Raw genomic sequence first — 144,179 nt, forward strand, 5'->3', positions numbered from 1 at the left:
AAGGCAAGGCAAGGCAAGGCAAGGCAAGGCAAGGCAAGGCAAGGCAAGGCAAGGCAAGGCAAGGCAAGGCAAGGCAAGGCAAGGCAAGGCAAGGCAAGGCAAGGCAAGGCAAGGCAAGGCAAGGCAAGGCAAGGCAAGGCAAGGCAAGGCAAGGCAAGGCAAGGCAAGGCAAGGCAAGGCAAGGCAAGGCAAGGCAAGGCAAGGCAAGGCAAGGCAAGGCAAGGCAAGGCAAGGCAAGGCAAGGCAAGGCAAGGCAAGGCAAGGCAAGGCAAGGCAAGGCAAGGCAAGGCAAGGCAAGGCAAGGCAAGGCAAGGCAAGGCAAGGCAAGGCAAGGCAAGGCAAGGCAAGGCAAGGCAAGGCAAGGCAAGGCAAGGCAAGGCAAGGCAAGGCAAGGCAAGGCAAGGCAAGGCAAGGCAAGGCAAGGCAAGGCAAGGCAAGGCAAGGCAAGGCAAGGCAAGGCAAGGCAAGGCAAGGCAAGGCAAGGCAAGGCAAGGCAAGGCAAGGCAAGGCAAGGCAAGGCAAGGCAAGGCAAGGCAAGGCAAGGCAAGGCAAGGCAAGGCAAGGCAAGGCAAGGCAAGGCAAGGCAAGGCAAGGCAAGGCAAGGCAAGGCAAGGCAAGGCAAGGCAAGGCAAGGCAAGGCAAGGCAAGGCAAGGCAAGGCAAGGCAAGGCAAGGCAAGGCAAGGCAAGGCAAGGCAAGGCAAGGCAAGGCAAGGCAAGGCAAGGCAAGGCAAGGCAAGGCAAGGCAAGGCAAGGCAAGGCAAGGCAAGGCAAGGCAAGGCAAGGCAAGGCAAGGCAAGGCAAGGCAAGGCAAGGCAAGGCAAGGCAAGGCAAGGCAAGGCAAGGCAAGGCAAGGCAAGGCAAGGCAAGGCAAGGCAAGGCAAGGCAAGGCAAGGCAAGGCAAGGCAAGGCAAGGCAAGGCAAGGCAAGGCAAGGCAAGGCAAGGCAAGGCAAGGCAAGGCAAGGCAAGGCAAGGCAAGGCAAGGCAAGGCAAGGCAAGGCAAGGCAAGGCAAGGCAAGGCAAGGCAAGGCAAGGCAAGGCAAGGCAAGGCAAGGCAAGGCAAGGCAAGGCAAGGCAAGGCAAGGCAAGGCAAGGCAAGGCAAGGCAAGGCAAGGCAAGGCAAGGCAAGGCAAGGCAAGGCAAGGCAAGGCAAGGCAAGGCAAGGCAAGGCAAGGCAAGGCAAGGCAAGGCAAGGCAAGGCAAGGCAAGGCAAGGCAAGGCAAGGCAAGGCAAGGCAAGGCAAGGCAAGGCAAGGCAAGGCAAGGCAAGGCAAGGCAAGGCAAGGCAAGGCAAGGCAAGGCAAGGCAAGGCAAGGCAAGGCAAGGCAAGGCAAGGCAAGGCAAGGCAAGGCAAGGCAAGGCAAGGCAAGGCAAGGCAAGGCAAGGCAAGGCAAGGCAAGGCAAGGCAAGGCAAGGCAAGGCAAGGCAAGGCAAGGCAAGGCAAGGCAAGGCAAGGCAAGGCAAGGCAAGGCAAGGCAAGGCAAGGCAAGGCAAGGCAAGGCAAGGCAAGGCAAGGCAAGGCAAGGCAAGGCAAGGCAAGGCAAGGCAAGGCAAGGCAAGGCAAGGCAAGGCAAGGCAAGGCAAGGCAAGGCAAGGCAAGGCAAGGCAAGGCAAGGCAAGGCAAGGCAAGGCAAGGCAAGGCAAGGCAAGGCAAGGCAAGGCAAGGCAAGGCAAGGCAAGGCAAGGCAAGGCAAGGCAAGGCAAGGCAAGGCAAGGCAAGGCAAGGCAAGGCAAGGCAAGGCAAGGCAAGGCAAGGCAAGGCAAGGCAAGGCAAGGCAAGGCAAGGCAAGGCAAGGCAAGGCAAGGCAAGGCAAGGCAAGGCAAGGCAAGGCAAGGCAAGGCAAGGCAAGGCAAGGCAAGGCAAGGCAAGGCAAGGCAAGGCAAGGCAAGGCAAGGCAAGGCAAGGCAAGGCAAGGCAAGGCAAGGCAAGGCAAGGCAAGGCAAGGCAAGGCAAGGCAAGGCAAGGCAAGGCAAGGCAAGGCAAGGCAAGGCAAGGCAAGGCAAGGCAAGGCAAGGCAAGGCAAGGCAAGGCAAGGCAAGGCAAGGCAAGGCAAGGCAAGGCAAGGCAAGGCAAGGCAAGGCAAGGCAAGGCAAGGCAAGGCAAGGCAAGGCAAGGCAAGGCAAGGCAAGGCAAGGCAAGGCAAGGCAAGGCAAGGCAAGGCAAGGCAAGGCAAGGCAAGGCAAGGCAAGGCAAGGCAAGGCAAGGCAAGGCAAGGCAAGGCAAGGCAAGGCAAGGCAAGGCAAGGCAAGGCAAGGCAAGGCAAGGCAAGGCAAGGCAAGGCAAGGCAAGGCAAGGCAAGGCAAGGCAAGGCAAGGCAAGGCAAGGCAAGGCAAGGCAAGGCAAGGCAAGGCAAGGCAAGGCAAGGCAAGGCAAGGCAAGGCAAGGCAAGGCAAGGCAAGGCAAGGCAAGGCAAGGCAAGGCAAGGCAAGGCAAGGCAAGGCAAGGCAAGGCAAGGCAAGGCAAGGCAAGGCAAGGCAAGGCAAGGCAAGGCAAGGCAAGGCAAGGCAAGGCAAGGCAAGGCAAGGCAAGGCAAGGCAAGGCAAGGCAAGGCAAGGCAAGGCAAGGCAAGGCAAGGCAAGGCAAGGCAAGGCAAGGCAAGGCAAGGCAAGGCAAGGCAAGGCAAGGCAAGGCAAGGCAAGGCAAGGCAAGGCAAGGCAAGGCAAGGCAAGGCAAGGCAAGGCAAGGCAAGGCAAGGCAAGGCAAGGCAAGGCAAGGCAAGGCAAGGCAAGGCAAGGCAAGGCAAGGCAAGGCAAGGCAAGGCAAGGCAAGGCAAGGCAAGGCAAGGCAAGGCAAGGCAAGGCAAGGCAAGGCAAGGCAAGGCAAGGCAAGGCAAGGCAAGGCAAGGCAAGGCAAGGCAAGGCAAGGCAAGGCAAGGCAAGGCAAGGCAAGGCAAGGCAAGGCAAGGCAAGGCAAGGCAAGGCAAGGCAAGGCAAGGCAAGGCAAGGCAAGGCAAGGCAAGGCAAGGCAAGGCAAGGCAAGGCAAGGCAAGGCAAGGCAAGGCAAGGCAAGGCAAGGCAAGGCAAGGCAAGGCAAGGCAAGGCAAGGCAAGGCAAGGCAAGGCAAGGCAAGGCAAGGCAAGGCAAGGCAAGGCAAGGCAAGGCAAGGCAAGGCAAGGCAAGGCAAGGCAAGGCAAGGCAAGGCAAGGCAAGGCAAGGCAAGGCAAGGCAAGGCAAGGCAAGGCAAGGCAAGGCAAGGCAAGGCAAGGCAAGGCAAGGCAAGGCAAGGCAAGGCAAGGCAAGGCAAGGCAAGGCAAGGCAAGGCAAGGCAAGGCAAGGCAAGGCAAGGCAAGGCAAGGCAAGGCAAGGCAAGGCAAGGCAAGGCAAGGCAAGGCAAGGCAAGGCAAGGCAAGGCAAGGCAAGGCAAGGCAAGGCAAGGCAAGGCAAGGCAAGGCAAGGCAAGGCAAGGCAAGGCAAGGCAAGGCAAGGCAAGGCAAGGCAAGGCAAGGCAAGGCAAGGCAAGGCAAGGCAAGGCAAGGCAAGGCAAGGCAAGGCAAGGCAAGGCAAGGCAAGGCAAGGCAAGGCAAGGCAAGGCAAGGCAAGGCAAGGCAAGGCAAGGCAAGGCAAGGCAAGGCAAGGCAAGGCAAGGCAAGGCAAGGCAAGGCAAGGCAAGGCAAGGCAAGGCAAGGCAAGGCAAGGCAAGGCAAGGCAAGGCAAGGCAAGGCAAGGCAAGGCAAGGCAAGGCAAGGCAAGGCAAGGCAAGGCAAGGCAAGGCAAGGCAAGGCAAGGCAAGGCAAGGCAAGGCAAGGCAAGGCAAGGCAAGGCAAGGCAAGGCAAGGCAAGGCAAGGCAAGGCAAGGCAAGGCAAGGCAAGGCAAGGCAAGGCAAGGCAAGGCAAGGCAAGGCAAGGCAAGGCAAGGCAAGGCAAGGCAAGGCAAGGCAAGGCAAGGCAAGGCAAGGCAAGGCAAGGCAAGGCAAGGCAAGGCAAGGCAAGGCAAGGCAAGGCAAGGCAAGGCAAGGCAAGGCAAGGCAAGGCAAGGCAAGGCAAGGCAAGGCAAGGCAAGGCAAGGCAAGGCAAGGCAAGGCAAGGCAAGGCAAGGCAAGGCAAGGCAAGGCAAGGCAAGGCAAGGCAAGGCAAGGCAAGGCAAGGCAAGGCAAGGCAAGGCAAGGCAAGGCAAGGCAAGGCAAGGCAAGGCAAGGCAAGGCAAGGCAAGGCAAGGCAAGGCAAGGCAAGGCAAGGCAAGGCAAGGCAAGGCAAGGCAAGGCAAGGCAAGGCAAGGCAAGGCAAGGCAAGGCAAGGCAAGGCAAGGCAAGGCAAGGCAAGGCAAGGCAAGGCAAGGCAAGGCAAGGCAAGGCAAGGCAAGGCAAGGCAAGGCAAGGCAAGGCAAGGCAAGGCAAGGCAAGGCAAGGCAAGGCAAGGCAAGGCAAGGCAAGGCAAGGCAAGGCAAGGCAAGGCAAGGCAAGGCAAGGCAAGGCAAGGCAAGGCAAGGCAAGGCAAGGCAAGGCAAGGCAAGGCAAGGCAAGGCAAGGCAAGGCAAGGCAAGGCAAGGCAAGGCAAGGCAAGGCAAGGCAAGGCAAGGCAAGGCAAGGCAAGGCAAGGCAAGGCAAGGCAAGGCAAGGCAAGGCAAGGCAAGGCAAGGCAAGGCAAGGCAAGGCAAGGCAAGGCAAGGCAAGGCAAGGCAAGGCAAGGCAAGGCAAGGCAAGGCAAGGCAAGGCAAGGCAAGGCAAGGCAAGGCAAGGCAAGGCAAGGCAAGGCAAGGCAAGGCAAGGCAAGGCAAGGCAAGGCAAGGCAAGGCAAGGCAAGGCAAGGCAAGGCAAGGCAAGGCAAGGCAAGGCAAGGCAAGGCAAGGCAAGGCAAGGCAAGGCAAGGCAAGGCAAGGCAAGGCAAGGCAAGGCAAGGCAAGGCAAGGCAAGGCAAGGCAAGGCAAGGCAAGGCAAGGCAAGGCAAGGCAAGGCAAGGCAAGGCAAGGCAAGGCAAGGCAAGGCAAGGCAAGGCAAGGCAAGGCAAGGCAAGGCAAGGCAAGGCAAGGCAAGGCAAGGCAAGGCAAGGCAAGGCAAGGCAAGGCAAGGCAAGGCAAGGCAAGGCAAGGCAAGGCAAGGCAAGGCAAGGCAAGGCAAGGCAAGGCAAGGCAAGGCAAGGCAAGGCAAGGCAAGGCAAGGCAAGGCAAGGCAAGGCAAGGCAAGGCAAGGCAAGGCAAGGCAAGGCAAGGCAAGGCAAGGCAAGGCAAGGCAAGGCAAGGCAAGGCAAGGCAAGGCAAGGCAAGGCAAGGCAAGGCAAGGCAAGGCAAGGCAAGGCAAGGCAAGGCAAGGCAAGGCAAGGCAAGGCAAGGCAAGGCAAGGCAAGGCAAGGCAAGGCAAGGCAAGGCAAGGCAAGGCAAGGCAAGGCAAGGCAAGGCAAGGCAAGGCAAGGCAAGGCAAGGCAAGGCAAGGCAAGGCAAGGCAAGGCAAGGCAAGGCAAGGCAAGGCAAGGCAAGGCAAGGCAAGGCAAGGCAAGGCAAGGCAAGGCAAGGCAAGGCAAGGCAAGGCAAGGCAAGGCAAGGCAAGGCAAGGCAAGGCAAGGCAAGGCAAGGCAAGGCAAGGCAAGGCAAGGCAAGGCAAGGCAAGGCAAGGCAAGGCAAGGCAAGGCAAGGCAAGGCAAGGCAAGGCAAGGCAAGGCAAGGCAAGGCAAGGCAAGGCAAGGCAAGGCAAGGCAAGGCAAGGCAAGGCAAGGCAAGGCAAGGCAAGGCAAGGCAAGGCAAGGCAAGGCAAGGCAAGGCAAGGCAAGGCAAGGCAAGGCAAGGCAAGGCAAGGCAAGGCAAGGCAAGGCAAGGCAAGGCAAGGCAAGGCAAGGCAAGGCAAGGCAAGGCAAGGCAAGGCAAGGCAAGGCAAGGCAAGGCAAGGCAAGGCAAGGCAAGGCAAGGCAAGGCAAGGCAAGGCAAGGCAAGGCAAGGCAAGGCAAGGCAAGGCAAGGCAAGGCAAGGCAAGGCAAGGCAAGGCAAGGCAAGGCAAGGCAAGGCAAGGCAAGGCAAGGCAAGGCAAGGCAAGGCAAGGCAAGGCAAGGCAAGGCAAGGCAAGGCAAGGCAAGGCAAGGCAAGGCAAGGCAAGGCAAGGCAAGGCAAGGCAAGGCAAGGCAAGGCAAGGCAAGGCAAGGCAAGGCAAGGCAAGGCAAGGCAAGGCAAGGCAAGGCAAGGCAAGGCAAGGCAAGGCAAGGCAAGGCAAGGCAAGGCAAGGCAAGGCAAGGCAAGGCAAGGCAAGGCAAGGCAAGGCAAGGCAAGGCAAGGCAAGGCAAGGCAAGGCAAGGCAAGGCAAGGCAAGGCAAGGCAAGGCAAGGCAAGGCAAGGCAAGGCAAGGCAAGGCAAGGCAAGGCAAGGCAAGGCAAGGCAAGGCAAGGCAAGGCAAGGCAAGGCAAGGCAAGGCAAGGCAAGGCAAGGCAAGGCAAGGCAAGGCAAGGCAAGGCAAGGCAAGGCAAGGCAAGGCAAGGCAAGGCAAGGCAAGGCAAGGCAAGGCAAGGCAAGGCAAGGCAAGGCAAGGCAAGGCAAGGCAAGGCAAGGCAAGGCAAGGCAAGGCAAGGCAAGGCAAGGCAAGGCAAGGCAAGGCAAGGCAAGGCAAGGCAAGGCAAGGCAAGGCAAGGCAAGGCAAGGCAAGGCAAGGCAAGGCAAGGCAAGGCAAGGCAAGGCAAGGCAAGGCAAGGCAAGGCAAGGCAAGGCAAGGCAAGGCAAGGCAAGGCAAGGCAAGGCAAGGCAAGGCAAGGCAAGGCAAGGCAAGGCAAGGCAAGGCAAGGCAAGGCAAGGCAAGGCAAGGCAAGGCAAGGCAAGGCAAGGCAAGGCAAGGCAAGGCAAGGCAAGGCAAGGCAAGGCAAGGCAAGGCAAGGCAAGGCAAGGCAAGGCAAGGCAAGGCAAGGCAAGGCAAGGCAAGGCAAGGCAAGGCAAGGCAAGGCAAGGCAAGGCAAGGCAAATAGAATAGGGAGGACCAGAGATCTTTTCAAGAAAATTGGAGAGATGAAAGGAAGGTTTCATGCAAAAATGGGCATGATAAAGGACCAAAATGGCAGGGACCTAACAGAGGCAGAAGAGATTAAGAAGAGGTGGCAAAATTACACAGAAGAACTATACAAGAATGAGCTTAACATTCCTGATAATCACAATGAGGTGGTCACTGACCTCGAGCCAGACATCCTAGAATGTGAAGTGAAGTGGGCCTTAGAAAAGCTGATCAACAACAAAGCTAGTGGAGGTGACAGTATTCCAGCTGAGCTATTCAAAATCTTAAAAGACGATGCAGTAAAAGTGCTACACTCAATTTGCCAGCAAATTTGGAAAACTCAACAGTGGCCACAGGGTTGGAAAAGATCAGTTTACATTCCAATTCCAAAGAAAGGCAGTGCCAAATAATGTTCAAACTATCACACCATTGCACTCATTTCTCATGCTGGTAAAGTTATGCTTAAAATCCTACAAGCTAGACTTCAGCAGTATGTGGATCGAGAACTACCAGAAGTACAGGCAGGATTTCGAAGAGGCAGAGGAACTAGAGATCAACATATGCTGGATCATGGAGAAAGCTAGAGAGTTCCAGAAAAACATCTACTTCTGCTTCATTGACTATGCTAAAGCCTTTGATTGTGTGGATCATAACAAACTCTGGCAAGTCCTTAAAGAGATGGGCGTACCAGACCATCTTATTTGTCTCTTGAGAAACCTATATGTGGGCCAAGAAGCAACAGTGAGAACTGGACACGGAACCACTGATTGGTTCAAAATTGGGAAAGGGGTCCGGCAAGGCTGTATACTATCGCCTTGCCTATTTAACTTATATGCAGAGCACATCATGAGAAAGGCAGGGCTAGATGAATCAAAAGTTGGAATTAAGATTGCCGGAAGAAATATCAACAACCTAAGATATGCAGATGATACCACTCTAATGGCAGAAAGTGAAGAGGAACTAAAGAGCCTCTTGTTGCGAGTGAAGAAGGAGAGTGCAAAACCTGGGTTGAAACTAAACATTAAGAAAACCAAGATCATGGCATCCGGCCCTCTCAATTCCTGGCAAATAGATGGGGAAGAAATGGAGGTAGTGACAGATTTTATTTTCCTGGGCTCCAAGATCACTGCAGATGGGGACTGTAGCCAAGAAATTAAAAGACGCTTGCTCCTCAGGAGGAAAGCCATGGCAAATCTAGACAGCACACTAAAAAGCAGAGACATCACCCTGTCAAGAAAAATGTGTATAGTCAAGGCTATGGTCTTCCCAGTTGCAATGTATGGCAGTGAAAGTTGGTCCATAAAAAAGGCTGAGCGTCAAAGAATTGAGGCCTTTGAACTCTGGTGCTGGAGAAGACTCCTGCGAGTCCCTTGGACTGCAAGGCGATCAAACCGGTCAGTCCTAGAGGAGATCAACCCTGACTGCTCTTTAGAAGGCCAGATCCTGAAGCTAAAACTTAAATACTTTGGCCACCTAATGAGAAGAAAGGACTCACTGGAGAAGAGCCTAATGCTGGGAATGATTGAGGGCAATAGAAGAAGGGGACGACAGAGAATGAGGTGGCTGGATGGAGTCACTGAAGCAGTAGGTGTGAGCTTAAATGGACTCCAGAAAATGGTAGAAGACAGGAAGGCCTGGAGGAATGTTGTCCATAGGGTCGCGATGGGTCAGACACGACTTCGCAACCAACAACAACAAGAGTCATACCTAATTCTTATAGCCATTCTTCATATATTTTGGCTTCCAATCCTCTTCACTGTTCTTCTCAGCATTCTTTTTAAAGTTTCAACATCTTTTCTATATCTTGGCAACCAAAACAAATTAAAGTTGATGCATTTAGTGATGCTACCACTTCTTACAATTGTTTGATGGAATTTAAATATTATATTATTTTTCTACATAGGCTGGCAATTGATTTTGATTTTACAGACTTCTGAGATGGTTTTGGGGGACTCCTAGGAGTCCTCAGATCACACTTCAAGAAACATTGGCCAAGTTTTCATGAGTGAATTTGCCCAGATTATAATTCATTTAAAGGTACCCTGATTAATTCGCCAATAGCTCTAGCCTCCAAATAGCCAGTCAAAAAAGCTTTAATAATCGGAAAGTACATTAATTCTTCTTTCCCATATATTTTTGTAAGATGGCAATCTAAAAAATAGTCTAATTGTAGATTATGTCCAAGATTAGATCTTAGTTTTGAGGGCTTTAGTTTGGAAAGAGACTGTTAACAACAGTTATCAGCTGACAGTTCCAGATAACAATTTTTTCAAAATTGAACAGCTTTTAGAGCCAAGAAAAATATCTAATTAGAATCTGATCAGAAATGGCAAGTTAGAGATAGATAAGGTTCAGAAAGATATTTCCTATTTGGTAGTGAAAGAACAGTGGGATTGGGTGTGTGATAGGATGAGCTGTCCTTGTAATAAATTGGACTCAGAGTTAAAGATTTTATCTGTCTTCAAAACTATGCAAAAGTGTGAAACAGACACTTAGAAGTTTGACCTAGTCTTTACTCCAGAACAACTGAAGCATGATCTCAAAACGCAAGACATTATCTAATCATTATGCCATGATTAGATAAATTCCTTGTCAAAATGTAAATCTGTCAGCTCTTTGAGAGAGTCCAGGTCCAGAGAGAGAGATCACAAAGTTTACAGAAATCTTAATTTATTGTGGTAAGGCATAATAACAGAATCTTGAAAACCTGCCAACGTTTCCTTTGACTCTTCTTAGGCCAAACAAAACCTTGGTATTGCTATTTTTCCTCTCTTAATGGTTTCTACATGCGTTCAACAAGGTTATTTTCACAATTCTCTATAGAATCATAGTGCCTCTTGTCTAAACCTTTTTCTATTTTTAGATCAGGGTTCCCCTCAAATGGTCAAGATCAAGATTAACCATTATTGTTGTAATTATTCATAATACTATTAGTTAACACTAAATTATTTTCATGTAATAAATGTTTGGGGGGGATGTCGATGAACAATCTGAAACTTCATGGAAGGGTTGATGAACTGAAGGCTTGGGGACCTCTATGTTAGATCAGTTTGCTCTGGTAGCTAAGAAACCAGAGGATTTCCATACTGCATTTGGGATGTCTTCAGACAAACACAGTTGCATCTCATACTTGGTCAACCTGTGGATCATGGAAGTGGCTAAAATACTAGATAAAGTTTCTATAGCATGGCCTCTGCAGCTCCTTGGGTTGCTGAGAAATTATAGAAGAATTTAGAGAGCATCTTGGGGAAGGTATGAAATAACTGTTAAGGAGGGAATTGCAAAGACGTGACACCAACCAGAGATGATAACAAACATGACACCTTGATTTTGCTTAGTATGAGTTGGGACGGAGATAATGTGGACACGCTTTCACGGCTGATTTCTATTTTGTATTAGGTAAGCCAGGTCAAGAAACAGATACCTCAGGGATTTTAGGAATGCTACTTCATTGCTATACGGGTAGTCTTCAACTTATGATCACAATTTGCACTATAAATCGTTGCAGTCATAAGTCAAATTGGACCTGATTTTATAACAATTTTAATGGCATTAAGCAAATCAAGTGGTTGTTAAGCGAATCATGCAACCATTAAGCGAATCCAGCTTCCCCAATGGGTATCTTTGGCTGGAAGTCAGAAAAAAGGAAAGCAAATCACAAGTATGTAATCTCAGGGTGTTGCAACCAGTTGCCAAAAACCTTAACTGCAAATCATAATCATATTTGCATCCATAAAAGATAATTCTTATAAAGGCCACATAAAATTTCAGTCTATCTGCTGTGTGTGCATTATGTTGCAAAATATCAATTAGAATATGCAAAGACTGAGACATAGTGTGATGTTATAAATTGAACCAGCCTGTTCCACCTATGAGATTTCATAAAACTGCATACTATTCAGACAGGTTGTCTAGATAATCTAATAAGATTATTTGTTAGGTCTTTGTAGCTCTTAAAATTGATTCCTAAAAGACACTCTGGAATGTGATCCATAGAAAAACCACAGGTGATTTAAGAGGTGCGGACAAGCACACACCTTCACATATTCCAAAGCAGCTTAATTTTTATGGAATTAAATCTGAAGTAATACATGGCCCTATTACATATATAGTAGGGCTATGCACAGCAATTAAAACGATCACTGCAGGCTATCAAGATCAAAGTATAGCTGTGAAATTAAGTTCCTCAATGTTTTAATTAGCCTGTTGTTTCAAAGGAGGCAGAAGCTATATTAAACCATTTACTGTGAGGATACTATTGGTTCTTATACCTATAGCAGTTATACTGTTGTTGCTGCTCCCTGCTTTCTCACATTTCAAAAGATTCTTTGAACTGAACTTCATGTTTTTGAAGCTGAATATAGATTGTTGGCACGTTTATGACTGAGTTACAGAGCTTTGGTAGCACAATAGTTAGAATGCAGTATTGCAGGCTAACTCTGCTGACTGACAAGAGTTCGATTCTGATCAACTCAATATTGACTCAGCCTTCGATCCTTCTGAGGTCAGTAAAATGAAGACCCAGATTGTTGGGAGCAATATGCTGACATTGTAAACCTCTTAGAGCAGGGATCCCCAACCCCAGGTCCGTGGACGAGTATTGGGCCACAGCATGCCAGCAACCGATCCGCACAAACAAGCAAAGCCCCATCTGTGGGATGCAGGCAGCAGACAAAACCACTCACCCTCCGGTCCGTGGAAAAACCTCTCTCCACGGAACCGGTCCCTGGTGCCCAAAAGGTTGGGGACCTCTGTCTTAGAGAGCTGTAAAGCACAGTGAAGTGTTATATAAGTCAAAGTGCTATTGCTATTGCTATAGCATTAAGGCCTCCATTATCACTTTCTATGTGTTGGGAAAGACCAAAAATAATACCTTCTTCTCCTTGCCTCAAAGCAGTAGGAAGAGAAGTATTTCAACTCCTCCCTCCATCACCATGGATATTGAAGTCTCTTCTGACACTTCCCTATACTCATTGCCATTCATTTTTCTTCTGGAGCTAACAAAACCTGCACAATTTCAGAACCACCTCACCTATTCAGGCAGTGCCTCCTAGTGCAGGGGCGAAGGGACAAGATTATTTCCTTAGTGATGATGTCATCTTTTATTTCTTCACCTCTATCACAGTGATGCTATTTTTCATTCCTCCACTTCTATTGCCATGGTTCCAACAGATGAAACTCTTCAAAAGAACTTTGAGGCATCTTTTATTTATAGGATCTTTTATTCGAGTAGCATAATATCGGCACTTACTGTACATAATTGAAGCCAAAAACTGAAATCCCCTCCCCTGGGTACATAGTATCAAAGCACAATTCCCTCTTTCAATTAACAGTCATAAATCACATTCCCCAATTAACTTGAAGTGCCCGCCAATTCTTAATCAGCTCTGGCTTAATAACCTTGATTCCCACGCTAGGTTTAGTGTTGTTATGTCTGGCTGGACTCTCATTCACATCCCCCCTCCCAGCATCATCTAACTCTAAAAGTGAAATGGAAAAATTGGCTACATTTCTATCTGTTGTCAATGCAAAAACATCCAATGTTAGCAGTGTTGACATCTATCACACTGCAGAATCTGTATTGTGTGGGAAAGCAGAAATATGCAATTAATCTGGATTGACTGGTTTTCTCAGAGTATGGCAAATGAAAACAAGAAAGGAGGTATTTGTGTATATTTATAAATCATCTGCTTCCTCTCAGGAGCATTCAATATCCATAGAGACTTTTCAATGAACCACATATACTGAAATCTGCCCCTTTTGTGCCAGGAACACACTCCGCCAGTATTCCTCCTCCTCAGGATAAAAGTGTGTGTGGGGGGGTAAAACTAAGTGGCATCAAGGCAAGGAAGCTGTTATTTTACTAGTAGGAAACAGTGGAAAAGTTGTTAAATGAACAGGCAAAATATCTCAGTGTCAAAGGGAGGCATAATGAGGAATTAAATAAGTCATTGAAAAAAGATCAGCTACTGTCAAAATAGCAACAAGACCCTTAATACATGGTACATCCATTATAAAGTCGAAGGGATTGTATCACAGAGTTTTTGTGAGGGTGGGAGGTGATTGCGAAAGGACTACTGCACTTCCCGTTTTGAAACTGGGCATAGCAGCAGATGTACATAAAGAAATGCCATGACAGTATTGCAAAACCTTCCCCTTCAAGAAAGGAAGAATATATAACCAGCCATGCTGGTGCAATTCTCCATCTCTCAGGAAAAGGAGAAGGAAGGAGGTAAAGTGGTTCTGAGTGAGATCTATTCTGACTTCCATATGGAGTCCTCCTCCTCCTCCTCCTCCTCCAAAGAAGGTATGAGAAGAAGGTCTTCAAAGTTTCTGGGCCCAGAACTGAAGCTGAGGAGTATTGTAAGGCAAGACATATTATTATTATTATTAATAATTTTATTTGTATACCACCCTTCTCCCGAAGGACTCAGGGCGGTGAACAGGGCAAACATATAAAAATACAAAAATACAAAAGTTAAAAAATAATTAAACGAAATGCCCAAACTACAACCATAAGTTAAATACATTTAAAACAACAATAAAATCCCAACCCATCCATCAGGCCAGGCCGGCTTGTTCGAACAAATAAGTCTTCAAATCGCGTCGGAAGGAGCGAAGGTCGGGCGCCATCCGGAGCTCAACCGGCAACCGATTCCATAAATCCGGGGCGCCCACAGAGAAGGACCTCCCCCTGGGGGCCACCAGACGACATTCTATGACCGGTGGCACCCGGAGGAGGCCCTCTCTATGGGAACGCACAGGGCGGAGGGAAGTTGACGCCGGCAGCAGGTGATCCCTAAGGTACTCCGGACCCATGCCATGTAGGGCCTTGAAAACCATTACCAGAATCTTGAATCTCACTCGGAAAACAACTGGGAGCCAATGCAGCTCACGGAGCAGAGGTGTAACATGGGAGTATCGGGAAACTCCCAACACAACTCTCGCGGCTGCATTCTGTACCAGTTGGAGCCTCTGAGTGGTCCTCAAGGGCAGCCCCATGTAGAGAGCGTTGCAGTAGTCTAAATGAGAGGTCACGAGCGCATGAGTGACCGTACGCAGGGCATCCCGGTCTAGATAGGGCCGCAACTGGCGCACCAGGCGAACCTGGGCGAAGGCCCCCCTAGTCACAGTTATTATGTGGTCTTCAAGAGAAAGCTGTGAATCTAGGAGGACTCCCAAGTTGCGAGCCCTATCTACGGGGGGTAATAGCTCACCCCCCATAGAAAGAGATGGAATATTCTGAATATCCCGAGATGCCGGTACGTACAGCCACTCAGTCTTGTCGGGGTTGAGTTGAAGCCTGTTCCTCCCCATCCAGACCCGAACCGCTTCCAGGCAACGGGACATCACGTCGAGGGCATCACTGGGGTGGTTTGGGGTCAAAATAAAAAGCTGGGTATCATCAGCATACTGATGATACCCAACTCCAAAACCACGAATGATCTCACCCAGCGGTTTCATGTAGATGTTGAACAGGAGAGGCGAGAGGACCGACCCCTGAGGAACTCCACAAGCGAGAGGCCTCGAGGTCGACCTCTGCCCCCCTGCCAACACCGACTGCGAACACTGTAGGCTCATGTGATAAAGCATTGGCCAGGTTGTGAATAAAAGAGATTGAAATGTCAAGATGGGGGAAAAATCTGCCCATTTTTGAGAAAATATATGACAGTTCTATAGTTGTCTATAGTTCTGGGGTTTATGGTTCATTGTAATCCCTGTGATATAAACAGTGGTGGGATTCAGCCAATTCGCACCACTTCGGCAGAACCAGTAGCCAATTTTTTGTTGCCCAAGCCCAGAATGGACTTCCGGAAGTGGCATCCACACAGAGAACCAGTTGTTCACATATTTGAATCCCACCACTGGATATCAGGTATTTCTTCCAGAAGATGGCACCAGTTCTGAATGGCTTCTTTGATGGCCAAAACCATAATGTACAGGGAGAGGACATTGCTTGTAAATCTGTAGTGATATTAAAGGACATGAATGTGCACATAATTTTGATTACAAATTAGGCTTACAAATCCTTTTTGTATGTAAATTTGTTGGCCTAGCAACAGTATTTATAATAACAGCAGATACTTTAAATGTTAAAATAACAACTATGGATCTGAAAAATGAGATATGAAGGATCAAGGGAAAATGGAGATGATTATTGCAAATTATACATAAATGGCAAAAAATAAAGTAAATGGTATATATTGTGATACTTCATACTAAAGATGGGGAAGCATATATAGATATCTTAGGTCATAAAAATGCTGATAGAAACACAATTATATGATAAATGAATGATGAGTGAAGGAAGATAAAATGCAAGAAAGAGTAGGTTGAGGGCAAATATATATATATATATATATATATATATATATATATATATATATACATATATATACACACACACACATATATATATATATATATATATATATATATATATATATATATATATATATATATATATATATATATATATATATATATATATATATATATATATATATACATACATACATACATACACACACACACACACACACACAATAAGGTTGCTACATATCCATTGTAGCAACCTTATTTTGTATTTTAAGAATGCCTCAGTGAGATTTAGAAGCTGAATTAAAAGGGAGAGGCATAGTGTTTAATAACCTAGGTGTGTAGAGTTGCACTTCTTAAGTCATCTAAGAGCAGCAGTAAAGTGTTATGCATCTTTAATTTTCAACAGGATTTATTAAATAAGTTGTACCTTTCAACAAGCTGAGCAATGTACGTATGAAAACAGAGTATCTTATACGCTTTTAATAGTTATACTAAAATACAGGGTATTTAAGTTAGTAAGCTTAATAGATATTCTATGTTTGAAATAGATACAATACATGATGTGCTTTGTGTTTTTTGATATCTCTGAGATTTGCAGGATAATATCCATTAATTTGTTGGGGTAAGCTGACAAATTACATCTCAAATTTTGGCGGATGCTGGTGACACACCAACTCAAGACCAAATTTGAAAGTAGTATCCTATATCAAGAAATATCTAGAAATCATTACTGTCGGCAGAAAAAAACCAGTAAACTGAATTGAATTTATGAATGGTAAGTAAAGATATGTGGGGCAGGATTCTTGCCTAATCATGATGGGATTACATTTCTCACAAAAATCAAGTATAAAGGATCCAGTTATTTAAGCTTGCTTTGTTACTTGATCTGGGTAAACTGCTTATTACTGGTTTTAGCAAATGAACTGAGTACACCTTTAGCTTGGACAATTATCACAATTACAATAGCAATCTCTTATTTAAACTGTGGCAACATACTTCATATTTAGATGTGTGGACACGTTGTCCAACCTGATATTTTCCCTACATGCTGATTACATTTCATACAAACTATCCTCAGAAAGATAAGATGCTTTTGTTGTCCAATATATTTGTGGGGCATCAACACAAGAAAGATTGATACAACGTAGTTGTATTGTATTGCTTTTTGGGGGGGATACCAATCATCCATACTGGAGCAGCTTCTATTGGCCATTTAAGAATGAAATTCTGGTTCTGTGTATTCAGATATAACTCTCACTTGATTCAGAGGAGTTTATTCCAGGGTTTGTTTGGTTTTCTCCATTCAAATGTGTCCAATTCTCATAGTTTGTCCAGACAAGTCCTTGCAATTTTCTTGGCAAGGTTTTTCAGAAGTAGTTTGCCATTGCCCCCTTCCTAGGGCTGAGAGTGACTGACTGGCCCAAGGTCATCCAGATAGCTTTGTATCCAGGTGAGACTAGAATTCAGTCTCCCTATTTCTAGCTTGATGTCATAACCACTACACCAAATTGGTTCTCTTATTCCAGAAGAAATGTGTTCAAGATTGCATGTTCATTTGCAAAAACAAAAAACCTTTGACTGCCATTGTGAGCTACTCATTTTTGTTTTGTTTTGTTTTCCTACTGACAACTGTTTTTTTATTATCTATCTATCTGTCTGTCTGTCTATCTATCAAAATTATTTCCCTCCCTCAAGACTCTCATAGTATTTCTGAATGACAAATATGTCTCTAACTTCCCAATATGCTGTATTTCATACTTAGAACAGCCCCCTGAAATGTGTTAGGATGAAAGAATGTGACTTTCTGAAACTTACCTAGTGTGCTTCAAACTAAGTGTAGTGTATGATTAGTTTGTTAAGCTAGAATAATAAAAGACTTAATTCAGTCTTTTATTTATTTATTTATTTAGTTAGTTACATTTATATACCGCCCTATTCCCTGAGGACTCAGGGCGGTTTACAGGGAATTAAAAATCCAACATACAAAAGTTAAGAACCAAATTAAAAAATATTAAATTGACCCTGTACTCAATTAAAAAGAACCCCAATTAAAAATTTCTCCTCAGTCTGGGCCCGAGAGCTCGAAGAGCCAGGTCTTCAGGCCCCGGCGGAATGATCGGAGGTCGGGGGCAGTTCTCAGTTCCACCGGCAGCTGGTTCCAGAGGGCAGGCGCTCCCACCGAGAAGGCCCTATCCCTGGGTGTCACCCGCCGGCAATCTCTTTACTATTCTAGCTTAACAAACTAACCATACACTACACGCTATCATATTTATCATATCTATAACCTTAACTATAAAAATGTAAAAAAAAATATTTTTAGAAACAAATCAAAGAATTGCCATAGAATTCAGTTATATTGCAAAGAAGACCATATTCTAGCACAGAAACCAAGCTCCACTTTTATGACCTGTTACAGATCAGAGCTACATGGTTAGATTTTCTATATAACTACACTTTGTCAGGAATATTGACATGGATGGCTGAATGGCTTTCAGATCAAATAACTGAAATGTCTCACTAATATTTCTGAGAACATGAGCCCAAGACTCATGGAAGGAAGAGTTTGGAAAAATCATTGTTGTATACAGGGTTTTTTTTCTCACAGAACGCTCAGAACGGGGTTCCGGCACCTTTTTTGGATGGAACCTTGTAGGGTAGGCAAGGCGGGTTGTATGACATGTGTGAGTTCCGGCACCTTTTTCTTTTACGAAAAAAGCACTGGTTGTATATATAAAAAAAGATGTGATAGTAGAATATATATAAAACAGAAGATTCCCATTTATGGAATATTATGGGCATTTCCACAAAATGGCTGACCTGGAGCTGACAGCTGGTCAAAAACGAATTATTTATCAAAAGGCTGTCTGATGAGATTGGTTTCTCTTGACAACTCTCAGCTGAATTGTATTACTCATTTTATCTTTCAATTTTCTCTATAAATAGAGAAATATTTTTAAGAGATACGGGCATACAAATTGGTTGAATAAAATGCATCAAGGGAGGTATGATTTTCATTATTTCCCTTGATAGCTTCATGTGCACTGTGGAAGATTGGTGAGGATATAGTAGTGTCATCTTTTTTTCCCTTTACACATACAAGAAATACCTTTGCTAAGAGTGCAGCAGAGCTGAAGGGCGGAGTTGTATACTGTATATAGTTGGCTTAAAGCCGTTGCACTCTCACAAGGGTTCCTGGTGCAACCTCTTGGGAGTTGTTGAACTTTAGTTGACCAGTTTCTTGCGTATAGATTCTTGAATAAATCTTCTGTGCTGCAACCTAACCTAAATCTTCTATGCTGCAACCTTCAATTGTGCTTGACAGAAAGGGTTATTTAACCAGCTGAGCCAATTTCTATGTAATTGAGCAAGCTTTTTTTGAAAATTACTTCACACCTGTGCAAAACCAATTTGGCAATCTTTCAGGGTTGCATCATTTTATTGTTTATTACTCTTGCTTGTCTTTTATGTGGACTCTTACTTGTAGCAATTCAGATAAACAGCACAACACCAGTCCCCCAATCTAGCACCTGCTAAGGGACCAAGAATAATTGCTACATACTAGAAACAATGTTCTCATAGCATACTCTAAGCAAAAGGTTACTTACCTGCATCCCCAAGACATCGACCACGAAATATTATCATACTTTCCCCAAGTGCTATCTGCTAGATCTTGTTTTCCTTAAAAATATACTTGACAGAAATTCCACTGACTAAATCAGGTCCCTGATAAGATGTACTATAAAACCATGCCCAGATGTTGTTGCTTATACTTTCTGCCTCTTCTTAATATAATGAGGCAAAGGCTTCCAGTTTCAACCACTTGTAAGACCACCTGCTGCCAATGTCAACCTCCCATCGCCCGGTTCGCTCCCACAGAGTCGGCCTCCTCAGGGTGCCATTGGCCAGGCAATGCCGGCTGGCGACCCCCAGGGGGAGAGCCTTCTCTGTGGGCGCGCCGACCCTCTGGAATGAACTGCCTCCGGAGCTGCAGACAGCCCCTGACCTTCGATCCTTTCGCCGTGACCTGAAGACCTGATTATTCCAACAAGTGGGCCTGGACTGATCATGGTTTTTAAATTTGGTTTTTATCGGTTTAAATTGTCCTTTATTTCCTTATTTATTGTTTAATTCTTTTTTAATCTTTGTATTCTATGTTTTTTAATTTTTTATTCTTGTGAGCTGCCCTGAGTCCTTAGGGAGAAGGGCGGCATATAAATTTAATGTTAGATGTTTTTGTGCCAGCCATGGCAGTTCCCCAAAAAGGTCATCAGATGGGAGCAAAGAGGCATCTTTGCTCCCACTGGTGGGTCAGGGGTCCCCGGCCCCTGCAGCCCCATTGGAGAGAGTTAATTGGTAAGGGAGGGGCTGAAGACCCCCATAAAAAACCTCTGCTCAGGGGCTGCTCTCTCTCTGCTCTCTTTGTTCTCTCTTCTGCTTGCTTGCTTGCTTGCTGATCCATGAGCTCAATCCAGGCATGGATGCCTCCATGCCAGGGAACTCTTTCTATTTACTTTATCGTTAAATAAAGCTTTGACTGATTGCATCCCTGCGTGCTGCCTTTTACTTGGAAGCACCTTAACGAACCATCGACCTCGTGAGGCCATCTCACATTTAATTAAATAATAATAATAATAATAATAATAATAATAATAATAATAATAATAATAATAATAATAATAACAACCTCAGCTTGGGTTCCACCCTTAAAAGGGCTAAACAGGGATGATTGGAATGATAATATTGCTAAGGCTAATCTTTTTAATATATTTTTCTTAGTTCAGTTTTTTTTTGATAGCAATGGTTGCACTCCTGCATTTGAAAATCACATTACAAATTTACAGTTTGTAATGCAAATGGCTAAGGAGCAAATTTACAGCTGATGATGTTCAAATGACCTTATGGAACTTAAAGCCATCCTTATCTATTGGTCCTGATGGTCTGTGTGCTTTTTTCCTTGAAAAAACTTTCTAATGTTCTAGCCCAGGGGTAGGCAACCTTGGCTCTTTTATGACTCGTGGACTTCAATTCCCAGAATTCCTGAGCCAGCTGTGCTTTTCTGTCACATCGCCCTGACTCTGCAGAACTTTGAACGATAGGGTGATGGGATGGGGAGGAGCAGGGCCAGTGTGTTAGTTCCCTGTGGGGGGAGGAGAATGGTCAGGGAGAATGTTGCAGTGTCTCTGCAGTCAGTCATAAGGGTGAACAACTGCCGTGGTGCTGCAACATTCATAACTTTGGGACTGTGTCATAAGTACTTTAGAGGGGATGGTGTCATAACTTTTAACCATTGTTAAGTGAACTGTCATAACTCGAAACTACCTGTATACATTAGGCTAATCCTAGGATACTGTTTAATTGTCTGAAATCCTTACCACACATCAGATATTCATACAAGAAAAGCCTTGTATTCTACTGTCTAGAATAGAATATTTTATGCTACTAGATTTGAAATTCTTGGTTTGAAGAGTTTAGAACTGCAACTCTTGCAGTCAGACCTAGGTGTTGCAAACAAAATTGTACATAGTAATGCTTTACCTGTAAATTACTTTTTCAACTTTAATCATAAGTAACACATATAATGAACTGCTTTAAACTTAATGTAAACCGCTCTAAACTCAATTGTAAAAAATTCAGTTTTTGTAACAATTGTCAAAGTCTGAAATGTCTTACCTCATTCAGTTGTCTCAGCCATTAACTTTCACAGTTTTAATTCTAACTTAACTTCTGTGGACCTCATTCCATATTGAAGAGGTCCCTAAGGGGGGCATACTTAAATGCACTGGGGGTGCCTAATTTTCCTTCCACATTTTGATATTATTTTCTTTGTTAGAATTTGTAACAAATGAAATAAATAAATAAATAAACATACATACTACATACACTACATACATACATACATACATACATACATACATACATACATACATACATACCCAGGCTCTTAAAAGAGTGCTGCACAATTGATGGTTCCAGGAGTTTTGTCTGCTACTATTCTTGAGTTCCTGATAAATTGAAAGGATATTGATTGGTGTATCTTTCTTTCTCGACTTTTCTTAATATTCATTCAATAAAATCCTTCTTTGCATTTCACCCTGATTTGAGCCTTTCATTTTCAAATCCTAAAGAATTCTATGGACTCTTGACTGGCCACTGGTGGGAACACAATAACTAAACCCCATATTCTGTGAGTAGAAAATGAAAAAGAAACCACCATTTGGCCCAGGCATAGAGTAACTGCATCATTTGGCTGCCTGTTTACCTTCTTTGCTACCATCAGGGTCCATTCTTCGCTACAATGCTGCCCAAATGATAAAACATGCAATGGACACTAATACAAAATCTCCAGCATCTACATCCACATTATTCATCCCTAAGGTGGATAATCATCATCATTTGCTTCAGAGTCCAATTCAAGTTGCTGGTTTTGACCTTCAAAGGCCTTCATGGCATAGGGCCAGGTTATCTGAGGGACCACCTCTTCCCAATTATATCAGCCCAGCTCATTAGGTCCATCAAAAGAGGTATGTTGTGGGTCCCATATGCCAGGAACTACATTGTGGGAGCAAGGAAACAAGCCTTTTCTGCCATGGCACCCACCCTGTAAAACATCATCCTCACCCCATCCTGAGGTAAAATTAGTCCCATCTTTGCCAACCTTCTATAAGTCCCTCAAAATCTAGTTGTGTTAACAGGCTTGGGGCTCTCAAGGGAATGATGAGCTGACGAGAGGAATCTATTGTATATAATATCCAATGCTCTCTTCTAGCAAGTGATATTGATGCTTTTAATTGTGGGATCAGAATCAATCTTTATTACGGACGAAGACTAGCACAAAAGTTAAACATTAAAATAAATAAGTTCTCTAAAAATTATTGGAAAATAACTAAGCAAAGTAGTAATGTGAGTAAGGATCTTTAGTTCTTTTGGTGTTTTTCCTTATTATTATTGCAGCAGCACAAAATTTTGCTACTGCACGAGCGGTAGCTGGATTTGAATCCTGAAGGAGATGGTTCGCATAGAAATTATCTGATCTCCCTAGAAATCTCTCTAATAGAGGGAGAATTATGTTGATCTGATGTCCTAATAGAACTTGCAGCGCAATAGGACATGGGAATTATCCTCAGGTTCCCCATTGCCACATGTACACCTTCTCTCAGCTATTGGTATTTTATCATATCTGCCCTGCAGGAGTGCTGAGGGAAGAATATTAAACTTGGCTGTTAATCTACTCTTAGGAAATCAGGTCTTTCAGATAACTTGCTGGTTCCAACACACTCCAGTTAATCCAATTTCTGCTGTGGAAAGATACAAGATATTACTTGTAGTGGTGACTGGCTATCGTTTTGCTCTTCCCCAAGAAATGAGGAAAGGTCTAGCTCTGTTTGGAGGTCCCATTGTAGTGCTTCAAATTTGTTAGAGATGGGGGGAGAATTAGTTTTACTTACAGTTCTCTTTCATGTCAATTGCTCTTCAATTCATGGCTATTTTGTAGAATTCAAAGGAGGGAGATGTCCCAGGCTAACAGCATGGTGTTTCTTTCTTTTCCCCATTACTATCCATTCCAGGCAAACTCTGTTATCTGTATTTATCTTCACTATCATCTCATCCAAACAAAGTTATTTAAATACTAAAAAGGTAATTATATAATCAAATAAGAAAACTGAGTGGAGCTGCTGTAAATGTGTGTTGCTTGGCTGACAGCTCAGGTTCCTCCCTGTGGAATTAATTTTAGTCATTATTTTATGATTTTATGTTCTACACCACCCAGAGTCATGTCTTCTAAGGATGGCAGCCATATAAATATGATAAATAAACAGAGGTGCCCTTAAAGCCTCATAAATAAATGGAGCTGCATCTGGAAGCTTAAGTTGGTGTAGAATGTGGTAGTGCAGACATTTATGTGGGTCTTGAGGACAACATACAGGTGAAACTCGAAAAATTAGAATATTGTACAAAAGTTCATTTATTTCAGTAATGCAACTTAAAAGGGGAAACTAATATATGAGATAGACTCATTACATGCAAAGCAAGATAGTTCAAGCCGTGATTTGTCATAATTGTGATGATTATGGCTTACAGCTCATGAAAACCCCAAATCCACAATCTCAGAAAATTAGAATATTACATGCAATCAATAAAACAAGGAATGTACATAGAACAATATTGGACCTCTGAAAAGTATAAGCATGCATATGTACTTAGTACTTGGTTTGGGCCCCTTTTGCAGCAATTACTGCCTCAATGAGCATGGCATGGAAGCTATCAGCCTGTGGCACTGCTGAGGTGTTATGGAAGACCAGGATGCTTCAATAGCGGCCTTCAGCTCTTCTGCATTGTTCGGTCTCATGTCTCTCATCTTTCTCTTGGCAATGCCCCATAGATTCTCTATGGGGTTCAGGTCAGGCAAGTTTCCTGGCCAATCAAGCACAGTAATTGCACGGTCATTGAACCAGGTTTTGGTGCTTTTGGCAGTGTGGGCAGGTGCCAAGTCCTGCTGGAAAATGAAGTCAGCATCCCCATAAAGCTTGTCTGTGGAAGGAAGCATGAAGTGCTCCAAAATCTCCTGGTAGACGGTTGCGTTGACCCTGGACGTAATGAAGCACAGTGGACCAACACCAGCAGATGACATTGTAATGTATGTGAGTGACATACAGGATAACAACTACAGGAGGCACTGTGCTGGACAGCTCTGGTAAGGAGCCGCGTTCGGCGGGAAAACCTCACAAGCCCATTGGTTGACAGCCTGGCGGGAAACCCAGGTTTGAATCCATTGGCTAGCTTTTACCTGGACAGGTACAAAAGGACTAAAAGTAACCTCCTTTCCCCAGTTTGCTTTGTTCCAGTCTGCCGTTCCAATAAAGACCAATTGTAACCTCCATGTGTGTTTGCGTTACTGCTCCAAACATAATAGTGGCGACGAAGGTGGCATCCTGTTTCGGTATCCACAACCAGCTGTGATCAACCGGGCTACCCAGCGTCGACCGCCGAAGCAGCCGTGCTCAACCAGTCTACCCAGCATCGACCGCCAAAGCAGCAGCGCTCAACCGGTCTACCCAGCGTTGACTGCTGAAGAGCCAAGCTCCACCGGTCAACCCGGCGGATGCTCGAAGCAGGATCGGAACCCAGGAGCAGAGAAACGGCAAGACTTGACGTGATGGCACAATTTGGTCAGATACCTGCGTTCGACATCATGCATCCAGAACAATGGGAGTCACACGTGGGTCAAGTGGAGCTGTTCATGAAAATGAACCGCATCAAGGATGATGAGTTAAAGGTGGCAGCCCTACTCTGCACGAGTGGATCAGATGTGTATGATATAGCAGTAGGGTTGTGCGCTCCAGAATCCCCAGACAAAGCCGTGTACAGCAATCTCCGGTCCAAGTTGGACCAGCATTTTAACCTGCGGATGTCAGAGCTGGCCTGGAGATACCAGTTTGTGAAGTGAGATCAGCGGCCCGGCGAGTCGGCTGCTAACTTCATTGCTGGGGTCCAGCAAGCGGCCAGGTTGTGCAAGTTCAACAACCTGGAAGAACATATAAGAGACAGAATCATTTTCGGTCTCCAGGATTGAAAGATGTGGCAGAAAATGTTGCTCGACCCAAGATGACGCTGTAGGAGGTCCAAGACGAGATTCTGGCCCGAGAGATGGCCGAACAACCAGAACAATCAGAGTCCCAGACCAGCAGTTCTGGGGGAGCTGTTCACCAGGCAAACGTGTGCGGGAAAAGCGGCGGCACTGTCAACCAGACCGGAGTGGACACAATTGCAGGTTCGCATCCCACCAGGCTCAAGGTTGACTCAGCCTTCCATCCTTCCGAGGTAGGTAAAATGAGGACCCAGATTGTTGGGGGCAATAAGCTGACTTTGTAATAATGCCGCTTGGGGGGGGTGTGAAAGCCCTAATAAGCAGGCATATACATAGAATGAAGGCTACTGCTAAGCTTGTAAGCTGCCCTGAGTCTTCAGAGAAGGGCGGGATATAAATGGAATTAAAATAAAAAATAAAAAAAATAAATACAGACGAAATGGGGCCAACCACCGACGAAACGGGGCCAACCACCGACGACCAGAGGGGACAACGGTCAACAGCAGCCAACCCAGAAAAGAAATGCTCCGGATGCTCTTGCTGCAGCACAAAGCCGAAGTATGCAGGATGCAGAGGCAACCACCCCCAGTCTACCTGTAAGTTTTGGACAGCCAAGTGTAGAGTGTGCGGGAAGACCGGTCACATCGCGGCCGTCTGCCGCAACCGGCGCGACGAGACGACCAGAGGGGACAACGGTCAACAGCAGCCAACCCAGAAAAGAAATGCTCCGGATGCTCTTGCTGCAGCACCAAGCCGAAGTATGCAGGATGCGGAAGCAACCACCCCCAGTCTACCTGTAAGTTCTGGACAGCCAAGTGTAGAGTGTGCGGGAAGACCGGTCACATTGCGGCCATCTGCCGCAACCGCACCTGCAACAGCCTACATGACATGGACGTGGAAGACCATCGATCGACAGGTACTGGGGCTCGACAGCAAATTACATCGGTTAACTGTTACGAAGGCAGGCGAGCTGTCTATAACATGGAGACCCGCCGGCCGTTAACTCCAAAGATCAGGCTGGATGTGCGGCTCCAGGGCATCCCATGTAACATGGAGCTTGACTCCGGCTCGGCAGTCTCAGTGATCTCACATGAGACATTTACCCGGATTTGCAGCCGGAGCAAGCAGAGGGCCACCTTGAAGCCATCTAGTCTCACCCTAACAGATTTTCAGCAAACGCCTATCAAAATTAAGGGGGAGGCAACACTTGCAGTGTGCTATGGGGGATTCCAGGGGCAATTGGATGTCCTAGTGGTCGAAGGGCAGAGGACTAGCCTCATAGGGTTAAACTGGTTCAAGCCCCTGGGCATCAAGATAACAGTAATACATACCACCCGAGCTCACAACATCGAATCTGTTTGCAATGCTTTTGCAGACGTATTCGATGAGACTCTTGGGAAGTATACAGGGCCACCAATCACATTTAAATTAAACCCCAATGTTACCCCGATCAAAATCAAACCCCGGAGGGTACCGTTCGCCCTCAAACACAAGATAGAGAGGGAGCTGCATAAATTAGTCGCGCAAGGGGTCCTAAAGCCAGTTGATGGAGCCGAGTGGGAGACTCCTATAGTCACCCCAGTCAAGGCAAACGGCGAGGTGAGGATCTGCGCAGACTATAAATGTACGATCAATCGAGCCTTAAATCAGCATGCTTACCCGGTCCCAACAGTCAGTAGCATCCTTGCATCGCTTCAGGGTGGCGCAATTTTTGCTAAACTCGATCTGGCACAAGCGTATCAGCAGCTGCCAGTCAGCAAAGAGACCGCGGATGCACAGATGATTGTTACCCACAAGGGGGCGTTCCGGGTAGACCGGTTGCAATTTGGAGTTAGCATAGCTCCAGGCATTTTCCAGGATATCATGGAGCGAACGCTCAAGGGCATTCCAGGAGTATGCCCCTATTTTGATAACGTCCTGATGGCAGGTAAGAACGAGGAGGTATTGGCTGAGCATTTACACGCTGTGCTTGAAAGGTTTAGGGCTGCAGGTCTCAAACTCAAAAGGGACAAATGCAGCACTGAGGTAACAGAGACTGAATTCCTGGGGTTCAGGATAGATGCTCAGGGTATCCACCCTGCAGCATCCAAGGTGGCAGCAATTAAAGGAGCTCCCACACCAAAGAATAAGGCAGAACTCCAAGCCTTCTTGGGGCTATTAAATTTTTTCCATGCCTTCTTACCCCACAAAGCGTCTATAGCAGAGCCCTTACATAGGCTTCTAGACAAGAACACTACATGGAAGTGGACAAACATGCATGACAAGAGTTTCAGGGCGTTAAAGGATCTCTTAGCAAGTGATGCCACAGTCACTCACTTCATGGAGTCCAAGCCAATCTGTATTGCTTGTGATGCATCCCCCTATGGGGTGGGGGCAGTCCTAAGCCATTTAGAAGACAATGGGAAGCAAGTACCCATTACATATTATTCCAGGATATTGTCAGCGGTGGAAAGGAATTACGCACAAATAGACAAAGAGGCCCTGGCAATAGTTGCAGGAGTGAAGAAGTTCCATGACTATCTGTATGGCAGAGAATTCACCATTTTCACTGACCATAAACCCCTATTAGGTCTCTTCACCACAGACAAGCAGACCCCACAGATCCTGTCTTCCAGGATGCTCAGGTGGTCCATATTCCTGTCAGCTTATGCTTGCAAGCTAGTACACAGGCCAGGCAAGGAGATGGGCCACGCTGACGGATTAAGCAGACTACCTGTTGTGACTCAGGGCCAGCCGGTGGGTCCGACAGCCGGGTCCGATGTATCGGAGGACTCAGATGTGGGGGAGGAGGGAAACGAACCGGCTGATGATGATTTGGAGGCTTTGCAGAGTCCTCAGCCGGGGACCTCTTCTCAGCTGTGTGAGCCCGAGAGTGCGGAGGATGATGACCCACAGCTGGCCCTGTTCAAGGACGCCCGACGTAGGAGGCAGACGAGCAGGGACAAACAAAGAAAGACTATGGGACTCCTCGGGAGGAGGCACAGGGAGACCACGCCCTGAGCTCTCTATAAAAGAAGTGTTTGGGGAGGGGCTAGTTGCTGAAAGCAACTTTTTCGTTTGAGAAGACAAGCTCTTGTGTTTTGTTATCTGCGTAATTAAACCTTGGCAGAAGCCTTTTAGCCTTGGACGCTTTCCAGACTCGTCTCTTAATTAGGGGTTGGGAGAAGAGGGCTGGTTCAGAACAGTTTGCTTTCAGCCACCCACCCCTTAATACTACGATGGAGCAGCTTCTTGCCGAGAATGCCCAGCTCAACCAGCAACTCACCTTGCTGGCCACTCAGGTGGCACAACTGCAGGCTCAGGTACATGCTGCCCCCCCACCCAGGAGGAAATGTCAGTTAGCTATGCCGGATAAGTTTGCTGGTAAACCAGAACTGTTTCCTGCCTTCCTGGGACAATGCCAGCTTTATATCAGCGTGAGAGCAGCTGATTTCCCCACTGACCGAGATAAGGTGGGATTCGTGTTGAGCCTTCTGTCGGGAGATGCAGCTCGTTGGGGCACGCCTCTGTTGGCACAGCCTAGCCCTTTGTTGGATAACTTTGGGGGGTTTTGTGACCATATGCGCCTCATGTACGAGGACCCGATTAAGGCGCAGACCGCCACCCGACGTCTGAAAGCTTTGAGGCAGGGTCAGCGCCCCCTACAGGCCTATATCAGCGATTTCCGGCTGCTTAGCCAGGATTCCGCCTGGAATGAGGCTGCGCTCGTGGATGCCTTTCAGGATGGCTTGTCAGAGGAGATGTTGGATGAGCTGGCCCGCGTGGACATTCCCTCAGATCTGAATGGGCTGATCCATCTTTGTCTGCGGATCGATGCCCGGCTGCAGCAGCGTAAGAGTCGCCGTGCCACCCCACAGACCCCTGCCGCCCCTGTTGTGCGTGAGCCCCCAGTCCAGAGGGAGGAGCCAATGGAGCTGGGTGCCGCCAGGTCCCGTCTATCGGTGACGGAAATGGACAGACGACGATCGGAGGGGTTGTGTTTTTACTGTGGGGACCCTGGACATTTGGCTGCTTCTTGCCCAAAGAAGCGTCAGCGGGCGTCAGTGACCAAGCCTGCTCCGAGAAAGTCCCCTGCTTTGCTATCGGGAAACGGCCCGAGCCCGATCTAGACGGTGTGAAAGATCGGGCGACCCACAACGATCACGCCGAGCGACGCCGTTCCGACGGTGCCTGTGAACCTCCACGGCATTTGATTTTGGAGGCACGACTGATCCTTCCTGGCAAGCCAGAGGGGATTCCGGTCCATGCCTTAATTGACTCTGGGGCTACCACTAACTTTATGGATTCGGCCTTTGTGGCCAAATGGGCTGTTCCCCAGTGTCCGGTGGATCCGCCCATGCTTGTGGAGACCATCGATGGTCGAGTGCTCCTGTCCGGGCCTATCACGGCCGCCACGCAACCCGTGTGTATGGCCATCAGTACCCATGTGGAGGCCATTCAGTTTTACGTCACTTCGGATCTGCACTTCCCCGTGGTCTTGGGACTGGCGTGGCTCCGGGCGCATGATCCACAGATCTATTGGTCTCAGAACTTGGTCACCTTCCCAAGTTTGCAGTGCGTGGACCACACCCGCCATATCTGTGCCGGCCAGGTGGAGGGTTCCTCAGGGGTTTCCTTGCCTCCCGTACTGTCCGACTTTGCTGACGTGTTCAGCGAGTCAGAGGCGGACCAATTACCCCCGCACAGGCCCTACGACTGCTCCATTGACCTAGTCCCTGATGCGCCTCTCCCAGTGGGGCGTTTGTACTCCATGTCGGAGCCCGAGTTGGCCGCATTGCGGGACTTCCTGACAAAGAACTTGGCTCGTGGATTCATCCGGCCCTCGTCCTCGCCAGTGTCTGCGCCCGTGCTCTTCGTCAAAAAGAAGTCGGGCGAGTTACGGCTTTGCTGTGACTACCGGAAACTCAACGCTATCACGGTGCGTAACCGCTACCCGCTGCCCCTCATCCCCGAGCTCTTGGACCGACTCCGGGAGGCTAAGATCTTCACGAAACTGGACCTGCGTGGAGCTTACAACCTCGTCAGGGTTCGGCCGGGTGATGAGTGGAAGACAGCGTTTGGTACTCGCTATGGACATTTCGAGTACACGGTGATGCCGTTTGGCCTGACCAACGCCCCCGCTGTGTTTCAGCATTTTATGAACGACATCTTTCGGGATCTGTTGGACCAGTTTGTTGTGATTTACCTGGACGACATCCTGATTTACTCCCCGTCGCGTGAAGCGCATCATCAGCATCTCCGTCAGGTCCTGCAGCGCCTCCGGAAACATCGGCTGTTTGCCAAGTTGGAGAAGTGCCAGTTCTACCAGGTGACCATTGATTTCTTGGGCCACCGCATTTCTCCCGAGGGCATCGCCATGGATCCAAGTAAAGTTGAGTCGTTGCAGAGTTGGCAACCCCCGCGTCGCATGAAGGATGTTCAGCGACTTCTTGGATTTGCCAACTACTATCGGACATTCATCCCTGGCTTTGCTGCCTTGACAGCCCCCCTCACCCGGCTCCTGCAGAAGAAGACTCGGTTCCAGTGGAACGCCCCCGAACAACAGGCGTTCCAAGCTTTGAAGGACGCCTTCATGAAGGAGCCCATCTTGAAGCATCCTGACCCGCAACGGCCGTTTGTCGTGGAGGCGGACGCCTCCGACATTGCCATTGGGGCCGTGTTACTCCAGGCAGCGACGCCCAACGGTACCCTTTTCCCTTGCGCGTATCACTCTCGGAAATTGAATCCCTCGGAGCGCAACTATACCATCTGGGAGAAGGAGCTGCTGGCCATCAAGGCGGCGTTCGAGGCTTGGAGGCATCATCTGGAGGGGGCGCGGCATCAAATCGAGGTCCGGACGGACCACAAGAATCTGGAAAGCCTGCAGACCGCTCGGAATTTGAACCAACGCCAGATCCGGTGGTCCCTCTTCTTTGCGAGGTTTGACTTCCGGGTGCGGTACATACCAAGCGGGCACAACCAGAGAGCGGATGCTCTGTCCAGGAAGCCCGAGTACACCCGAGTGGAAGACAAGCTTCCGCCCAGGACAGTGATCCCCGTCGAGTCTTTTGCTGCGGTGCGGGAGCCGGTGGATATACGGGCTCGGATCCGGGAGGCGCAGCAGCAGGAGGCGTGGGTGGCTCAGCGGAAGGAAGAGGTGGGGCCAGATTCGCCTTGGTCGGTCACGGATGGACTCCTGTATTATCGTGACCGGCTCTATGTTCCAGGAGGGCCACTCAGGGGACTCGTCCTCAGCCAATGTCATGATAACCCGGCTGCGGGGCATTTTGGCCTGTTCAAGACTCTGAACCTGGTCTCCCGTACCTTCTGGTGGCCCCGAGTCCGACACGATGTCCAGTCTTATGTCACCTCCTGCGTCCCATGCAGGCAGGCCAAGTCAGCGACAGGGGCCCCGCCTGGTTTACTGCAGCCTTTGCCAACGCCCAAGAGACCCTGGGGGGCTGTGTCCATGGACTTTCTGACGGATCTACCCCCATCCTCCGGCTTCACGACAGTGTTTGTGGTGGTGGACATGTTGACCAAGATGGCGCACTTCATCCCCTGTCGCGGCTTACCGTCAGCTCGCGCCACTAGTCGCATGTTCATCCAACAGGTGTTTCGGCTGCACGGCCTCCCCGATAGGGTCGTCTCCGATAGGGGGGCCCAGTTTACAGCCCGCTTCTGGCAGGAGTTGATGCGGGCGTTGGACATTAAGGTTTGCCTCTCGTCCGCGCATCATCCTCAGACCGACGGGGGTACCGAGAAGGTCATCGGCATCTTAGAGCAGTATCTGCGCTGCTATGTTAACCTGCAGCAGGACAACTGGGTGGACTATTTGGCCATAGCCGAGTTTGCCTTTAATAACTCGCAACACACCTCCACGCAGATGACACCGTTCTTGGCCAACGTGGGTTATCACCCCAGGTTCTTCCCTCTTTCTCCCGTGGACTCACCGGAGCCGGCAGCGAACGAATTCATGGCGGAGTTACAGGCGATCCATCGGTTGGTGCGACGGCAGCTGGAGAAGGCCAAGGCCGACTACAAGAGGTTCGCCGATCGGTCGAGAAGGGATACGCCTCCACTATCGGTGGGGGATCGGGTCTGGCTGTCCACCAGGAACCTACCATCCACTCGGCCGGCGAGGAAGCTGGACCACCGTTACCTTGGACCGTTCCCAGTCGAGGCCGTCATCAACCCGGTCGCCTATCGTTTAACTCTGCCACGTTCCCTGCGCGTGCACCCCGTCTTCCATCGGTCCTTGTTGGTCCCCGAACAACCGGCCTGTCCACTTCGCCAAGCGGAACCTCCCCCATCAGGAACTCGTGATGGAGGCAGCACCCCCGAGTACGAGGTCGCCAGCATCAGGGATTCCCGCTGGCTGAAAGGTCGCTTCCAGTACCTGATCGAGTGGAAAGGGTACGGGCCGGAGGACTTCACATGGGAAGACGCGACCGCCGTTCATGCCCCTGCGTTGGTGACTGCTTTTCACGAACAGTTCCCATCCCGACCGCATCCGGATCGGCAGACCCGAGGGAAGGGCCCTGCGGTGCGGGATAGTGTTGTGACTCAGGGCCAGCCGGTGGGTCCGACAGCCGGGTCCGATGTATCGGAGGACTCAGATGTGGGGGAGGAGGGAAACGAACCGGCTGATGATGATTTGGAGGCTTTGCAGAGTCCTCAGCCGGGGACCTCTTCTCAGCTGTGTGAGCCCGAGAGTGCGGAGGATGATGACCCACAGCTGGCCCTGTTCAAGGACGCCCGACGTAGGAGGCAGACGAGCAGGGACAAACAAAGAAAGACTATGGGACTCCTCGGGAGGAGGCACAGGGAGACCACGCCCTGAGCTCTCTATAAAAGAAGTGTTTGGGGAGGGGCTAGTTGCTGAAAGCAACTTTTTCGTTTGAGAAGACAAGCTCTTGTGTTTTGTTATCTGCGTAATTAAACCTTGGCAGAAGCCTTTTAGCCTTGGACGCTTTCCAGACTCGTCTCTTAATTAGGGGTTGGGAGAAGAGGGCTGGTTCAGAACACTACCCATAGCAAGCACTGAACCTGATCCAGCTCCCGCACATCAAATATTGTTACTGCAGGATTTCCCTGAGTGTCCCATCAATGCAAAGGACATTGCAGCAGCAACGCTGACTGACAAACTGCTGAGCAGGGTACACTCGTGGGTAAGCACAGGGTGGCAAGATAAATCACCAGGACAGGAGTTTCAAGCATTCTTTAACAGGCGACACGAACTATCTGCCTACAAGGGTTGTTTGCTGTGGGGGTGCCGGGTCATCATCCCAGAGAAGTTGAGGAATAGGGTCATACATTCACTCCATGAGGGGCACCCTGGAATTGTGTGAATGAAGTCCCTAGCCAGGAGCTACCTATGGTGACCGGGACTGGGTAAGGCCATAGAGGAACAGGTAGCTGGTTGTTATACCTGCCAGAGGTCTTGGCCTGAACAGCCGCAGGCACCAGTCCACAAGTGGGAAGTTACACACACTCCTTGGTCCCGAGTCCATATTGACTTTGCAGGGCCATTTCAAAGACAGACATTCTTAGTAGTAGTGGACAGCCATTCTAAGTGGTTGGAGGTGGTGCCAGTAAGTAGTATGACCACGGGAAGGACAATCCAAGTGCTCAGGGAACTCTTTGTCACACATGGCCTCCCTGACATGTTAGTTTCAGATAATGGTCCTCAATTTACGTCTACAGAATTCCAGGTGTTTGCGAAGACCAACGGGATTAGACATGTCACGACTGCCCTGTTCCATCCATCGTCTAATGGGATGGCAGAGCGCATGGTGCGCACAACCGAAGATGCTCTGAAATGCATCATCCATGGGGACTGGAGACAGAGGTTAGTACAATTCTTACTCCATCAACACACCACACCCTGCACATCCACAGGAAAGAGTCCAGTGGAGCTGCGTTGGGGCAGAAGACTCATCACAAAACTGGACAGACTTCACCCTGACAGGGTAGCAGCTGAAGCAGAACAACCCAAACCTCCCAGAGAATTCAACATTGGAGAACAGGTCTGGGCAAGGAACTATGGGTCTGGACACGTGTGGGTGCCGGGGGAAGTGATTCAGAGAACGGGGCCATTATCATTCATAGTAAGGGTGGAGGGGGGCCGTCAATGGAGGAGACATGTAGACCAAGTAAGGAGAAGAGCTCCTGAGAACACACCAGACAGCACCACACAGCTGGAGGGCCCAGATTTCAAACACCCTGATCAATCAGATAACCCGGACCAATCAGATACAGAAGATAGCAGTGGGGACACTGATCTGTGGACCATAGGGCCCACACAGACACAGCAACAGAAGGACCAGGGAATACCCAGGCACATAGACAACTCAGACGGGGAAACAACACTACACAGGACTCAGGGGGGACGCTGAGGCAGTCAGGCCGGGAACAAAGACCCCCAAGCTACCTCTCAGATTATGTGCAGTCTTGAGAGGAACATATAGTAAGTAGTAGTTATACATTTAGCTTAGGGGGGGAAATACAAGTGGATGGCATGTCTGTTCTTATGGGGGAAGGGGTGTAATGTATGTGAGTGACATACAGGATAACAACTACAGGAGGCGCTGTGCTGGACAGCTCTGGTAAGGAGCCGCGTTCGGCGGGAAAACCTCACAAGCCCATTGGTTGACAGCCTAGCAGGAAACCCAGGTTTGAATCCATTGGCTAGCATTCACCTGGACAGGTACAAAAGGACTAAAAGTAAACTCCTTTCCCCAGTTCGCTTTGTTCCAGTCTGCCATTCCAATAAAGACCAACTGTAACCTTCACATGTGTTTGCGTTACTGCTCCAAACATAATAGACATGGCTCCCCAAATCAACACAGACTGTGGAAACTTCACACTGGACTTCAAGCATCTTGCAGTGTGTGCCTCTCCATTCTTCCTCCAGACTCTGGGTCCTTGGTTTCCAAATGAGATGCAAAAGTTGCTCTCATCAGAAAAGAGGACTTTGCACCACTGAGCAACAGACCAGATCTGTTTTTCTTTAGCCCAGGTAAGACGCTTCTCATGTTGTTTGTTGATCAGGAGCGGCTTGACAAGAGGAATACAACATTTGAAGCCCATGTCCAGGATCCTTCTGTGTGTGGTGGCTCTTGATGCACTGACTCCAGCCTCAGTCCACTCCTTGTGAAAGTCCCCAACACTTTTGAATGGCCTTTTCCTGACAATCCTCTTCAGGCTGTGGTCATCCCTGCTGCTTGTGCACCTTTTTCTTCCACCTTTTCCCCTTCCACATAACTTTCTATTAATGTGCTTTGATACAGCACTTTGGGAACATCCAACTTCTTTTGCAATTACCTTTTGAGGCTTTCCCTCCGTATGGAGGGTGTCAATGATGGTTTTCTGCACAACAGTCAGGTCAGCAGTCTTCCCCATGATTGTGATTCCTACTGAACCAGACTGAGAGACCATTTAAAGGCTCAGGAACCCTTTGCAGGTGTTATGGCTTAATTAGCTGATTAGAGTGGGACACTGTGAGCCTATAATATTGCACCTTTTCACAATATTCTAATTTTCTGAGATTGTGGATTTGGGGTTTTCATGAGCTGTAAGCCATAATCATCACAATTATGACAAATCACAGCTTGAACTATCTTGCTTTGCATGTAATGAGTCTATCTCATATACTAGTTTCCCCTTTTAAGTTGCATTACTGAAATAAATGAACTTTTGCATGCTATTCTAATTTTTCGGGTTTCACCTGCATAACAGGAAAGTAGAAGAGATTTTAAAATAAGGAAATGAGGAGAGAGGGAGATGAAGTGGGAGGAGGAAATGCATGCTTCACAACTGAGGTAATGTTTGAAAATCTGTAAAAGGCTGCTCTAAGAGCATTCTTAGCCATACCTGTTTAATATTTCTCAAATGCCAGTATGGAACATCCTATATTCATTTATGAAATCTATTCTCACATAAGGAGTTATAGCCAGTGGTGGGATTCAAATACGTGAACAACCATTTTTCTGTGTGGATGCCGCTTCCAGAAGTCAATTCTGGGCCTGGGCAACAAAAAATTAGTTACCGGTTCTGCCGAAGTGGTGCGAACCGGCTGAATCCCACCACTGGTTATAGCCCAGGAACAGTTCTGCATCTTATTGATTTCACATCATTTGTTTTGGGGAAGTAAACTTTTGATTTTGTTCCACTTGACTGCTCTCTTTGTTTGAATTGCTGCAGTTCTGAAGATAATTTGGTAGCCTTTTCCCCGTTGGCCAGAATTTTTGCCTCCACCCATTTTTTGACTCTTGAGCTCAAACTAGCCATTGCTTATCTCTCCACAACTCTTCCTCAGCCCAATAGAGGTTCAGTGGCATCTTATTCACAGAGCTTTATACATACTATATCTTACCTCTCTTCCTTTATAGCTGCTGTTGTAATACACAATCAGCCACAAGCTTCGGGGGGAAAATGCCTGATTGTAAAATTGCCAGTTTATTTTCACAATATACAAGCTTATTTATTTGTTTGTTTTTTGCAGTGCAACAAAGGAATGTTGGCTTGGTGGTCAAGAAGGATTTGAAGGATTTCAGTATTTCATTTCATATTATCTATCTGTGTAAAGCTTCTCTTCAAAGAAACATTCCAGGGTTTTTGTTTGGTTTGTTTTACAAACCATCAGACACATAACACATAATCCATTTACTAAAAATGATTAATGAGGATTGGATTTGGGGAAATATTTTAATTTGTGAAATGAAGGTAAGGAGAATGCAGGGTTGTTTTTGGTTTTTTTACTCCACAACCACACCTACTACACCCTACATCAGACATGTCAAACACAAGGCCCGGGGGCCGGATCCGGCCCGCAAAGTGGTTTCATGTGGCCCGCGAAGCCATCCTGGAAACAGTGAGGGAATGGCCCCCGCTGCCTTGGCCCTGAGACCCTCCTTCTGCCAGAGACCCTCAGAGCTGTCCCACTCCTGCCCCCATACGCACCCTTGATGCGAACGATGTAGAGCTGGCCACGCCCACCCAGTAGGCCACACCCACCCGGCCCCTTGAGGGCAACCGCAATGCTGATGCGGCCCTCAATGAAATTGAGTTTGACACCCCTGCCCTACATACTCCACACATACTACAGAGGATAAGGTATGAATTGGATCACATTCTTTCCTCTTACATATTAGAATGAGAGCTGAGAGGGCCATTAGACTACTAAATCCAAATTCTTACTTCATATACCGTATTTTCCGGTGTATAAGACGACCCCCTACTTTTTCTGTTAAATTATAGGGTTTGAGCTAATAACTCAATATTTCACTTCCTGGCACACAATCTGCATATTAACAACTCGTTTAGTGTTAGTACCCTTTTTTTATAAGTGCCACGATGTTGCCAAAATAAAAGAGGTAAACTTTGTGACTGTCCCAGCCCGTGCATAAAACAGAAATGAAAAGTCTTAAGCCTTTCCGTTCCCAAATACCAAGGTTTCCCCCGAGTTTTGCGTGGTTAAACAAACGGCATTTGTGTATTAATGTTTCTCCATGGAGCACAAAATTCACCCGAATTAAGGAAAGTGGGGAGCTAAAGAATCTGGGGCTACAGGGAATACCTCTGGCACGACAGGCAACCCTGGGAAACACGAGGACTGTAGCGGCACCCTCAGTTCGCACAATCCGATCCAGAAAGCGCCCGGAGGCTCCTTCGTTACTTCTAACAGAACGTCTCCAGGCCCACGTCCCGCCCACCTCGCCTTTTAAACCCCGCCCCCTTTTCCTCTGTAACGTTTCCCTGCTCCGCCTGCTCTGTGATTTGCCCAGCTTTGCTCCTTCCCTGCCAAAGGGGGGCCTCGCCTTTGTTGTGATTCAGGGTCAGCCTGTGGGTTCGGCAGTTGGGTCGGACGACTCAGAGGAGGAGGAGGGGGGTGTTGAAGAGCTTGCTGAGGGGATTGGACAGCTTGATGAGAGCCCCCAGCAAGGCCCCTCTCATCTGGTCACGATGCAGACCCAGCTGTGTGAGCCTGACAGCGTGGATGAAGATGACCCACAGCTGGCCCTGTTCAAGGACGCCCGACGCAGGAGGCAGTCAGTCAGGAGTAAACAGAGGAAGGCAATGGGGCACCTCGGAAGGAGGCACAGAGAGGCCATGCCCTGAACTGTATTTAAGGGGAATGTGTGGGAGGGCTGGTTTGCTGAAGGCAACCGCTTGGATTGTTCCTGCTTCTTAGCTCGTGTTTTATGGTTGGTGTCTTGTCTTACTCTGTTTAATGTGAATAAATTTGGCAGGTGTTATTCCAGCCTCTTGCCGTTTCTAAAGGGGTTGTCCCTGCCTTTTCTGCAGGGCCGGTAGCAGGCTGGTACAGAACAGCCTTCTTTCCTCTGAGCTCTCTCGCTTGGTGCGCTGCTGCTCTCAGTTCCGCACTCCGTGACCGGGCAAGCGATTCTTCTGGTCGGCATGGGTCAGGCGGTGCCTCGGCAGGAGCAAAGGTTCTCCCTTCCTACTGTTGAGCGGCGTGCCTCTGGGGACCGCCTGCCCCTCCTCTTGTCAGGGACCTGACAGCCAGTATTGGAAGCGCCAGCATGGCCAGTCCTAGAGAGAGCAATGGCGGTGGTTGCAGCAGCCGCCCCATGATCTGACGAGAGTATGCCCTCCATCACCCGTTCGCTGTTGGCCGCTTAACCACGGGTCGCCATCGCCTACCTCCATTCACCCAGCGATCCCGCCATCCAGCAGAAAAGATCGGAGAGGTGAATAGTATTTTCCGGCGTATAAGATGACTCGGCGTATAAGATGACCCCCAACTTTTGAGAAGATTTTCATGGGTTAAAAAGTTGTCTTATACGCCGGAAAATACAGTAAGAATTTAAATTAAGGTATCGTAGAGAAATATACCAAGGGAAAGGGAGTTCACTCGCTTGCTGGGTAATTGGTTCTACTGATAAACACCTTGTGAAATATTTTGTAATATACAATTAGATTTTGTGTACTTCAAATGTACAGGTGATCCTCAATTTACAACTTTTAAGATAAGATAACCTTTATTGTTATTTTTTTTTTTACAGTGGGCACAACGGCACACCTCAAAAATGAAATTTAGTTCCCCGCCCTCAAAGTGAAACACATACATGACACACACCTTAACATATTATATACAACATATGTATAGACCCCTACCCTACATATACGTAACAAATAAATATTAAATACTGTCCATCTTGAATATATAACGGAAGGAGGAAGCTTGAGAGTTCACAAGGTTAATGCTGTATGGAATGAAACTATGGCTGAATCTGGATAGAATAGAGCTGGAAGGGAACTTGGAGGTCTTCTAGTCCAGCCCACTGCTCAAGCAGGAGAACCTATACCATCTCAGACAAGTGACTATTCTAGCCTCTTCTTGAAAATCTCCAGTGGTGTTTTTATACCCTGTACTTAGCTCTGGGAAGTGGGGGGGAAGGGGGGAAAGGGGGGGGAGGGGTAGGGAGGGATAGGCAGGGGAGGGGGAGGGGGGGATTGTTAAAGATAAAATGTATTTTAAAACTTTTCAATAAAAATAAAAAAAAGAAAATCTCCAGTGATGGAGCGCCCATGATTTCTGGAGGCAAGCTGTTCTATTGGTTAATTGTCCTCACTGTCAGGAAGTTTCTCCTTAATTATTATTTTAATAACTGTGGCAAAAAGTTTGTAAAATCAGGCATGACTCACTTAACAGCAGCCTTGCTTAGCAACATAAACTCTGGTCCCAACTGTAGTTGTAAATCAAGGACTACCAGTACAAAAGTCTATACTTTTTTGCATATTATATTCTCTGAAGTATTTGAAGAATGCTTCATTCCACCACCTCAGTTATCTTTTCTCAGGTTAAACATGCTCAACTCTTTTAACCCATTCATTGAACTAATTCTAGTCTTATCATTATCCTTGCTGCCTTCTGGTGAACCTATGATAGTTTGAGATGTAGTCTAGTTTCCCTGAATCCATCAGAGTGATGCCCAGAACTGGTCAGAATAATCAAGACAAAATCTGATCAAAGCAGAATAAAGTAAAATGGCTCATTCCTGTCATTTAGAAACTATACTTCTCTTTATGCTGTCTTCAATTACATTTTGCAGCCCCAACACGCTGCTGATCCATATTCAATTTATAATCACCTATTATAAACCTACAGTTTCACAAGCTAAGTCAGGTACCTCACGTCTCATAACATATTGCTTTTTTAAAAAAAAAATTCCTGAATGAAGAATTTTACATTTGTCTGAGTTAAATTTTACTGTGGTATTTTCAGCCCAATCAAGATTGTATTGCATTTTATATTTACATTCTAGAGCAGGGGTGCCAAATTCGCAACATCATGTGACGTGTCGTGCTGTATCATGGCTTTTTTGCCATTGCCAGCAATGGGACAGGTGCGGTTTTGGTATGATGCGTCTGGCCCATGGGCCGGCAGTTTGACACCCCTGTTCTAGAGTTATGACTTGCCCCACAGAATTTTATGTCACATGTAAATTTCATAAGTGCTGAATTTACCTGTTCATTCATGTCCTTAATAAAAATGTTGCATTACGGTTACATCTACGTAAAGCTTGAGGCACAGTTTTAGTATCTTATTCCATTGGATAAGAAATCATTGATGATCCTCTGCGGATGTTTGCCCAGAAAGTACCAAGGATCCTACAAAAGATAGAGTTTTTTGTGTGTGCATGCAGTGTAGGACATATAATTCCTACTTGTGATGTATAGATGATCTTATTAAATTGGGAAATTAATCTGGAAATTAATTTATTAAAAAAGTCCTATTTTCTGTGAAATGGGAGTTGTATTGGAAAATGGGTGGGCCATGTCACTGTTTTATACTCAGGTTTATTTTTATTTTTTTATTTTTTTAATCCCATTTATATCCCGCCCTTCTCCAAAGACTCAGGGCGGCTTACAATCTAAAGCACAAATCAATGTGCTTAGCAATAGCCTTCATTCTATGTATATGCCTGCTTATTAGGGCTTTCACACACACCCCAGCGGCATTCTTACAAAGTAAGCTTATTGCCCCCAACAATCTGGGTCCTCATTTTACCTACCTCGGAAGGATGGAAGGCTGAGTCAACCTTGAGCCTGGTGGGACTCGAAACCTGCACTAATTGCAGGCAGCTGGTGTTACTTAAGGAGGCATTAGCCCACTGCTCCACCAAGGTTTAGTTAGACTCATTATGTTAAGTCTTCTGAGAACCAATCATTTTATGATTGGTCATGCATATCTCTTTCTTTCTAAATAGGTACCTTAATAGGGCAGCTATCTGAGGCTTTTTGAATGAATTTTTCTAAAACATTCAAAATTTACCCAAGTTCCAAAATTAGAAAACTACATTCTCAAGTTCTTTTTTTAATTTGTCCTTAGTTTAAAGATCAGAGAGTACTTTTAAAAAAAAAAACTATGAAAATGCATCAGTGTTCTTAAAGCTATGTTCTCTTGAGTAATACTTAAACATCACTCAAAAGAGAAGTGCTTTGGTATCACCCAGTTACTCAATTTCTTTGGTTAATTTTTTTTAAGAAATTGGGAAGGTCGCCTTTTACAATGAGGCCTATTGTATTTTTTATTTGCTTGTTTGATGACCATAGATCAGGAAAAAAACAAACTTCCTAAATCAACATGTTTATCAAAATATTCTTGTCTGTGCATAGCTCAGATTCAAAGTCTTCTAATGGTGGCTGTCATAAGGTGAAATTTAACTTTCTGAGGTATTTTACTAGACTGTAATAAAAATATCCAAGGCTATTGTTAGTTTATATTTTCTAAGGCACGTAAACTGATGCTGTTTCACATATTTCTTCAACTGCTATTGTTAGTCTAAAATACTGAAGAATTAAAATACACTGTTGAGCAAGGCTATTTGAAGTGCCACGAGGTAATGCATATATTCATATATTTACATGTATGCATACTCCAAATACTTATTTTATTTGAACTTCTTCTGTAAGGTGGGGAGGGAGAGAGAGTGGGGCGAGAGGGAGATGTTTGCTTTTAACTTGGAAACAAAAAAGTTCATAAAGAGACCTAAAATAAACAAGAAACACATGGAAGATCAGACCATGACATACAGGATCCAATCCAGATTACTCTGGGAATTACAAGTATGTATTCCTGTATTCATCTATTAGTATACAGATTGATCACATTTTTGCATTGAAAAATAAATATATTAATAATACTGTAATTTATAATATAATTATAGTATAAGACTAAGTTTGGTCTAGTGGTTAATGCTTCAGGTTAGAAACCAAAAGACTACTAGAACTGTCATAGGCATGAAAGCCAGATGGGTAATTTTGGGCCAGTCCCATTCTCTTGGTCTAACCCACTATTTTGAGTTATTTATAAAAAAAAATATGTGAGATATAAATAGGTTAAATTAAAAGGCCAAATTCACATAGACAAAACTGAAAAATAATGTTTTGTAATGGATACTGAATGGAAAATGCATGAAGAAATTGACAATAGTAAAGTCTATCAATGTCACTTTAATTGTCCAGTCAGGAAACATTTATCTTTATGAGGCATTGAATTTTAAAAGTTTGTCATGTATAAGCTTTTGGCAACTCTCCTTGACGTCTTTGCAGGCAAGGAGCCTTCCCCAACCCACCAGAGGAAACAAGAGCCATATAATTGAGTTAAGCAATTTGGGTAAATCTTTATGTTATCAAGAGTTTTTGCAGCCCCTGGAAACAATGTATGAGCAAAATCCAATATATTCTTTCCATGGAAATTGGTTCAAGGCTTCACCTAATTTTTTTTATGTAAAAAGATGACTTAAGTATCATCATCCTGGCAACATTTGCAGAAAGCCCTAACACTGGCCTAAAACTGGTTAATTAATCGGTGGCTGTGTGTGGGGGGGGGAAAAATCCAGACAGTGGAATAAGCAGACAATCAGTGCATTGTGTATATCCGAACAACTGAGCGAACAATTGTACAATTAAGCACAGAATGCCATTGTTGCAAACTCTACTCTGCTAAATGCCAGCTTCCACAGCTCCAAAAGCAAAACCAAACACCCTGAGAAGGGCAAGTTCAAAGGGTCACCAGGACCCTTTGAAGGTTTCAGAACTTATTAAACTCGAGGCGGGCGGAACCATTCAGAAGAAGGCGGGAGCACCAGCTCGCCCTGCCAATAGGGGCGGAGCATCTCTTCCTCCCCCCCCCTTTTTTTTTGTCAATGCTTATAAATGGGCAGAGGAGAGAGAGAGAGAGAGAGAGAGAGAGACGCAGGCGCGGTGCACGACGGGATCATCTCTAACTGCTATTGGACACTGTGCGCACCTTTCTACCCCAGCGGCGCCTGACGGCGCAACGCGGAAGTGAAATGGCGGCGGCAGCAGCAGCGCCGGGAGATGCGGGAGGTGGCGGTTTGCAGTCTGCCGCTCAGCGGAGGTTGCGAATCCTTTCGGGTCACCTGCGCAGCGCTTCGGAGGCCCACCTGTCAGCTAGCCAGTGCCGAGGGCGAGCGGCCGCGACGCCAGCAGGATCTCAGGCAGGCACCTTCCCCAAGAGACGGTAAGCCAGGGGAAAGCTAGTCGAGGGCGGCAGTTGCGGCTTCTCGTCGGTGCCTGCGGGCTTCCCGAGAGGCCAGGCCGTCCGCTCGCCCGCGTCCTGACACCTTTAATTGAGCGGTGCCGGAGAGAGGAAGGCAGCGCCCTGCCCTGCCTGCCTGTTAGCTTGAAATGTGCCGCCAGTCAACTCCTCGCGCGTAATTCCTGCCTGATAGCCAGGTAGGTGGTAACCCTGCTCGCTTGAAGTATCTCGGGCCATTCAAAGGAAATACATATTATTATTATTTTTAAAACAAAACGAAACCTCTTCTTTGTGGGTCTGGAAGGCGGGCAAATTTTATGACGTCCCAGTGAATCCTAGCGGCCAAACCTGTTGGTATCTGTAGAGGAGTTTATACATTGAGAAGGTTGGTAATTTCCTTAGCTTTCGAAAGTGCTCTCGCAGACTTCAGTAATAAAGTTTGCTTAGTTCTCATACTTAATTCTTAGTTGTTGTTTTTTAAATCCCATTTATATCCTGCCCTTCTCCGAAGACTCAGGGCGGCTTACAATCTAAGAAGCACAACTCAATGTGCTTAGCAATAGCCTTCATTCTAGGTATATGCCTGCTTATTAGGGCTTTCGCCCTCCCCCCCAAGCGGCATTTTTACAAAGTCAGCTTATTGCCCCCCAACAATCTGTGTCCTCATTTTACCTACCTCAGAAGGATGAGTCAACCTTGAAGTTAAGCACCTACACTTATACTTTCATACTTAATTCAGCGGTGAAGATGCAGATTTAAGTTTGCACCTCCCTACAGTTCTTGCTCACTATGGCATGACATTAATTTGAATGGTGTATTTATTTATTTATTTATTTATTTTATTACATTTATATACCGCCCTTTCCCAGAGGACTCAGGGCGGTTTACAGAGTAATTAAAAACCAAAAATACAAAAGTTAAGACCAAGTTTAAAAAAGATTAAATTTATCCCTGTATAAATAAAACCCCAATTAAAATAAATTAATCCTCAGCCTGGGCCAGAGAGCTCGAAGAGCCAGGTCTTCAGGCCCCGGCGGAATGAACGGAGGTCGGGGGCAGTCCTCAGCTCCACTGGCGGCTGGTTCCAAAGGGCAGGCGCCCCCACTGAGAAGGCCCTATCCCTGGGTGTTACCCGCCGGCAATCTCTGTAAAGCAGGGGTTCCCAACTGGGGGTGCGAGACGAAAACTTGGGTTTTCAAAAATTATAGTGTATATGCGTACTTGGTTGCCGTTATTTCAAACTTTTGGAAGGAGAATATATCAGAAGCGTTCTAGGGGTGTGGGGTATAGAAAAGGTTGGGAACCGCTGGTGTAAAATCATGCAAATTTGGGACATTGCAGGATGATATAGCCATGAACATCTGACAAAAGACATATTCACAACATTTTGTTAGAAGCACAGTGGAAGTCACCTGGTTAGTACTCCTAAAATATCTCTACTTTCATCATGCTCTTGTTATTTTTTGTGATGAAAACTTCTGGACAATTTGGACATCCTTGTATGCAATTTTGGGTAATCTTTACATATAAAGATTATAATCTTGGTAGAGATATGGCTGTATTATAGATATTGTGTTTTCTTTTTTTAATGTAGATTTTATTGGTGGGGAGGAAAATGAAGAAATAGGGTGTGGGGTTGGGATAGCAGGAAAGTTGGGGGAGGGGTTGGGTTTTCCCCCAATTACATTCTATCTTTAGCAAATAGCATATTGTGTGGGTTGATATATCTATATATATATCTATATATCTATATCTATATCTATATCTATATCTATATCTATCTATCTATCTATCTATCTATCTATCTATATATATATATATATATATATATATATATATATATATATATATCAATAGAAGTAGTAAGAATAATGATAACGAGATATGGCAAATTATAGTAAAACTGTTAAATTTTCAATCTATAATATTTTTCTTAGTAGGTTAAGGTCAAAAATAAGTATCACATTCCTTTCTCTCTAATTTGTTTGTCTAGCCATTGATAAAATTTATTCCAGGTTCTATAGTAGACTAAATGCTCTTTTTCTTTAATCTTTAAAGATAATCGATCCATTTCTGCACAGTCTAATATTTTCTTGATTAGCAATTCTTAAGTTGGTAAATCTCCACCCTGCACTGTGAATGTTTCCATCTTATGTTCAATTAAAACATGACAACAGCTAATGTTTGTGTAGTATTATTTTAAGCAGACTGTGTTTTTCTATTGTTGTGACTTACATGATGTTTAGAGCGCATTTTATGGCCAATTCATGCAAAACTCCACGTGATCCCAAAGGGTTCACATTGTTGTGATTCAGGGTCAGCCTGTGGGTTCGGCAATTGGGTCGGACGATTCAGAGGAGGAGGAGGGGGGTGTTGGAGAGGTTGCTGAGGGTGTTGGAGAGCTTGCTGATGAAAGCCCTCAGCCAGGCCCCTCCCACCTGGTTACGATGCAGACCCAGCTGTGTGAGCCTGTCAGCGTAGATGAAGATGACCCACAGCTGGCCCTGTTCAAGGACACCCGACGCAGGAGGCAGTCAATCAGGAGTAAACAGAGGAAGGCAATGGGGCACCTCGGAAGGAGGCAGAGAGAAGCCACGCCCTGAACTGTTTAAAAGGGGAATGCGTGGGAGGGCTGGTTTGCTGAAGGCAACCATTTGAATAGCTCCTGTTTCATGGCTCGTGTCTTCTTTTTGTTCTGTTTGCTTTTGTGTCCATACATTTGGCAGGCTTAGTTCCAGCCTCTTGCCTTCTTGTAAAGGGGTTGTCCCTGCCTTATCTGTAGGGCCGGTAGTAGGCTGGTACAGAACACACATACTTTTTCTTGCAACTGTGTGTGTGTGTGTGTGTGTGTGTGTGTGTGTGTGTGTGTGTGTGATATGTTAACTCATACATACATACATACATACATACTCTCTCACACACACACACAAGATGTTTGTTAAGTATTTAGATTACCTTGCTAGGCCTCAAACATATTTGTGTAAATTTTTTTTTTGTTTTGCTAACAAAGAATTAAAGGGAGACTGATATGCATTTCAAACTTACTTGTTCTCATCAGTCAGCCATACCCTTCTGAGATTCGAACCTGGGCCGATTGCACCTTAGGCAATTGTTCTAACCTTTAGGCCACTGGCTAATATCAATATTACTAACATCAACCTTAAGCATAATAAAATCCCTTCACCAACAAACATTTGGAGTATTTTTAAACATTTTCGCTAGTCTCATTGGTGTCATGTGCCATCTATAAAACATTTTATACAAATTTTCTTTATATGATACAGCTTTAGTTAATCTAATATTTCTATCCCATAACTTTTCCCATTCTTCAAGTTCTATAGTGTGACCAGCATTTTTTGCCCAAATTATCATTGTTTCTTTAACTTGTTCTTCCTCCATCTTTAGATTAAGCAGATACCTGTAAAGTTTTTAAAATCAGCTTCTCATCTGTTTTTAACAATATATGATCGAGTTCTGTCTGTTCATTGTAGAGCCCCGTTGTTTTCAAGTCTTTTTCATGTCTTGTTTGAATTTGTAAGTATGGCCACCATGCTAAATCAATACGTTGATATAGGTCTTGTCTAGATTTCAGTCTTCCTTCATTATCCACTAAGTCCTTATATGTTACAAGTTTATCATAATTAAGTTTGGGTAAGCAAAAGCTTCCATTGTTGAAAGCCATTCAGGTATCTTAATATAAGTTTTTTCCCATTCTAAGAGAAGTGCGTTTCTTATGGTATGGTTCTGAACATATCTATGGGCTTTATTCTTCCCATACCATAAGAAGGCATGCCAGCCGATCTGCAGGTCATGCCTCTCAAGATATAATAGTCTTTTATCTCTTAGCGTTATCCATTCTTTAATCCAAATTAGAATAGCTGCTTGGTAATATAACTTCCAATTTGGGAGTCCCAGTCCTCCCCTTTCTAACGTCTTGTAACATTTTCACTTTAATTCGTGTTTTTTCCCCTTGCCAAATAAATTTCAATATTATGGTATTCAGTTCGTCCAAGAAAGCTTTTTCTAATTTTACGGGAATGGTTTGAAATAGAAAAAGTATTTTCTGTAAAATGTTCATTTTAATTGTAGCTATTCTCCCCAGCATTGAAAGTTGGAGGTTTTTCCAGTTTTTTAAGTCCAGATTTATTTGTTTTAGTAATTTTACGTAGTTATCCTCTTTTATTGTTGCACATCTTGCTGTTAAGTAAATTCCCAAATACTTAACTTTTTGACTATTTGAAGGGTTTTTTTTTCAAGTTGCATTTTCTGTTTTTCTGTTAAGTTCTTTGTCAAAACTTTAGTTTTTTCTCTATTATCAAACCTGCCACATCACCATATTGTTCTATTGTATCCACCAATTCCGTGCTCGTTTCCAAAGGTTCTTCCAGTATAAAAACCAAGTCATCTGCAAATGCTGGTAATTTATATTTTTTACCCTTTATCTCTAATCCTTTAATCTCAGATTCTTGTCTAATGTTTCTGTTCAATACTTCTAAAGTTAGTATAAACAGTAGTGGGGATAAAGGACATCCCTGTCTTGTGCCCTTTTTAATATTAAAGTTTTCTGTATAGTCTCCATTTACAATTATTCTAGCAGTCTGTTTATCATAAATTGCATGGATTGCATTCATAAAGTTTTCCCCAAAGTCCATTTCGGCAAGTTGCTGGAACATTTTAGATTATCAAATGCTTTTTGTGCATCAAGAAATATCAGAGCCATCTGTTTCCCTGGTTGGGCTTCATAGTACTCTAGGACATCCAGGATTGTTCTTAAATTATTTTTTATCTGTCTTTTAGGTAAAAAGCCGTTTTGATCAATATGTATAAATTCACTCAAGAATTTCTTAATTCTTTCTGCCATTATTGAAGCAAAGATTTTATAGTCCACATTGAGTAATGAGATTGGTCTATAATTTTTTATATGTGTCAGGTTTGCATCTTCTTTAGGTATTAAAGTAATATTAGCTTCAGTCCATATCTTTGGTATTTTGCTTTCCAGGAGAATTTCATTGCAAAGTTCTTTCAAAGTTGGAGTTAAGATATCTTGTAAGGCAGTATAGAATTCTGCAGGTAGTCCGTCTGGCCCCGGGGTCTTATCTCTTTTTTTTGCCTTTTTATAGCTTCTGTAATTTCCATCATTGATATTAGTTCATTCAATATATTTTGAATGCTCTGGGAAACTTTTGGTAAGTGTGCTTTTTTAAAATATTGCTGTGTTTTTTCCTTGGGGATTTCCTTTGCCTTGTAAAGTGTCTCATAATATTCTTTATCAATTTTTTCCATTGCGTCATTTTGAAACTCTATTTCTCCATTTGTATTTTGTAATTTCTTTATCATTTTCTTTTCTTTTTCTTTTTTCAATCTATATGCTAGCCATCTTCCTGGCTTATTTCCATTTTCAAAGAAATTCTGTTTAGCCCGTTTGATCTGTTCAGCCATTAGTTCCATCTCAGCTAAATTTAACCTATGCTTTATTATTTCCATTTGTTTCTTGAGTGATACTTTATCTGGATCTGTTTGTAGTTCTGCTTCTAGTCCTCTGAGTTCCTCCCTCAAGTTTAGTTGTAGTTGTTTTTCTTTGTTCTTCTTAGCCATGTTAGTTATGGCCAAGCCTCTAAAATATACTTTAGCAGTGTCCCAAATATTTTGGAGTGATGTTTCTTCCTTCTTCTTTATTTTGAAGAAAAATTCCATTTCCTTTTCTAGCTAGTTGTAGAAATTCTTTTTCCTTCAGTATCAATTTATTTAGAGACCATCTAGGTTTCTTCTTAGTTCCTTTCCAGGTCATTTTTATTGGATTATGGTCTGCCCAGTTGTTGGCTTCAATTTCCACCTCTTGAATCATCGATTCAGAAATCGCACTCCGAAATGCTGATCAGGGCTTCTGCCTGGCTCGCTTGTGGAAAATAAGCTGCTTGCTAAGTGAGCTGGGCAGCAGCCTGGGAACAGCGTTCTGAGCGTGGCTTCCGAGCGTGACTCAGCTGATCCTGGGCTCACTTAGCAAGCAGCCTCTTTTTCGCAGGCAAGTGAGCCAGGCAGGAGCCCGCGATCAGCTGAGTCATGCTTAGAAATCACACTCAGAAACGCTGATCCCGGGCTGCTGCCCAGGTCATTTAGCAAGCAGCCTCTTTTCCGCAAGCAAGTGAGCCGGGCAGGAGCCCAGGATCAGCTGAGTCGCACTTAGAAATCCCATTCAGAAACGCTGATCCCGGGCACCTGCCTGCTGAGACTCCGGATTTGAGCCGCGGACCAAAGGAGAACACCGCTGATCCGGTGGGAGGCTGGGAGTCCGGATCCTATGCCGCCGGCCAGCTGGAAGACCCGGCAGGTGGCCCCACTGCCGCCGAACAGCTGGGAGCATTGGCAACCTTCTCTCGTGGCAGCCAGTCACCTGGGAGTGCTGGTGCTTTTGAGCAGGAGCGGCTGTCAAGCCTCGGGCTCCCAGCTGACTGGCAGCCCCTAGAGAAGGTTGCCGATGCTCCCGGCTGTTCGGCGGTTTCGGGGCCACCCGCTGGGACTTCCAGCTGCCTGGCGGTGTCGGATCCGGACTCCCAGCCTCCCAGCTGATCCGTGGTGTTCTCCTCTGGTCCGCGGCTCAAATCCAGTGTCTCAGCCTCCCAGCTGATCGGCAGAGCAACGAGCGGCTGGCAGGCCAGGTAGCCGGGCTGCTGCACGGATCCCCCCCTCGGTTGATTGTTGAGCCCGGGGCTTGATAGCCGCTCCTGCTCGAAAGGCAGGGTTCGGAGGCCGGCGAGGTGCTCACGCGGGGCTGTCCTGGGGCTGGCAGTCGATGGGGGACAAGCAGGCCAATTGCCTTACAGGTACCTGGGACTCCTACGTGCCTTCCTGGCCATGTGTGCCCCGAAGAAGCACCAATCAGAAGTCAATCCGGTTGCTACACAAGAAGTCCCTGGGGAGGGCGGGGCCTCGCTCTGCGCCTGTGCGCACCCTCTGTAGGGTTCCTGCAGGCTTCTGCCAAGCAGCGTGCTTTTGAGCAGCAAGTGAGCTGGGAAGGAGCGGGGGGGGTTGGGAGGAGGCAGTTGGGGGGAAGGAAGGCGCCGCCGCGTACCACCAGCCAGGTGCTCACGTACCACTAGTGGTACACGTACCACCGGTTGAAAAGCCCTGTTCTAGTCGATCTTATCTGTCTCTGGTCTCTTGGTCTTGCACCTTCTTCTGAATAGGCATATGTGGTTTGGGTTTCTTTGGTCTCTTCCCTCTCTTTTTGGTTGGCCTCACCTTGAACTGGCAATTCCTCTTGTTTTTTGGGTTCCGGATTGTCTTTCTCCAAAAAGGCTCTGTGACTGTCAAAAAACTCCAATGCTTTAGGTGGTGTATCCAGTCTGTATCTTTTTGTATCCCAGTAGAGTAAAATCCCTTCTGGAATCAGCCATCTAAAATTCACTCCTTTTTCAACAAGTTTCTTAGTTAAAAATTGGTAGTCTCTTTGAGCATCTCTTATCCTTCTAGGAATTTGCTTAAGAACCACAATTTCTTTTTCTTTGTATTTCAACGGCTCATCTCTTACTTTTCTCAGGATTTCATCTCTTATGGCTCTTTTAAAAAATCTGACATGGACTTCCCTGGGCACCTTATTTCTTCTAGCATAATCTGAGCTGACACGACAGACCTGATTGACCTCTCCTTGTATTTGTGACTTCCCCGAGCCTAGAACGTCTGCCAGCAACTCTGTCATCAATTCTAGAAGATCCTCTTCCTTGTCTTCTTGCATGTTTTGGAATCTTAGGAAATACGACGCCCGCTCCATTTCTATGGTCATCAAAGAATCTTCCAGTTCTCCATTTATTTGGATGAGTTTTTGGTTTTCATCTTTCAGGTCTGCTATTTGATGGTCAACCTCCGTTGACTTATGTTCCATTTTTTGGATTCTTGGCTGGTTTTCTGCAATCATCTTTTTGAAGACTGCCAATTGAGAATCTATGTTGTTGAATTTTTGGTTCATTTTGTCTCTTCGTGGTTTTTAGTTGCTGTGGGGAACTGGGCAGCATTGTCATCAAAAATTGCTTGTAAGATAGCTTGGGTATCCTTCTGTTGGGTATCGGTCTTCTCCTGTTGTAACATTGTAGTTATTGATTTCAGGTAGAGTGGGCTTGCAGAAGTTGAGGCAGGAGCAGAAGAGCTTTTTTTCCCCAAAATTTGGATAAATTAGAAATACTCATCTTTTCCTTCAAATCGTGTAGTATCTCCGCCCAATGGTTACGTTTTGTAATCCAGGGAGCACCTAATAGTTAGGAGAGACGAATTATCAAAAATAGTAGAGGTAGTAGAAAGTAAAGGTTTAGGTTTAGGTTTTATTAAATTTTTATACCGCCCTTCTCCCGAAGGACTCAGGGCGGTGAACAGGGCATATCATAAAACTACAAAAATACAAAAGTTAAAAAAGAATTAAATTATTGCCCAAAGTAAAAACAATAAAAAATATATATAAATATTAAAACCCTAAGTAACTCCCCATCAGGCCAGGCCAGCTTGTTCAAATAAATGGGTCTTTAACCCGCGCCGGAAGGAGCGGAGATCCGGTGCCATCCGGAGCTCAACCGGCAGTTGATTCCACAGAGCCGGGGCGCCCACAGAGAAGGGGGCCACCAGCCGACATTCTCTGACTGGAGGCACCCTGAGGAGGCCCACTCTGTGGGAACGCACAGGGCGGAGGGGAGTCGACGCCGGCAGCAGGTGGTCCCCGAGGAATTCCGGAACCAAAGGGAACCAAAAACAAAATAGAAGTCCCAAAAAGGTAGCAAATGTGTTTTCTTTATAGCAGTTGGAAATAAAGGTTAAAGTGCTGTTGTTGTTGTTGTTAGTTGCGAAGTCGTGTCCGACCCATCGTGACCCTATGGACAACGTTCCTCCAGGCCTTCCTGTCCTCTACCATCTTCTGGAGTCCATTTAAGCTCACGCCTACTGCTTCAGTGACTCCATCCAGCCACCTCATTCTCTGTCGTCCCCTTCTTCTCTTGCCCTCAATCTTTCCCAGCATCAGGCTCTTCTCCAGTGAGTCCTTCCTTCTCATTAGGTGGCCAAAGTATTTGAGTTTTAGCTTCAGGATCTGGCCTTCTAAAGAGCAGTCAGGGTTGATCTCCTCTAGGACTGACCGGTTTGATCGCCTTGCAGTCCAAGGGACTCGCAGGAGTCTTCTCCAGCACCATAGCTCAAAGGCTTCAATTCTTTGGCGCTCAGCCTTTCTTATGGTCCAACTTTCACTGCCATACATTGCAACTGGGAAGACCATAGCCTTGACTATACGGACTTTTGTTGACAGGGTGATGTCTCTGCTAGACATGCTAGACGTGCACAATTGCAGATATAAAACTTTGCAGAGTTCATAAACATTTGCTTTTAATTCTTTAACTTCTGTCTGTAGTAAGTTTCCATGTCTCAGTTATTTATAACTTTTCTATGCGTGGCAGGTAATCTTAGACTTAATATTTCCTTTTTAAAATGTATAGAGATTTTATGAATAATTGTAAATAGATCTTGAATTGTTCTGAAAGGAGGACTATGAAATACATCAATCCGTTCATGTATTTTAAATCAGCAAAATTTAGCAGGTTTACAAAGAGCAATATAACTCTTGAGTCCCAGTGTTTTTATTGGATTTATAACTCACCTTTAATTCAAGAGCTCAAAGCTCAATCTAATCTTAATTTAATGTTTTGTGAATTAATTTGCAGCACATAATGTTGAAAGAAGTATCAAAGCCTTGGATGAACAAACGATGGAATTGTAAACATCCCAATAGGCTCTTGAACTTTCCTCATGTTTGCCTTTTGCTAACATTTGAAGGGATCTCTAACTTGTTCTCTTCTTTGGCCTTGAGGAATTTTGTTACATTTAGCCAGGATGGCTTAGACTGCAGCTTGCTAAAATAGTAAGGATACATGTGGTGGTGGTGGTGGGGTTAGAGGAAACATGTCTTTTTGAAATAAATGTACATATTCTTTAAATAAAGGGTCATTCTGGGCAGAGCATATTGGAAAAAACTAATGAGCCGTGGGCCTTTAGAGTTCAGTGTGTGACAAAAGAATTATAAGGGAAAGTTTTGGAAAGGTATGCAAAAAATGGCACATCATAAATGAGTGCGTGCTCAAAATAGAATATGTATGAACCATACTCTATGCATTCAGGAGCTTACTAATGAGCTTACCTGAAATAAAATATTCTTTGAGTCAAGCAAAACTCAGGTGACTTCATGGACATGTCTGCCTAGTGTTTTGGGCGCCAACATGGAAATAATTTGCCATTCTCTTCGAGGATGGTATTTTGTCTTCCTAATCTAGTGTATATCCCTGGGATTCCATGAGGATCTTCCATCCAAGTATTAAAGAGGGCCAACTTTGCTTAACGTCTGTGTCCAGATTGATGCTGCCACTAACTGATTTTCTTGATATAAACTTTTAATGGGAAAAGAATTCCAAGTTCATTTTGAAATAGGTAACTTAACTACATTCCACCAACAAGAAATGCATATTCTACAATACTTGTCAAGTAAGCTGTCCTTGTGCATATTGGAAGCCTCCCAGGAAAACCAGATAGGAAACTTGATTAAATGAATTAATTCTACTTTTTTGTAAGGCTTCATTAATAGAATCTTGCAAATCTGGAAGGGTCGGGTTTGGGAGGCACCAAGCTTGAAATGGCTTGCATTGGGATGAATACTTACTTAACAATCTTGGTTAAGAACAGCTACATCAATCACAGCTGACGCTAATTGATGCTGTTACATGATGTCATGCTGTACAACCCACATTACTCAGGGACGGAACTTCCACTCCCAACTATGGTTGTAAACTAAGGACAACCTATGTATTGTGTAGTACCATGATACACAAAAGGCTTTACGGTAACAGAAAACATCGTTATGGCATATCTTGCACACTCCAAACTCTTAACATTTTTTCAAGATCTCTAGTACCCTCCGTGTTTTCTAAACATGCACAGATCTTTTCAGAGGACAACTGGAAGTCCCTACAGCTGACCAATAGGAGAGTGCAAAAATACAGATAGGTAGTCTTGCCTTATTTTATGGTGAGAAAAAGAAAAGTGGCTCAGTTTATAAGTGGTGAAATGGTGACAAGATATCCTATTTAGTCAGTGATGAACTGGAAATATTTCGTTGATTTGTGCTAAAATGCTAAAAAGAGGCAAGGTAGCTACAGAACTATAGTAAAACCATAAGAAGTTGTGAGGATAAATGGCATAAACAACTAATGCATACAATAGAGATAACCCTTCAATCTTTTTGTGTATGTGTAGACATTCCTGACAACTACTTGAACAAGTCCATGCAATGCAATTTACTCAGCTGCATTTTCAGAAGTGGCTTGCCATTGTCTTTTTCCTAGGATTGAGAGAGCATTCCTGGCCCAAAGTCACCTAGCTGGTTTTGGGCCTAAAGTGGGAGTAGAACTGATGGTTTCCTGGTTTCTAACCCATTGCCTTTAACCTCACTAAAGTGTTTCTTAATCCTAAATTAGAGGAAGGGAAACAAATGAAGGTAGGTTACAATATGGGAAGAATGTTCAACAAAATCATGAACCAAAGGTACACCACCTGCATATTTTTATTTCTTTGTATTACTATAGCTTTTATGCTGCTTCATTGCTGGAGATTCTGACAATTATATTGTTAATATTAGAAGATTAAAAACAAAAAACCCAATTCAACTAAAACCAATTAGTGTAATGAGCCAGTCTTTAGCATACTGTGTACTTATTCTCATATGTCTTTCTGATGAGCCATGCTTTTTCCACTTCACTGAAAACATAAGGAAAAAGTAGTTTAGATAGTCACTCAGTAAATTGACCAAAAAGAGAACTATATTACTAAGAAGAGCCCAGAGTCTTGAAAATGGCATTCCCTCAGTAGTGGGTCTCTGAGAAAGCCTTGTCTCCTAGTTCTTACTGGACAGGTGATTCAACTCTGAGAAAGGAATTGAAGTTATCCAGTACCTGAGTAGTTTAGGGTTTTAAAGATGAGCACTATAAATTGCACCTGGAATATAATTGAGAGGCAGTGCATCTCTTATAAAAGCACTGTTGCATAGAAAATCTCAATGCACTGACAATTACAATAGGCTGTTGCATATGACACTACCTGATGCTTCACTGTGTTGAACTTTCCTTGTGTTCCTGTTTTTTATGCTCCATGTTCTTATTGTAATTCTCTTTGCAGCTTCAGTTTTTTTTTTACCTATATGGCAACATCAGCAATTGATGTCCTGAAGGCTCTTCCTCAGGTCATCCTCAGTAGTTTGTTGAGCGCTGTCCAATTTGAAGGGCTCATCTGTCTGTCAACTCTACAACGAACCTGGCTGCAGCCATCTTGCTCGTTTTAGGTTGTGGAGGATTTTGGCTAGTCTAAACAATTCTGTGTCCCGTGGGAACCAAGGTCATTCTGTCGGTTATGTTAGGGGTTTGGACGATTTGTTAGAAAGCCGGCTAAATATTTTATTGGAGAATGTAGCTGACTGCATAGCACTGGGGTGGGAAGTTTAACTTCGTGATAGTGTAACATTTTGGAGGGAATTTTAGCCTTGGTTTCAGTTTTGACCATGCCGATATTTTGTATCCAATAAACATGTCCTTTGAGGAATCCTGTAGCCTCAGAGTTCTGATTTATTTAGCTCTGTCTATCGGAACCATGACACTGGCACTATAAAGTTAATCATCTCATATTTTTTATCTTTGTGATTTTTCTTGGTAAAATGTAGGAAGTTTATTATTTCCTTCTTTTGTACAACATGAATTGATGCTTTTGTCTTTATCACTAAAATGATTATCTGCCTTCAGCATCTTATACTGCTGCTCCCTCTAGGTACCTATTTGCTTTAGCTAGTCAGCTGAGATGACCCTCATGCCTTGAGTGACCCTTCTGGGAATATATAAACTTGGCATATGTATACTCCTGAACAGTCCCTGTGATGAGACAGCATGGCAGACTATGTGGGAGAACCTGTATATATAAGTTAATGGTTAACCTTGATTAATGATCACTTATTCAACAACTGTTCAAAGTTACAACAGCACTGAACGAACATGTAACAACCAGTGGTGGTTACAACCAGTCCTTGAAAGTTCCAGCCATTCCTGCACCCTCATGGTCATGTGATTTCAATCTGGGCTCTTGAAAACAGGGTTGCACTTATAATGGTTGCATAATGTACATGAATGCAACGTGTGACCTTCCCTGGCAGTTTCCCAGAAGCAAATTCAATGGAGAAGCCTACAGGCTAAGTTGCTTGGGTAAGTCTCTCCCACCCGCATACCTTCCCTGAACCTCATTGCATTGCACTGTGCCTCACCATTCAATCACACACCATCGCCAACCATTCACACACACCCACCACTTGTGTACCCTTGTGTTCCCTTTCCCATCCAGCCGCAGTATCCAAGCCCCCTACGCTTGCCCTGTGCCTCCCTAGCTACCCACACCCCTTTGCTCTCTCACCCAGCAGCAACTATTTACTTCCCTGCCAGCTAAGGTCTGCTTGGAACTTGCAACTTCTTGCCAATCTCTCCACTGCCTTTGGCTGTTGGAACTGGCAGGAAGTTGCAAGGAGGAGGCTTAATAACCCATGATCCTGGCTTAATGATGTGTGGGGACTGCAAGGATTGCCATTGCCAAGCAATATGGTCAATTGACATTATGCTTTATGACTGCATCACTTAGTGGTGGAAATTCCGTCTTAATTGCCTTCATAAGAATACCTGTATTTGTATTACATGTAAAGGATATTGTTTTACTAATTGTACTATGTAGTTTTCATCCTGACATGAATCTAGTCAAAAGTAATAAAACCATTTATTGATTTCCCTTATTTCCAGGATTTCTAGTAAAGCGTTTGGATAGTGTTAAGATTTTTTTTTCTGTCTTCTTGAGATTAATTGCAAATGGACTCATTGCTTTGTGTCCTTTGGAAACAAAAGAAAATCATTCCCATATTACCATTGGTCAGATTTCACATTAACCATGGCAGTATCTTTACATACCAGAAACAACACTGCACATAGTAACATAACAACAATAGCTTCAGAAACTGCATAGCTAAACATTCAAATACTGGAATTAAAGTCAGTATGTCAGCACTAGGATTTACATATTCCTCCTCTTTCTCTGAGTTAATGAATATTTATTCCATGTTTAAGTAATAATTATACCTTTATGCTTTACCAGCTTCAGCCCTTACACTGTCTTGTTTTACTACAGGGGTTGGGACGTTGTGTGTGTGTGTGTGTGTGTGTGTGTGTGTGTGTGAGAGAGAGAGAGAGAGAGAGAGAGAGAGAGAGAAAGAGAAAGAGAGAGAGAGAGAGGTTGCAGACTGCAACAAACAAAAATAAAATTATTTGTAATGGCAACCAACCAATCAATTAACAAAAACATAATTAAAATTACTCAAAAATTGTAAAATCAATATAAACTGTGACAGTGTTTCTTAAAATATGACTCTTGGGGGTCCACACCATCAAAATTATTTGCCAGATATTAAAGATACTTACCAAAATTTGAAATAGTGTCACTCTTCCCATTATTTTTTGTCTGTTTAAAAGATATAGGCGTTCTTCATCAAAAAATATGTTAATATTTAATGGTCTAATATTGTTATTTTGTATGATTCAATAAATAAATATTCTATGAATTTTTAATATGGTATATAGCAATGAATGTAACCCATACAGATAAAAACTTTTTTTAAATGTCCTCTAATTTTTAAAAGGAGGGGATTCTGAAGGTAAAAGGTTCAAGAAACACTGCACTGTTATATGATCCTAATGAAAATGTTTATATAACATTAGGAAATGATGTTTGCAAGAATTAAATTTATTTTCACCATCTTGGGGGGATACAAAGTTCTTAAATATAGTATATTGAATTATTTAATGTATGTGTGCTAAAGCACATAACCATTAGATTGCCTATTAGATCTCTATGTATTGTCATGACTTCAACATTCTTTGAAATAGCAACGCTTGAGAGCCAAGAAACAGACACTATATTTCCCTATGTCTCGTCTCCTTTATGTTTCAAAGCTACCTTCTTGCAGCACCTTGGAAACCTATTTTCAAAGTTGAGTATGAAATATAAATATTCCCATTTAGGTAAGATGGCATATAAGATAAAATAAAGGGTAAAGTTAAAGGTTTCCCTGTCCAGTTGTGTCTGACACTAGGGGGCGGTGCTCATGTCCATTTCTTAGCTGAGGAAGCCAGCGTTGTCCGAAGACACTTCTGTGGTCATGTGGCTGGCATGACTATACACCAAGGCACACTGTACGCTGTTACCTTCCCACCAAAGTGGTATCTATTTATCTACTTGCATCTGCATACTTTCAAACTGCTAGGTGAGTGGGGGCTGGGGCAAGAAAAAGAACTCAACGTGTCATGCAGTACTTCGGTCTTGAACTGCCGGCCTTCCAGCCTACAAGACCAGCATCTTAATCCCTAGGCCATTGCAACACCGAGATGGCATATACCCCCTTACTTTACTGCTTACTAGAATTTTATCTCCGCCCTTCAAAAACAATACATTAAGGAATGTCAGATGCAAACATAGTAGCTACTAATGTGGGACTATAGAGCAGAGTGAAATGAGGCACAATAACATGATCATAAGACTTGAATAAATTGAGTAAGTTATGCTAACTTTTTAGCCTCCCACTACAGTGCTTTAGCTTGATCTTTTACACAGAAATAAATTCTGAGCTAAGAATATACTGGAGTTATTGGTCTGTGCCAGGAAAGCTTTCCTAGTAGACAGTGTAGCTTTGGGTAGCAAATTGAAATCTTTATTTGGATCATTAGCTTTAAATATATACAAGGGTTTTACTTTAGGTTTGGAATGACAGGCATGTTGTACAGGTAGTAGCACAAAACGTGGCCAATTGAGAGGATATAATCCTTGTCTAAAAGAAGTAAGAGTAAATAGAATTTACATTCCTTGCTTAGAAATTTCTTCAAAACTGAAGGTCTGTCTAGAGTCCTAATAGAAGGAACAGCAAAGTAGCATATACCTTACAGGTTTTATTGAGCCATCATTACATGGACATAACCAGAAAGTCATAGGAGTACCATTAAAATGTCTAAAATGGGATTGCTGAGGGTAATGAGTCCAGCCTGACTAAAGTGAAAGCCTTACAAAGTTTCAAAATAGTATTGGATAATAAATAAGAAGCTAGAGTGAACTCTTTTTGAAGAAAGTGATAAGTAATGGGGTGTGATACCTTGGTTAAATTTGGTTGGATGTGCACGTCTCAAATTTCTGGTTTGAGGGCAGTTCTAGCATTGTCAAAACCAAATGAGCACAGACTTTCCATAGACAAGTCCAGTTGATGAATTTTATCTAAGGCTTTTTAAAGCCACATTGATTTGAAATGATTTCCAGTACTAATGGGGCTAAACCTATAAGAAGGAGGATTAACTTTAACCAAAAGGCCAATAAGAAGAAACTGTACTTTAGCATCCAGCAAGACTATGCCTGTCTCTACCCGCAATATGTTTTTGATACTTTTGGGGACCATCAGTACTGTATGGTTCTAATAAACATATTGTGACTAGTTTCAAGGATGTTGAGCTTTGCGAAAGAGCAAATTTGGGAGCCATAAAAAGGCTGAGAGACTCCCTCAGATTGAGTGGCAAAATCTTATGATAGCTATAGAAATACACTGTGCAATAGTTATCCAGTTTAAAAAAAAAGGGCTTCCAGAAAGATAGAAGCGTGGAATTGCATCCCAAGGTATTTGTAGGTACACAGTTGCTCAATTTGAGTCCAATTTATTTGCCATTTGTGAATTTTGTGACGTTGCACAAAACCTTAGTTTTCTGATAATTTATTGATAAACTTTTATTTTGGGCCAAATAGAGCTAGTGTTTTTCTTACTGCTTCCTGCAAAGTACACATAATAACTACACTGTCTGCATACAATAATGCAGTCTCAGTCTCTTCTTTGGTATTAGTTCAAAAGTTGATTTTTGTTGACAAAAGTTTCAAAGATCCAGAGGGTACAGAATATTTTTCTGCTAAATGATTGTTTGCCTCTAAACTCAGCTGTCCTTCCGGAATGATATTTTCATATTTTTTAATGTAAATTTTATTGGTTTTTATAAGGGTGGGGAGGAAAATGAAGGGATAGGGTGTGGGGTTGGGATAGCGGGAAAGTTGGGGGTGGGATTGGGTTTTCCCCAAATTACATTCAATATTTAGCAAATAGCATATTGTCTGGGTTGATATACATCAATAGAAGTAGTAAGAATAATGATTGATAACAATAATAGATATAATAGATATAGGAATTTCCAGTGACGTCAGCTGAAATCAGACTCGGGGAAAGGTCTCTCTCCTCCCTGGGTCCGAATTCTACCAGCTGGTGGGTCCAAATGGACTGAATGCTGCCCCTGGACTATAAGTACACAGAGATTTGGAATTGTTACTACCTACTTCAGAATATAAGTTTTTGGATTATAACTTGGAAGCTTCTACCTATTTTTATTGCATTTGACCAATTTATATCACTCATATAACTAATTTACTTTTACTATATTTCTTATTGAATTTTTTTTAATCTCTTTTTATTATTAGCCTTTTGTGGGCTCTTTTCCTTATTTTTATTTTTGGGGCATCTCCTCTTTTTCCTCCACTATTTTTCAACTTTTTTGGCTCCCTCTATTCTCACTTTTTACCTTTGCTTTTTTATTATTATTATTTTCTTTTTTCCCTTTTGCTCATGTGCTACCTTTTGGGGACTTCTATTTTTTTTTTTGGGGGGGGGTTCCTTTTACTTTTTACTACCTCTACTATTTTTGATAATTCATCTCTCCTAACTATTAGGAGCTCCCTGGATTACAAAACCATTGGGTGGAGATACTACACGATTCGAAGGAAAAGATGAGTATTTCTAATTTATCCAAACTTGGGAAAAAAGCTCTTCTGCTCCTGCCTCAACTTCTGCAAGCCCACTCTACCTGAAATCAATAACTACAATGTTACAACAGGAGAAGACCGATACCCAACAGAAGGATACCCAAGCTATCTTACAAGCAATTTTTGATGCCAATGCTGCCCAGTCCGCCACAGCAACTAAAAACCACGAAGAGACAAAATGAACCAAAAAATCAACAACATAGATTCTCAGTTGGCAGTCTTCAAAAAGATGATTGCAGAAAACCAGCCAAGAATCCAAAAATGGAACATAAATCAACGGAGGTTGACCATCAAATAGCAGACCTGAAAGATGAAAACCAAAAACTCATCCAAATAAATGGAGAACTGGAAGATTCTTTGATGACCATAGAAATGGAGCGGGCGTCGTATTTCCTAAGATTCCAAAACATGCAAGAAGACAAGGAAGAGGATCTTCTAGAATTGATGACAGAGTTGCTGGCAGACGTTCTAGGCTCGGGGAAGTCACAAATACAAGGAGAGGTCAATCAGGTCTGTCGTGTCAGCTCAGATTATGCTAGAAAAAATAAGGTGCCCAGGGAAGTCCATGTCAGATTTTTAAAAAAGAGATGAAATCCTGAGAAAAGTAAGAGATGAGCCGTTGAAATACAAAGAAAAAGAAATTGTGGTTCTTAAGCAAATTCCTAGAAGGATAAGAGATGCTCAAAGAGACTACCAATTTTTAACTAAGAAACTTGTTGAAAAAGGAGTGAATTTTATATGGCTGATTCCAGAAGGGATTTTACTCTACTGGGATACAAAAAGATACAGACTGCATACACCACTTAAAGCATTGGAGTTTTTTGACAGTCACAGAGCCTTTTTGGAGAAAGACAATCCGGAACCCAAAAAACAAGAGGAATTGCCAGTTCAGGGTGAGGCCAACCAAAAAGAGAGGGAAGAGACCAAAGAAACCCAAACCACATATGCCTATTCAGAAGAAGGTGCAAGACCAAGAGACCAGAGACAGATAAGATCGACTAGAAGATTAAGACCCAGCTATAACTGAAAAGGATGGAAGAGATGGAGATACTATCAGTAAATATTAACGGCCTAAATTATCCCTCAAAAAGAAGAAAAACTTTCACACGCTTACAAAAATTAAATATGGATATGATTTGTCTCCAAGAAACGCACATTAAGAGACAACATACCAAAATTCTAGAGCAACCAAAAATAGGCAAACTTTTCTTTGCATCAGCATCCCAAAAGAAAAGAGGAATAGCCCTTTATATCAAAGAAAAGATGAGCCCCAAACAAATTGAAGTTTTTTTTTAATCCATGCGTACGTTAATGAATGTATAGAAAAAAAATGTTATTCTGATAATAGGTGGTTGTTGTTAGTTGCGAAGTCGTGTCCGACCCATCGCGACCCCATGGACAACGTTCCTCCAGGCCTTCCTGTCCTCTGCCATCTTCTGGAGTCCATTTAGGCTCACGCCTACTGCTTCAGTGACTCCATCCAGCCACCTCATTCTCTGTCGTCCCCTTCTTCTCTTGCCCTCAATCTTTCCCAACATTAGGCTCTTCTCCAGTGACTCCTTCCTTCTCATTTGGTGGCCAAAGTATTTGAATTTCAACTTCAGGATCTGATAATAGGATTACCCCGATAATGGTAATTGTTAACTAAGCCACAATTTCCAGTATTTTTTATAGAATTTGCTGAATAGTGAGAGTTTGTCAGAATTATATTGAGGAACATTTGAAAGATCAGAGGTTTCCTATTCTTGCATAAGGCAGTCATGGAGAATATTGTTAAGATATTTAAGAATTTAATATCAGATATTGGGGAAACAGTTACAGTTATTTTTCAACACATTTGAATTTTTTTCCAACTTTCCTCCAAATATTATGAAATATTGCCCAATATTTCCAATTCAAGTTGCAGAATAGTTAATATATGAAATTAATTGTTTTATGATTGGAAATAGTTACAGCTTCTGTTTTCAGAAGTCCATGAAACAGTTTTTTTAAAAAGGAAGGATCAGAAACAGCAGTAGAATTTGGTGTTAAATATAATATTTCAGTTTCAGAAAATGATGCTGATTTCATTCCACTAAATGTTCCGAGTGAACTGCCTCTTTTCTCCTTTTTCATTTTTCCCCCTTGAAAAACAGTACTTTCTATATAACAGTCCTTCATCGTTTCCTCCAAATTTCAGATAATTTTTATGGAGTGCTTTCCCCCCCCCCCCCTTGTTGCTTTCCATTTCTGGAAACTTGACATTTTTATCTAGCAGAAGGATTTGGGATTGCAAAAAAAAAAAAATCCGAAATAAAAGCGGGGGCGGAGGAGAGGAATTGAATCTAGAAATGAAATCCAAAAATAATCTGAAATATTTGTTAGCTACACAGTCACTAAAGAAAGCAATGAATAGGATGAAAAAAATGCATGTTTTGACGTCTGATGTAATATACTTTTTATGCATTAGCAAATGAATGGTGTGTCTTTATATTTAACATGAATTTATTTGGTTGGGAAAACTTACCTGATTAAAAGAGAATTTGGCTGTCATTCAGTTACAGGGAAATAATGCCGCCTTGTGGATGCTGTGTGTGATTCAACTTTTGGTAACTTTTTTCTATTTATTAAATTTTAAAGGACAGGTAGTCCTAGACCAAGGGTCGGCAACCTCGGCTCTTTTATGACTCGTGGACTTCAACTCCCAGAATTCCTGAGCCAGCTTGGCTGGCTCAGGAATTCTGGGAGTTGAAGTCCACGAGTCATAAAAGAGCCGAGGTTGCCGACCCCTGTCCTAGACTTACAACAGTTCATTTAGTGACTGTTCAAAGTTACAACGGGACAGAAAAAAATGATTTATGACCACTTTTCACACTACTGTTGTAGGACCCCTATGGTCATGTGATCAAAATTCAGACACTTGGCAACTGACTCATTTATAATAGTTGCATGTCTCAGAGGCATGTGATCACCTTTTGCGAACGTCTGACAAGCAAAATCAATGGGGAAGTCAGATTCACTTAACAATTGTGTTACTAATTTTAACAACTGCAGTGATTCACTTTACAACTGTGGTGAGAAAGGTCGTAAATTGGGGCAGGTTCACCGAACAACTGTCTCACTTAGCAACAGAAATTTTGGGCTTAATTATGCTTGTAAGTCCAGGATTACCTGTAATGCTACATTATGAATATTAATATTCCTACAATCTTTTGTTTAAGTAGGTCTTTGGGAAATGGGGAATTGTGTCTATTGCAATTTCTGTTATACTCTGATGTATGGAAATGCTATTAGTTCTGCTTTAAACATCAGAAATTGCCAGTAAAAATTTTAAATTGCTTGCTTAACATCTTGTTTAATTCACCTCTGCCTCCAATGAAGTTTCTTGTCAGATTTCTGTATTACCTTCTGTGAATGAACATGAGTGAGTTTGAGAAGAGCCTGTCAATCCAGGAATAAATGCAATTAGCAAACAAGGTGAATTGGTGCAAATACCCTCTTGGCTACAGCTGCCATTTGCTCTTCAATTAGGAGTTGAGTGTTCAAAGGACCTCCAAATTGCACGCAATTTTTCTCTGGACAAGTGCTAGCCTATCCAGAACTACTATGGAAAAATTTGGAATATCTTCAGAAACTTGTGTGCCCATAATCTTGCTAGAATTCGCCCTAGCAAATGTGTTCCTAAGTGTTACAATAGAACTTTGACAGCATCAATTGGTTGACCTGGATGTTATCTGCCTCTGTGTCATCAAATTACTTCATCCAGTGGTTTCGTGTGAATGTTAAATATTATAGAAGCAGCAAGGGCATCAATCCTGAATAACTAACCACATTTTAGAAGATTTTGATGCTTCATCATTATTGCCAGTGTTTCTGTGTTGCTTTGATGAAACAAATTTAGATAGCTTACAAACATAGTAAGAAATTGTACTATGCGTGTATCATTAAAAATAATAATTACAATGATGATAACATGAAAGGTGCTAACATACAGTACTTCCTAGGTAAATCTCCCAAGAGAAGGAAGATATCTGTAACTCAGGGTTGAATTTTGGAGTCCTTGGTGTTCTCTGAGCTTGGTTGTTTGCTTATAGATGTTTCACTACCCAAGTAGTAGTATCTGAGTGAGTGAGTGTGGGGTCTCCTGCTGGTTTATTTGCAGTAGCAAATTTGGTAGGAGTGTATTTTCCTCCTTGGTGGTTTCTTAGCATGGTTAGGGTTTTTAGGATATTACGGTATTTGCATTCTACCTGGAGTCAACAGATCTGCACATGATCATATGTAGTAGAATATTATATCAAGTCTTTATTTTTATTTTATTACAAACTAAATTTGTTACCTTCATAACTACAATTCACATTAAATCTAATCACTGATTGGATTGGACTGAATCGTGGCTGCTTAGCATATCGCTAATGAACACCTTTCGCATATATATGCACATCCCTTTTGAAAAACTTTGTGAGTAAATTCCAGTTATTTTATCATACCTAGATGAGTGTGATTAATGTCACACTCCTCAAGAAGATTTGCTTTTAATGTATAAACCACTGTCAGGAATATTCTACAGTATTTAACGAACGTTTTTATTTTAAAAATGTGCACGTTTGTTTAATAAAGTCTCCTTGAGCTTGACTTCACAGGCATCTCCATGTTATTTTCCTGGCTACAGCGTGAAAAATTGTTCAACCTCTCTAGTCTTCTGGGGCATTTCCCTCTCTTCCCCTTAACTTTTCTACCCTGGCCTGCAGTCTTAAGCTTTTCTAATCGTTTCCCATCTAGCAGCCCTACTTCACTTTTCAAAATCGGCAAACCTTGGCAAAGTGCTGCTATCTAGCAGATCTTTGCTGTATATCTGTAAGGCCTATTCATCAATTCTCAGTGTAATTTTATTTTGTAGAAATACAGTAGATGCTTGTATCACACCAGGTGGCAGCACCTAGTCAATGTTGTCTGATCTTGAGAAATAAAAGCAGAGAGCTGATTCAAAGAGAGCACATATTACAGAGTAATTATTGGTTTTAAAAGTTGTTTTCAAAATTGAATAATGATTTATACTTTTTATTAATATTAAAGCAGATACTTGTGAAAATTATTTTTAAAAATTGTTTTCGACCTTGAATAATGATTTATAATTTTCATTAATATTAAAGCAGATACATACTTGTGGAATCACTCTGAAGAGAACTAGCTCCTGTTCAATTAATCATGTTTGGAGGATTTTATTTTTTTCAAGATGTGCTATAACATTATACCGTACAGGCTTTTAAAAACTGTATTTATATATTCACAGAACAGTTCAGCAACAGGCACATTCATTTCTGCATTGTAAACTAAATGTAACACATTTTAAAAATTAAATTGAAATTTCAATGAAGTCAGAATATGGAGATTGGTAAAACAAACATTTTCTTTGTGTTCCTCTTGGCTTATAGTCAGGAAAAGAAGAAAATGTTTTTCTGCTTTTTTTTCCTGCCTAAATTATTTCTCAAGTTAGAATAAAGTCCAAAAAAAAGTGATGTTGGAGAGAAATCCTACTTGCTGGAAAAGCTAAAACAGAAGCCAGTTTACCACTTTGGTGGTCTTCAAACTGAAATATTTAAGCAAAAGGAACGTTACTATTTTCAGATAAAGTTTCTGGTACTTTATCCAGTGAGAGACACTCAGATTTTCTCAGGATTGTTTGGATATCTCTTACTTTTTACTTTTCCATTTTGAGTCCTTTTGGCTGTCACATTTAACCCGATTCTTCCTGCTGAGATATATTTCATATTCACAAACCTCTGCTCATTGATTTGTTTTTGTTTCTGCCTTATAAATATAATATTATATATATGGTAGTAGTTGTTGCTATTAATAGTTTACTAGAGAATATACTTTTAGACTATATAGCTGAGACAATAAAGAATTTGGAAGCACTTGACAAGGTCTGCAAATTTATTATTGCCTATGCTTCTCAGCTCAGCAGTCTTCTTTATCAGATGAATATCTGTTGGCATTAAATTGTTCTAACAGAATTAGGAAGAAGGAAGATTATTTATTTTCATAGGATGGAAAACCTATTAGATGCCTTCCCCTAGTGACATGTCTTCAGGAGCGTTGAATAACTGCCATTTATGCCAGAGAGCAAAATAAAGATTGAAGAAAAAAAAATGTCTTAGTGCTATTTAATTTATCGAACAAGTTGAAAATATTGAATTAACAGCACATTTTTTTTTAATCCTCAATTCCCTTTAAGGCAAGAAGTTTTAAAGTGGAATGGATGGGGATACAATGACTCAAAATTCATTTTCAATAAGAAGGGTCAAGGAGAATTCACCGGAAAAAGGTAACGGCTATGGATACAGTAAGATATATAATTTCTTTTCTTTTCGGAAAGATGACTACACTGAAGTCATGACATATTGTAAGAAATGAGTACTAACATTGAAAGCCAAGAAATATAACATTATTATGCATCCATGTTGTATTCTCTGTGACACAAACAACTCTCCTCTTTTCCAGTGTGAATGAGCAATAGCAATTCTGTCATATTCTGCTTTTATCAAACATTTCAGCTGCAAACTGCCATATACATAATCACAGACAAATATGGTTGATTTGCTGAAGCATATAGGTAATTAACTTTGGAGTAGCCTTTCTTTGTTAGGAAGTAATTATATTTAGAGTTTATTTATTGTTGGACTTGTTTGGGCATATGCTGTTTACCTTCCACACATTAATCTAAATGCGACTTAAAGTTGTCAGTTGAGTCCTTAGTTGTTTTCTTGCAAATGTTTCATTATCCGACTACGTAACTTTATCAGTATAGAACAGGGGTCGGCAACCTCGGCTCTTTTATGACTCGTGGACTTCAACTCCCATAATTCCTGAGCCAGCATAGCTGGCTCAGGAATTCTGGGAGTTGAAGTCCACGAGTCATAAAAGAGCCAAGGTTGCCGACCCCTGGTATAGATGAATGTGGGTTTTGCTCCTGTTTATAGTTCCACGGTTGAAATCTGAGTCCACAATTCAACACCGACCTACATATATTTGCTATTAAATTCATCTAAACCATCTTTATCAAATTCTGCGGTAATAAATTATCTAAAAGTACCAACACAATTATGCATTCTACAAAGAAATACTTTTTATTTATGTCTCCTGAATTTTCTAGCTATTGTTGTCATTGAGTGAACCAGAAATATCTTGATTATATTGTTTCTGAATTAAGATTTTAACCCTTATCCATTTGTTAACTTTGTCATCTCTTTTTAGAAAATAGATAACAAAAATACCGTATATACTTGAGTATAAGCCGACTCGAGTATAAGCCGAGACCCCCAATTTCACCCCCAAAAACTGGGAAAAGTTGTTGACTCGAGTATAAGCCGATCCGCCGTTCTGCATGCCTCGGAGGCTGGATCCGCGCTCTGCAAGCCTCTGGGATCCTGGGAGGCCTAATGCAAGCACCAGCCCGCCTGCCTCAGGTCTCCCCCACCCCCAGATACTGGGCTTCAGCACAGCTGGCTGTCTTGCCAAAGAGAAACATCTGGGAAGGAAAACCCTGTCTTACCTCTTTCCCAATTCTGCCTCTGCCCTTCCTCCTACCAAGGTGTTCTGGGACTAGTTCCCTAGCCTTTTGGAGCTTTTGGTGTTCGCCCATCAGCTGTCTACGGGGAGGCAACAAAGCTGCCTCTCTAGGCTTTGAGAAAAGGCCCCTTGCACAAAAGGCAGCTTCAGGATGAGCTTCCAAAAACCCTTTCCTTCCTTAACGCCCTCCCCACCTTCCCCCAGAAAGCCATATTTCTTTTTTTTTTATTGAAAATTTTTATTGAAGTTACAATATTATCCCCTCCCCAACCCACCCCAGAACCCCTCCCCCTCCCCCATATTTCTTCAATAACAAAAACATAAAAAGCTGGTTGGGATGTACTCGCTGATTTCCCCCCCCCTTTTTTTAGATGCTAAAACTAAACTCTCCCTCTGCCTTCCAACCAATATCCCTTTTTAAAATCTTACCTTGGCTCCAGATGGAAGAGTAGAGGAACTAAGCTAGTAAGGAGAGAATTTTTTTCTGCAACTTTTTACTCCTGAAGTAGTAGTAGTAGTAATAGTAGTAGTAGGGATAATAATAATAAATCCCTAAAAGTTGTGCCAGAAAATGGAGGACGCTGGGTCTTTGCAAGTTTTAGCTGTCTGTCAGACTGCCTGAAAAGGGCGGCCTTCAGGCAGCCAGGCAGACAGCTAAAGCTTGCAAAGACCCAGCGTCCTCCATTTTCTGGCATAACCTTCGGAGATTACTTTAAAAAAAAAAAACAAAAAAAACCTTCAGAGGAAAAACAGCTGCAGAAACATTTTGTCTCCTTGCTGGCTTGGTTCATCTACTCTTCAGCCAGGAGGGAGTCCAAGGCCTAGAGAAGGAGAGCTTTGCAGCATCCCTATGGACAGCTGATGGGCAGACAGCTGAAAGAAGCAGGCAGGCAGGGCGCGGAGGAACGGAGACCTGCAGGTCTCGGACGGCGGTGGCTTGGGAGAGGTGCGCGCGATCCCGGAAGCACCAAAGCCTCGGCCGCGCACAAGTCCTCGGTAAGTTTTTTTGTTGACTGGAGTATAAGCCGAAGTGGAATTTTTCAGCCCAAAAAGTGGGCTGAAAAATTCGGCTTATACTCAAGTATATACGGTAATTTACACTTTTGGCTGTTCTAAAGACATAAATAATTTTTGAAAAGATTCAGATGTTCATGTTTTCAGGAAATAAAGGTGCCCTTTCTTGTGAACTTCTAACCAGTTATTTTAATAATCTGTAGTTTTCTAAAGGAATAAAGTAGTAGATAAATTTGTAACCCTGAACAATGCTTCCAAAAAGCATGTATTCTTGATTTTTTTTGCAGTATTTTAAATGTATTTTAATTTAGTAATATTTTATTTCAGTCCCATTCCTAAGATTACCTCTTGTCAGTTATAACATGCAAGTATGTGGAAGCCCAAGGACCTTTTCTACATATACAAGTGGACCTCATTTAATAATTACCTTGTTTAGCAACTGTTCACAGTTATGAAGTTGATGAAAAAGTAACTGTGACTTATTGCATTATGACTTCTGTAAAGCAAAGAAAAGCTGAAGAAATATCATAAGCACAGTTACGGTTTCACTTCACATCCATTTTGCTTAATGACTGAATTTGCCATCCCAATTGTGGCCACTAAATGAGGATTACTTGTAACTGGTTTTGTCCCAGTATGCATCAGTTTGCATATTTGGGCAATGATTTTAGGCACAAGATACATTAGGCAGCAACATTAATTTTGTTTGCAAGCTCAGTGCAAAAATCTCCTGACTACATTCAGTCTTTAATTTCTTGAATAATTTGTCATTGGAAAACAAGTGACATTAATAATGAAACAATACTTATGCCAATACTAAATTCTATTACTGTTCCCCTCCATTGCAAAAGCTATTCATAATCTGCTTCTATGTTTGATTTGCTGTAATCAGCACAGGGATTTGTCCTATAGCTTGCTTAACATACAGTGGAATACTTTATCTGAACTTAAAAATTATGTGGCTCTTATTTCTGTATTTGACCATGACAGAATTCTAAAAAGTTTTTGAGTTGATGTTTTTGTTACAAAAATCAGAGCAATATTTCTTGGCAAGGTTACTTCATACTTAAAGTTTCAGATCTTAAATTTCTACATAGTTTGTTATGACTGATATTTTAAGATCCACATCTTACCAGACTCTTGGACTTTTATTTCTAGAAATTATATGTCTGCTGCTTGTATATATCTGAATAAAGAAATTAGCACAAGGTTTGTACTAGTTTTCACTCTGGAATGAACTGATAAAAATTCTTTTGGATTCAGGTACCAAATAGGTGGACTGGTATTCCCACTTTTGAAAGATTGGTTAGAGAAAAATCTTGGTGGAAATTTGGAACATAAAACCACCCCTAAAGTAAGTGAATACATGGGCTGTGTGTGTTTTTTAATCATTATCCTGTAATAAATTCTTTATATATCACTCAGTTAAAACATACAACTGCTTATTTTGTCCACTGTCCTTCTGCAACTCTGACATAAAGATTTTTCCCAGCCTTATTGCTGGATGCTAGCTTGTCAATGAGGATCTGTAGTTGAAAATATAATCGGTTAATTCAAAAAATTTTAAGCAGAGATTGCTTGCTTTAAAACTTCTACTTTCGTACATTGATAGATTACTGATTTTAATTTGTTGCAGTATTTCAAGATGTCTACCTTAGAGAAAAGTTCATTCTTCTGTCTCTGGAGGTCTCTGAATAGAAGTGTGGTATAAAAAGCATTAAGAACCGTACCACACATACATTTCTCTTTGTTTAGCAATAAACTTCAGTTGTTCATTATTTCTGTGCATCCACCTAAAATCTCCTCCAGAGACGACTCCAAAGGATTTTTGTGTGAGTGTGATGAGCTGGTAAAATAAAGGAAAAGGTAATTGGTTTGCTAAAAGAGAGATGCTGGCAAGATGGTCAGAATTGCTTTTCCTGCAGCATATTTGAAAATGATGCTCTTCTGAGGTGACTTCTTTGTTTCTGAATAAATACACTGGAATTTTTTTTTAACTTTGAAGACATCCATAAATATCAGTGATATACCTCCCTCCGTTGCAAGTGAAGAATTTCTCCAAGACCTCCAAAATGCTAAAATTTCATATACACAGGAAGCGGAATCTAGACTTTTTAGAGCCCATGGTAAGCAAAATCAACACGCATAAAATAACTTCTTAATTGCTTGCTTTCAACATTTGATGTCTTTGTGAGACTTATTTTTACCTTGTATTTCAGGTCATTGCTTATATGAGGTTTTTTTGCTCAGGGAAGGAATGTTTAAGCGGGTTCCTGATGTAGTGGTATGGCCAGGTAAGCTATTCAGAATATTTTGCTCATTCTTGCACTTCCCTGTTGCATTTCTTACTGAACTTACGTAACAGTATTTTCAATTTTGAAAAAAAGGGAATTGAGAAACAATTTACAGAAGTCTCAGAATACGAAGTATGTATTAGAGAAGTAGTCCAGAAAAGCAGCCTGGAAATCTGCCAATAATGTTTATGTTGCATGTTGGTTAAACTGTTATAAAAATACAGCCTCTATTTGCACTTTCCTAAAAGACTTATCAAATTATTAATTTAAATATTAAGAATCAAGCTTCTTTCAAGACTCTTGGACTAGACTGCTTTTTATTTTGTTTGAGCTTTTTTTTTTGAAATTCTGTTGAATCTGCGACTCGATATTTGAACTGTAACAATTCTGTATTGTGATTGGTTAATCCAAACTACTTTGATGTCATGAATTTTTAAAACAACATATACATTTTAAAATGTTTATAGTTTGGGCTCAAAGCTGTTTTTTAAAAGGAGGCTAACATCTTATTTTCTCCCATAGTTAATGCTTATTTTGTATTACGATTCTTTTCAGTCTAAAGGCTGTCAGAAATATTGGTAGACTTTATTCTTTTAATACAATTAAGTATTTTAATAAATAGAAAACTGACTTCTAAATGTTTTGGGATTAGCTGTATTATTCAGTAATTTATGTTAAAATGTAATATTTTAAACGCTTCATATTTTGTTCATTTTTATAGAATGCCATGATGATGTAGTTAAAATTGTGGAAATAGCCTGCAAGCATAATATTTGTATTATACCTTATGGTGGTAAGTAATAAAGCTATTAACATTTTAAAAAAATAATTGTTTTTTAAGCCAGGCTCTAGTCTAAAGCACTATTAGGGCATAGTATCTTAAGATATGTCAAATAGAATTTTTTAATTTTAATAGCAAATACCTTTGGCCATATGCTATTTTGTTTACGGAAATCCTTATATGTATCCTTTATCTAAATCCCATAAATATTTGGGACTTGGGATTTTTCTCCTTGGTCTCATCCCCACTTTATCTTTTGCTCACATCGAAATTTGATTCATAGCATTCTCTATTCTGTCAGTGGATGTTGTAAAATATAATCTAAGGCACTAATAGTGAGGTAAGAAATGAAATATAAATTGGTCTGTTTCTCATATCTGTAGGAGGCACAAGCGTTTCCAGTGCACTTCAGTGTCCTCCTGATGAAAAAAGAACTATTGTTTCACTAGACACTTCACAAATGGTATGTGTACAAAACAATTTCAAGTGAACTTCACAGAATGTCAGATCATCATCACTCTGGGATCTTTATGCTGAGTAGTTATGAAACAGTAGTTTACATAACTAAACACTTTAATCTATTTTTTTAATTTTCAAGCCCATTATTGCTCACGAGTTATTTGATAAGAATTCTTTAAATTGCATCTCCTGCACCAATAACATGATGATTTTGTAAAATATTTTCAGTAAGTGATCAGTAGTTTTCCAATAGGAGCATTCACAATATTGGTCTTGAGAATCAGGATAACTTAAACAATGAATATTAATCTTGCTAATTGCATTTCATCCATTTAAACTAAAACTTGAAAATTAACTTTGATGTTGTATATATTGATATAGATGTGATGAGAGAAAGTTCCCTCTGGAACAATGACATCTTCATCAGTTAATTTCAGTAGATTCTGAAATAGCAAAAAGCCTTTATTTAATATATGTGAAGAAGCTGTTAAGCACTCTGCTTACAAGGATCACACAAGGGAACCAATTGATTGGATGTTAAGGAAAAAAATGTGATTAAAATATCACTTTAAAAATATGGCTGCATATTTTTTGTGAGATCAGATCTATAAGTTGAAACATCATTGCTAGTTGATAGCAGTATGAAATAGGAAATTAGGAGACAGCTTTATCACCTCATTTTACATACCATCAAATACATTGGATTTTGTAGTGCTTGTGATTTGAAAAAGTAGGATCCAGATTGTGGAAAACCCCGCTGAATCTGATTCATGATCCTGACCATCCAGATTCTTGAATAGTAATCAATGAAAATAAGGCTACAATTTAGATTGGAACTTTGTCAGTGGCAATAAATAATAGAGTAAGCAATTAAATATTTTTAGACCCAGTTTTATATTCCCAGGCTCACTTTGTTGCTGTTTACTGCATAAAGTTCACTTTTTTAAAAAAAACCTTTAGGGTTCAAAACTGATGCAGTAGTTAAAGACATAAAATTCAATCAAGAAAATTGTGAATGTTTTGTCAGAACAAATTAATGTGCTGCCAAGACTGGTTTTTTTAGACTGAGATGTGATTTCATCCATTACTGAAATATTAGTTTATCACTTTTCTTTGGATGAAACCCAACATCATGGTAGTGGATTTACACTGACAAGCAGGATTTTCTCATCCCTCCTGACGCTACAAATACATTCAGATGCAGTCTAGACAGATTAGGAGAAGGAGAAGAAAACTGATTTTACCAATTCCATTCTTCTTTGTAAAATCTCCTGGTAGGATTGTTCTCTTTCCCCACACATCCTTGAGTTGGTAGAAAACAATATTAGCATGAAATGTGCAGTCCATATCCCTCATGCCTCTCCTTCACCATTGCCTGTGTTTGAAGTAATTGCTAGCTGTCTGGTTTCCCTCCCAGGTTATGAGTGACAAAGCCTAAATGATTTTGCATACCTTGAAGCTGTTTGGGGATAGCTGTATGAATAAATGGAAAAATATAACTTTAAGGCTCATCCTGCTAAATACTTCAGGCTTTTTCCACACAGAGAGACGGTGGATAAGATGAAGACCATGTTGTGTAAGAGCTTGGTAAAAATTCTTTTATCAAGGAATTATTGTGCGGGATTAAGCTCTAGTGGAGGAACAGTTTGAGAAACCTACATTCTATAAAAGCAGGTTAGGTCTGGTCCCAGTTCAGTATTCATAATATTACTTTCATAGATGGATATCAGAGTATAAAATAAGGGATAAACTTACACAAAAGAGTTTCAGATTGGTCCGAGTCTACCATTTTCTTCTTGAAAATCATGTCTTGAACAAGACTGAATGTAAGAAATAAAATAATTTCCGCTATTGCAACTTTTTCACTATTCTGAAGGCCTTGTCTTTGGTATATTGTCACTAGAATTATTTTGACATCTGCAGTTAATTGAAATGAGGTGAAATTTGATTTCAACCTCATCTCATTAATTCCTTAATTCTTAAAAGAATGTATGGATTCTAATTTCTGACTAATGTTTTTCTCCTCATATGTGCAATTTCAGCAATGCAAATAGACAGGATGCATTCATCTTCTTGTTTCTATTGATTTATTGTCTTTATAGCTATGCAAAACTCTGCGTTTAGAAATGGAACATTCCATTCCTGGAATGGTGGGTTTTTCACACAATTAATGCCTACTGTTGTACTAATCACTGATTTTAACTGTGTTTTGTTAAATAATTAAATGTATTTTTTCACAAGTCTTTTTTTTGTAATAGAACAGGATTCACTGGATAGATGAGAAAAATTTAACTGCTCACATTGATGCTGGCATTGTTGGCCAAGAATTGGAAAGACAGGTATCATCAACCTATCCCTTTGAGAATACTGGTATTTTTATAGCCCCAAATATACTGCCATATATTGGCTCATAAAGTAAATATATTTGAACAGTTATGCGTATTATAGTCAGGCTAATGGCAATTGCTATGTTATTAATTCTTCTGTTTATTTTAATCTTAGCAGATGTAACATGTATGTTAAAAATTGCCTTTTTCTGTCACTGACCAGAAACAACATTGTCATTATCTTTGGGAACGTTTCTATCTTCCATTTAGCTCCAGAATAAGCTATCATCTTGAAGAAAGTTATGCAGTCAAATAATGAAATATGGGTACTAAGTAGAATGGCTTATTAAAAGAACAAAAGGCTCTTATTAAAATAAAATGTTTGACACTTTTGTAGTAGTAATGAATTCTGGTTTAAATAACATGTACTTTGGGAATCTACAACCTAATTGTGAATTCATGGTACATTTAGTGGTACCTTTGCCCAGACTCTCTTCAAAGGATATTAAATGTTTGAAGTTTTTTTTTTAAAAAAAATTGGGATGAATTATGTAATGGTAGTTATGTGGATCCCCTGATTTAAAATTCTGATACCATACAGCAGGCCTTTCTTACTTGCTAAATAGATGAAGAAACAGAAAGCTAGGACAATTTCTTAGATGACATGTCTTGTTGATAGGTAGATATGTTCATATCAAAGTAGATAGTCCCTAGATAATCAGGTCCAAGGATCAAATCAAATCAACCTTTATCATCAAAGTACAACATGTGTACAATGAGATTGTCTGAGCCTCCCTTCGTGCACTCCCCCAACATGATTCACAGTGAATTGTGTCTCCCATTTTTACACAAAAGGTCGAGTATTTCAGTATACCTCGTTTAGCAATCACAATTGGTACTGGCAATTCAGTTGTTAAGCAGCATGGTCACTAAGTGAAACTATGACTGTCCTTATGATCTTAGTTCAGTTTTCCTTTGCTTTAGAGACCTGCAAAGATTGTAAAGGGATGCGGTGGCTCAGTGGGTTAGGACGCTGAGCTTGTCGATCAGAAGGTGGGCAGTTTGGCAGGTCGAATCCCGAGTGCCGTGTAACAGGGTGAGCACCTGTTACTCGTCCCAGCTTCTGCCAACCTAGCAGTTCAAAAGCACATAAAAATGCAAGTAGAAAAATAGGGACCACTACGGTGGGAAGGTAACAGCGTTCCGTGCGCCTTTGGCGTCTAGTCATGCCGGCCACATGACCACGGAACGTCCTCGGACAAGCGCTGGCTCTTCGGCTTTGAAACAGAGATGAACACTGGCTCCTAGAGTTGGAAACAACTAGCACGCATGTGCGGGGGAACCTTTACCTTTACCTAAAGATTGTAAGTGCAAGAACTGGTTGCACAGTTATTTTTCCATGATTGTGTTTACTGTGAATGGTCGCTAAGCAAGGACTACCCTTAGGCATATTTTACCTCTAGAATTGCCTACCTGCAATATTTTACTCTTTGGGGGAACTTTCAAATACTACATTCCAGTAGTCTACCTAGGTAATAATCAAGATATGAATAAGATATGGTTCAGGAAAAGTATAAAATTGGATATCCAGATGCCATCACCATCTGGATATCCATAGAGTTAAGGATCATTACTAGACTACACATTTACTATTCCATGTGGAGTACAACCACCAGGACAAGTTGAATGCATTTTGTTTCTTCTGACTGACAGTACCACCACTTATTCAATATAATGTCATGTTCACTATCATCCAGCTGTTATTGTTTCAGCATTGGAAGCAAGAAGAAGTTGATAGTAGTTCAAATATATTCCCCAGCATTGTCTGAACATAATTCAATAGGAAAAAGTAGAATACAGTACTCTTCAACTTATGACCAGTAATGTGATCATTAAGTGACTCTGGCTTCCCCCATTATCACTTTGTCATAAGCTGGCTGAGTTGCTTACAAATGGTGATCACATGACCCTAGGACAGTACGGCTGTCGTATATACGTGCCAGTTGCCAAGCTCTTGAGTTTTGATCATGTGACTTTGCTTTGACCACATGACTCCGAGACACTGCAACCATCATAAATATGAACCAGTTGCCAAGTGTCCAAATTTTGATCACATGAACACGGGGATGCTGTGGTGGTTGTAAGTGTGTAAAACGGTCATAAGTCGCTTTTCAGTTTCGTTGTAACTTCAAATGGTCACTAAGTGAAGTAACTTTTAAAGCTTTTACAAAACTGAACTTTGCAGTGGAAGTTAATGCAGCAGCTAAAAATGGTTAAAATAATGTTGTTGTTGTTTTAATTCTAGCTTGGTGAAAGTGGTTATTGTACAGGCCATGAACCAGATTCGATGGAATTTAGTACTCTCGGAGGGTGGGTAGCCACCCGAGCATCAGGCATGAAGAAAAATGTTTATGGAAATATTGAAGATCTGGTAAACACATTCTATAATTCTTTTTCCCCCAAAAAATTAACTTCTGCATTTGTATTTTTCTGTTACTAATGAATATTAGCTGATACACAGAAAAAAATCATTAATGTAGTTTAGTGGTTAACAAATGCTGGATTTATTTGACATATATGAAAAGAAAATAATGTATATACTGATCTGTGTTTTGGGGTTTGGGAGGAAAAGAATTAAGGAGGCATCAACATTTTTTTACTAGATATGTTCTTTAGTGTAATACTAACTTCTGTGTGATCAGTTTCTCCTTTGTTATCTACAGTGGCAAAATAGGATGTAGATTAGTTTTTCCTCAGAATTTAATATACATGCATATTTTATATACTCTCATTTATATGTAGTACTAAGCAGACTCTCTATTTTATACAGGTGGTTCATATAAAAATGGTAACACCAAAAGGCGTAATCCAAAAAAATTGTCAAGGACCACGCATGTCAACAGGACCTGACATTCATCATTTCATTTTAGGATCTGAAGGTATAATTTTTAAAAATCTGCAATACTTTCATGCTTTTCACATATTTCTATAACAAGATATTTAACTAATACTTCTGATTGAAGGAACAGGAATTTTACTAAACTATGCAATCATGGACATTTGCAAAGTTTTTCAACAAAATATGGAGTGCAGCAATACACTGTTACACCACAAGCTCTGCTCTTTTTTGTACTGACATATAAAAGGGAACAGGGCCTGTGTCACAATAGGTCAGCGTTGCTGCGGTCATTCTGCCCACATGTCTCTCACTTCCTGCGAGTGCCACTGTGGTCATCTGACTCATACAATTCAACACAAAACAGCATAGCTCTGTTTTGTGAGCCTATATATTAGGAAAGAGCTAGGTACATTTCCATGAGATAGCATTCTGCTCAATAGTTTAACACTGATACTTGGAGATATCAAGTTGCAGTCTCAATTGTAAAGCCTTAATATGTTTGATGCCTGAACCAAATAAACATATTGAGGAATAATTAGCACAAATTAATGACTAGTCAGATTTTAGTAACTCTTGGTTGGAGGAGTCCCTGCGGATTATATTTTGCTAGTTGTTGCCGACTATAGGGGGCGGTGCTCATCTCCATTTCAAGGCCATTGAACCAGCGCTGTCCAAAGACATTTCCACAGTCATGTGGCCAGTATGATGTCATGGAGCGTTGTTACCTTCCCACATGCTTATTTGTCTACTTGTATTTGCATGCTTTCTAACTGCTAGGTTGGCAGAAGCTGGGGTGAGGATGAGAGCTCATCCTGTCACATGGAACTCGGGTCTCAAACCTAGGCTGCTGGCTTTCCAGCCAACAAGCTGAATGTTTTAACCACTAAGACACCATGCCACCCTCTCAGTTGAAGTGATTTGAATAAATAGCATGGTTCAGACATTGTGCAAAACCATGCTTTATTTAATCATGGTTTCAACAAGTTGTATGATCAGAATTACAGTTAGCCATAAAGTAACATTTACAAATCACAATTGCAGAATTCACTTACTGGATTAAGCCAGAATAAAATCATATATATGCATCACCACACAGCCACTGTATTCATGTGGCTTCTAATGTTGATTGGATTTTGAAACAGGCATTAATTTATTGGGCATCAACATACTTTTGTGAGCTCATTTGCGTAGACCTGCAAATGTTTCTTTCTGAAATACGACTATTTTTTCTTTGTAGTCAGAAGTCATTTCCATTTTAAATAACTGATATTTGCCATTAAAAATACTAGAAAACATATTTAGATATTTTGCTTATACAAAACTGTAATATTCTCATTTTAATGAGTGCTAGAGCAGTACTTTGTGCTGGATCCTTTGACAAATCTATTTCACATGTCGAGTTTAAGTTACATTTCAGAGGATTAAATAACAACTGCAATATTATATAAAACATTTAGTTTTATATATGCTATAGGAAATAAATACTTTTCTATTTAGAAGGCTAATCCTCACAATTCCCTGTACATTTTCATTTAGAGCAGGGTTCTTCAAACTTGGCCCTTTTATGACTTGTGGACTTCAGCTCCCAGAATTCCTCAGCCAGCAATTCTGGGAGCTGAAGTCCACAAGTCATAAAAGGGCCAAGTTTGAAGACCCCTGATTTAGAGCTTTGAGGATGAGAAATATTTAAAGAAATAAACTACACTTTTGTGTGGTTTTCATTTTTTAATGATTTTAAATAATATGTAGAATAGGATTTTGGATATAGGTATGAAATCATAAAATTCTGTATGTCTTTCAGCTGCAATAGCAAAATGATTTTTTTCCTCTTTTTATAAAGGAATCCTTGGAGTGATAACAGAAGTTACAATAAGAATTCGACCAGTCCCTGAATACCAAAAGTACGGCTCTGTAGTATTTCCAAACTTTGAGAAAGGGGTGGCCTGTTTAAGAGAAATAGCAAAGCAGGTAAAGTAATCTTCTCTTCAAATCGTATTTAATTGCACTTTAAAAACTGCAGTATCAAATACTTTCACTAGATGGCATGCTTGTGCCCTACTCTACTTGCCTCTCAGGCTGAAGAATATGTTTAAAACTGCAGTTCAATAATGTAATCAGTTCCAACAGAGGGCTAGGTAAAATGTTTAAATTTACATTTTTGAGAATTGATCTCTTGATGCCACAAATAATAAATATAGAATTATTTCTTCTGTCAATATGGTTTGAGTATTTAAACAATTTATTTCCTTTTTTATAAAAAATAAAACCAATTCTGCCTTATCATTTAAAACAACCTTAAAGTGGAAGAGAGATAATGCAGATTCAGTCAGTGAGCAAATTTTACCAAAATCAGCAGGTCTTGAATTAGTCCTGAGTATTTTAAATCCAATTTATATCAAATCAAACTATACTTCAGTATGATTAAACCTGGAAGTACAAAACTGTTACTGTTTGCATGTTATGTTTGGAGTAGAGTTACGCTACTTAAAATATAAAGTGTCCTCTTCTAGGAATAACATATTATTGTAGCATCAGTTATTTTATTGTGTTTTTTTAAAAAATATATTAAACTTATTATGCAGTACTGAGTGAATTGGGTAAAAGGGTAAAACTGCAGTGCTTTCTATTAGTGTTATAAAAGGATTTATATGGTGCTTCTATGGCTGAACAATTTGTAGTTGAGTGTATTAAAATATTTTAATGTATTTAATTATATCCCTTTGAACTCTCTTATTCTGATAAATCCAAGGAATTAAGACACAAGAAGGAAAGGGATAAGCAGACAAATTTTCAGAAGTAGAAAAGGCTTTCCTTTTATTTCCATTATTACATTAAAATCAGTATTTTTTATAAAAGCATAGTTAATATAACTGAAATAGAGACCAGTGGGATGCATGAAAATAAATCTATAATATGAGGATAAAGGCAAAGCACTTTTGAAGATAAATTATTTTCTTCAGTTCAAAAAAATGTTACTGACAATTTGGCGTTTCATGCTTACACTTTTGGGGGGGAAAGGCATTAGTCAAATTTCTTGACATGGATACAGAGTATTAATACAGTAAAGAGCAGAAAACCAAAATAATAGTAGGATATAAGATTGTCCCCTGTCTTCTTGTTTATTTTGTTATTAGCATTACAGTAGAACTATTGGCAATCAGTAGATCAGGCAAAAAAAATGCCAGGAGTAAAATTAGCAATGTAAGTACCTAAATTGTAATTATTTGCTGATTATGTTGTATTTACAATTACTTAACACAGCCTCTGTTTTAATAATGTTAATGAATATATACAGCAATATGATTTGGTATAAGGTTACTAGAATATTTTTTTTAAAAAAACTCAAATGCTGACCACGAAACTTAGCAGCAGAAGAAAAGTAAGACAATAAGATTTTATTTATTTATTTATTTATTAAAAAATCTACTATGTTAGAAAAGTATAATAGCAGATATTTCTAGATGGAAAAACTAAATCTATCTTGGTTAGGCAGAATTGCACCTATTAAAATGAATATTCTACCAAGAATCAATTTTCTTTTTCAATCAATTCTAACATATATCTAAAATAAAGTTTTAAGTGACTAATATAAACAGACAATGAATCACGAAGACCAACAATTTAAATTCAAGATTTTGCAAGATTCAAGTGAGCAAAGTAGATTAGAAACTTCAAATTGCAAGCAGCATCCTTATTTTAAAATTTAATAAACGATACTTAATTTGTTAAAGTATTATAATATATTCTATAATAGATAAGTACCGTATATACTTGAGTATAAGCCGACTCGAGTATAAGCCGAGACCCCCATTTTCACCCCCAAAAACTGGAAAAAGTTCGTGACTCGAGTATAAGCCGATCCGCCGTTCTGCAAGCCTCCGCCGCCAGCAGAGGCTCGATCCGCCATTTTGCAAGCCTGAATACACAGGAATACCCTGTGTGGCCGCGGCTCTCGGGGAAGCCCTGGCTGTCCGCTTCCTCGTTCCACGCTGCCATTCGGGGCCCGCGCGTTCCCTGGGCAAATCGCGGCGCCCAGCAGGCGAGGAAACACGCCCGCTCCAGTCGCCCCCCCTTCCCTCAGGAGACGCGAAGCAAGTGACCGCCCGGAGCTTACCGAGGACTTGCGCGCGGCCGAGGCTTCGGTGGTTCCAGGATCGCGCGCACCTCTCCCAAGCCGCCGCCGTCCGGAGACCTGCCGAAGTTTGGGGAGATTTGGGGAGGTGCGCGCGCACCTCCCCAAACCTCCCCAAACGTCAGCAGGTCTCCGGATCTCCGTGCCTTGCCTGCCTGCTTCTTTCGCTCACCCGTGCTTTCTCTCCCCATCGCTCACCCGTGCTTTCCCCCCCCATCGCTCACCCGTGCTTTCTCTCCCCATCGCTCACCCGTGCTTTCCCCCCCATCGCTCACCCGTGCTTTCCCCCCCCATCGCTCACCCGTGCTTTCCCCCCCCATCGCTCACCCGTGCTTTCCCCCATCGCTCACCCGTGCTTTCCCCCCATCGCTCACCCGTGCTTTCCCCCCCATCGCTCACCCGTGCTTTCCCCCCCATCGCTTACCCGTGCTTTCCCCCCCCATCGCTCACCCGTGCTTTCCCCCCCATCGCTCACCCGTGCTTTCCCCATCGCTCACCCGTGCTTTCCCCCCCCATCGCTCACCCGTGCTTTCCCCCCCATCGCTCACCCGTGCTTTCCCCCCCCATCGCTCACCCGTGCTTTCCCCCCCCATCGCTCACCCGTGCTTTCCCCCCCATCGCTTACCCGTGCTTTCTCTCCCCATCGCTCACCCGTGCTTTCCCCCCCCATCGCTCACCCGTGCTTTCCCCCCCCATCGCTCACCCGTGCTTTCCCCCCCCATCGCTCACCCGTGCTTTCCCCCCCCATCGCTCACCCGTGCTTTCTCTCCCCATCGCTCACCCGTGCCGCCCCGAAAATGCCGCTGCCGCTCGCCCGCTTGCTCGCTTCCTCGCCCGGGGACCAGCACCAGCCAGCCAGCCCGCCGGCGAGAAGCCCGGCCCGGAGGTGAGGGGAGGGAGCGGAGTCGCTCACCCGTGCTTTCCCCCCCCATCGCTCACCCGTGCTTTCTCTCCCCATCAAAGATCCTTGGAAGTAATGGTTGGAAAAGTTTGCAAGTCTTTGGGAAAGTTCAAGAAGTGAAAGGAATACCCTCCTCTTGAAAGACCAGATAAGGCAGACAGGGAGATGAAGAGTTCAACCGAGTTTCCTCTTTTGTTCAGGCATCTGCACCCGCTGCTTTTAAACTCGCCTGGCGCTGCAACGGCACCCGTTTTCCCCGGCGAGTTTTCCCTACCTGGCCCCTGCAGAATCGCGGCGGCGCCCCCGGAGAAGCCTACCCCGAGGCTGCGGCCGATTTTTCCTTCTCCTAGACTCTGCCGCCCAGAGCGTTGTTTCTCCCCCTCGTGCGTGCGTGGGATGAGGCGAGAAACCAACAGCCTGCGTCCGTCTCTCTTTATGTATATTTCTGTATATATCTTATCTCGGGATCTAGACCTTTCGAAGGAGAAGGGGCGGCTGGAGCTCGTGAGTTGCTGTGGGACCCAAGGGTTGGGGGAAGAGAGATGGGAGGGAAAAGGGGAGAAACCTGCCGCTGGCTAGTTCTTTGTCTGATCGGGGAGCCTGAACAAAAGAGGAAACTCGGTTGAACTCTTCATCTCCCTGTCTGCCTTATCTGGCTTTTTGAAACGCACCACCGGCTGCTCCGTCCAGAAGCCCAGATTCGGGAGGGCTGCTTGGCTTCCACTTGAGCCCATCTATGTCCGCGGGCCCCCCCCCCACTACCCCTAGACCTCCGCCGCCGGCGGAGGCTGGATCCGCGCTCCGCAGCGGCAGGGCGCGGATCCAGCCGGCGGCAGAGGCTTGTGGAGCACGGATCCAGCCTCCGCCGCCATGCAGGCAAATCCTGCTAAAGGGCTTTCCCCCCCCCCACACTGGATCCGCGCTCCGCAAGCCTCTGCCAGCGGCAGGGTGCGGATCCAGCAGAAAGAAGCAGGCAGGCAAGGCACGGAGATCCGAAGACCTGCCGAGGTTTGGGGAGGTGCCCAAACCTCCCCAATCATCAGCAGGTCTCCGGATCTCCGTGCCTTGCCTGCCTGCTTCTTTCTGCTGGATCCGCGCCCTGCCGCCGGCAGAGGCTTGCGGAGCGCGGATCCAGTGTGGGGGGGGGGAAAGCCCTTTAGCAGGATTTGCCTGCATGCCGGCGGAGGCTGGATCCGTGCTCCACAAGCCTCTGCCGCCGGCTGGATCCGCGCCCTGCCGCTGCGGAGCGCGGATCCAGCCTCCGCCGGCGGCGGAGGTCTAGGGGTAGTGGGGGGGGGGCCGCGGACATAGATGGGCTCAAGTGGAAGCCAAGCAGCCCTCCCGAATCTGGGCTTCTGGACGGAGCAGCCGGTGGTGCGTTTCAAAAAGCCAGATAAGGCAGACAGGGAGATGAAGAGTTCAACCGAGTTTCCTCTTTTGTTCAGGCTCCCCGATCAGACAAAGAACTAGCCAGCGGCAGGTTTCTCCCCTTTTCCCTCCCATCTCTCTTCCCCCAACCCTTGGGTCCCACAGCAACTCACGAACTCCAGCCGCCCCTTCTCCTTCGAAAGGTCTAGATCCTGAGATAAGATATATACAGAAATATACATAAAGAGAGACGGACGCAGGCTGTTGGTTTCTCGCCTCATCCCACGCACGCACGAGGGGGAGAAACAACGCTCTGGGCGGCAGAGTCTAGGAGAAGGAAAAATCGGCCGCAGCCTCGGGGTAGGCTTCTCCGGGGGCGCCGCCGCGATTCTGCAGGGGCCAGGTAGGGAAAACTCGCCGGGGAAAACGGGTGCCGTTGCAGCGCCCGGCGAGTTTAAAAGCAGCGGGTGCAGATGCCTGAACAAAAGAGGAAACTCGGTTGAACTCTTCATCTCCCTGTCTGCCTTATCTGGTCTTTCAAGAGGAGGGTATTCCTTTCACTTCTTGAACTTTCCCAAAGACTTGCAAACTTTTCCAACCATTACTTCCAAGGATCTTTGATGGGGAGAGAAAGCACGGGTGAGCGATGGGGGGGGGGAAAGCACGGGTGAGCGACTCCGCTCCCTCCCCTCACCTCCGGGCCGGGCTTCTCGCCGGCGGGCTGGCTGGCTGGTGCTGGTCCCCGGGCGAGGAAGCGAGCAAGCGGGCGAGCGGCAGCGGCATTTTCGGGGCGGCACGGGTGAGCGATGGGGAGAGAAAGCACGGGTGAGCGATGGGGGGGGAAAGCACGGGTGAGCGATGGGGAGAGAAAGCACGGGTGAGCGATGGGGGGGAAAGCACGGGTGAGCGATGGGGGGGGAAAGCACGGGTGAGCGATGGGGAGAGAAAGCACGGGTGAGCGATGGGGGGGGAAAGCACGGGTGAGCGATGGGGGGGGAAAGCACGGGTGAGCGATGGGGGGGGAAAGCACGGGTGAGCGATGGGGAGAGAAAGCACGGGTGAGCGATGGGGGGGGAAAGCACGGGTGAGCGATGGGGGGGGAAAGCACGGGTGAGCGATGGGGAGAGAAAGCACGGGTGAGCGATGGGGGGGGAAAGCACGGGTGAGCGATGGGGGGAAAGCACGGGTGAGCGATGGGGGGGGAAAGAACGGGTGAGCGATGGGGGGGGAAAGCACGGGTGAGCGATGGGGAGAGAAAGCACGGGTGAGCGATGGGGGGGGAAAGAACGGGTGAGCGATGGGGAGAGAAAGCACGGGTGAGCGATGGGGGGGGAAAGCACGGGTGAGCGATGGGGAGAGAAAGCACGGGTGAGCGATGGGGGAAAGCACGGGTGAGCGATGGGGGGGGAAAGCACGGGTGAGCGATGGGGGGGGAAAGCACGGGTGAGCGATGGGGAGAGAAAGCACGGGTGAGCAATGGGGAGAGAAAGCACGGGTGAGCGATGGGGGGGGAAAGCACGGGTGAGCGATGGGGAGAGAAAGCACGGGTGAGCGATGGGGGGGGAAAGCACGGGTGAGCGATGGGGGGGGAAAGCACGGGTGAGCAATGGGGAGAGAAAGCACGGGTGAGCGATGGGGGGGGAAAGCACGGGTGAGCGATGGGGAGGGAAAGCACGGGTGAGCGATGGGGGGGGAAAGCACGGGTGAGCGATGGGGGGGGGAAAGCACGGGTGAGCGATGGGGAGGGAAAGCACGGGTGAGCGATGGGGGGGGAAAGCACGGGTGAGCGATGGGGGGGAAAGCACGGGTGAGCGATGGGGGGGGAAAGCACGGGTGAGCGATGGGGGGGAAAGCACGGGTGAGCGATGGGGAGAGAAAGCACGGGTGAGCGATGGGGAGAGAAAGCACGGGTGAGCGATGGGGAGAGAAAGCACGGGTGAGCGATGGGGGGGGAAAGCACGGGTGAGCGATGGGGGGGGAAAGCACGGGTGAGCGATGGGGGGGGAAAGCACGGGTGAGCGATGGGGGGGGAAAGCGGCAGCGGCATTTTCGGGGGCAGCGGGTGAGCGATGGGGGGGGGAAAGCGGCAGCGGCGGTTGTTGGGGGCGCAGCAGGCGAGGCAGCTTCTCTCAGCAGCCTGTTCCGAACGAACGGACAGTTCTTTTTTTTGTTGACTGGAGTATAAGCCGAAGTGGAGTTTTTCAGCCCAAAAAGTGGGCTGAAAAATTCGGCTTATACTCAAGTATATACGGTAATTAATGATATATTTTAAAGCTGAAATCTCCCAGGCATTGTAGATCTTTTGTTTACTCCTTTGTATTTTATTCACTTTTTCTTGTCTTTTGTTTCTTTTAATTTATATTCCTTTTAGATACCTAATGAAACAAAGGTGTATGCCTTCTCTCCTTCCCCATTTCGAATTTTTCCATAATACCAGATCTTATACTACTCTTGTCTCCCAAACCTCAGGGACATTTTTGGGGAAGACGGAATACAGTACATGGAAATATATGTTTTATCCTTTCTCCTCTCTACTCTTGAACAGCTGTGTATTCTTTAAATGCTCAAATCTTCCACTGTCTTTTCATTACTTTTACATCACTTTTATTCTTTATCGCTCTGGTCACCTTTTGACTATTTTTAAATCATAATACCCTTTTTTACAAGTATTACTTCTTTGAGTGAAACTTAACATTAGCCAACCATATTTCCCCTTCCCTGCCTGCAGTTGCGATTCCAGGCATCCTACCTAAAATCTGCTGGAGGGAGCCATCTGATTCTCCAGGGCAGATTATTTAAAGGGATGGATGGCAGATTGCAGAGGGAGAGCAAATTATGGAAATACATCTTTTACTGTTTGACCAAGGTTGAATTCATCCTTCAGAATTAAGCAATGGTTTTTCTTTGCTGTCAAATTTCTGAAATGTTTTTGGACCTGTTAAAATTAATTTTTATTTACGGTAGGGCATTATGTTTTAGAAAGTGTTCTCCTCAAACAGTTATGGCTAACTGTGGTTCAATACAGTATTAAAAATCTTTTATAATACTGAATCTCAGATATATTTGAATTATCTGCAATTTATTTGAAAGGCCAAATATAACGATATTATTAATGGTTCAAATTTTTAAAAACCTGACTCCCGGTGTTGAGGTATTATTGAATATCTTTTTACTGAATGATGAAACCGCTTTGCAGAAGTTCGGTGTTTTAACAGTTGGTTGGACAGTAGTACTTTTTTCCATCCCAGCTTTTTTTTCTGGCACATTGATACAATTTCATTTGTATTTTTCATCACTACTCTTTTATTCTTTCCCCATAGCGATGTGCTCCTGCATCCATTCGCCTGATGGACAATGTACAGTTTCAGTTTGGTAGGTTTTTTACTAAATATTTAGGAATCGTTTTTGTAAAAGTACTAAGTGCTGTGTAACCAGACCTTCCTTAATTGTAAGTGGTGAATTAAAAACCGCATCTTAGAATTTATAGTCTATTCTTCCTGTACTTATTTCCTGTGCTGCAACTTTCTACTGTCTTTCCATCTGATGTCAATTGTCAAGATTCAAAGAACTACCCAGTCTTTGCAGTCAAGATTCAAAGAACTACCCAGCCTATCACAAAACGACAACATTAGGCGTGTGTTCTTGTCACTGCAAAAGCTAGTGATATCTACCAAATTATTTGTATAAGTATTTTTTTTTGCTTTTAAAAAATGTCAAAAATCACACAGAATTTGCTCAAGTACTTAAGACACATCCTAAATAATTCCGTTAATGTCAGACTTGGTAAATTGGAACCCAGCATTGGAATCAGGAAACTAAGACATGATGTGTAAGTCATTCTCAGTAACTTACTACAGGTAGCCATCACTACATTTGTTCCAGCATTTACTGTTTTCTCATCTGTTAATAACTAGTAAGTGGTTTGCTGAAATTCAAATATTGCTAAAACGTGCCAGGACTGTAATATTAATTTGTTAGTTCGATTAATCAGGTTATAATCTCTTGAACAGCTAATTGGAACAAGTACTTGATCATGCAACAAACTTTTTTTAAAAAAAAAATTAAATGTGCAATCCAAGATTTAGTCACAGATCTACTTCCAGGCTTTAGAAAGGAAAATAAGTACTATTCCGCTTGGAGTAGATGATCTATGAGAAACATACATGCCGCTGGATAATCCTCTACTTTTAAAAAGCTCTGTTAGCATCAGTATTTTACTGACAGGGTTGCAGTTGTATGGCACTTGCAATATTCTAATCCCTCTTTGTGTTTTGATATACTTGAAGAATAGGCGAGGCCTATAGTGATTATAAAATTGGAAGAGTAAAAAGGGAGTGATAGAAAAAGCTCCCCTCCTCACTTCTTACCTGGTTATGAAAAATGGCAAGAGAGCAAACAAACAAAAGTCCCCAAAGTGAAGTCTCTTAGTGTAGGAGCAGCAATAATGGTAAAAGTCTGTTCATTAAAAGCTTAAGAAAGTAATTGAACTTAGCTGAAGTATATCCCTTCAGTGAGTAAGCACAGATTGCAATAAAACCTATGTTAAAACCAGTGCTAGTTGTGATTTTTCCCGCCCCCTCAAAACCCTGGGAATGTGGAGGATAATTAAGTTCCACATTTTCTGCTTGCTTGAGTCTTTATAAGGCTACCATACAATGATACGAGAGAATGTAAATCCAGGAAGTAGGCCAGTGTGATGTATAATTTACATATCATGAAACCCTAGATCAGACATGTCAAACACAAGACCCAGGGGCCAGATCCGGCCCGCGAAGTGGTTTCATGTGGCCCGCGAAGCCATCCTGGAAACAGTGAGGGAACGGCCCCCACTGCCTTGGCCCTGGCCCAGAGACCCTCCTTCTGCCAGAGACCCTCAGATCTGTCCCACTCCTGCCCAGGCCCCCATAGGCACCCTTGATGCGAACGATGTAGAGCTGGCCATGCCCACCCAGTAGGCCATACGCACTTTAGCCATGCCCACCCAGCAGGCCACGCCCACCCAGGCCACACCCACCCGGCCCCCTGAGGGCAACCGCAATGCTGATGCGGCCCTCCATGAAATTGAGTTTGACACCCCTGCCCTAGATCAAGAAGTTGAAGTTCAGACAAAAATGCTTTGTTTCACCCTACATCTCAAAATTTCCTTGGTTTGAAGTACATCTGTACGTATTGCATTGTATACAGTGGAAATATATTGCAGACATTTCCATTATAATAATAATAATAATAATAATAATAATAATAATAATAATAATAATAATAATAATAATAATAATAATAATAATTGTACAGTCAGCCAGATGTTCAGACTGGATTTTCATTTTTGTCTACCTATTGAGTCCTTACCAAGGACCTGGGATAGGCAGATGTGGATGTTTGATGGTATTATAGATATCATCTCAGGATGGAAGCAGTTTCTAGTAAGGCCACCTTTTGCAATTGACTAATGGCGAATTTGTCAATGCCAATGGTGTTCAAGTGGTGCTCCAGTTGTTTTGGGATTGCACCCAAGGCGCCTATTACTATTGGTGGAGGTGTTATTATTATTATTACTATTACTATTATTATTATCTTTATTCATCTTTCTTTTGTCTTACATTTTTTTTTCTTTCTTGGCTAGGTCTTGCTCTTAAACCACAGGTTGCTTCTATTTTTACATCATTACTGGATGGACTGAAAAAATTTTATATCACAAAGGTATCTAATTTTAATCTTGGCAATAAAGAGATGCAAATTTTAAATAGTTTTATATAATTCAAAGAAAGTAGTTCCAGTATGGATCTGCTTGACAGTTTAATAATGAACAGTGTCAGGTGATTTGCAGATGAACCAAAACATGTGTTTTGCAATCCAAAATGCAGTTATTTTTTTAAAGAGATTTTTAAAAATGAGACAATGATTGATCCCTCTTATTCTGTATTTCCATGCTGATAGAAATGAAACATCAGCATTGCTGTTCCTCTTATTTTCTCCAGCTACCCGGCCTCTTGTTCTTTCTGGATTTTACTTGAAGAAATATGATATTTGTTGATATTTGGTAGTTGAAACTGTACTGTATTTTAATTGTGCCTGGAAAAAGTAAAAAACTGAACTCTCAATTTCATCTTTTTTTTAAAAAAAAAGTCATGTCATGCTTCTTCATTTAGAAATTGATCTTCTTACCAAAAGTAATATGAAAATGAATTTAGTGCCAATAATATGGAGATCTTGCTGTGTATGTTGCGATAATACAATGCAGGTGCTTTCTTTCCACAGTTCAAAGGATTTGATCCCAATGTATTATGTGTTGCTACATTGGTCTTTGAGGGTGCCAGAGAGAAAGTCCTCCAGCACGAAAAGCAAGTTTATGATATTGCTGCAAAATTTGGGTATGATTTTTAAAGTTTTATAACTGCTACTTTTTATTTATTTTCCTAAAACCTTTGCAGAGTTAGGTAGAACTGGATGGAGCCTTGTCATGCATTTTTCAGTTATAGAAAATGGAAAAGTGAGAACAAGCTAACATTGTTGGTCTCTTTTTAACCGCACTTCTACGTATTCAATAATTATGTTCTTATAATAAATATGGCAGATATTGCTATTAGTTTGCCTAAGCATGCATTTTGGCAAAGCCTTAACTATTACAACAAAATGTAAAGATTTATCTCATTCAGCTGAAGTCACGTCTATTTATAATAGTTTCTGTTTTCTAATTTTGAAAAGTAACTTCTGATAATAAATGAATTGATGCAGGGAAGGAGAGTAATGTTTAGAGATTAAGGTATAATAATGTCCATTGTTGACTTAACAGCTGGAATGAACAAGTCTGTTTTAAAAAGGAAATTGTCTGTCTTTAATCAACAGAACTTGATTAATTATATATATCCCACCTCCTGTCACCTATTGCTCTGTGCTGTTACAAGGAAGCAGGAAACATTTCACTTTTATAAGCTGAGTAATGGAAGGGTAATTTGTGTCCAGCTGGTTTGATTGATTATGGGTCTGATAATGAAACTACGGTGAAGATATTTATTCAGATTACAACAACTTTATTTTCCATTTAAGAAAAAAAAAAATAACAGCATTGCTATTGCTAAGCAGATCTTTTGTTAACTTTAGTATACACACATATACATATACATATACATATATACATATACATATATATATATATATATATATATATATATATATATATATATATATATATATATATATATATATATATATATATATAAATTTCATAATTAATTTGCAAATAAAAAAAAGAGCTAACCTACCAATTTCTTGCTCCATATCCTATCTATACTTTTCTGGTCAATTGTACTTCACTTTTGGCCTGAAAGCTACAAAACGAGGAATGAGATCGAACTTCTAGCTACTGAATCTGAACTGAAGCCCCGTGTTGGTTTTTCTTGTGCACTGTCCTTTGCACACTGTGTTCTTTGTCACAATGCCAGAGAAAAAAAGGGGGGGGAATTGCAACCAGCTATTAAAAGACATTGTTATACTCCCCACCAGGCAGCTGTTATTCCTGTCTGGCTATCACTTTATCAAGCTGCAAACCCAGTTGGCTGTTAGGTTCTGCTCCTTTCAACCTCCAGTAATAGTAGAAAGAAGATAGCTCCATGGCAGCAACTGTTCCCAAGCTTCTTTAAACTGCCTTTCTTGCTGCATGAAATCAAAGATGTCACTAGCGACCTGCTCCCCCCCCCCCCGACTCTTCCATAGAACAGTGCTCATTAGCACCAACAAGTGGAGTTGAAGCCTTGTCCTTTTTAAAAACAAACCACGGGGTTCCTACTCTGAGGAATTTGACTAACGAATATAAACTTAATGCAGAGAATTGACAGAATACAGCAGCAGTCAGGAGCAGCGCATTTGCAAGTACCAAAATATCGATGAGATAAATCCCCCTAGATAAATATTTTATTTGCCCAAATCTTACCATACTTCAGTAGCTGACAATGGGCTTGTCAGTATGTGGACACCCAATACCATCATTTGAGGGCCAGAAAAGTCTGCTTTATTACATAAATATCCTGCCTTTCCTCTCCATACATTAAGGTAGCATATGGGAGAAGGGGTGGGTGGGTTGACATGTGTTATCCTCACAAAAAACCCTCTTGAGTATTTAGAGAGAGAGACCGATTGACAGAAAGCGACTGGTCCAACATCTCTGGGATCTGGTGCAGACTTGACTTCAAGTTTCCTAGTCCAACTTCATCACTGTACTGTGTTGGCAATCTTTTAAAATCTTTTTTCTCTAAACCCTGCGTAATAGCAATAGCACTTAGACTTATATACCGCTTCACAGTGGTTTACAGCCTTCTCTAAGTGGTTTACAGAGTCAGCATATTGCACCCAAGAATCTGGGTCCTCATTTTACTAATCTCAGAAGGATGAAAGGCTGAGTCAACCTTGAGCCGATGAGAATAGAACTCCTTGCAGTCAGCAGAATTACCCTGAAATACTGCATTCTAACCACTGCGCCACCACAGCTCCTAATATTTTTGCCAAATAGCGAAAGCCTTTGTTCTTTTATCTTTTCGGTACTGTGTGGATATATCTAAACAGTGCAAAACTTTAGGGTTCCCATACCAACATATACTATAATGATGGACTTTGTGTCACTTGAAAATCCTGTGTGTATATGCAGATGCATATAATTTCTTGTGTCTATTATATCTTGAACTAAGTTTAATCTATATACATTCTAGCAACTAAAGTACAGGTAATTCTCAATTTACAACCATTCCTTTAGTGATCATTTGAAGTTATAGCAGCACTGAAAAAAGTGACTTATGACCAGTTTTCCCACATATGACCGTTGCAGTATCCCCATGGTCACATAATCAAAATCCGGGTGCTTGGCAACTGGCATGTATTTATGACAGCTGTACTGTCCCACTGTGATGACCGTTTATAAGCTTCCCAACCAGCTTCCAACAAGCAACATCAATGGGGGAAACTGGATTTACCACACATGTGATTCACTTAACAATTGCAGTGATTCACTTAACGACCGTGGCAAAAGATTATAAAATGGAGCAAAACTTATTTGACAACTGCCTTGCTTAGCAATAGAAATTTTGGGCTCAGTTGTGATCGTAAGTGGAGGACTACCTATACTCTTATTATATCCTCAGAATGGCTAGTGTTGACATTTTAGAGCCAGAATGTATAATATTTTATTATTTTCAAATTGCAGTGGTCTTGCAGCTGGAGAAGACAATGGACAGAGAGGCTATATGATGACATTTGTCATTGCTTATATTAGGGTAAGTTTATTTTACTTTTTGAACAATATATAGATTTATAATTTTCTACTCTGCATTACTTTGGCAGCTTATTGAAATAAAGCAAGAAAAAGGCATGAACTGATTCTGTTGAGAAATGTGCCCATATTTCAGTGGTTCAGAATTCTTGGAGGTACATCTGAACATATACTATTAAAATGTTCCTTGTACATTGAGTGGTGATTGAAAGTGGCTAACAACTTTAATTGCCATTGTGACCAAGAAGCCATTACCCTTCTTTTGAGGGACCACTTTTCAGAAACCTCTAAGAAGGCTGATTTTTTTTTTGAACAACAGTAGTAGCTATTAAAGGGATGTGGTGGCTCAGTGGGTTAGGATGCTGAGTTTGTCGATTGGAAGGTCGGCAGTTTGGCGGGTCGAATCCCGAGTGCCGTGTAGCAGAATGAGCGCCTGTTACTCGTCCCAGCTTCTGCCAACCTAGCAGTTCGAAAGCACGTAAAAATGCAAGTAGAAAAATAGGGACCACTGCGGTGGGAAGGTAACAGCGTTCCGTGCGCCTTTGGCGTCTAGTCATGCCAGCCATATGACCACGGAGACGTCCTCGGACAAGCGCTGGCTCTTCGGCTTTGAAACGGAGATGAGCACCGGCCCCTAGAGTCGGATGCATGTGTGGGGGAACCTTTACCTTTACCTTTAGTAGCTATTAGAAGCCATCTGGTTCCTCCCTCATGGTATGGTATGGTTAGCTGTTAATTTTCTCAAGATTTTCTTGCAATTTTTATCCTTTTACTTTAGTTATTGGTTTTTTTTCTTGTGTTTGGTTTTAGATAGTAAATACATAGACTTTGAACTTTTGAGGTACAATATTCATGGAAATGGAATTGTTTTGCTTCTTTTTTTGTCTTTGTGCTTTATAAAAATTATATAGTTTTACAGTTTTGCTTATGAGGTATAGATTGAGTCCAAGATACATGTTACACATAGTTTAATTTCAGGAAATCGAAACTAAGTTTCAGATACATTTTCCATACTTTACTCCTAGACTGAGCCTAGTCATTTAATTTAAATAAATGCAGGTCTGTTGCCTCAATAATACCTTAACTATTTTCAGTTGCATATTTATTCCTAGTAAATATATGAGTCTAAAATGTAATACTAATCTAAGCCTTTTCTGGTTTCTTGAATAGGACCTTGGCATGGATTATTATGTAATTGGAGAATCATTTGAAACATCCGTTCCTTGGGATAGGTAAAATCAAAACATTTTCCATTCAGTGAAAATAAATATTTTTATGACTTTTTTCCTGAAAATTTGTTAGAAAGTGATGGTTTTAGGTTTTAATGATCTAAGTATTTGATAGAATATAAAGATAGCAGATTGTTTCTGAAATAATAGAAAAAATGTATTATTTGACAGTCCATGTGAAACGTATTTTAGTAATAATACTTCATAGATTTTTGATGAAGTAAGAAAACCTAATCAGTTGGCTCCTAACTTCCCTGTCCTCCAACAGAGGAACAACTTCTATCCGCAGGCACTTTTTGAGCCAATGGAAGATCCTGTTGTTTGAAAAAGAGGATAACCATTATCTCTCTGGTGATTTCCTAATGAGCATAAGCAAAGTTTAATATGCATGTAAACTTAATATGTATGTATGTAATTTAAGAATAAATTACAAAAATATAACACAGTACCCCAAACCTCACACTTAGAACTGCTTAATTAAATGGCTTTACTGATACCATCCTCAAAAGACTATCTGAATTTAGTCCAGTGCTTGTGCTTGTGGTCTTGTGCTTCTGAGGATGTGTGTGTGTGTGTGTGTGTGTGTGTGTGTACGTACATTTGGCTTTTACAATTAGTGTAGTCAAGTTTATAACCTTTACTAGGTCATCTGGTTCTCCTTATCACATTCAGAGGAATCTGTAGAGCCAATATAATGTGCCTTTAGTACGTTTTGTGCAGAATGGGAAGGTGCCTGTTTTGATTTATTGAATAAACAAAAGTGGTATTTTTGGAGGTAAAAGCCCTGATAAGGAGAATTATCCATCTATATCTTAAATTTAAAAAGCTTTAATCAAGATAAAAAATGTAACATATTTAAATATACTCCGTTTCTATTAAATGTTGTTTAATAATTATTTTATGGTAATATGTACCTTTGAGAACCAAGCAGAATGCGTAGGCACATTTTTACTTTTAATGACCCAGAATTAATCATTATCTTGGGTTACAATAAATCTATTCTTATATCGGTTATAAAATGTTACCAATGAATATGTTAAATAGTTTAGCTTTTTTAATTTTTGTGCTATTTTATCTTTAGGGTTCTCGATCTGTGCAAAAATGTAAAAGAAAGAATGACGAGAGAATGCAAAGAAAAAGGTGTTCAGTTTCCACCATTTGTTACCTGTCGGTAAAGCATCTTCATATCAATTAAGTTCTAAAATGGGTTGGGCATCACACAGGTGATATGTAGGTCTACAGTGTGATTTTTTATTGCTCCCAGAAACCTCTTAAAATTATGTCACTATAATTTTGCACCAAAGCCCTAATACTATGTAGCTTTATTTATTTGGTGACTAGTTTTTGTAAAATAGCTTAATATGCCTACTTGCATCAGCTGAATTGCCTAATTGCTACAATGAAACTTAAATTACAACAGGCCTTCATCTTGTTTAGAATCGCCACAATTTATCACACAAAATGTAGTGTGCATTTAACCTAAATCATCACTAGTTGAAACAAGTCAGGCTTGTAAGATGCAGTGTGACTTTTACTTTTCTCAGTTGGTCAGACTGAAAATTCAGCCATAGTTCAGCTTCAGCAGCATTGTTATCCCTAAAATGCAGTGTTTTGTAACCTTAGCCACTTTACGATGTGTGAATTTCCCGGAATATCCCGAAGCTGGCTGAGTACTTCGCTATTTTGAGGCTTTGGGCTGTAAATAAAACTTAATAATCCAAACTTAGGAGAGATGGGAATACTTGTGTTTAACATCCAGTGTCGCCATATCGTTTATTTTTAAACTGGACTGTTTGTTCAGGAATTTTGTTATTTGATCAGACATTTTTCTTTTTTTAATAAACCAGGGTGACACAGTTGTATGATGCTGGTGCATGTGTCTACTTCTATTTGGGCTTTAACTACAGAGGAATTAGTGACCCTACTCGGGTTATTGATGAAATAGAGGTAATAACTTAAATGTTCTAGATAAAGTTTATGTTTCATTGTTACCTGAACCAAAGTTGAATGTGAAACTGGCTGTTTGATAGCTTTAAGGAGATTTTCACATTATTTTTGATGAGCTGTTGGTCATCTGTTTCATCGACCCTGAATTTCCAGGTGGTTTTCCCATCCAAGTTCTTATCAAGTTGAACCCTCCCAATTTTTTTCTCCCAAGTTCTAACCTCATTTTTCTTCTTTTTCTTCTGGTCTCTATTCCCCCATTCCCCAATTCAGACCATAATTTTTGATTGCAAACACTCTTCTGTTTGCTTGCTTTTTAAAAACAACATAGGATATTTGTAGAACTCTAACAAAGTTTTACTTATCAGCAGAATGGGGTGGAATAAGAGTGAGGATGAATATGTGCTGACATTTGCTATGTAAATACAGTTTAGGTACATATTGCAACTAAAATTATGTTTATGTAGAACTTCAGAATGAAAATGCTCTGAAAGGAGTTGTTTTCATTTTTATCAGGGACTTTTTTAAAACAATTGGAAATATGTCTCTCAAAAGGTAAATTGCAAGTAAAAGAACTGCTGCCTGCAATTAGTGCAGGTTCGAGTCCCACCAGGCTCAAGGTTGACTCAGCCTTCCATCCTTCCGAGGTAGGTAAAATGAGGACCCAGATTGTTGGGGGCAATAAGCTGACTTTGTAATAATGCCGCTTGGGGGCCCCCGAAAGTCCTAATAAGCAAGCATATACATAGAATGAAGGCTATTGCTAAGCACATTGATTTGTGCTTAGATTGTAAGCCGCCCTGAGTCTTCGGAGAAGGGCGGGATATAAATGGGATTTTTTAAAAAAGTGTAAATGTAACATCCCCTTCCTTTATATTATATATTTGCTGGTGACTGAATGAAACATACTATCTTGCCTGCTTCAACAGCTGAATAATTTAAATAATTTAAATTACTTTATTCCTTTTAGATAGCAGCAAGAGATGAAATCCTTGCTAATGGAGGAAGTTTGTCACATCATCATGGAGGTATTGTTACAGATCATATTTTTAGTTACTCACTTTGTAGTGTGTGTGTGTGTGTGTGTGTGCCAAAACAATTTACACAAATATGAGCTGCCACTGCTGTGGCTACTGCCTGTAGATGGCCTTGGGTTAGGCTGAAACAGGAAATAAGATTTGTCCTGTGTTTGGGACTTAAGCAAGTGCATTCTAAATACTTAACAAACGTTTAACATACATACATACATACATACATACATACATACATACATACATACATCCTCAGGCTGGTGACTTCAGCTTCGTTCTTCTGGGAAAATCTCAATCTCTCTCTCACTCTCTCTCTCTCTCTCTCTCTCTCTCTCTCTCTCTCTCTCTCTCTCTCTCTCTCTCTCTCTCTCTCTCTGTGTGTGTGTGTGTGTGTGTGAAGTATTTGTCAAGTCTTTTTGAATACCTTGCTAGTTAAATCTTTCCTGTTTCAGCCTAGCCCAAGGCTATCCGCAGGCTATAGTCACTACTTACGACAGTTCATTATTTGTTTAAATTATTCAAATTGCTAATAAAGAATTTCGGAGGCTATATATATATATGGGACGCGGTGGCTCAGTGGGTTAGGACGCTAAGCTTATCGATCTGAAGGTTGGCAGTTTGGCAGGTCGAATCCCGAGTGCCGCGTAACAGAGTGAGTGCCTGTTACTTGTCCCAGCTTCTGCCAACCTAGCAGTTCAAAAGCATGTAAAAATGCAAGTAGAAAAATAGGGACCACTACGGTGGGAAGGTAACAGCGTTCCGTGCACCTTTGGCGTCTAGTCATGCCGGCCACATGACCATGGAGACGTCCTCGGACAAGCTCTCTTGAGGAACGTCCAACTAATAACTGTCTTTTAACATAGGAATGGGAGATGATTAGGAGTAAGATTAAAATAAATACCGCACAAGAATTTAATATTTTAGGCTACTTTATATATGTTCAGCCACCTATAGAATGGAGGATACATCCCCAAGCTTTTTTCTGTGATATATTTATAAAATGTTATGATTTCTGGCCAAATGACTGGTGACAAAAGTTTATAAACTGATCCATGTCAGTTCTCAATATTTTCAGCCATAAGTTCATTATGTGCAGGTTCTGCATGTCTTTTGAAAAGTGGAGAATATTTTCTTTCACTCTCTAAAATGTTATCTTTTGAGCAAAGAACTACATTATAAAATAGGAAAAAGTGAACATGCTGAAAGATAATTGTGAGCTGTTTTATATTTTAATTAGTCCAGTCAGTCTGACTTATTTGATTAAAAATATCAATAATACAAAATGCTTCCTATTACTGTTTTGAAGAATTCCTGTTTTTAGATAGTGTTAATCATTCTTATTACCACTAGCCTGTCTGCCTACCTACCTGCCTATCTCCAACTGCAATCCAGATACTTTTGGTGGCTATCTTACACTGTGATAATGGAGAATGTTTTACAAAGCACTTATATTTATCCAATAGGAAGACTAATTTTTCATTGGGGATAGTCATATTTGCTGACAATAGATGCCAGTATTGAAAACTGAGCAGAATTTCTAATAATTAATGCAAGTGGGAGCAGATATTGAGCTGAAAGCTTGAATGCCTTTGAAAATTAGACTAGCCAGCACAGCTAGGGAAAGCTGGGGGAAATCAAGAGGATTTTTAATATCCATAAACTGCTACGGAGGTTCTTCACTGTAGACACTCAATTTGTGTATGAAGGGAAGCTCAAGAGGAGAAACAAACAGCTCAATGCCTAAAGAACTGCTTCCCAATTTTAGCCCCAACTTGTATGGAGGTGACTGGTCTAAACAGATGAATTCCTGGCATAGCAAGTTTATGTATCTGGAAGTTAAAGTTGCTGAATTCAGTGAGGCTGATTATAAAGTAATGTATCAGTTTTATTCCTGCTGAGTACAGATGTCTAAATTTTCTTTCTCTGTTTATGTTTGTTTGAAAAGAGAAATTGTGCGTGTGTTCAGATGAAAAAGTAATTTATTTTACAAATGCAGAACTTTGTTTCACAAATTGTTTCTTTATTTTTTTCCTCCTGACCTGAACATTTTTTTGAAAAAAAAATATGGCTTATGACATCTACAGATATGTAAGATGGTTCCATGTGCACATTTTGGGGGAAAAGAATAAGCCAGGATTGGTTTCAGTGGAAATTAGCAATCCCGACTGACAAAAAATGAAAGCTGGGACTTTAGAGGAATTTTATGTATGGTTATAACCTTTTAAAAAAGTTTCTCATTATTTTGTTTTGGTAGGCTCATCTTAAATTCAGAATCATCAGAGTCAAATGTTGCCAAGCATAGTTATTCCACAAAACTCTTAATTTATCTTGTAAATAGTTCTTATTAAGAGGATAGAAAAAGGATTAAGAAGATTAGTTAAGGAAGTGGAAGTAGCTGGAACGTTGGTGGGGAAGATGATCATATAATGCTGAAATTCTTGATTGTAAGGAAAAGTAAAACTTAGAATTTATGTGGTCATTAAGTGTTGATACCAATTTCAAATATTTAATCAAAGTCTTGGACTTTAAAAAAAAGATTTTTTTTATAGAACAATAATAAATTGGGTCCTGTGACAAGAGAATTTAATGGCAAAAGAAAATCACTAAAGAGGCAAAATACCAACAGGTAACAAGGAAAAGACAGGGCATCTCAACTTCTATTTTGCTGTAGTCAGTCCATAAACACACAAAAAATAGAAAAAGTAGGACATTAAGAAGGGGCATGATTAAAGATTGAAATTTCTAAAAAAAATGTGCATAGTTTGAATGACTTTAAATCTCTAGAGCTTCTTGGCACTGCATTATAGTGAACTGAATGATCTAGCTAATTTTCTGGCTTATGTAAATCTTTGAACAATCCTGAAAAAATGTGAAGTGCCAAAAGTTTGAAAGAGAGCAACCAAAACATAAGAATCACATTAAAGACAAGTTAGTCTGCCATTAACAACTTGGAAGATTGTAGCACAAAGGATAAAAGTTTGTTAACACTTTAAAATAATGCAATAGTTACTAAAAGTCAGTACAAATTCGTCAAGAACAAATTTTACCAGATAAATCTTACCATATTTTTAAATGGGTATTTTTTTAATAGCATGAATCCTGTAATGTGACTATGTTGACAGAATGCTCCCTGACAGCAAGCTAGTTAAATGTAGATGGTATGGCATTTATGTGGATACATCACTGTCTCAAAAATCATATTTAGAAAGAAGTATTGAGTTGGTGCCACAATAATCTTTCATGGATCTTCCAATCTTCAGTACTTTCATTAATGGTTTGGAAAAGAGAAATATGCTTATTGAATATGCAGGTGGTACAAAATTGTATGGGATAGCTAATATGTTGTACTAAAAAATGGGTACAAGAGACCATAAAAATAAATAAATGAAGACATTGACTATATAGTTCCAAATACTAGAGCAAGATGCAGTTGCCATTTTAAAACAGCTTTTACTATTTCCAGCTTTGGCAAACTCAGTATAGCCAATCAAAGCACTTCCTACGCCCCATTGTTACTTATCTTTCCTTAATATCCATGTTGGACATGATATGGTGTTCCTTAGATCATGATTCCTATGCATAGATCATTGAGTCTAAAATGAAAAGAAAGACTGACCTGGTGATAATCTTTCCAATTATCTTAGGAAAAGTTATTTATAAGCCATTCCTTTTCCAAGTGTTTTATTCACAAGTCCAATGTTACAGACAGAATTATCAGCAACTGATACTGCTTTTAACCCAACACAGCCCAACTGCTTGTACTCTCCCTTCAACTGCTTGAGTCAAATATTGTTCTTGCACTATTACTGACAATTGAATGCTCTCTTTTTTGCTTAGGAGGTGACCATAACAAATTCATAACTAATATTGGACTTGAAACATTAGGATTTGTTCTCCCAATGTTAAGAAATGGGATATTCAACCATATTGTTTTGAAAAAAGGTGCCGTTTTGGTTTTGGAGCTGATTAATCATGTGGTCCACCAACTTCTACCCTAATTAAAGATTCAGATTTTATTTTTATTTTTTTATATACAAATTTTATTGATTTTCTAATATTACATTCACATATTTGAAAAGCAACGTGGTGGCTGGATAGTAGTAATTCAATTACATACAGATATCATTAGTACAGATTTCAGATTGCTACCATAAACATTTCCTCTCTTTTTCCCTTCATATATACTGTCTATTTGTAAATTAAAAGACAAATTTTATCTTATCAATCACATAGAAGATAGCTTTCTTACATATATCCAAAGTTTTTAGTTTACACATATTCTAATTGTTTTAACATACAGTCTTTTAGACAATCAATGACCTAATAGATTTTTCAGCTTTAATTTCCACTAACATTTAGATTTAACGTTTGATATTTATCATTCCCAAAATTTTTAATATACTCCCAATTCATCTATCATTATTCCTCACAAAGTCTAATGTTCAAAATACACATCCCGTCTACTTAACTTCTGACCCTCTATGTCAACAGGTTAAGGATACAATATGATATCCTTCCTTTTTGCTAGTTTTCAGGGTTTTTTAATCAAAAGTTGTTTTTATTTCAGTATTTAATACTTCCTCTTTCTCTTCTTTGTATCTGCTATCTCTTGCTTAAACTAATAATTTTTGTTTTTAACGTTCCATATAGACCTATTTATTACTTTTAACAATACGTTTTTAGCTTATCTACATTGTTCACCCTTACATGACCTTTATACACAAATCAATCCTCAAATTAGCTATTAGTATTTATACTGCTAAATTTTAATGACCAAAGTTTTTTCTTTATCTCAGTTCATAACAATGTCTTGTGTTCAACATGCACATCTTATCGTGGGCGTGGGCGTCGTCTCCGGCGCTGGTTGCGGTGGTCTTCGGGCCGCGCTGGGCGGCGGCGGCGGCCCGCGCTCGGCGGCGGCGGCCCGTGTTCGGCGGCGACGGCAAAGGTGGTGTGTTCTGGCCGTTTTTGGCGGCCAACAGCTGGTGGGACGTTTCTGGGGCCTGCTTTCGGACTGCTTTCGGCGGCACCGGCGTTCCTGGGACTGTGTGCCCCGTTCGCGGTGGCCGGTGGCTGGCTTTGTCGCTTTTGGGGCTTTTGGCCCTCTCGCCGGCGGTGGGGTCCCCATGTTGCCCCAGGTCGCCTCGGGCCGCTTTCGGCGGCGGTGTCGCCCTCGGGCCGTTTTGGCGGTGGAGAGGGCGACAGTCAACTTGGCGGCGACGGCGTCTTCGGGCCGTTTAGCGGCGGAGAAGACGACCGCGGGTCATCTTAATGGAGCAAAGATGACGTCGTTCCTGCACCACTTTTGGACTGCTTCTGCAGCGATGACGGCGACTTCAGACCATCTCTACTATCCTGGCCTGCCTACCCTTTTTGCCTTGAACATACATATTTATCATCCTTCTGCCTACCCCCCCTCCCCTTGGATTTTGGACACACCTGGGTACTGGCCACGGTGGGAGAGTGGCCTGGCTTTTCCATCTGCAGCCCCATAGAGGTGGGAGCTCTATGGGGTATGCCTACCCAGAGGATATCTGGACCACTCCCAGGAACAGAGTTGCAACCCGTCGTGAGAGGGCGGGGGGCGGCCTGTCCCTGGGAGCACCCAACTGAGTGGCAGTCAAGTTGGGTGCGGATCCAGATATTTGTCTCCATGTTTCGACCCTCCCATGGATATAACCAATGGGATGCCTATCCTGGACTTGCTGGACCCATATGCTACAATACACCAGCACGGACTTGCTCGCCCTCAGGGGTGCCCCCCTCTCCTGGGTGCGACCCGCCTCTTTAAATACTCTTAACCTTGATGAAGGGCCCGAGCCCTGGGACCCTGAGAGATGGCTGGGCAGGGGCAGGGGCCGTCAACACAAATTTAATAGGAGGCCCCTGATTACTTTTTTATCGAAATTTTTTATGGGGTTGGGGAGAGGGGTGGGAGATGTGGGTTGTTTGGCTATGGGGGGTTGCCAATCAACCATGGCTCAGGCCAGACTTGGGTCTGACCGCGCGGGGGGAGAACGGTGTGGTTGTCTCCGGGGCTTATGAGCGGGTCGTGGGATTACCGATTCCCACGACGGGGAATGGCAGCAGGTGGATAGACAGGGGGCCGTATCGTTACCGGGAGGGCCGTCTCCGCTATTTGCAAGCGGTGAGGCGCTCCGACCCTCTGCTTCTTCCCCGAGGTTCCGGGAGCGAGGATGTGCAGCCTCCTGAGCTCCGGCTGGTGTACCTGAATGCCAGGTCCGTGGTTAACAAAGCTCCCCTCGTTAGGGATTTAGTTGAGGGTGAGCATGCGGACCTGGCTTGCATCACGGAGACTTGGTTGGGCCCAGAGGGTGGGGTCCCTTTGGTTGACCTTTGCCCACCAGGCTTCCGGGTGCTACACCGGCCACGAGCTCAAGGTAGGGGTGGGGGTGTGGCGGTGATTATCAGGGAGACCTTATGTCCGCGGGAGACCACCGTTCTTCAGATAGTCTGGTGTGAGTCTCTCTTTGTGAGATTTGGTTCTGGGGCGCAGTTGGACTTGCTGCTGGTGTACATTTCGCCTAGTCGCGCAGCGGCAGCCCTGCCCGAGCTGCTCGATATCCTCTCGGGGTTGGTGGTTGAGTTCCCCAAACTTATAGTTTTGGGAGACTTCAACCTACCATCCCTGGAAGGCTCATCTGAGCTAGCTCGGGAGTTCATGGCTTCCATGACGGCCATGGACCTGACGCAAGTAATTTCTGAACCAACTCATGAGGGAGGCCACACCCTTGACCTGATTTTTTTATCTGGACAGTGGTTGGATGATCTTGGTGGGGGCTCTCCATTTATTATGCCCCTGTCATGGACCGATCATCACCTCCTGCGGCTGGTCTTCCGTTTTGCCACCCCCCGCCGTGGGGGTACGGAGCCAATTAGATGGTACCACCCCAGACGCTTAATGGATCCTGACAGATTCCAAGCGGCGCTGGGGCCCCCATCTGCCTCCATTGCTCACAACTCGGTGGATGCCTTAGTGGAAGCCTGGGAAAGGGCAGCCACTGAGGCACTTGACCCGGTTGTACCCTTGCGGCCCCTGACCCGGTGCAGATCCCAGCGAGCTCCATGGTTCTCCGCGGAGCTCCGGGAGATGAAGCGTCGGAAACGGGGCCTAGAGAGCTGCTGGAGGTCCAGCCGATCCGAATCCGACCGATTGCGGTTAAGAACCTATATTAGGTCTTATCTCGCAGCGATGAGGGCGGCGAGGTGTAATTACTTCTCTACCCTCATCGCGTCCGCAGATAATCGCCCGGCCGCCCTGTTTAGGGTGACTCGCTCCCTTCTTAATCAGGAGGTGAGGGAGGATCCCTTGCAGGGTCGTGCCGAGGAATTTAGTCAACATCTGTCGGATAAAATCGCTCGGATCCGGACCGGTTTGGACTCCAGCTGGGCAGAGTCTGACGACCAGGACACGGGCGGTCTTGTCAATGTTATCTGGGAGGAGTTTGATTCTGTGACCCCTGATGAAGTGGACAGGATTATGGGGAGGCTGAGCTCCACCACATGTTTATTGGATCCGTGCCCTTCTTGGCTGGTTTATGCAGCTAGGGAGAGGACACGAGGCTGGCTCCAGGTGGTTATATCAGCTTCCTTGAGTGAGGGTAATTTCCCCACCGTCTTGAAGGAGGCGGTGGTGAGACCTCTCCTCAAGAAGCCTGCCTTGGACCCAGCTGTATTGAACAATTTTCGTCCAGTCTCCAACCTTCGCTTTCTTGCGAAGGTTGTTGAGAGTGTGGTGGCGCATCAGCTCCCTCTGGTCCTGGATGAAGCGGATTATTTGGACCCGTACCAATCGGGTTTCAGGCCCAGGCACAGCACGGAGACGGCATTGGTCGCTCTGGTGAATGATCTCTGGAGGGCTCGGGATAGGGGATATTCCTCTGTCCTAGTCCTATTAGACCTCTCGGCGGCTTTCAATACCATCGACCATGGTATCTTGCTGCGGCGTCTCAGGGGATTGGGAGTGGGAGGCACAGTTCTTCAGTGGTTCTCCTCCTATCTCCTGGGACGCTCGCAGTCGGTGTTGGCAGGGGGGCAGAGATCGGCCCCTAGGTCTCTCGTTTGTGGAGTTCCTCAGGGGTCGGTTCTCTCGCCTCTCCTGTTCAACATCTATATGAAACCGCTGGGTGAGATCATTCGTGGTTTTGGAGTTGGGTATCATCAATACGCCGATGATACCCAACTTTTCATTTCGACCCCAAACCACCCCAGTGATGCCCTCGCTGTGATGTCCCGTTGCCTGGAGGCGGTTCGGGTCTGGATGGGGAGGAACAGACTTCAACTCAACCCTGACAAGACTGAGTGGCTGTACATTCCGGCATCCCGGGACATTCAAAATCTGGACTGGGATGCCCTGTGTACAGTCACTCATGCGCTCGTGACCTCTCGCCTTGACTACTGTAATGCTCTCTACATGGGGCTTCCCTTGAAGACCACTCGGAGGCTCCAACTGGTACAGAATGCGGCTGCGAGAGTTGTCTTGGGAGTTTCCCGGTACTCCCATGTTACACCTTTGCTCCGCGAGCTGCATTGGCTACCAGTTGTCTTCCGGGTGAGGTTCAAGGTCCTGGTTATGATCTTTAAGTCCTTACATGGCATGGGTCCGGGTTACCTCGAGGACCACCTGCTGCCGGCGTCAACTTCCCTCCGCCCAGTGCGTGCCCACAGAGAGGGCCTCCTCAGGGTGCCTCCGGTCAGGGAATGTTGACTGGTGGCCCCCAGGGGGAGGGCCTTCTCTGTGGGTGCTCCGGCATTATGGAACCAACTGCCGGTTGAGCTCCGGATGGCATCAGACCTCCGATCCTTCTGCCGCGGGTTGAAGACCCACTTGTTTGAATTGGCTGGTCTGGCCTGATGGGGGAATATGGGTTTTTAATTGGTTTTTTAGTATTTTATTATTGTTGTATTTTAATTGGGCACTGGTTTAATTTCCTTTTAACTTTTGTATCGTTATTTATATATGCCCTGTGAACCGCCCTGAGTCCCTTGGGAGAAGGGCGGTATAGAAATCGAATAAAATATAAATATATAAAATATATCTATTTAAGTACGTTCTGTTTTAGATTTCGATAAGATGGTCGACACTCCATTCTTCTTGAGTCTTATTCTGGCTTTTTTCCTTTGCCAAATCATCTTCCATGTCCTTGTTTTTGGGTCATCGAACCTGTCTCCTTGTAATATCATGTATATTAATTGATATTGACAAAACCATCCGGTCACTATTTTTTTGAGAGGACTTGTAGCTCTTAGTGGGTCTTCTCTTTATTCTTCCATATCGATGTGGTTGTTCTGAATTGTTTATCTTCTCATCCAACTGTTCTTTTTCTAAATCCTCTGGTTCCTTCTGAGTTGTGTAAGAAACCTTTTCCTTTTTCCAAGTTGTCGATGTCTTTTCTGAATTTTCAAACGTCAGTATTTGTTGAGTAGTAGATTCGTCTGTCATAGTATTTGAATGTTTCATTTTTTCTGTTGTATTTTGTATAGATGATTCTTTAGTTGTAGTCAAAGTTTGGGCTTTCACATCTGGACTGTCTTCTTTTTACTTCACATAGCCTCTTAGTATTTCATTGGTTGTGGTAATAATTTGGATTAATGTTTTCAACCTAGCGAGAGTTTGTTGATCTTCATCTATAAGGAAATTTTGTTCCTGGCCTTCTTCCATATTGGTATTTTAAGCTAAAGGCTTTACACTTAGAAAATCCAAAAGAGAGATTTTTTTTTCTAGGTAGGGAACACAAAGCCTTTCACAGCTGTTATTTCAAAGTTCTCAAGGTTATGTATCTTATCTATTTCCCTGGGCAGTCAGCCATGCCCCTTTTAAAGTTTCCCTTTGAGTCCCAAAGTTGTCTTAATCTTTTCAGTTTTTCTTTCTTTTTTTCATAAGAAAGAATCCAGATTTCCAACAGAAGTAGACAATGAACAATAGGAAATAAAAAATATTTCAATCCACATGCTTTGAGAAATAAAGTTCCAATTGGGATTCAGTAACTTTTTCAACGTTCAAAACGCCCCTGGGTATTTAGTCGCCGCTCTTTCTGGAGGGAGGGGAAAAGTCCCCCTTCTTTCACCACAGGGGGGAAAATGCTTAGCAGCTTAAGGACGTACAAAAAGTAATTAGGGTGTAAAAGAGGTAGATCTCACCCAGTCTCTTCCGCGCTGCTTTAGGAGTTGCCTGGTGGAAAATGTGACTTCGGCTGTTCACAGCCTACAGACGAGCCATAATGGCCAGTCCTTTCGGCCCTTTTCAGGGCCCCCCAGCGATGCGAAACTGGACGGGGGGGGGAAGAGAGCAAGTCTCCCAGCTGTCCATAGCGGCTGCATGGCAAACTGGAAGCCCTAAAGATTCAGATTTTAATTTTCCCAGTTCAAATTCTTCTATCCTGTGGGTTATACTGATATTTGAATCTCTTTTACAGTACACTGTATGGCTCATGGTTTGTGTACTAATAATTCATGCCACATTTAATGGATTTCATTCAGAAATTTAACAGCCTGTTGTGGGTGGAACTCATTTTTCATGTATAAGATGGGTTTTTATTTTCTCTAAATTCCAGAAGATTCACCATTTCTCACAATATATCTGACAGAAGTGTTTTATTCCTGTTGGCAATTCCTCAGCATTTTCCCCCTTATGTGTCACTGACCAAAGAAAACTCCTTAAACTCACCACGTCACCCCAAGTCGCTTGGCCTATATCTTTCTAGTGCTTTTTCTGTGATTCTGAAAGAATCTTTCAAACCACTTGTACCTGTTCCCATAAACTGCTAGTCTGAAAAATCTGTATTTCTAATGGCTGCCATTGGATGGTGGGCTTTGAGCCCATGTCTTCCAATGCATAGAAATAAAATGATTATCTGCCAAGTGTATCAGTAATTTAACTTACCTGATTTCTTGTCAAAGCTGTTGTTGCTCCTGACAGTATTTCATCATTTACTTAATGGGTGCAAACCCCTTGTCTTCAACCTGGATTACAATGATAGATTTTCAAGGCTAACAGCTCTTTAATGGCCAAATGAACATTGTTTCCTGAATGCATATTAAAATGGTGTCTTCAGTCCACATATGTTATTTTGCTCTCAAAGGGAATAATTGGTCACGAGATCTTTGTGCTCCAAATCCCATCATGGTACATTCTACCAGGTGTGCTGCTGCCTCTCTCAGAGCGATCTGTGGTGTAGACTGACACCTGGATCTGGGCTGTGCGTGATATCCATGCAAAGGGCAACCCATGCTTTTTTATGTAGTTCCCAATCACTAATATTGCTCATCCAAGTAAACATATCTAAAGTTTGTACCATGACAAAGGGGATAGATTGTCAGCCTCTTACTGCATACTGTATTTCTTGCTCTGGTTGCTGTTTCCTTTTGTTTTGCATATTCTGCTTTGTGTTGCTTGTGAACTGGACAAGAAAAGCAGGAACCATGGCCTGAACTTAAGAGCTCAGTTCTAGGATATTCTACTTGTTCAGGTATAAAATAAATGTGAACACATGGATTCCCATCTAAAGATGAGCAATTAAAGATGAACAAAATGTCCTTATAAAGATACAAGTCAAGAGTACTCAGAAGCAATGCTCTGAGACTGCATTGTTTCTGTAAGGTTTCTGAGCAGATGTCTCACGATTTCTTACAGACTGGCTGTTGAAAATCTCATGAATCTGAAACGTCTTCCTGAGCAGTATGAAATGAGAAGTGAGCTACTGGGACCAATGATTTGTGGCTACCATGTTGAAGTTGGCATTCGTGGGAATGCCTGCATCAGCCTTGGAAGCACACATTGAGAATCAAAGGAGGCTTCCAGTTTTGTGCAGTAGCACAGCAACCGAGGGATCACAGGACTCCTCACCCTATGGCCAATTTTTTTTCCTGTTAGGGGACCCTAAATGGGCCTAAAGTCTCCCCAGAGAGGCAACAAAGGAGGAAAGCCTCACCAACCGCAGAGAGATGGTGGTCGATCTGGTTGTTCGGGGAAAGCCCTCCAGAAGAAAGGCTAGTTTCATTCCAGAGTCTAGCCCAAGGTACAAGCAGCCAAAGCCAAAAAGCACTAATTTAAGCTTAATTGTAAACAGCGTGTTTGGAACTGGGTAAGAATATCAATTCTCTCTCTTCTACTTGATAATTGATTTCTTGGAGAGAGAGAAAAACAAGAAGCAAAAATCCTCTGAAAGTGAGAAGGAGGGGGACCCTTGCCCCACTCTCCCACAGAAGGAAGCAGCGAATTAAACTTTTAGGGGGGACAGAAATATATTGAAATGAAATGAATATAAGACTTAAATCTGGATAAGTTTGAAATTGGTAGAATTTGTTAAGATTTTCTTTTCAAAAGTTTACTGATGAAAACAGAAGAAAGTAATTGCTTGTTTTGAAAACTGGAAAATGAACTGGTGCTGACATCTAGTGGTGGATGAAAATATACAACTGTAGTCGCTCTGATACAGGAATTGGCAGAAAGCCCAGAAAAAGATAACTTGTTTTTTATTATTTATTATTTATTTTATTAATTTAATTTATATACCGCCCTTCTCTCAAGAGACTCAGGGCGGTGAACAGGGCAATACATAAAAATTAGATACAAAAGTTAAAATTAGATTATTAAAACATAATTAAACAATGCCCAGAGATAATACAAATTTAAAATTGAAGTCGTTAATAAAAATCCCACCCCGTCCCATCAGGCCAGGCCAGCTTGTTTAAAGAGATAGGTTTTAAGGTCGCGCCGGAAGGAGCGGAGATCGGGCGCCATCCGGAGCTCAACCGGAAGATGGTTCCATAAATCCGGTGCACCCACAGAGAACGCTCTCCCCCTGGGGGCCACCAGTCGGCATTCTTTGACCGGCAGCACCCTGAGGAGGCCCTCTCTGTGGGAGCGTACTGGGCGGAGGGAAGTTGACGCCGGCTGCAGGTGCTCCCCAAGGTATTCTGGACCCATGCCATGGAGGGCTTTGTAGGTCATTACCAACACCTTGAACCTCACCCGGAAGACAACTGGTAACCAATGCAGCTCGCGGAGCAGAGGTGTAACACGGGAGTATCGGGAGACTCCCAATACAACTCTCGCGGCTGCATTCTGTATTTTTATGACCTGCAATGTCTTAACTAAACAGAGAACAGCTATAACAAAGAAAAGAAAACATTTTGGGTTACCCACAAGGCGAGAACTATAAACCCTAGAAAAATTTTTTGACCTTCCTGGATTACAAATACTTATTGAACTGTGACTCTAAAGCTGTTTGCAGAAAAAGGAAAACTTGGATTTTTGGCTATCATGGAACATCAGAGACCTGCAGAAAGAACATATCAAGAAAAAAACAAATACTTTCCAGGAGGAAATGTACGCTATGTTGCAACTAATTCAAACAACAATGATTTCAAACCACAAGGAAATTAAAAACAACTTTGAAAATATAAATGAACACATCTTCAATTTAACCTTACAACAAAAAAAGTCCAGAAAATAAAAATAGAGAGCAATCCGATAAAGCAGACAACTGACTATAAACCAGAGGAAAGAGATTTAAAGATGGAACCCAACAATGAAAGGAATTATGATTTAACCCAGGTGGAGAAAAACTTGCAGGAAATATCAGACATGGAAAAGATAACCTACAATTCAAGATTGCAAAATAATGAGGACAAGAAAAAAGATTCAACAAAATGGATTATAGAGCTGTCAGGAGAACTACGAGAACTTGAGAGACAATGATAAGAGAGAAAGAAAGAAAAAGATTTTCAATGAATGCGAAGGGGCGAAACCCTCCCACAAAAACATCTTACTGGATTTTTCTCTTGTACTTAAAACAATATCTACAAGACTGTGGGAAGATGGAGCATACAGATTAGGAAAGATGTTTGGCAAAAAAGGTTAAAGTTAGAATTAAGAAATTAGATGATAGGATTTATCAGATGGAATATCTAAAGATTAAACACTTGTTTGAATATGGTTAAAAAATAAAAAAATCTGGATATAAATGTATTTTAGTTTAAGAGGGATGGGCCCCTCAAGTAACATAGTATTTGTTTTTATGATATGAGAAATAAAAATGTTGGGATGGTTTATATGAGGGAAATGTTTTAGATACTTAAGTGTAATTGATCTTGAGAAAATCTTAATTGATAAAAAAAGTTCTGAATAGATTTAAAAGATTAGATGATTGGATTTATTAGATGGAATTTTTAAAGATTAAACATTTGTTTGAATATGGTTAAAAAGAATAGAAAATTTTTGGATATAAATGTATCTTAGCTTAGGAAGGACATGTTTCTCAAGTAGTATACTATTTCCTTCCTTTTTTCTTCTTTTTTTTAAGATATGAGAAATGTAAAATTGTTGGGAAGGCTTGTGTGAGGACAAAAATACGTAAGTGTAATTAACTGGTAAGAATTTTTTGAACATTGCCGGGAAAACAAATCTAAATAAGAACTTTGAAAACAGGATCTATGACGAGGTAATTAAGATGATCAATTAGAAAAGAAGCTTTATATTGATGTGGTTGTTAAATACTAGAAAAAATGTTTATATTCAATTGTTAGCTATCAAAATACTAAGAAATGTACTAATTCAGTGCTGGTAAAAGAATATTATTAGAAGAAGAGAAAATCAAAAAAAAGCTACTATGTGGATTATGGAATTATAGATTTTATTTGTTATTGATTGTTTTTAGATATAAACCCAGACAACACGCTGTTTACCAAATATTAAAGTGACTATGTTAAAAAAAATCAATAAAATATATTTTAAAAAAGAGAAAGTGTCTGGAATTGATCTGGAGAACAGTTAAGCAGAGTAGGCAGCCTGTTATCCTACAAATTATTTGGGCTTTCATTTCTCTTTCCCTGACCAGTTGAAAGAGATTATAGCATCAGATCTCCATAGTACTAAGTTGCCTGTCCATGAGTTAAACTAAATGAATTCATTATTTAAGCAAAAATTTAGCAGCTAACAAAGGCTTTAGTATTTCAAGGTTGACTCAGCCTTCCATCCTTCTGAGGTAGGTAAAATGAGGACCCAGATTGTTGGGGGCAATAAGCTGACTTTGTAATAATGCCGCTTGGGGGGGGGGTGTGTGAAAGCCCTAACAAGCAGGCATATACATAGAATGAAGGCTACTGCTAAGCTTGTAAGCCGCCCTGAGTCTTCGGAGAAGGGCGGGATATAAATGGAATTAAAATAAAATAAATAAATAAATTTCTGTAACTCATGTTCTACTTATGCTTATTGCCTATTCTAAAACTAAGGATATAGTTGGAGACAAGTTTAACAAAAGAATGTTATATGCAGTAGATATAGAAGCTAAGCCTTAAAATTTTGGCCAAAGAATTATGGCTTCTTCATATTTTCTTTGAGTCTGGGATTAATACATGGCTCACTGGCAGAACATACAAATAAACTTTGATATTTTTTTTCAATTTTGCAAACAGGCATTTCTGTAGTAGTTCTATCAATTACCATGTGTTAAATTCCCACAGTGACTTCTAATACTTATTCTGAGCTGCAATTTATGATTTGGGATTAAACTGATAGTATCCTTGTTTATTATTATTTACTGACCTTCAGGCCTTAACCATGACATTCTTAGTGTTTCTTTTTGTTCCTGCATGTGGAAGGGAGAACATTGATGCAATTTCTCTTCAGAGTTTGCCCTATAATTGTGATTAATAACAGTTGCTTTCACTATCCTGAAACAGACAGCCTGGTTTGTCTGCCTACCACAATCATCTTGTGATAAATGGAGCTATTTTAACTCTGGTTTTGTGTATCAAAGAAAACAGATGTAGTCTGGGACTTGAGGCTGTAAGGAATATATAGCATATTTAACTTGATCTTCATAGCACTTAACTGTTTTTGTAGAAAGAACCGGTCACTTTATACCAGAAAGTGTTTACTCCTAACAGTCCCTTTTCTGGGGGGAAAATAGAAAAATAAAATCTTAAGAAATTTGACTCCTGAGAAATAGTTGCTCTTTGCAAATACCTTTGTTGCTTTCTTCTCAGTATTTATTTTTTGTATAAATATATCATTTAATGTTAGCTAAGAATAATTTGAAACCAGGAAAAAAAACATTTCCACTCTGCAGGAAAGCATTGTATTTTGAAGACAAAATTTGCTGAGAGATTAGAAGAGATTTCCAACTTCTCTTGAATTCCCTTCCATTATGTTTACCTCTCAATTGCCAGTAGTATTGGAAATGCAGAGGAGGAATCGTGAGAAGTGGAGAATTTGCACTTGATAAGTCTATTCGGTATTGATGGGCTGGTCACTGTTGCCATTTGCTTCCATGTGTGTGTCTGTGTATTATAGTGTGGTAGTTAACACTCAGATTAGGTCTGTCCGTGATATTTAAAATTAACAGTCCACTATAATATGCCAAATGTGTTAGAATAAGCATCTTGAGATACAGTAGCATCTTTTAGCCTAGATTAATAAAACAATCACTTGAAATAAAAATAAGTAATTAAAAGGCTTTCAAAACAAGTTCCGATACGTCGCGCAACATCACATGACGTCGCAAATTTGACATGTCTGGTATACAGTTTTCTGCCTGAGCAGGGGGTTGGACTAGATGACCTCCAAGGTCCCTTCCAACTTTATTATTATTATTACTATGATGATGATGATGTAGTCAGGTGGTGCACCTGTTATTTTATCTGACAAATGCTTCTATATTTTCCAAGCAAAGTAAATTTATCTTTTTTTTTAAGTGACACCTTGACTTGTCACACTTGCAAAAAAGCAACTCTGGTGCTTCTAACACAGTGAAATTGACATTCAGGGTTTGCAACTTTGTGCTACAAATGGGTTAATTTCTTTACCAAATATGTTCATAAAAGACCACCGGTGTGCGCTGCGCAGTTTTTGTTTTGTTTTGTTTTTTTTACTTTCCGGTTCGCTAATCAAATGTACGTTAGATTTATTATTGTAAAAGTATAAAGCATAGAAAATGTGACAAGATAGATGTGTAAATTATCCTAGTGACAGAACTAATGATGCAGTCCAAGCACCTTCTGTTTTCCAGCACTACGGTGAGCAACTCCATTAAATATGCAGTGGCTGTTTGGTAGCTGCTCAGACATCAGTTCAGTCCCTCGTGGAGTCACATTATTGTGGAGGTGGGGAAAAGACAGGCCTGCTCGCTGTTGGACATCCCGCTGTGGCTTTAATGTGCTCCAGCTTGTTGGACCAGTTGTTTTCACTCTTTTTTTTGGACAATTACATCTATATCCACAGGATACATTCACTTAAACAATATTACAGATAATGGAGTATAGTGGCTAAGACTATCCATTGTCTCTTTAGCTCTGATTGGCACATAGGTGGCTGAGAACGCGCTCCTGGTCAGCCTTGCTTTCCCCCCCCCCCAGAGAGCTTGGTGACAGGCTGATCATTGGCAGGGAAAAGAAACAATAATACTGTGTTCTCAGTTGGTGTTCGTATCGTTCATTATCCCTGAGGCAATTTAACCAGCTACCTCAAGGGTGGACATCCTAGGTTTAGTTGGGGGGGGGGAGGGAGGCACCTAATGTAGCCAAGACAAGAGGCATTGGTTGTGAGTTGTTTTTTTCATGCAAATACATCAAACGTTTGGTTTAAACTCATGCTTGTATTCAGCACCTGCTTCAATGTATTCAATGAAGGATTAGCTGATGTTATAACCCTTGCTTGACGACAAAGTGGATTTCATTGAAAAGAACTGTAGTTTTTATGACTGTGTGTTATAAGCTCTCATTAAGTTTATATTCATATTTATAATTTTCTAACTTGTGCAAGGAAACCAGCTTGGGGTAGTAGTTAAAGGCACAAGGCCAGCTGGGTGACTTTGGGCCATTCAACTTTTAAGAAGAAAGCAAGGGCAAGCCATTTCCAAAAATGTTGCCAAAAAAATTACAGGGACTTGTCACTAGGAGTAAAGACTGGCTTGAAGCTCCTCCCTCTCTTCCCCCCCCCAAAGTTATGTAAAGATAGTAACAGCTGTCAATTGTCTTGGATGCATATGTAGTACTTAAATGTAGGTTAAACAATGCCTAATGTCTATTAACCATGTAGTGTGGCTGTAGTATTATTATTTATCATTATTTTCTTTACTCCCCATTTTATTGGTATTATGATTCTATTGCTTTGCATGTATACTTAAGAATTTCTGTACTGGACACAAATTCATACTTGGTCAAATGAAGTATTTGACTGGGTTCAGAGGAAGTTTACTCCTAAATATAGATACAGATAGAACTACAGCCAAAATCTGTCATCCTACTTTTGAGAATTGTGTTTTCTTGTTTATTTGATAACCTGAGTGTTTTTCATAAAATAACTTTGTCTAGTTCATTATAGCCTGGGCATTGTTTGTTTAAAACAGAGTACGGAATCTCTACTCACATGTAAATATATGCTGCTTCAGTTTAATTATATTAAATGCAAGACATCATCTTTGCCTAAACTTGATCATACTTTGTAAAGAGAAAAGGCAGTCTGGAATCCAGGTTTCCTTTGGGAATACATTGAACTTAATGAGCTTGATAGTCTGGTGGGCTCAATAAATCAAATAAAGCAAAACATTTCTCATTTTTGAATAAAAGCATTTATCACCCAGTGTTTGTTCATTCATGGCCATAAGATTAATTATGGTGAATATTAAAGACACTTTTTGTTGTTTTTTTTCCTTCTAGTGGGCAAGTTACGAAAACACTGGCTGAAAGAATGTGTATCTGACGTTGGCTTCGGGATGCTGAAATCCATCAAACAATTTGTGGATCCCAATAACATATTTGGGAATGGAAACCTTTTATAACCTTGTTACTCTCCACACCGAAGTACCGGAAAGAATAATGTTTGACTCTCATAGTTTTCCCAGTATCCCAAAATAGCATGGAATTAGTTTCAGAAGCTTTTCCTTCCCTGCAAATTTTATAGCTTCTTTCAACTGCAGAGAGAAGACTGTTCACACGCAAGCAGTTCAGACTATAGGTAGATCCATTCAGTTGACAACCCATTTGGATGGCTTTCCTGGTGTAGGTGCTGAAATGTTCAAGAGTGTCCCTGATGTGATTGGAGACTTTCTTGATAGAAAAGCACTTTGGGAAGCCGATGAAAAATAGGAATATATTTAACTGAAATACAATTTTCTATTGACTTAGTTAAAGCAGATAGAAGCAATGCCCAGCTGCAATTGGGGGGGAAAAAAGGTTGTGTTTTTTTGGATAGGAGACAAACATGCTTTCCACTCTGATACTATTTTAAGAAATTAAATGTTTTTAAATCCTCTATCAACCTTACAGAATCAGAAAAGCAAACCTTTCTTTCTTAATAATGGAATTCATTGTTACATAAAATGTCAAGCTTCACAGTCAGTCTTCATTTGTTTTAGAGAGCAACTTTTCCTAAGAATAAAAATAGTGCTATTTTAATCCTCCCATAGGGGGAAAAATGAAATTTCAAAGCAATGTTTAAATGGTTTTACCTACAAACACAAAATACCAACCTTCTAAAAGTATCCGTGAGCATTTAAATTAAATATATAATGCAATATTTCACAGGATAGTTAATGCAATGGGTCTACAATTTTATTCTGTCAATGATAGAATAGAATCTCCTGAGGAAACATTTTTTTTGGCAGAAAAGTTGAGGGAAGGGATATTATTTTACGGTAATCCAAGAGCCACTACCTAGAGTTTGTTGTTCTTATTAAGAATGCCTAAATCAAGCTGACTTAGTTGGAACTAAGCTGTTCACCTGTTACAAATCCATTGTAAAATAAGGAGATTTAATCAGTTTCATTATAAAGAGGCTTATATGAACAAAAGTACCTGAAACATTTTTTTTTAGGTTTTATTTTGCTTTGATAACAAAATTGAAGTTTAACATACGAATTTAGCAAACTATGTAGCTAAACTCAGAAACAGGAGTGTTATCTGCTCCAAGACAAAAATCAACACGTTCAAAACTTAAAGATTGCTTTACTGTAGCAAATACTTCTAAAATAGGCATCTATACATTAGTATACTGTAATACTGATGGCTCCTGACCATGGTTACAAAATAGGCAGCCATTCCTAAATTTAATCCACAGAAATAAAATTGTATTCAGCAGAGATTGGCTGTTTGGATCATTCAATCTAGTTGCCCGTTGGTATCAGTAAGATTTTGTCAGCCAAAGAGAGAGGTGCTCAAATACTCTGTGACTCCATCTCATTAAAGTCCCAATTCTTTAGAATAGACTCTAATGAAGACGCACGGGGCTATACAGAAGGGAAGTACAAAACTGTTCATCAGCAGGTGGAATCTTAGGTGGATTCCAGTTAAAGACTGTCACATATGTGCATTAATTTTTACTTCTGAGTTAGGTTAAGATATCCTTACCATTACTAGTTTAGTTTCTTACTCAAACAGGGATACACTAAGGATTTGGATTTTGGTTTTATAGAGTACCAAATATAAACCAAATGTGTGTTACAGGGAATACAGTTGCTTTTTTAATAGAATTAAAGCAGAAGCTTAATTTCCTGGTTGTCTTCTCTTGTGACCAAATTTATCCCCCAAAATTTCTAGTCTCATTTAAGGTGCTCAATTAGTTTATTTTACTGGTAGGACTTTCTTAATCTTCTCTTTCCTTAGGTTGCACAGAATTATATACTTTGCAGATATGTTCCATATCATTATAGATAAAAAGGAGTGTTCAAATCATGAAGTATAATCTTGTGTCATGTGGGTACAGTCCTATCAAAGTAATTGTGAAGTCACAAGGTGGACAGGCTTTTGGAGAAAGACACGATGCAGATAACTGAACAATGTAAATTGCTTTACTTATGCCTATTTTGCTAAAGCTTTTTTAATTGTTAAATCATTTGGAGTATTAGCAAGAGTTACTTGTAAAATACACACTAGCTGAATGCTAATTTTGAAAAGTGACGTCCATTAAAAAATCAGAAATACACCAAATTAAAAAAAAGCTGTTGCTTATCTTTTCATGGCATACTAACAGACCTGTGAAAGCATATGGCATATTTAATTTTTCTCTACTGCTGCATTGTAACACCTTGCTGCCCTTTCATGAGAATCCAATACTCATAGACTCAAAATTATTTATTGATGAAGTTGCAGTACTTTTCACCAGACATCCAAATGTACACAACCGTGCAGAAGCCAAGGGGGTCGGAAAGCTTAGAAACCTCTTCCACCATGGAGCAAAACTGCTGGAGATGAAACAGAAGCATGTATGTTGCCTGTGATTTTGAGGGTCTGGTCCAGGGGTAGGCAACTTTGGCTCTTTTATGACTCGTGGACTTCAACTCCCAGAATTCCTGAGCCAGCCAACTATAAAATAAACTATGGCAGAGCATGGCTGGCTCAGGAATTCTGGGAGTTGAAGTCCACGAGTCATAAAAGAGCCAAGGTTGCCTACCCCTGGTCTAGTCATAACATGAGCTCTTCCCAGCAGGTGCCCTTACAAAATAATGAACATGTTTTAAATAAGACTAGATGCTGGACAAACTTTTTACGATGCGATAACTACTCAGGACTGCTCATGGAGAGGATGAGTGAGCTTGGAAAAGTGCCTTGTTGCTTTCAGACTGGTCCTAGCCTATTATTTGTAAAATAATAAAAAAAGTTTTTTTCCCAGACACTCTCAGTGAGGACTCTATGTAGGCCCTGTGGTAGGCTGCACAGCACGTCTCTGGTAGGTTTCAGCATAAATGAAGTTATGAAAATTGCAAGGAAAAACCCAATTTGATACGCCCTAAGCAATCTTTGAGGGATTCTGCCTTTAACATCAGTTTTACAGGATCAGCTTTATATTAGTTAAAATGTTTGCAGTGCCACCCTGATAGAATAAGTTTTAAGTCACAGTTGACCTCAGTTTAGTGTGCTTCCAGTTCATGGTGAGTAATGAAACGCAAAGGATTAGGCAACCACGTCCCACACAGATGAAGGACCTTGGATCAAACTGATTCCCCCATATAATGAGGCAAATGGAGAGGCCTTTTAAAAGTAGATTGTTAAGAACAAGTAACAAAAGATGGAGAAGAGGGAATCAACCTTTTGTGCCTGGAATATAATTGGTGAGACCTGGTTTTCTTAAGATGTGCAGGAGAGGGCTTGAAATTCAACTTTGTAAAATGGAGTATTGGCGTTTACATCTTTCAGTGGAACATGTTTGTGTACCATTTCAGAAAGTTACGTTGAATCTAAGAAGAAGAATGGATTTCTGTGGTTTTCAGTTTAGAAAGACTTATTTAGCAGTCATTTTACACTAAGAGTGCCTGTTGTTTTGGGGACTAAATTGTTACGTTAAATGTATCTCTGTATTTGCCTTGTGTGGTTTTTTATGTAGCAGTAGGGTGATTAATTTGGGTCTGGATCATGGCATAAATGGGAGAAGAGCAGTGGGGGTGGTTTCAGCCAACATTTTTGATTCAGATTGAAGCCTCCAATGGGGTTCCAATGAAAAAAAGTAAAAGCACATCCATAGGTATATTTAACCTAACATTTTGGGACTGCATATCAAATAAAGTTAATCCACTATACTACTAGCTAATGAAACTGAGTTTTCTGCTAATTATGTAGAACATGTTGATCATATATTGATAAGTTAATTGCACAACTACTGTTACAATGTTGACATTATAGTTGCTTATTAATAAAATGGTCCTAAATGTTCTCCATAAGTTGATTAAATTAATACATTTTCAAATGGCTTGTTGTTTCTCTTTTATTGAAATATTTTAACTTAATGTCAAGCAGTGATAGAAGCTATTGGCATTTTACGAGGTTAGCCTTTAAAACAAAAGACCAGTCTTTTAGAATATAAAACTTGTCTGTTTTAACTGAATTCTCCATTGTTTTCCAAATAACATTTTCTGAAGCCAGACCTAATAAATTGAGTTTACTGATTAAGCTAAGCATCAGTGCGATCTATCTGGTTTGGGTAGCCTATCTGTCAACCCAGAGACTGTGGTTTATAAATAACTAATTGTGGTTCAGCATGTGGTATGAGCCAAGCCACTTAGATTGTTCTGTAAACTATGGCAGAGCATGCTGCGTGTCTCCGCAGCTGCCTTTCATGTGGCCAGATATCTCCCATTTTCTGGAATACTTTGGTTTCTTATCTTTGTTACAACTCTCTTACTATTTAAATGCTAAAGAGTAATATCTGATCTATGTACAATTTGCTCGATTTCAGGGAGGCTTAAAAGTCCATTCATGTGGAATTCTGTTGAGTGAAAACCTAGCAAACTGCTCAAGCTGAGACTGGAACCTGATTCAGTTTTCAATTTTCCACTGTTTCTTGTCCAACTCAGAACTGCCTTTCCCAAAACGTTTATTGTGAAAGGAAGTACACGCAGCCTTTGTTTACTGATTGCCTCTGACAGCAACTGTGAATAGTTACAGCAGTGATGAAAGAAAGCTACCAGTGCTCACATTTACAATCTTCACAGCCTGTCTCTCTCTGAATCACATGTTTGTCATTATGATCAGTTAGTACATGTGACTGTGCCTGACTTTTTTTATTTATTTATTTTCCCCCCTCAAAAGAGCAGAAAGATTGCTTGAACAAGCTGTCTATTGCTGAGCTTTTCTCTGCAGCACAGCCAGTCTCTAAAAAGTGCTAACAGGAAGTTAATAAACTCAGGTCTGAATTAGTTGATTAGAACCCTCCGGTACTCATATGGCTGACATTGAAATGTCCCAGTTTCATGCTAAAAGCTTTTGTTTGCCTCTTATGCAGCTGGGAGCCTTGAGCATGCTAGGCAAACGGCGGGTGCCAGCGCCGAACTTTTCTTGTATTTATTCTTCATTGGTTACTCTCTTGTAATCCCTTCTCCAATAAATGTAAAAACAAAACTTTAATTTCCTTCTTGCTAATTATCCCATTGCCAGGGTTAGCATTCCCAAGCATGGCAGGAAAAAGGGTTATCAGATTTTTTTCCCTTTTCCCTGCTTCCTTGTGAGTCAGGTTCCAGAAACTCCCTGCTGTTTGGATTGACTTAGCTGTTTGGGGATTATATCCTTCTGAAGCTGTGAAGGAAAGGAAATCTGAACTAAAACTGTAAGCATAGTTGTTGTGGTCACATGATTTCCATTTGAGGACCACTTCGCTTAACAACCAAGTTGTCAGAACACACTGTGGTCATTAAACAAAGACCACCTGTATCTAAGCTTCTGTTCTGATAAGATTTGGGGTAGGGGCAGCTTAATGATGGAATGTTTGTGAGTGTTGAAGAACCGTGAGAATTGTTAAACAGATCATTCTTTAGCCCTGTACAAAAGTAGCCTCTTGTTACTTTATTGCTTTAAAAAAACCTGGAATTAGAAGTCTCTCTTACAGTTGGTGGTTTCAGTATAAAGGTAAAGGTAAAGGTTCCCCCGCACATGCGTGCTAGTCGTTTCCAACTCTAGGGGCCGGTGTTCATCTCCGTTTCAAAGCCGAAGAGCCAGCACTTGTCCGAGGACGTCTCCGTGGTCATGTGGCTGGCATGACTAGAAGCCAAAGGTGCACGGAACGCTGTTACCTTCCCACCGTAGTGGTCCCTATTTTTCTACTTGCATTTTTACATGCTTTCAAACTGCTAGGTTGGCAGAAGCTGGGACAAGTAACAGGCGCTCACTCTGTTACGCGGCACTTGGGATTTGACCCGCCAAACTGCCGACCTTCTTATCGTCAAGCTCAGCGTCCTAACCCACTGAGCCACCACGTCCCTTGGTTTCAGTATAAGTAGGATTAATTGTTGCATCTATATGTTGATAGTGTTATCTCTTTGTATTTAGTACAGTACACTACCAAAAGAGGATACACTGAAGGAAGAGTCAGTGGTGGGCATAGAAGGTTGATAATTTGCCCTAGAGTTGGAACCTGGAAATAATACATGTGCAAGACATTCCAAGGGATATTTAAGACTATTTATCTGTTATAATTCTTGGAATCCCTATTGCCATTGAACAATCAAGGCCAGGTATACTTTTATCAGATAGATATTGTTAGACACAACAATAGTCACAAATTGAAATCCACTCTCTTTGAGTTGCAAATAGAAGTTTATTAGACTTCACAACAAAGTCTAAAAACTAACGGTTTCCAAAGCGTGATGGATTCAGGAAGGCAACAATGCAGGTTTGCAAAGCGTGATGGATTCAGGAAGGCAACAATGCAATGTAGCCAAGCACTGAACCACACCCCAAATTCCAAAATCACATATTATTATACATCCTATCGCGATGCCCCATTCCCTCCCCCATGGCCCCATTGTCTTAGGCTTTGGAGGTTACAATCTATCAGAAGCGCCTAAACAGAATAGATTATCTCTGCCCCTGTTTGCTTACATTATACTAATAAGGTCCCTCCCCTACTATCCTGTTTACTCAGACCATATATGTACATGCTTATCAATTCTAAAGGAGAGATGTCTCCCATCTTCTACGCCTCTCGGATCAAGTAGGGGTACCAGGCACCAGAAGGTACTTAAAAACAATTCCTAGATGGTGACTCACACTGGGCCCCATGGTAACTCCTGTTCTCCCCCTCCCTCCACTTGAGGCTTGTATTTTCCCCCATATATTCAAAGCATCTACTCAGGCAATTGATTACAAAATGATAATTATAAAATATGATTACATTTTTTTATTTTAATTCCATTTATATCCCGCCCTTCTCCGAAGACTCAAGGCGGCTTACAAGCTTAGCAGTAGCCTTCATTCTATGTATATGCCTGCTTATTAGGGCTTTCACACACACCCCAAGCGGCATTTTGACAAAGTCAGCTTATTGCCCCCAACAATCTGGGTCCTCATTTTACCTACCTCAGAAGGATGGAAGGCTGAGTCAACCTTGAGCCTGGTGGGACTCGAACCTGCACTAATTGCAGGCAGCTGGTGTTACTTAAGGAGGCATTAGCCCACTGCTCCACCAAGGCTCTTACATGATAATACTAAAAGCATATATATTTTTATTTTTAAATTTCCTCTCTACTTCCAGTTATTTTCCACAATATCACTCTTAACCTTAATCTGGAATACTGCAGTGATCCAGTAATCAAGCTGAAATAATCTGTCATTGCTTATAAAAGAACTGGAAGGAAGGGAAATCTGAAGGCCATCTCCAATTCCATCATGGTTCACCTCAGTGCTTTCCAGAATCTTCCCTATCTTGCTTGTCGCCTGGCCAGCAACAAGAAAGAGTGTTGGTTATGTATGATGAGAATTGTAGTTCACACATCTGAAACCAAATGGGCTATAGAAGGCTGCTCTAATTTGACTCAGGAATACATTGGATTTGTGTGTACTTTAACTGGATGTGTATGAACCTACATGCTTACCAAAATTTTAGGACTTTTAGTGTGCTGAAGAATTTGAGATCAGAGGTAAGAAACTTGGTGCCATTTGAACATTCTGGCTTCAATTTCCATCAACCTCGGCTAATTTTGCCAGAAGGAAGAGTTTGTGAAGGGCAAAAGCCGCCCTGAGTCCCTCGGGAGATAGGGCGGGATATAAGTCCCATTAATAAATAAATAAAATAAATAGGGTTTCAGTTACTTTTGTGCTCTTTCAACCCAAGAAGCACATGTTCCCAAGTAGTTTTGGGAACAATATAAATTTTATCTGAGAGGTTGGTTGCTGTCAGCATGTTTAGCCTTGCAAAATACTGTGATGATGGATTCAGAAAAGACATTGAAGGATTGTGATATGTGATTATTTGGTAGCAGTTGGTAAAATAAAACAGGGACCCGGTCTTGACAGAAGGCAATAAAAAGGTTATTCTTCAATCTTGAATAGGGTGGAGCTCTGAAAGAGCTGAAGTTAATGGCAAGTCAAATATAGCATTAACTCTTGTTTTGGTCTCCAGGAAGAACAAGGTGAATTCCATAGTGCAAAACCTCAGTTAAACGTGGGAAATCTGAACTATCTAGCCACAATGTATTTCAAGATAGGATTATATTTTATTCTCAATCATTTTGTTTCATTTTTAAATGAAGAAAAAACTTGAAAATGGAGCAAAATGCTAACTATTCAGTAATATCAAATTGAAAGTCTATTAGCAAATAAAAATCAGAGCCTATTTAAATCACTTAAGATTTGCAGATGATGTTGTTCTCTTCTCAAAAGACCCAGAACAGCTACAAAGACATATACAAGAGTGCACAAAGCAGGAGAACCATTTGGCTTAAAAATAAACCTGAAATATAGCCAGGTTATGTTTAATAAATTCACCAAAGAAAAAGTTTATATCTGGTAAAGAACTAGACACAGTAGACCACTACATATACCTTGGCCAACAGATCTCAATGGAAGGTGATACAATAAAGGAAATTGAACGGCATGTTAAATGTGGTTGGTAGGCATTCAGCAAGCTAAGCATAATTTTCAAGAACAATCTCCCTTTATGCCTGGAGAGAAAAGTTTTATATCAGTGTGTGCTACCTGCTCTAACATATACCAGTGAAACATGGACCTCACAATACAAAGCTAAGAGTGGTGCAGAGAGCCATGGATAGATACATGCTCGGCATTACAAGACAAGATAGAAAGACCTGCACATGGATTAGAGAACAAACGAAAGTATACAATATCATTGAGAGAGTAAAAGAATTGAAATGGAAATGGGCCGGTCACATAGCAAGAAGAACTGATGGCAGGCAGACCAAGGCAGTCATAGAATGGGTTCCACTTAATAAAAAGCGTCCATGAAAGAGACCTAAAACATCAATATCAGCAAGCATTGTGGGCCCAAATGGCAAAAGAAAGCTCAGGACTGTATTGATTGGAAACATGGGGAAGAGGCCTTTATCCTGCAGTGGAGAGACAATGGCTATGATGATGACGATTTAACTCACATAAACAGTGTGGTGGGAACACAAAGAAGCAAAAGTGTGGGGTGCTCTTGACTCAATAGATTCTTGCAGCTATATCAAAAGGAGCGGAGATGGACAAAAGATAGTCTTCTATTTGAGGGGTATAATGCTCTTTATATGGGGCAGCCCGAAAAGACCCCTTGGAGCTTCAGCTGATCCAGAGTGCAATGGCGCAAGCAGTGGCAGCTCTGTCTTGATATGTTAATATGATATCCCTGTTTTCGTGAGCTGCACTGGCTACCAGTATGTTTCCAGGTACAATCAAGGTGCCGGTTATCGCTTATAAAACCCTACGCAGGACGGAGTCCCATTATCTGAGGGAGCCCTTCTCTCCTGTAGTTTCTGCCTGGCCAGCAGGAGCTGACAGAGTAGACATGCTCTGGGTCTCCTCAATTTAACAGTAGCATCTTTTGATCATTTAACTTTTACCAAACAAATGGTACCCCTTCATGCACATTCTTTCACCTTGTTGTGAAAAATATGGAAATTGTATTGTCTTTTAAAAACAAATTTTACATATACCGTTTGGTTTTAGATTATTTTTAAAAAAACAAACGTGGATTTTGGTAAAGTTTTTCCCCCCTTGGTTTTGCTCTTGAATTTTCCTTTGCAAAGATAAACATAAACAAAATGTTTATGAACCTCTTTCAAACTTGTCTCTTTTTCAATGTTGTCCTTTATTTTTTTCTCCAACAAAATACGCTCACTATACTGAGCATAGTGAGCACCCTTCTCAAGTGTATACTTCTGTCTCATTAACTGATTAATTCAGCACATCTTGTGAGGTCATTGGATTAAAGATTCTGCCAGCAAAACAGTCAGTGAATCTTTCTTATTTTTCAGATGTTCTGAGCTGCCAATGACTGAAAATTTTTCCAACCTGAAGACAGAAATACGTATCTGTTTAAGCAAACCGATAAGACTGATTTATATTTCTTCTGTTTATTTAGTCTCTAGTAATGGAGTTCTATCCTTCCATGATAATTCCAGAACAGATGTAGAGTTCATCGTTTTTTAAAGGATTGATGCTGTTGTCTTCTGATCTGTATTTCACCTTCACCTGCTTTTTTAACAGCAATAATTCTTTTTAGATAGATTTTTTTTTGTTCTGTTTTCAGAAAATGGAAACAACTGTTGGGTTTATTTCTGCCCAGTTTGTTCACATCTGTTAGATCGAATACTGGCAATAAACATGTCCATCTGTAACTTTGAACTCATCTGTTCAGTTCGAGAGGCAGGATATAGAATAAATTAAGAAGAACAAACCAAGATATTTGTTAATGCAAGTAAAGTGCATGCCATTGTATTGGCACCCACAAGTCTATTCTCAGGCCTAAAATTGAATTTCCAATAATGCCTTTCCATTGCCAGAGACATTGTTAGAAAAAGAGTGGATGGTGCAACATAATATACTCAAATATGCCAAAGCCAAAATTGGCTTCTTTGTTAAAGTGTGCTTGTTCATTGGCAGTGGCCACAAGGCAACCCTTTTGTGAGAATGTCCATCTTCAGAATTCCAGCTCTGTTCACTGGACAAAAGAGTTATTTGATCTCCTCCATTCATAATAAAGTTTCCAATTTCTGTAAGAGTGTTTTCTTACTACCATCAGTGGCATCCACAGGACTTGGTTACTTTTCTCAACATAAGGAAAGGAGCTACAAGCTCCACCTTCTTTTGGTATGCTTGCAATGTTGTGATGATGTTATGAGAAAATAGGCAGTTCAGTTTGCCTCAAGGCGTTTACAAATGGTAGCTCAGGCCAGGTGTGGAAATATCTGGGAAAAAGCATTTCAAAGAAACTCCAACTAAATTAACTTGCTATAAAGGAGGCTAGGAAAATCCTATTGGAGTTTCTGAGATTCTGTATTTACTTCATTAAATAAAGATATCTTAATCAAATCATGCAGTTCTTGTTTCCTTGATCTCTCATAATACTTTCTTAATTGTGCCTTTCCTGGTCCATTTAAGAAAGACTTTTCAATATTAGGTTATTGCTGTGGCTCTGTAGTAGCCAGACCTTAAAAAGTCAGACTTATAAATGCAAACTTGCTGGATTATCACTACAGAGCAGGGGTGTCAAACTGCCGGCCTGTGTGTGGTTGCATCATATGGCAGCTGCGCCACCCCAGCTCCGGCAATGCAAAAACAGTCGTGATACATCGCGACACGTCATGTGCTATAGAGTTACCAATTTCAGAGATATTTGTTTCCACACTTTATACCACAGAGCTAACAAATTGTTATTACTCACTATTGCATCAGTTGTTCAACAGTAATGGGAGGGGGAACTGTTAGATGAATGTAGAAAAATACAAGTAGTGAAATCCACACTGTTTTTGCTGAGCATGTTTAACCTTCTGTTTCTTGGCAGAGGACTTAAGGGCTTTTTATTAATTAACAAAGTTAGTGTTTTTGAAGGGCACTTGTGTATAGTCTCAAAGTTGGCCAAGTTGAAGGTAAGGAAGGCCAATCTAATTCAACTGATGCTCTCAAAGTATCTGGCTTTGACCGTGATTATACTCTGCCAGCAAAGCTTACCACCCCCCAAAACCCTAAAATCAATTCAGAAGTATTCCAATTTTATTTAGGCAAGCATTATTAAAGTTGGGAAAATGGATGTGTTGGCAGTATGGAAAGCTTCATAATGCTAGTAGCATATTAAACTGTGTAAACTGTGAATATTTATATCTGCCTACATTTTCCCTTCCATGTTCATTCCTACACTATTTTAGAAACAACTGTCTCCAGTTTAACTCCTAAAGCAGACTAATCATGTTGATAGGAAATGACTGCAGCAGAGAGGAAAATTAAACAGGGCTGCTGAAAGAAGACAGGGAAGAAAGAGTATGTATGGAACAGAACTCATAACGTAGCGGACCACATGAGAACACAGTTGGTTTGCATCTGTGATGGTCTATTGTAGACTTCGAGGAATGTTTATTCTGAACTCAACACTTTACCAAGCTTTGATTTAGAGGAATGTGATTTCAGCTTTTCCCTCAGCTATGAAGCAAAGAATCAAAGAGTTTCCATTATTCAAATATCTGTTTCTTAACTTAAGGACAAAATGGATCTGGAACAGTGTTTCTAAAAGCACAAGAGACAAAAGGTTAATAGCAGTAGGAAGACTCAAAAGAGCAGACAAGTGGAAAGAACTTTATTTTGGTCATTGGTCAAATTTTTTTAAAAAATACAATCAATAAATTGAACAACACAAAACCATCCCCTGACAACCATTTGTGGGTTGTGGCTTACACATAATTAGCAAAATTTTGCTACTTTTAGGGAAATTTATCTTGATTAGCAAGCAGATAGTTCAGATAAAGGCTATCAGAGTGCCTTAGAAATTTAAATAAATGGGATAATCAAGTGGTGGTGATTGTCCCCGTGAAACTGGCAATACAGAAGAATGAGGGCTGTGTTTCTATGACACCCATGTCACAGGGCAATCTCGGGTTTCATATGGGGTTTTCCTAAATTTCCCTTCCAAGACAACTGTAGGAAGAACATTAAATTGAGCTAAGAATAAAACTTTCCTAAATTTGGGGACTGTGTTATATGAGGCTGCTTTAGACACTAATATTTGGTTACTGTTATAATATTGGTTATTGGGAGAAAAGCAGCAATTTTTATTTGAGCTTCTAAGAGGTTTTTTTGCCTTAATATTGATCTAGTTTGATCTGACTCAAAAATTAAGGGGAAACCATAGAGGTTCACATTCTTTTGGATTGCTATTATACAGGAAAGTTTGTAGTTGTCTGAAAATATCAAATGGGTCAGCCCATTAAGGTTGTGAACACTGGAAAAGTGTAAAAACCAGAACATCCATTTTAAAATAAAATTCTATCAAAACCCTCCTTATTAGAGATAAGTGAAAATATTTAAGAAGTGAATCAAATCAATTTAATCTACATGTAACTAGAGCACAGGTCTGCAACCCGCGGCTCCGGAGCCACATGCGGCTCTTTCAGCCGTCTCCTGCGGCTCCCAGTCCTCTGCCATGTGCAGTCCAAAAAAAAAAAAAGCTGAGACTAAAAAAGTTCAACCGATCAATTCAAATATGCAGGGTAGGTGCATATCTCGCCTTGGCTCCACTCTTCAGTCAAACCCTGTTCTGCGCATGCGTGCATGTACGCGCATGTGCACACATTTTTTGCGGCTCCCAGTTTTTCCTTTTGTGAGGGAACCGGTTCCGAGTGGCTCTTTCACTGTTTCAGGTTGCTGACCCCTGAACTAGAGGAACAAATTCAGTGAACTCCATTTTTTTTCTATAGGATCCCTATCTGCTCCAGTTTCCTTCATCCAGTTCTGCCCAAATCCAGTCACTGCGGGGCTCATAATGATGACTTGCTTCCTGTCCATCTTGACTTTGATGTATACTTCACCCTTTCACCTGAGCTGCCTTTTCTGATTCTTCACTTTATAATCATTGTCACTTGATAAATATGTATGTAAAGCTGCTGGATATAGGAAACCCTATACCATTTCAGACAAATGGCTATCCAGTCTCTTCTTAACTTCCAGTGGTTGAGCATTCACAACTTCTGGAGGCAGGTTGTTCCACTGATAATTGTTCTAACTCTCAGGAAAATTCTCTTTGGTTCTAGGTTGCCTCTCCCTTTGATTAGTTTCCATCCGTTGCTTCTTGTCCTACCTTCGGGCGCTTTGGAGAATAGCTTGACTCCCTCTTCTTTGTGGCTGCAAAGTCGCGTGGTCGCACAGAGAGACGGACACTTGAGCTGGGTAGTACTTCTTTATTTGGATCCGGAATGAAGCTGGGCAAAAGGGGTTTACCTGGCGTTTCTTATACCTGCCCAGGTGAATGGTGACCAATAGATTTGAACCTGGGCTTCCTGCCAGTGCAGGTGGCCAATAGGTTTAAACCCTGGCTTCCCGCCAGAGCTGACCATGCCTGGGGCTGTCAATGACTCACTCTATTCAGGCTTTCCCGCCTAAGCAGTTATAGCCTGGAGCTGTCCAGCCCCCTGCTGTGCTGGTATTTCCTGTGTATGCTTAGCAGCATACACTACAGTGGCAACCCCTGAGAGATTGGAACACTGTTATCATGTCCTCCCTCGTCCTTCTCTTCATTAAACTGGTGAAGAGTGCCTCAATTATAAGCTTAATTATTAACCCTAGTCAGCACAGACAATACTACACAAGATGCTGATAATTGCCATATAGAAATATGTGGGTGAATGACAGCTCCCCCATATCTCTTGTAGGATCATTCAAAGGAAAGGTCCTTTCATTCATTCTCCATGAACTGGTACAGCAAGAAGAGTGTCTTTGGGATCTCTGGACCAACAGATGGTTTCATGCCAACTATATCACTCCTTGGAAGAGCCATGCCCAAAAGCAAGTGAGATGAGCAGAATCTTCACTGAGGCTTTTTAATTGGAGAACATTGACTATAAGTGTTTTCCCATGTCACAGTCTGGCAGAAAGTTTTAAGAAATGCATTAGTCTCCCCATAAGAACAATCCTGCTACCTAGGTCACAGGGAAGTGCACTTTGCAATGAATACTCTCAAAAATCATGAATGACAGCTGTTGCCAGGCCCTTGAGGAAGCAGCTTATTTGCTTCACATGAGATCAAACCCATTAGGATCTGCTTTGTTGAATCTAGACTCTGGATGGGTTGTAACTGGACCATCCAGCCATTGCTGGTTTCTCCTCCCCCTCCCCCCCTCTTCTTGCTTCTCCATCCTTTTCACATGGCCCTTCATTCCCCTGCTAGACAGCTTGCATTTCTTTCTATAAATTAGCTTCTTATCTGAAAGAAAGTAAAGCAGCAATTTCCAGAAATAAGACAATCTACCTGTCCCTCCCCATTTCTTTATTTTAGGGATTTTTTTATGTGTAAGGAAGAGACATTTTGCAGCATAGTTTATCAAGCCCTATGATTCCTAAGCTATAAATCAAAGATGCAAAAGAAAACAGGCTTGCATTTTAAACCTACACTTTTAACTGCTGCACACAAATCACACGTATACCAAAAGTCTCTGGAATTTTAGGGGCTGTTTCCCCACCCCCACCCCCCATTAAAAAAGCCCTTTAAATAAAGTGTTAGGTTTGCAGGAATGCCTCAGCCATTGCCAGTACCTGGCCAATATTGGTTAAGTTCAACAGCAAAATATTAGGAAAAAAAATTATACTGGCCTTTATCTGTGTAAATTGCTCAGATACTCCAAACTTTCAGAAAATCTCAGATGCTGATATAATGCTCACTATCAGCAGAATTGTTTTCAGGCTGCCTGAGAGAGAAAACAATCCAGTGCCTGTCTTTTTCTAGCTTCTCACTTACAAGTATGAGCACACAGTGGGTGGCACAGCTTTGAGCTGAAAAGCCAGAGTCCCTGGCTTTTGATCTAGAAAGAATTTGTATCTCTAAATGCTATGCAGTGATCCAAACTCAATGGGGGTGGGGGGGGATGTATTCAGAGGACCCTTGGCTACACACAAGTAGTTTCTTACTTATCTATTTATTTAAACTTGGACTCCAACGTACTCTAGGCAGCTCACATCATAAAAAGAAACAAATATACCCGTGCCTATAACAATAGCAATAACCAGATGGCAGAACGGATAAAGAAAAAAATATTTCCTACCACCAGAAGGGGCTCCAACGATCCTAACCAAAGCTTGGGAGAAGAGCCAGGTTTTCAAGGCCCTCAGGAAGGCCATCAAAGTGATAGCCACCCAGCTCTCAGGGGCGGCCTCATTTCAGAGGGCAGACACCATGGCTTTTTGGCCGCTCCTTAAATCAAGCTCCTTAAAGACACAGTTTTGGCAACCCTGGCCTTGCTCCATCTCACTATTTCCTCTCAGTGTAGAACAGATCTGATGACTACACTAGACATGCCTGTTAATATTTCTTGGTCCTTAACTTTAATGGTGAACAGGCCTGATCCATAACAGCAGTTGCTTCAGCCAAAGGTTTGACTGCAAACTTCCTGTTTCCTTCCTAAACTATACAATACAGATGACTGGAGGAGGACTAAACTTATAGTAGATGGCTTTGTTAATTAATCTGCATAATCAGTAGTGATCTTTGTGCAAATAACACAGTTTACATAATTTGGGTCACTTGTGTGATGATGCCAAGCTTCCCTCATCCCTTTTCATCTCCACAGATATGCACAGTTCAATAATTAGAAAAAAAAGAGGTGCTGCTTCTAAACTAGAATAGTGAGATATACTTGCCAAAATATGGTTCCCTTTTATTATGAACACGTAACTTTGGTTAATCCAGTTATATTTTGGGGGCATAACAGGCTCGAACTAAGGTAAAGAAAGAGATATGAGAGGCATCCTATATTTTTCATGGTGATGTTTCCTGCAGATATGAAAGCATGCACATACAATGAAAGTATTCGCATGTAAGATATGGGTCCTTAGAATTGGCTTTAACTGAGTGTAATTACTGTGCTTGGGATCAGGTGGCTACCCTCTTACTATTACATTGAATTACAAAAATGTTTGCAAAATAAAATAATTTTTAAATGCTATTATGCCACACATTGATGTCTAGCCATAAAATGTATTAAAAACATATAGTACTCTATATCTATTCATTTGTCCCCATAAAGTCACTATTTAGAAAAAATAAATGCCTCAAAAATACTGTAGATTTTGGCCACTAGATTCATGCTGTTAAATTCCTAAAATATAAGATCTATTTCTTAGTTCAATTATCTCAAGTACTTGTAATCTAATTTTATTTTCCTTACCAAATCCATTTCTGAACCTTTATTTCAAAAAGCGGCCTGTTTGGCTTTGTGTTCAGCAGCTGAGCCCAAAACAAAATTTTGAATGACATAAAAAAACCCTTCTCTCTCCCCCCACCCCGCATCCAGTATTGAAAAGACATCACTGTCAAGGATTCCTGCTGCATCGCAGGCATGAATAAACCCCGTTCGATATATTTCACACTGCTGCAAAGCTGTTTTGCTAAATCTTCTAATTGAAGCCAGTCGCTCATTTCCTCTGAGACAGAATGGAGGAGGAAAAGCAATCCCTCTAGAAAAATAACCCAGCAGACTTCCTGTAATTCAGGGAACAGGACTCATCTGTGTTTGTCAGACAGTTGTATTTTATGAAAGAGTTGCCATGTTTATTCTATTAAGAAATGTGCCTGTCACATTTCTCTTTATTTTGGCTCTGGATTCCAGCTGCAGAGCTGATGGTGGAGGTTTTCATTAGAAGAGAGATTATTATAAAACTCTTTTAAGATGCCATGAGAAGAAGCTCTTTCACACCTTCCTGACTTTTTTTTTAATATCCAAAGAAGAACCAGTGATACAACCTGGAGTCCCACTTTTAAGTTCCCTCTAGCCAGAGACCCAGATGACTTCCCAGACAGGAGTGGGACTCAAAGATACCAAAAATAGGTCTATTGTCCTCCTCTGGGCCACCTAGAGCCCAGCCTTGCTGGTGCTGATCACCTCAACCAGTAGCCTTTTGTCTAATTTAATTTATTTTTCTTTCTGTCTGTTTCTTGGAGACTGTCTGGACAAGTTCCTGCAGTTTTCTTGGCAAGGTTTTCACAAGGGGTTTGCCATTGCCTCCTTCTTAGGGGTAAGAGAAAGTGACTGGCCCAAGGTCACCCAGCAGGTTTTATGCTAAGATGGGACTAGCACTCACAGTCTCCTGGTTTCTAGCTTAATGTCTTAACCATTACAACAAGCTGGGTCTGATTTTAGTTTAATAATTTAATAATTTAGTTAATTTAATTTAAGGGAACAACCAACTAAATATATACATGATTCCCAATGCTTACAGATTTTTTGGTTTTAAAGCAAATTGTCCTTTTCTAGAACAAAAGGATGCATATTTCCAAATGTGTTTGGCACAGAGGCTTTCTTTTGTTTCTGCAGATGTGATTTAAATGAGTTTAAAATAAAAAAAACACATAACCCTAAGTATTACCTTATTTTTTGGAACTGGTTAAGAGACCAGTTTGAGGTGGTTTTTGTTGTTGTTGTTGTTATGTATCAGGAGCACAGCTGCAGTTTAAACATGGGATGGCAGTGTGGTGCAACTAATGTAAGTTGTATCCATTCCAGCTATTTGGCATAAAATTACCCAGCCTGGACTACGGACATGAACCAGGCAAGAACCCCACAAATATTTGTTCTCATAATAGCTATAGTGCAAATAAAAGCTGTAGAGTATAAACCACACTAAGGAACTGCTTCACCAGCCTCTCCTGGTATTCAATTCCATATAAAGACCATCTAAGGTTTGTGTGTGTGTGTGTGTGTGCACGCACTCACGCACGCACGCCTTTGAATCAGTGTTGACTCCTGGTAACTGCCTGGACATGTTTATGCAGTTTTAGTGGCAATATTTTTTGCAAATAGTTTGCCATTGCTGCCTTCTTCCTAGGGCTGAGAGAGAGGGACTGGTCCAAACTCACCTAGCTGGCTTTGTGCCCAAGGCAGGAGTAGAATTCATGGTTCTCCTTTCTAGTCCAATGTCTTCAACCTTTACATGAAACTATTTCTCATAAAGACACTACTCGAGCTAAATTTCTACCTGTTATGTACCCCTTTTGAGATATGAGATGATAACTACATAAAAATAACCCTACTGAGCTCAGAGATAAGCCTCCCATTTTAATAGACTGGAGACAGATCATTTAATATAATGTAAAGTTTGTAGGCCTTGGGACGAAATTGTATCCCAAATTTGCTTCCTCTTCCGTCTTGTAAAGAGAGGAATTTCTGCAGCATGTTCCTCACCATGACTAGCAGTCCCCAACCCCCAGCAGCAGAATTTTGCAAAGACCCTTTGAGGACCAAGGTGGAAAATAAGACAGGGCTTTCGCTACTGTCACACATCTAAAAGCCAACCAGAAAAGGGCAGGTGAATCCTACTTTAATGCTCCCGACAGGGCACTTGAGGGCTAGGAGGGGCAGTCCCACTGTTCAAGTCTTGCTTCCCTCCCTGCCTTCCAGCATCTGCCCTCAACAGCGTCTGCTTCACAGCACTGTGGCTATAGCAGTGGAAAACCTCCCGTCTTCTTCACAGAACGTGCCATTGTCTACCTCTGCTCTTCCTGGTGAATGGGCAACTGGAGTAAGCATGCAAGATTAGCAATAGCACTGTAGCAATAGCACTTAGGTTATACACTGCCCCATAGTGCTTCACTGAGCAATTTACAGTGTCAGCATATTGCCCCCAACAATCTGGGTCCTCATTTTACTCAGAAGGATGGAAGGCTGAGTCAACCTTAAGCTGGTCAGGATTGAACGCTAAGCTGTGGGCAGAGTTTGCCTGCAGTGCCGCACTCTAACCACTCTGCTACCACAGCTCCTAGTTGCACCAAGAGTTAGCCCTCCTGAGGCCATCATGTGTGGCCAACTGCAGAATCTGTCTCCTTGCAAGATGAGGAAGCCAAGGGATTTTAGCTCTTACCCCAAGCCACTCCGTCCTTCTCCAGACAAGAGTGTGGTTTCTCCTTCCTGCTTACTTCAGGGGACCTGACAGCCGGTTAATTATGTTGTCAAGTAAGCATCTTTTCTTCTTTTAGCAGACCAGCTCTGTCTTTACTTTAAGGTTGTGCTTCATACTGCCTTTTTAAATCACCTTTGGGGAGATCACGGGGAGGAAGTCTGCTACATGAGCTTGCTTTAATGAGGTTGTCACGGCAAAAGAATGAGATCACTGGCTCAACTTCAGTTCTCCATCCTCATTCAGTTGGATGGCAGTCCAGTTGCAACAACCGTGCCAGCACTGTATCTCCTTTCTGGAGTCAGAGGACCTTCCCTTGAACATCCTTCCCTTGATACCTAGTACCTGATCTGAGACCAACTTCAGATCTGCCACTGAGTAAATATTTGGCAGAAAACTGGTAGCCATTGGAACTTTCTGATTAATATTCCTTTATGATGTTGTTGCAGTCACACATTACATTTTAAATGTACATTAAAATGTATACTGCTCAAAAAAATAAAGGGAACACTTAAACAACACAATGTACTGTATTTAATAGTAGGATGTCTTATCTTGTGTTCCCTTTATTTTTTTGAGCAGTATATTTTTAAATGTGTGATGTATTAAAAGTAAAGGCAAGAAAATGATACGTCAGAAACTACTAAAAAGATTCTATCTTGGGAGTACCTTTTTAAATAAGAGCAACTATATCTATACTTGTTTTTATAATCTGTTGTGAGTCTTGAAGTTGCCTTATTTTTTTAAAAAAAAAATAAAAATCAGGGTGGGGAAATGTAACTTAATGTTTAGTTTGGCCACCAGTGGTTGGGACTTCTCCATGTTTTGAGAGGAAATATTTTATAGATGTTGCCACTTTCAGTTGGAGTTAGCCGCATTTTAATTTCAATTTTCCGAGTTTAGGGGGTTGATGCCTCTTTAAAATTTAAAGAGCTGCATTTAAATTTTACCGTGCCATTAGCCATGCAGTCCTTTAAAAGTTCTGAAGGACTTTTGGAGAAAGTGTGAGACAAGGAGGGAGGGAAGGAGAGAGCATGCTATTAATCAAAACTTAATCTGCTTTCCATGTGCAGCTAATGTGGCTGGGACTTAAATTATTTCTCAAGAAATACCATGTTGCTTAGTAAAATAAATTGTCCAGTATTTACTCTTGAATTACATTGTCATTACTGGTGCAAAGAGAAAATGCCATCAAAATCGCAGGGCTTAACTGTAATAGAAATATATGATACAATTATTTCTCCCCAATTTAACTGTTACGGCTTCTCCAAAAGACTCTTTAACTTGAGGTTGGTTGAACAATCCCTTTAAAAATTCTTTGCTAACATCAAAAAACCCACTCCGGTTCTCATAGTTCTCAGAGAAAAGGAAATATATTTTTTATGAACCAGGCTTGTGATTATATGGTTAGTCAAGTCCCACAGCCACAAGGAGAAAGGGTTGGGCCAGCAAAAAAGTCACAAATGTCATGGAAAGTTAGCATGATTATTATTATAATGATATATTTTAAATTTGAGTTAATCATCTTAAATTTAAACAAATGAGTGGGACATAGTTTAAATATTTTTTTTCATTCTCCCCAGAATGGCATAGACCAGGGGTCAGCAACCTGAAACAGTGAAAGAGCCACTCAGAACCGGTTCCCTCACAAAAGGAAAAACTGGAGCCACAAAAAAATGTGTGCGCATGCACATACATACGTGCATGTGCAGAACAGGGTTTGACTGAAGAGTGGAGCCAAGGCGAGATATGCACCTACCCTGCATATTTGAATTGATTGGTTGAACTTTTTTAGTTCCACTTTTTTTTTTTGGACTGCACATGGCAGAGGACTGGGAGCCGCAGGAGATGGCTGAAAGAGCCGCATGCGGCTCCGGAGCTGCGGGTTGCAGACCTGTGGCATAGACCATTCTTACAGTGCAGCATTGATTACCACAAAGCAGAATTTGCAAGTGCCATCTTGCAATAGAGGGCGGAGCCCAATACTTAAAGGCGAACAACAGTTGAAATCTTATAAGTTACATTCAGGCCTTTAAACATTCATAAAGGAGGTTGATTTCACTTGTATACCAACAGGGTCATCTTGTTCTGAACCAGGGAGTCTCCCCTTGCCAAAGAGCCTGCTATTTATTCATTTTAATATTTCGTAAGTGCGGCTATGCTGTGCTGCATTTTCCATTCAAAACTACTTGAGGGCCGGCCAGTCTGAATCCTGGCTGCAGCGTGATTCCATCCATCAACATGCTAGATAGTAGAAGAAAAAGAAGAAAAATTCCTAGCTGTTATCAGCGGGATTTAAAAATATTATTTGAAATAATATATTTTTATTATTTTATTTTATTATTCCTCACTGCCACATGACAGAAGCTTCTGGATGCCTCCTCCCTGCTCTGGCTATCTGTCAGAACTGTATAAGAAAAAAAATGGTTTGAAGTTGCATGTTCATTCCCCTAAGCCAGGGGTGTCAAACTGCCGGCCCGTGGGCCGGATGCATCATAGTGAAACCGCATCCACCCCATTGCCAGCAATGGAAAAAAAGTCACAATATGTTGCGACACATCACACGACGTTGCGAGTTTCACACCCCTGCCCTAAGCCATCATGTTTTTAAGTTTGTTTGCCATGTTTGATTTAACTCTTGTTGTTGTTAGTTGCGAAGTTGTGTCCAACCCATCGCGACCCTGACAGATTTAACTACAATCAGTTAAACTATGGCTAAGTACTCCATGAGGTAGCACATCTAGAAACTCATCAACACTGGTCTATACTGTAGGGCGGTGATCTGTCTGTTTACCTTTTCCTATTTGTGTCATCTTACAACCAATGTACCTATAATGGTTCAGAGTTTTTACTACTCTTTTATGGCTTTCTTAAATTAGGCTGATATTTCCTCTTTCTGTCCAGATACGTATAAGTTACACTCCCATAGGTACAACAGAATATCAGAGATACAAAAAGAGATAGGAGAACATATTAAGATTTATAAGCTTGAGTACTGCAAGAGAACTAACTAGCGGGAGTGTTCATGCTGTTGGATGAGGCTGTTCTTCTAACTCAAGAGCAAGCCTTGCCCTCTTACACATCCATCAGCTAATAAACTCTTTTAAAATAATTTTCTTTTTCTTACTAAGTTTACCCTCCCCTCTCTTTGGATAGTTCAGGAAATACTCTGAAAAAGAAAACCCTGGTGCGCTAATATAGAATTTTAAACCAGGGTTGTTTAATAAGAGCCCCCCCTGCAAAAAAAAAAAGTTAACAAAGAACACTACTGGTGACACATGGTTCCCATCTGGATAACAGATTCAGTATTTCTCCTTGTACGTGCATTCCCAAATGGGAAAAGAAACATCTCTATCATTCAGCATGCTTTTACCCACCTACACATATGTGCATCACAAATTGAATGCTACCATTTCTGCAATAACTTTTAAAGTGTATCCAGCTAGATTATATTAAGCTTTATCTTAAAAAAAAACCTCCAATTTTATGAGAAACGGGGAAGGCACAGAGAAATAGCTTTTTGTGAGTAATCTTTGGACCAGGGAGAGCTAGTCTCAGGCACAGGTATTGGAGGAAATGGCTTCCACATGTGTGCACATTCATTGTTCAGGTTTTGTGAAGTATGTAAAAAAAGCACCAAATTCAGTATGGCCGAACTAAAGTTAAAAACAAATTGAATCACACCTTCTAACTTTTGTAGCTCCATCTGAATACTGCAAAGAAATGAAAGTCAGGCTCTGAACATAACAAGCCTAAAGCTCCCCATTTCATCTTCTCCCCTTCCCTCCTCCATTTCATCTCATCTCATTCAGGAGTGTCTACAAGGTGTAGTCAAAGAGTCAAAATGGCGGCCATGACAGTGAGACCAAGCCTCTATTTGTTTCTTTACATACTTTGGTCATACAGACAGGTCCACCATTTTGACTTTGTTGTGCACACCCTGAAGACACCCTCAATCTCATTTTAAACCAGTATGGCAGCGAATGCCACACCAGCCTAACAGTGTGGAGCTCATCTCTGAAATCATCTGAGCTTTATTGATATAAATATAAAATGTAATTGATAGCTTCTGAAAGAAAGCAAGAGGGACAGAGCTACTAGCTGAGCTTGGAAATGATGCAGATTCATCTGTGAAACTTCTGGTTGCCAGGTGCAGGTAGGCAATATGGCAGTGGGACAATGATTTTTCCACCAGCCTGCGTTAAAGTTTTGTATGGATGTTGCTTTTGCTATGTAGAAACCAAAATGATCAACATTTGTATGCGGTATTAAATAAGTGGAACTTCTACTTTCTTACCTTGTACCTAAGCAAAACAGATGAAACCACAAGCCAGCGGACAAAACCTGGTAGCCCAGTGGGGTTGCCAGTGGAAGGATGGAGAGATGCAATTTGGGAATGCGCAAGTACTTTTCCAGTTGCCTCTGCCTGCTTTTCTCATCATGGAAGATGACCCAGTTTAGTTCCAGCTCAGCCGTGGTTCAGGAAAAACGGCAACATTTTCATTTTAAAATCGTTTTGATGCTCAGTTCGGCTCCCCCCCCCCATTTCCTCACTAGCAGAAACTCCAAGGTCATCCTGTCTTCCAAATTTTTTCTCTCCTTTCCCTGCAACTGAGGCATCCTCCTTATATGCAGCTTTCTATAGAAATGGAGAGGATCAACCCTTACTTCTTGCAATGATTTTCTTCTAGTGAAAACGAACATAACAAAGTACTGGTTCATCAAGAATTCCTGCAAGCTGTAGTGAAGGTTTTAGGGTCCTCATGAAACTGATCTGCTGCAGCTTGGCTCTTTTATGACTTGTGGACTTCAACTTCAGCCAGCCTGGCTGGCTCAGGAATTCTGGGAGTTGAAGTCCACAAGTCATAAAACAGCCAAGGTTTCCCCCCCCCACCCCAAGCTAGGGCAATCCCTTCTGTCAATAGGCTACTGCTTAAAAATAGTTCTGTCATTTAAATCTAGCATGCAATATATCTCCCTTCTGATTACTGCGGTTCTCATGTTCTGGAATACCACGAACCCTAAAAGAATAAATGAATTAGTGTAATCCTTCCACAAGAATAAAACAAACATTTTCATTGGAGAAGATATATATATCTCCAGAAGATGGTAGAGGACAGGAAGGCCTGGAGGAACGTTGTCCATAGGGTCGCGATGGGTTGGACATGACTTTGCAGCTAACAACAACAACAACAACAACAACAACACACACACACACACACACATATCAGTCATTAACACATCCAATAAAACAGCAGCGTAAGAAACTTACAGCTTGATAAACAAAAACCATTTCAGTGTAGAAAAAAAATCCAATTTAAATTTAATTAAAAGTTTAATGGGAAGGAAAGATGAACTAGCTTGCTTTTGCGTAATTATTGAAATCTCTGCCCTTTTCATTTCGTAGTTATTTTTCAGCAATATTTGCTCTTTGTAGCAGCAACTGCGAAAGAGAGAGAGAGAGAGAGAGAGAGAGAGAGAGAGAGAGAGAGAGAGAGAGAGAGAGAGAGAATAATCTGCACAAATAGGATGCTGCAGACTTTATCAGTACTAACAGTAGATTTGTCGTCTTCAGCTTTTCACTTGGCACCCAACAAAAAACACACATGATGCCAATTTTGGATCAGTGCAGCCCTTGCACAGGGAAGAGCCTTATGTTAATCTGGTGTAGTCCTTCATTTTGATTTACAAACCAATGAAATGCAGGGTGTCCAGTTTTGCAGCTTGAATCTGGTCAACAAGAAATGATGTGTATTGAAAAAAGGATAGCTGGTTGGTGTCCATAAGTGTTTATTTTTCCTCCAGATCCCAGGTGTGTTCAGGAAAATATTACCATATAGTACAGGCAAACTGTCAGACAGTCACAGTATATCTCTTATTATTGCCATCCCCTGCTTTGCAGGGAAATGCAGTGCACGTCCTGGCTAAATCTGTTCTCCCTGTGCATAATTTAAGCACTTGTGTATTTTTCCACTCTGTCATTGCTTTCAGCAAGATGTGTGTGTAGATTTGGGTTGGAACGAAAAGTAATGTATAAACATCTGAAATATCTTATTCCTTCCTTTACCCGGGCTGCCTTTTAAAAAGAGGTCTCTGGACACAATTATGTTTGGGGTTTTTATGTTTTCAAGTCAGCTTTTTGATTCCTGGATCAGCTGCCCTGGACCAATTCCTGCCATTTTCTTGGCAAGGTTTTTCTGAATTGGTCTGCCCTTGCTCCCTTCCTAGGGCCAAGAGAGAGAGAAAGAGAGTGACTAGCTCAGGGACGCCCGGCTGGCTTCTTGCCTAAGGCGGGACTAGAACTCATGGACTCCAACTTTCTATCCTGGGGGCTTCATCACTACACCAGAGGGGCTCTTATATGAACATAATACAGTGTAGAAAATCAAGGTTCAGTTTGTATGGCTGTATCTATGCATTTCCTCACGAACACTGTGGGGTTTGTTTTTTTTCTCTAATGAATACAGCAAAATGTTTTCCATCTCATTTTGAATATAGTGTCGCTGCTTTGCATTCATCTGTAGGGAAATTATGTGAAGCAAGTTGTTCCAGTTGCTATTGACAACAAACAGAAAAGATTGTGTGTGTGTGTGTGTGTGTGTGTGTGTCTGTGTCTGTGTCTGTGTCTGTGTCTGTGTCTCTCTCTGTGTGTGCATTTATCAAAAAGGGGACGCTGGCCTGATTAAAATCTATACATAATTTCAGCAGATAGAATTTGGGATTACATTCTGTTTCAGTTGATGCAAAAGAAGCAAGGTGAAATGCCCAAATTCTCAATAAACATTTTGAGCTGTAAAATTTCATAGCCATAAGGTAAAGGTAAAGGTTCCCCCACACATGCATGCTAGTCATTTCCGACTCTAGGGGCCGGTGCTCATCTCCGTTTCAAAGCCGAAGAGCCAGCGTTTGTCCGAGGACATCTCCGTGGTCATGTGGCCGGCATGACTAGACGCCAAAGGCGCACGGAACGCTGTTACCTTCCCACCGTAGTGGTCCCTATTTTTCTACTTGCATTTTTACGTGCTTTCGAACTGCTAGGTTGGCAGAAGCTGGGACGAGTAACAGGCGCTCACTCTGCTACGCGGCACTAGGGATTCGACCCGCCAAACTGCCAACCTTCTGATTGACAAGCTCAGCATCCTAACCCACTGAGCCACCGCGTGCACCAATTACAACAAGTAGTTACCATTAAGAAGGAGTGTGAGGTGATGAGATGGAGCACGGACAGACAGACTTTGAAAGCATTATGTCCTGTTCTGATTTTGTTGACTAGTTGATCAGTTCCCATTAAAGTATTAGCTATTACACATAGCTTTCCACTAAAAAAATGGAATTAGAATGAGTAAAGTTTTGTTTGTCGCACAACTGTTCACTATTCTGCTGAAAATAACCCTAGCCTTAAAGTTAGGAAACACCTTTTATAATTTTGT

At 41.9% G+C, this 144,179-nt stretch overlaps 1 protein-coding gene across 3 annotated transcripts; it reads left to right on the forward strand.

Annotated features, from left to right (window-relative positions):
* Positions 1–43,085: 43,085 nt before the first annotated feature.
* AGPS (alkylglycerone phosphate synthase) lies at positions 43,086–121,130 on the forward strand. 3 transcript variants are annotated; one of them, XM_081315216.1, is made up of 21 exons: positions 43,086–43,298; positions 67,468–67,557; positions 71,079–71,169; positions 71,821–71,941; positions 72,035–72,109; positions 72,831–72,902; positions 73,274–73,353; positions 75,608–75,688; positions 77,982–78,107; positions 78,507–78,615; positions 80,416–80,543; positions 88,297–88,348; positions 90,597–90,673; positions 91,232–91,344; positions 94,167–94,236; positions 95,403–95,464; positions 96,543–96,632; positions 97,309–97,408; positions 98,376–98,433; positions 112,764–112,813; positions 117,118–117,253. In XM_081315216.1, exons 1-20 carry the CDS (start codon positions 43,108–43,110, stop codon positions 112,799–112,801), a joined length of 1,824 nt encoding a protein of 607 aa, XP_081171342.1. In that variant the 5' UTR covers positions 43,086–43,107; the 3' UTR covers positions 112,802–112,813; positions 117,118–117,253. The 3 variants fall into 3 exon arrangements, with proteins under 3 accessions (XP_081171342.1, XP_081171343.1, XP_081171341.1); XM_081315217.1 differs by lacking the exons at positions 112,764–112,813; positions 117,118–117,253 and adding exons at positions 110,090–110,148; positions 110,330–110,628; XM_081315215.1 differs by lacking the exon at positions 112,764–112,813 and having other exon boundaries at positions 117,118–121,130.
* Positions 121,131–144,179: the final 23,049 nt, after the last annotated feature.

Source organism: Vipera berus (genome assembly GCF_964194415.1).
Source record: "Vipera berus genome assembly, chromosome: 1".
Lineage (NCBI taxonomy): Eukaryota > Metazoa > Chordata > Lepidosauria > Squamata > Viperidae > Vipera > Vipera berus.

What these genes read in the sequence shown, in the direction of transcription:
- AGPS (XM_081315215.1), top strand. Translation starts at nt 43,108, where the DNA reads ATGGCGGCGGCAGCAGCAGCGCCGGGAGATGCGGGAGGTGGCGGTTTG. An exon ending in GGCACCTTCCCCAAGAGACG is followed by an intron (nt 43,299 to 67,467) that starts GTAAGCCAGGGG and finishes ATTCCCTTTAAG; the next exon opens with GCAAGAAGTTTTAAAGTGGA. An exon ending in AAAAATTTTATATCACAAAG is followed by an intron (nt 90,674 to 91,231) that starts GTATCTAATTTT and finishes TTCTTTCCACAG; the next exon opens with TTCAAAGGATTTGATCCCAA.